This window comes from Gossypium hirsutum, chromosome A02, assembly GCF_007990345.1.
Source record: "Gossypium hirsutum isolate 1008001.06 chromosome A02, Gossypium_hirsutum_v2.1, whole genome shotgun sequence".
Taxonomy (NCBI): Eukaryota; Viridiplantae; Streptophyta; class Magnoliopsida; order Malvales; family Malvaceae; genus Gossypium; species Gossypium hirsutum.
This window is the reverse complement of record NC_053425.1, coordinates 104,495,136-104,616,330: the sequence shown is the minus strand read 5'-3', so window position 1 is coordinate 104,616,330 and position 121,195 is coordinate 104,495,136. Positions and strand designations below refer to the sequence as shown.

Sequence of the window (121,195 nt, the reverse complement as noted above, 5' to 3'; positions counted from 1 at the left end):
AAGTCCCTATATTTTTTTAGGTTTAGAATTTAGTTCCTCTATTTTTATTTCAAAAAATTTAATCCCTCCACTTTTTAAATGTAAAAATATAAGTGTAATTGTTAACATTATTAAAAAAAATTCTATTAAATTCAAGTCATTACAACATCATTTTTTTATTATGTGACTACTAAATAAGTATTTTGTTAAACTAAGTCTTATTGGATAATATGTTTTGATATAACAAATTAAAGTGTTATTTAATAAAAGTAAAGTTGAGCAATTTCATAAAATTAAGTTGAAATGGTTTCAATTGAGTCAAACATTTTCAAATATGTTTTAATCATTTTCAAACAAGTTAGAATTGCTCCAGGACAAAAAGTATCAAAACTTTTTGTCTAAGTATCGATATTTTACAAGATATCGATACTAAATTGACATTATACCATTTTCAACCCCTGGTAGATATCGATCTGGTAAGATATCGATATTCCTGCTCCAACGGTCACTTAAATCAACGTTAATTACAAAAAATATCGATACTCTTTTAGTAGGTATCGATACTCGTTGCTACAAGTGAAGTTAATGACCCGGTATTTCATCCCTAATGACTATATTTATTTCTACAACAACTACAACGGTTGAAAATCAATTAGATGATATAAATAGTTTAGCAACAACAAGAGACATGTGCAAAGCTTAAAAGTTCAATCAAAACAACTTAGAACTTAATTGTTTCATATCTTTTTCTTGAAAATACTTGTGAGCTTTCATTATATTCATTTAGCTCAAATGTTCTTTTTTGTATTTGTACTTAATTGGCAAACATCCTAATTGTTTCTTTGTTTACTTATTTCTCTTTGAAAGAAGGTTTGTAACTTAAGGTTTGGGCAAAGGTTGTCAAATTAGTGAATTTGAGAAAATACTTTGGTAAGCTAAGGTAATAGAATAGGCAATTGGGGTCGAACCATTATAAATCATTCTATTCTTTATTGCATATTTTTCATTGCTTCCACCACAATTTCTAAAATGTCAATTCAACCTCCCTATCGATGAGTTCAAGGACAATTTCTAAAATGTCAATTCAACCTCCCTATCGATGAGTTCAAGTTGATCCTTTCAAGCTAACATATTTTTTTTTCATTCACACCAACAAAGTTGACAAAATAATTTTAAGGTGCAATTAACAATTTGACCTAAATTTTGAAATTTAAAAATATAGGGATTAAATTCTTGAAAATAAACAGACTAAATTTTAAATTTACAAAGAGCACAATGACTATGCTTTAACCTTAATTTTATGTTTATCTTTACTTACTTTTGATTAATCTGGAATTTAGAATTCATATCTAAATTAATTAGTTATATTAATTAAATCGATGAAGGATTTGGTTAAAATTATTAAATTGATCCATTAGCATTTATTGAAATTCATAACTGAATCCACTGACATAATTGAAATAAAACATGTCATTTTAATTTATTTTAAATATATTCATACTATAGCCGATTAAGTCGGGAGGACATGGGCTCAAGAGCGTTGAAGCGCATTATCCCCCTAATGAAAGGTTAGGGAGGGGCTATAGGCAGTTCTAGGCAGTATATAGAAAAAATAAAATACATTGACCAGAAAAACTGATTGGTCAACTCATATTGCAATGACATAGTGATCATATATAGAGAGAGAGAAATACATTTCATAGCTCTCACAAAGTATCAGTTTTCCTCTAAAATGAGTGCATCCATTGCAGGTTAAATCATAGAAACATGGCCAGAAGCATACCTTAGAACCTATATTTACACAAATTATATCTATATCTCAAAGGTTGCTTTCATTTTCTTACGATAGTTATCAATCCAACCTTGGATCAGCTTGATCTCGGTTGCCCTCTGTTCCACTAACCAGTCAGGGTCCTCTGTCGAAGAGGCACGCAAGTCGATGTGATGGGCGCCTGAAAGATTCATCAGTTTACAATGTTTAGCTGTATTCTACATACAAGCTACAGCATATCCATATTCGTCACTAACTCTTGATTTATCACACTCATTAAGAAGTAAAAGACTTCGGAATGTGTTACCTTCTTTCGTGATGAGAGCAATAATCGTTTCAGATATATTCTTCAGAACACTGCAAAGAATAACATGAACATTCATTGGAAACTAGATGATTAAAACTTTGATAAAAATCAATATAAGGAGCTAACCTGCCACCACTCCAAGGATCTAATAAACCATTTGAGAATATGATGTTGCTTCCAAAGGATTTCAATACATGCTCGATATCCTTCATACGAACATTATTGTTCATTCAACGTAGTGAAGACTAAAAAAGCGATGCAAAACTGAAGGAACTAGCCAACATATGGTAACATATTATATTATCTTACATGTCCACCAAATTCGGTTGTTATCCATCTAGGCCTTGGTGTCACCTGGAAATCCTCCTGGCACCCTTCTCGGAAAGCAGAGTAATCCCAATCATATGCTGGAAACATGCTAGTGTTTCGATCACTAGACATCGGCATAACCATCTCAGTGCATGCCTAAATCGAGAACCAGAAATGACATAAACAATCAGTAAAAATGCATAAGTATATAATGTTTTGGAGATTTATTAAACTGATATAGAATAAAAAGTAAATAGATCACAAGACCTGCCAGTTCCACCCATCCATGCCATGAGGATCGTCATCAAGTTGAAAACAGTCAACCTCTCCAGTATAATTGTAATATACGCTTACTCCATTGAATATATGCTCCAGAATGCTAGACCCGGCAGGAGACCCATCAATCTTTTTGCAGACCTACAATGTGATTATACATATTTGAAACACGAAGTTGGATACCGGCCAAGACCCCACAAGAAAACCGAGTTCCAAAATAACAGCAACATTATATGCAAAGAGTGCAATAACACAATGAAAGAAAATACTAGCAACATCTAAGAGTTACACTAGGCATCCTCACATTAAGAACACCAACATTTCTAAGATTAACAAATCCATATCAAAATCATTGAATATTAACCACGAACCAAGAATTTTTTCAGGACTGGCATTGAAGAAAATGGACCACAGTAAAAGCAGAAATATTATCTTAAATAAAGTAGCTGAAGCAAATCATAACCTTTATTCATGGTGCATCAAAGTCATTCACAACAGTAAGTTCTGAGTTAGCTACATATGAAGCTTGCATTACCAATAGCAGATATTCAAGAATCATAAAATTGTAGTAAATAGAGCTGCAAGTGACGTGAACTGCCGTAACACTAATGCGCCCTTTATCAAAGCTTATTCCAGATAGCAAAGATGCAAATCAACAAACAGCAAAATAATAGTACATAATCAACTTAACAATTATAATTTATAAGTCACCCTAAATTGATATTTTTCCTACTTTTTATTTAACAAAATGTCACCCCGAATTAGCGCACTGATTGATAAAGAAACAACATCATAGAACAAATGAAAATAGAACATCCATGGAAGAGCAGTTTGAGAAGTAGCTTTGTGACTGTATATGCAGAAAACCATAAATGGTCTGCGCAATCCATAATATAAGTTTCAAGTCATACATATTCCAACTAACCTCTCTTATGGGATGTCCCGGCAAAGGCATTAAAAAGTTTGAAGGATACGGGTAATTAACCATTGCCAAATAACTATATGCAGAATCCAACCAGTCTGATAGACCTTGGACACTTGTAAGTTCCCTGCCAAGAGTTTCAAAAACTACATCACTAAAAAAATTATATATCCCTCCGTCGAATCATAATATAGTATGCTACAGCAACATGCACGTATGCAAATTTTCCTCCATTGTTCTCACTGGCACAAGTGAAAAGTTTTAGACAGTTGCTTAAGGCCATCCTCCTTCTGACCCTCGGACGTCAATGCATTCCATGAGTTTTTAATGGTGTCAAAGCAGCTACTACTTTCCCGCTACATATATAGAAATAAAAACAAAATAAGGGGAAAAAAGAAGGTGACTGATGACATATAAAGACCAAATTAACTTAAAACATCTATGTAGAACCTTGAATGAATTGGAGACAATGTTATAAAACGTTTCAGGTGGCACAATATCTTCAAACTGAAGAATCGGAGCTGATGAAGCAAGTGCCCCAATAGCAATATGAGGGTACTTGAGCCTCATCCATGCTGCTAACACTGCATCATTAATGGCATAAATCAAAACCCTTTCCACTAATCAATTCTTTTTTGGTATATTCTATGCTCGTTTTATTGTCCATGTTCAAGATTCGTAGCAAAGTTCGACCCTGTTGTGCAATGTATTTTACCATTCCACTAATCAAATTATACCATTTCATAAACGCCTCAAAAACCAATTTAATATGAAAAACAGAAAAGAAAAAAGGCTTACTTCCCCCATAGGAGCCGCCGAATAAAACAACGGGACACCCTTCAGCAGACAAATTCTTCTTCAAATTAGTAATGAGAACGGCGAAATCAGCAAGGGCTTGCTCTGCTGTTAGATAAGAAAGGGTAGTGGCATTTCTATAAGCTTCTTCTTTACTTCCAAACGGCATTGAGTCCCCATAGTACCTATGCTGTTAAATTATTTCTCATTAACATTAAAATTCAATTAGTTTCAACCAAACAATGCCTTAAAAAAATTATAGATTGTTAAACTTAGGTTAAATTCTGCTATTACTCTTTGCAAAATTGCTGTACTTTAATTTGGTATTTTTATTCTTATTCTTTTCAACTTTTAACATTTCAGTCCTTGCCAATCAATAACAATTAAATGAATTAAGATCTGTTATTTACAAAATCAGATGCGATAAACATATTAATGCAATGTCAACTTACCAAAATTGAAAAAGGAACCTAAAATCATCCTATTGAAGAAAATGGACTAAATTTACCTTTGTTGCTAATAATTAAATTTAAATAAAGGAATTTATCAGTTACTGTAAAGTTATCAAAATAAGGACTAAATCCACAATTATGGTAAGGTACAGGGACTAATAGCAAAATTTAACCTTAAATTTACCTCTGGGAATAGAATCATGGCACCGAAGCGGGGAGCGATGTCCCATACAAAACCGGTGTTAACGGCGAACCATTCGATGTCACCTTCGTTGCCGCAGTAAAGGAAGATTGGGCCGGAACGGGAAGGGCCGACCCAGTGTTCAGTGTTGATAAGGTAACGTTGTCGGAACCTGGGGAGGTCCAAGAAGCTGAAGTGGTCTAACGGTTGGGAAAAATACCGGGTTTCATAATGGTATTGTTGGTGGTGGTTGGGTTGTTTGATTGGGTGCGAATGTTTGCCGAGGAAGGGCGGCGGGTTGTTGGAAGGGAAGAGATCGGACAGCTGTGAAGAGAGGGATGGCAAAAGGACGGTGGTGATGATGATGATGATGAAGGAGACACTGGAACTTGCCATTTTTGGGGGATCGTCTCTACCAGTCAACTGTTTAGTATGGTAGTTGAGAAGCTCGGACTCGGAGGGTAAACGCAATACCGGAGTCGGGTTATCTGATTCAATTCGGGTCCTGTTTTGGATTATGCTTTCTAATCAAGTTTAAAAATTCAAAATCTAAAAATTAATATTATTAAAAAAAATTAGATATTTGAGTATCCAATAAAATGCATAATTAAAGTGGATTCATATGATGATTTATGATAATAAATCTAATATTAGAACCATTGCTTTTGTGGATTGGACCATCAAAGTCTTATTGCCTTAATTTTGTGCCACAATGCAGCCCGCATTTTCCCGCATGGGCCTTCGCATTTCTCATTGGTCCCTTGTCCAATCCCGTTTAGAAGGTTATTGGATTCGGATAAAAATATAAGCTCGAAAAATCAATTTAAATAAAAAATAAGACCCGTCTTCTAAACAGGCCAAGTTTCGAGTAAGATTTTTTTGTCCGAGCCCAACCTAGGCCAACCTGAATTGCATAACTAGTTCCCTAGTATTTTGCTATTGTAGAATATTTGTTTTATTGTTAATTTTATTACTATTTTAGTTGCAACTATCTTCATATAAAGACTTTTTAATTTATTTTCAATTTGTTAGGTAACATTTGTTTTAATGTTTTTAGTGTATTTTATATATTATATTTTTAAGTTTTATTTTATATAAAAAATATATTTTTAAAAGAATTAATATGGTCTGGTTGAGCTCGAGCTTGACATCTATAATCCGGCCCATGAATACTTCTACTTATTATCAAATGATATAATTTAATTAATGTATTAATAATGAAAATATTTAAATAAATTCAAATTTAAATGTTTTAAATTTTATTATTTAAAATAACGTGGAATTTTATAGTAAAAAAATATCACATGAGAGCCTCGTTATTTTATTTACTAATATGGTGATTAATTGATCTATTTAATAGTAAATAAACTACATCGAATCTACTACACAACAATTTTTTTTTTATAAAACACTTACTTTCTTCCATTGCACTATATTTTTTTATGGGACGTTTGATTCATTTATTACACAATAAATTTTATTTTTTTGAATGATCTCATTATAAGTTATGATCATATCTGTTCTTTTTTTGACACAATGTCTAGAACTATCCAGAACTCCTCTCCAGCCCATAAATAAGAAGATGATGCATTTCAGCGCACTTAAACACATATCCTCATACATTGATAACAATATCTATGCCAATAAAACTAAGACTCGATAAATTAATGCATTTTAGTAGTAAATTAATTTCATTTATTGTTTTCAAATAAATAAACTATATACTTTTTTTATTAAAATGCGTTATTTTTATGGTTTTGAGGACAATTTTAATCAAAATTATAAAAGAATGGTAAAACTATTATAATGAAATAGAGAACAGATACGATATTATAAGGTGAAATATACCATAAATTTCTATACGCTTCTTAAAATTGGAATTTATTCTCTGTACTTTTATTTTTAGAAATCCAGTCTCTTTATTATTTAGATTTCAAAATTCAAGTCTAATTTGTTATCACTGTTAAAATTAATTTGTTAAATTTAAGTTCATTACAACATTGCATGTTTTTTTTTAATTATATGACTACTAAATGAGTTTTTTTCTTTAAATAACACATCAATAATTTTAACGAAAAAAAATTTAACAACATTATCGATTAGACCAAAATTTTGAAATCTAAAAAGTAAAGAGACTAAATTCTTGAAAATAAAAGTATAATAACGAAATTTTAAATTTAGAAAGAGTATAGGGACTGATGACATATTTTAACCTATTAATAAACATAATTGAAAGGTTATTTGAAAAATAATAAAAAATAAGAGCATTTAATTCATTATTATTGTTTTATTTTGATTTAAATTAAAATCATTAAAAATAAGGTAAAATTATTAAAAATCTCACATTACTATAAGAATACAGAACTGCTTAAAAAATGGTATTAATATTTTATTTTATATTTCGACATCTGACAAACAGTTATAATTATTGAAATTTAAAAAGAAAATATTATTTTGAAATCTTGCATTTTTCCAAAAATATAAAAATACTTAAACTAAGACCCCTAGACATAAAAAATTAATTTCTTATTAATTTATAATATATTTTTTGAAAATTTTAATTATATCTGTTTTTTATATAAAATATTTAGAATTATTCATAATCTCTCCTCAGTCTATAAATAGGAGGACAATACATTTTAATATACTCAAATTTACATCTTTTTATATTAATAACAATACTATTTATATCAATTGAATTAAAACTCAATCAACTCATCCGTAATGGCATAATCATGAAGATGAGTAGCTTTGATACTCTTTATATTTGTGAAAAGGCTTTGATCCCAAACTTGTCTTATCCAATAAAAGGGAGTTCAATTTTCCTTTACTCGAAGTCGGTGGATTTGTTGATTCTTGCTGCCTTATTTTCACATTGAAAAAACAAAATTAATCATGATTACAACTACACTTATTACGTGTGTGATAAAATATTTGTCTCACACCTATTATTGTATACATGTTAAACTATTAATATTATATAATATAATATAAATAGGGTACATATTAAGATTACAGGATTCGAAATGCGTGATAGATTTCAAATTAATCCGTTTTTAATAGAATAGGTTTGTTCTTTTGGAAAGTAGATGCAGTGGGGTAAGGTGATGTAGACTTTTTTTATAGATAATGGGTATGAAAAATGGTTATGATAATTGTTTGTCCCGCTTTGCCCCGCTTTACTCTAAGAAATTATAATTTTATTTTTCTATATATAATAATGTGTTATAGAATAATCTCTCTGTTTTATGTTTAATATATATATATTTTAAAGGTATGTTCAAATATTTACTTGCTTTTAAAAATATTGAAAACATTAAAAGTAAGTAACAAAAATTAAATTGAAGCGGAACGGTATTGGACTAGGTAGGGTTAGGTGAGGATGGATGCATCAAATATATATGGAGGTAGTAGTGATTTTCAATATTATACATCTATAGTGGAACAAAGAGGATGGTGGAACAAAGCATACCAATTGTAAAATAGTAGTAGATTTAATAACATTTGCCCCTGCCCTACTCCATTGCCATTCGAAGTAATTACTTTCCCTTACATGATAGTTTATTTAATGGAAATGCAAACTTTCACATGTCTTATCAGTTTATTTTATGAATTTCAGCCTTTTGCTTCATTAAAATTGAGAAGTTTCTCATTTATTTTAATTTATCAAAATTTGATCCTCATATTTTATAAAAATAAGAAGTTAGTTCAGTTGACGATAACATGTGAAATTGAACTGCCATTTTTTGCTAGCTTACTGGTTTTTACTAATTCTTTGAATTTAAATTCTTGAATTGTTGCTAGTGAAGCCTTGCCAATATAATTTATATTCATACAGTTTTCGAAGTCGAGTTGATTCAAATTTTTAAACGAAAAGCTAAGTTCTTCTAACAATTTTTTTTGTCAAATTCAAGAAATCATCTGTGTACCAAATGATAACTGTGTATTTAGTTCATATACTTCAATTTAATCAAACTCAATCCTTGTAATTTTTTATTTTTAAAATATCAATCTTAATATTAAAGAAAAATGTTATGTCAGTTAAACTAAATGATGTGTCATTTTATTTATATTATGTGGAAATATCATCCTCACATCAGATGACACGTATGAAAGTGAGTTGAAACATTCAAAAAAAAAATCTTCTTCTTCCTCTTCACTTCAGTCCATAGACCACAGTTACCATCAAACTTCTTCAAAATTTACATATTAGAGTTGCATTTTACTCCAAAACGTTGATTTTAAAATAAGGATAAACTACACTTAAGCCTGAACTATTTGAAAAGTTATAAAATAGTCATTAAATTATTTGAAATTTTTCATTAAAGTCACTGAACTATTAAAATCGTTGCTATATGGCCTTCTCCATCCACACCAACATTCGAAAGCTTACCTTCCCCCTCTTCTTCTACTTTACTCTTTTTCATGAAACAACTTTAAACATCGATTTGAACAACTTTCTTTTCTGATCTTCAACATTGATCTTCATATCAACTTAGATCTAAGATATATTCTTTTACTAATCGATTGATATTGTTCCACCATATTGATCGTCAAATCGATACTTGGAGCTTGCCAGCTGGAATTCAAATGAACAAAAAAAAATTAACAATCTAATGTTTTAAACAAAAACTTTCTAATAGTTTAGTGATTGTTTTGTTACTTTTTGAAGTTGAGTGACCAATATGTAAGCTTACTAATAGTTAAGTGACACTCGGTATAGTTTACCTTAAAAATAAACAAATATAAGGACTAATTTGAAGTATAAGTACTAAATCTGCAACTATCTCATAGTACAAGGATGATATGCAGAATTTAACCTTGTTTATCATGTTTGAAACTCAGCACGGAATCAAATGCACATCATACCAAATCATTTGTGTGCCCTGCATGTCTCTTAAAATCTCACCCCTTATAACACACGTCATTTGAATTAGGTTTCACCACATTCTTTATTAGAAAAATATAAAAAGTTAAATTCAATTATATATAATATTTTTTTAAAAATTTCTAGCCCTTAAATTTTGTTATGATTATATCTTAATAGGCTAAACTACACCCAAAAATATTAAATTATTAGTAAATTTATATTTGGTCACTCTCAAATCGGTTAACGAGCTCTAAGTGACAATTTGACGATCCCCATCAACCAGTAGAAGAAGATACTTTAGATCTAAATCATTCTGGTGATCAATGTTAGACATTAGAGAACAAAACTATTTGGATTTTAGTTTGTAAATTCATGACATTCAAAGTTATTTTATAAAAAAAAAAAGTTGAATCGTAGAAGAGAAAGGGAAGAGGAGTTTCGATTGGTGTAAACAATGCAAACAGAAAATGTCATATAAGAACAATTTTAATAGCTCAGTGACTTAAATAAAAAATTTTAAATAATTAAATGATCAATTTGTAACTTTTTAAACTAAACAATGTTGATTAATTTACCCTTCATAATAAAAACTATTTTTTTAATTTAAAAAAAAACACCACTCTTTTCCAAGAAAAAGTACTCATAACTACTCTTTTTCCTTTACAGAATATTTTACTTTCTCAAAAGTATGCATATTTCTAATAAAAATGATTTATTTAGTGGATTAATTAATAAATTATGATAAAAATAAATATTTGGTGCTTTTTTTCTTCAACTACTCCAAGTCAATGTCTATCTAGTTAGGTCCAAAATTAATGGCTCATAATCTGATCACTTTTTGCCTTTTGGTATTCAGCCATCAGCTCCTTTTTTCCCTTTCTATTATTATTATTTTTGGCCATTTTCTTTTTATTAATTATAATTATTGTTGACTTATTATTTTAATCACAGGATGAAAAAAAATCAAAAAATAATATTACAATATTACCTAGTAGATTTTAATATATTTATTATTTACTTCAAAAATAATATGATTTAATATTAAAATTACAAAATATTAAATGAAGTCTGTTAATACACAATATCAACAATAATAGAAGTGGAGAGAGAGGGTATTTTAGTCAAGGAGCATAAGAGAAAAAAACCTCAAATATGATCTATAAAAATATATATAAAGAATTTATCGAATTAAATTTCGAGTTGAACTTCGAATTAAGTTATTATATATTTTATTATAATGGTATAATAAAGTAGAATCCATGTTTTGACACATTAATTATTTAATTAAAGACACGTTTATCTGTTAATTATGCTCTCTCCTGATTGAACATTAAAGTGAGCATTAATCCCTATGAATATTCCATAAAAAAATTATTAACAAATTATAATGCTGCCTTTATGAAGTCTAACATACTTTTTTTAAAAAATAATAATAAAATAATTTACTCAATTCATTTTTTCCATTCATTGAATAAGAATATTTCTCTTTTAATTCTTCTTTTTCTAGAACCAATTTTACACACCTAAAGAATACTCTTCTATTTTTTTTTCCAAATTATAAGGAAGTTTGGGTTTATTCACAAGATCAATCCCATATAATATTTAGATCGAATCAGAGATGAAGTCAGAAATTCTTTTAGGGGTCAAAATTAAATAATAATTTTTGCGATAGTAAAAATATAATTTTACTATTTTAATAGTTTATATCTTTAAAATTTTTAAAAGATTAAGTCAAACTTTTATTATTTTTAGAGGGGCAAAGTGTAATTTTTCTTTTATTAATTCTAAATTTTAAAAAGCTTAAATGAAAAATTTTCCGTTTTAAGGGAAGACCAAGACCTTTGCCGACCCCCTAATTATGCCCTTGGATCAAATAATTTTTTTTATGAATAATTCCATTGATCAGTCTAATATTAATTTATTTTTAAAAAAAAATTATAATTATGAGATATTTGTGATATGGGTGAAAAAATTATGTAACAATTATATTTATTAAATGTTTATATAAAATTTAACTGGTGCTTTAGTTGAAATGGTAAAGTTGAAGATTTGATATTTATAATGTTTTTGGTTCAAATCTCTTTGCTTCTAATTTTTTACTGATTTATAAAAATATAAAAAACAAATTTAATCGCAATAATATAATTTATTTTGTAAAAAGTATAAGTTTTTTGTAATTTCTCAACTAAGTTGGGACCCGATTAACAAATGATATCAACTTAATCAAAAGTTTTATTATATTAGAGATAATACAAGCATGAAAAATATATGTTTGAGCAACTATAATTATAGGTTGTACCAAAATTTGAAGTCGGGGTGAAGGCAAGGTGGGTAAGTAGTGGCCTTGCCCCCAAAGATGGTAGATTTGTCATTTGATGCTTTAAATTATTATGTCATATCAGTATAATTGTAAAAATTACATTTTGATCCCTCCAAAAAATTATATTCATGGCCTCCAAAAGTAATTTTTATTTAGGCTTTGCTCCTTATTAAAGTCTAGAAAAATTGAAGGGGAGAACCATACATATGGTATGACACATGGTGAGACTTAACATAAACACTTAAAGCACCATTGACCTTTAATATTAATATTAGTTTAACTTAACATTAATAAATAGTTACCAATAGGACGTCAATATTATCAATTAAGATACAAACCTTGAATATTAAATATTTAAATTCAAGGTCTCACCGTATTTATATTTGCATGACTTACTTTCAAATTCTCTCGGGAAAAAATTAAGTGAGAAATTTCAAGCAAACGACAAGTTTAAAAGTTGACTTATCCTTCTCTCCACTTAATATCTTAGAGGTGAAGATTAAACATACGATTGGGTTATTGGGGTTTGGCCGATTCCACTGTTTCCATAATACATGTTTTTGTGTGGTCACCGTCCGTACACACAGGCACACACCAAGTTCAACCCAATCCCAATTTCATAATCATTTGCACGAACCAATTTGACTAATCGAACACCCTACATTTCAATTTGATTAATAACAATAAAATTAATCCAAGTTTTCAATTTTGATCGGCTCGTGCAAATTTTAATTAATTAGAAAATAAATAAATACTAAACTATAGGATAAAACTAGCCCATCATATATCGTGGAACCAATGGCACCACACACCTTTTTGAAATATAAAATTGGCTGGTCCAGGGGGACACCATTAAAATCCCAGAATGACAACAAAATTCCCATAATTTTTTATGTCTCAGTTGTTGTTCCAATTAATTATATCTTTATCTTTATTATATAGTTTTAGGTTTGGATAGTATTTATTTGAATTAAACCCAAAAAGAGGGTCATATGAAGTTATCAAAACACACCCAATGATTCATTTGATTTTTCTTTTTATAATTAGTGTTGGATGAAATTGCTTGGCATCCAACCCAAGCATTATTTATGAATTAAAAATTTGTAAATTCATGGACATGAAAAATAATAGTCAAATTCTATTATTAAAAAAACCCTATACTTTATGAAAATTATGAATTTAGTGTTTGTACTTTTCTTATTTTAAAATTTTAATCTCAATTAGACAGTAATAGTTAAATGTGTTTGATTAAATAAATTTTACTATTAGTTTTGTATTATACGTAAAGTTATAGGTTTAGTTAATGTTCTCCAAATGAATCATTCTTAGTCACTATATTTTTTGAATTTCGAAATTTCAATCTTAATGTAAACGACAGTCATTAAATGTATTACCTACTTTTTTTCTGAGTAACATATAGAAATAGCAATTTGATATAACGTTACACATATGATAATATGTTTCCCGCATCAAATTTTAAAAGTAATAAAACTTAACTTATTGAATTTAATAACTACCGTTTAGCCAAGGCTAAAATATCAAAATTTTAAAACTATAAAAATTGAAAATGACCAAATTAAAATACATGAATTAATAGCAAAATTTAACCTAAATCAATTTTTTTTAATTTTAAACTATTGGTGTTGAACAAGTGGACAAGTGCTGAAGAATCATTCTCTTGATGTGTTCCCCCCCCCCCCATTGCTAATAGTTTCAACAGGAAATTTTACTTTTTTTATTTTTTAATTATATTGAGAGAATATCATAATCATAGCCTTTCAAATGGTCAACCTTTGTGTGTGTATATATATACACAGGGAGAGAATAAGAACAATGATATATCATTATATCAAAAATCAATACGATTCATTCCACCCTTCTCTTTCCTTCATTATATCAAAAAACTCCATTGTTGAAACCAAAAAAAAAAAAAATTCAGCTTGATGGGTGTTGATGATTCTTGTAATACAGGCCTTGTTCTTAGTTTAGGCTTCTCATCAACCCTACAAACACCATCCAAACCCTACAACAAAAACCCATCTTTTCTCAAGCTTGAACCAAACGATGAACCGTCGTTGACGTTGGCTCTCTCAGGCGTCGCCGGTAGCGTGAAACCAGCTTCGCCTCTTAGCGGTGTTTCTTCGTTTTCAAGTGGTAATAAACCCAAAAGGGAACGAGAACTTAGCAGTGATGAAGATGAAGAAGGTACTGTTAATGGAAGAAAGAAACTTCGTCTCTCTAAAGAACAATCTTCCCTTCTTGAAGAAAGCTTTAAACAACACAGCACTCTCAATCCCGTAGGCTTTCATTCAGTTTCATACATATATATATATATACATACATATACATAGAATTGATGTTTTGTTACTGTGTTTTATGGTGACAGAAGCAAAAACAAGCATTAGCAAGGCAATTAAACTTGAAACCTAGACAAGTTGAAGTATGGTTTCAAAACAGGAGAGCAAGGTAAAACAAACAAAACATAATCTGGGTTTTGTAATTTGTTGATATTATCAGCTCCAAATCATTGGGTTTTTTTTTTTATCTTTGGACAGGACAAAGCTGAAGCAAACTGAAGTGGACTGTGAGTTTTTAAAAAAATGTTACGAGACATTAACAGATGAAAACAGGAGACTACAAAAAGAAGTTCAAGAACTCAAAGCACTGAAATTAGCAGCTCATCCGTTTCACATGCAAGCGGCTACCCTCACCATATGTCCGTCTTGTGAAAGAACCGCCGCCGCCGGCGGTGTTAGCGACGGCGATGGGAATTCCAAGAACCTATTTTCATTGGCTTCCAAGACTCACCATTTCTATAATAATCCCTTAACCAATCCTTCTGCAGCATGTTGAAGAGACCCCAACAAGGGCTTTGTAGTGAATTAATTAATTAGTCAATTATTTTAATTTGTAGAAACAGAAAAACAAAAAAGTATAATTACAACACGTTTGTAAATAATATAAGATATAGTAGTTGTATGTATGAAGGGATTATGTTTGTATTTATTATTGATTCTTTTATTTAATGGTATACTTGTTTATATCAAAATTTTGCCCTCTTATTTTAATTACATGGCTATGGTTGGAACAATGAATATATAAAAAGGAAAAGATAAGAAGATTATTTGATGATGACAACTTTGGTTTGATTTTTCTTTTCTTTTTATTTTAAAATATTTAAAGATAAATAATAATTATGTTCACATTAATTGACTATCTTTTCAAACATTTTTCAAACATTTTGGGGGTACAAATACACTTGCTTTGAAACTTCTTCTTACATACATGCTTAACACAAATGTCATAGTAATATATATAGTCTTTATTTGGCATAGTATAAAATATCATGAAAACAAAATGAAAGGGTCATTCCATTTCCATGGTGTAAATGGTTTCCACCTTTTTGGGTGTTTCAAATAAAGAAGAAGATTTTTCTCCTATGAATTTGGTTAATTAGGTGGTAAGAGTTAGATTACGTATTGTACTTTTTATTTAAAAAATTAGAATGGTTAACATAATAATCAGTTACACGTTATGTATATCTCATGCTGATATATAAAAATCAATTTTTAATAGTAGAAATAGATAAAATTTTTAACAAAATAGCTAGTTTACTCTTTGATCTAATGTATAGTGGCTAATTTTGCCAATTTTTTTAAGTAAAGAATTTAAAATGCAATCCAACTTTTAATACAAAGACTTCCTGGTACTTTTACCTAATTAGACATACTTCTTTTTATCTATTTTGATACTTAAATTTGACAATTAAGCATATCTTAATCATTAAACTTAAATTTCATAAAAAAAAATATAACGATTAATAAAGTAACATTTTAAAATTATATCACGCTGATCACATTTTTACAGAATCTAATTTTATGAATAAACTTAAATTATGATTTAAGTGAGAAAGGAAAAGTGTGTGGCTAAGGAGGTTAGATCATGTGTATTTGTCTCTAATTTAATAGAAAAGTAGAACCCATATAAATATATTTTTATAATTATATGATTATATCAAAATTTATATGAATAAAATTAGAAAGCCAAAAAAAAAGTGGGTAAAGAAAATTTAAATTATAAATTTGAATAATATTCGATACATTGTCTGTGGAATTTTAGATTTTACAAATTGAGTCAAGGTTGACAAATGCTTTATAGAGATATAGTAAAATATTTTAAAAAAATACATGTCAATTTTTCAAGATTACTAGTGAAAAAAAAGTATATTGTCAGTGTACCAAATACCGACCATTATAATTATAAGTATTCTATTATTTAATTTCGAGATATAAATCTTATACTTTTAATACATCATTAATTAATTTAAATAATTAACATCGTTAATTATTTAGATAAAAATATTGACGTAAACTAAAGAAAAACATTAATTCCATTAGTAAGATAAATTGGACTGAGCGTTTAGTTTTTTAAGAAAAAAATTCAGATATATATTTTAATTAAAATAATTAACAATGTTAATTATTTAAATTAACTACCAAACGTTATAAAAATTAAAAACAAAATTACATCAAATTAAATATAAATTTAAATCCTTAAGGATAACAGAGGATCAAAATTAGAATTCTACCAAAAAAGACAAAAAAAAATGGTGTAGAAACGTGTAGACAAAGAGACGAAGGGATAATTCACTTGAAAAGCGAAAAGGCACAATAGAAAATTAATTATTTTATATTGTCAGTGAAATAAAAAAAACGACTTTATAACTACATTTTGATTGTTGTTATATATTTTTGCGTAAATTGCACCTAAGGTCAGTAGATATTAGTAAATTTATGTTTTGATCATTTAATTTTAAGAAGTTACAAAATAATCATTAAACTATTTAAAAGTTTTCATTTAAATCAATGAACTATACAAAAAATTTTATTTAATTCACTAGGCTATTAAGTTTTTTTTTTTAAAAAAAGTCTAGCTAGTGAGCTCTAAGCTACAATTCGATGAATGATATGGTGGGATTAGTACACATTGTTAATTAGAATAACATACCTTATAGTGTTGGAGAACAAAAAAGAAAGTTGTTTGGATTTTGATATAGATTCATGACGTTCAAAGCTATTTCATGAAATGAGAGTTTTTTATTAGTACAGGTGGTGCGAATAGAAAATGTCATACAATATTGATTTTAACACCTCAATGACTTAAATAAAATCTTTTGAAAAGTTTAGTGATCATTCTGTAACTTTTTGAAGTTGAATAACCAAAACATAAACTTACTAATAATTTAATGACATTTAGTACAATTTACCCTATAAATGTAGAGTTTATTTTTTTTTTTCTGATGGGTCATGCATCCACCTGATGTCCCAATGACTCAACCCCTTTTTTCACAATCATTATAATGGAGATTTTCCCCATGGCACATGAGACATTTTTATTACTAACGGACCCCTAAAAAGACACTCCAATTCTCAAATAGACCCTCTTTTTATCAAAATTCCAAAATCTCAACTAGAAAAAGTTACATATTCCACTTTACCATAAAAGGAATCTGATCTCAGTTTACCGACATTTATTAGATTGGGCATTAAGGGATTTAATGTTGAAAAAACTTTTCCTATTCCTAATTTATAATTACCTCAAAGCTAAAAAGAATATGGGCAAACTGCAACCTAGGTCATTAAATTATTAATAAGTTTACGTTTTGACTATTAAACTTCAAAAAGAAACAAATGTTCACTAAAACTATTTGAAAGTTTTTATTTAAGTCATTGAGCTGTTAAGTTTTTTTCTTTAAAGTCCGGCTAGCAAGCTTCAAGTGACGATTCGACGATCAGTATAGTAGATCAATATCCATCAATATAAATAAAAAAGTATCATACAATAACAATTTTAACAGTCTGTAATTTAAAAATAAATTTTTAAATAATTAAATGACTAATTTATAGCTTTTAAAATTTAAATTATCGTAAACTTACACTTAAAAATATCTGTTGGAGTTAACTAGTTAAATGCATGTAATCGTTACAGGCACGCTATCATGATTGCTGTCCACTGTTCACACTCGACAGTAACATTATTAATGAATCACAAACTTTTCCTTGTCAAATTCTACTACTACAAAACTGTTATTATCATTATTTCTTTTTTAATTTGATGCCCTAAATCACAGCACTTTCCTGGAAAATAATTAGGGTAGCTTTCCGGGAAACTTACTCTGCCTCTCTCATTGCTCATCTTCTTCCCCATCTATCATCATGATCGTCATCACTTTCATCATCAAACACTTTTTGAACTTCAAACATTGAATATAATCATCTTTTGCAAAAAGGATCTTTATTGATTTTAGACAAAATTATAAAAGTTTAACATTAAATTTTAAATATAATAATTCGCATAAAAATTCATATAACATATAAAATAAATAATATTACATCAACGTGAACTATCACACTATATCTTAACTTTATTTCTACTCTATTTGGCAGTTTGAAACAAGTGGGAAAACATATTTGGCAGTTATACAATATAGAATTAAATCGTTAACAGTTAATGGAGAATTTGTCAATTTCATTTCCTCTCTTCCATGATTTAGATTATTTGGCTTACGTGTGTGCCAACGTAATTTATACACGAAAAAATGGAACATCAAATGACATGTGTCGTGAGTTGGCTAATTTGTCGGTCCATGAAGCATATTTCTTTATACATATATCAAAGATTGGATATGGTAGTATTTATTTTTGTATTTATTATTAGTCAATTAAGGTTTGATACTAACTAAGCTGGGGGTTTTGTTTTTAATACAACAACAAAGCATATTACGTGTTGTTTTTGTATTCAATGAGACACTGTCTGTCACCCTCCAATTATGGGATTACCTTTGAGTGCAACTCTTTTGCTCTCTTTCACCAATCAATCAAAGATTTTCCATCTTTCATTTTCAATAATAACAATAATTTATTAAAGAAAAAGAAAATAGAAAAAGTAGAAGACCTTGTCAAGATCAAATTAATCAGTGTATTTAATTTGTTTTATATATATATATATGTGCTTGTAAGGAAAAAGAAAAAAAGGATGCTAATTGCCAAGCCAAATGATGAATTCTCTACCTTTTCTTTTGGACTACGGTTCAACTTTTCAATAATGGATCTTGTAAATTAGAAAAATAGTCCCTAAATTATTTGAATATTTTTTATTTAAGTTGTTGAGGTATTGAGTTTTTTTAACAAAAGTTCATCTAGTAAGTTTTGAGCAATGATTCATTGATTGGTACGGTGAACCAGTATCCATCGATAAGTAGAGAAGGAGAGCTTCTGATTGGTGCAAGCGGCACAAATAAAGAAAGTTATACAATAACGATTTTAACAACTCAGTGACTTAAATAAAAAGTTTCGAATAATTCATCGACCAATTTATAACTTTTTGAAATTAAATGACTAAAACATAAACTTACTAATAATTTAGTGTACTGGATATAATTTACTCATTTTATTATTATCCACATAAGTATTTCGATATATATATATCACTTTAATTTGTATTATGTAAAGGATGTTCATAGACCAGAACGAGTTTAATCAATATATGCTATTAATATTATACATATATAGTTATATGAGCTCAGTTTAGTTAGAATTATTAACTATAAATTTTGTTAAAAACTAACTTAAAAGTTCACTATTTTCTTATTATTAATGTATTGTTTTTGTTCATATTTAATAATTATATATTCATTTAATTATTAAATATCTAAATATAAACAGTTTAACATTTTTTTTACCATTGAGCATATTTAATTTTCATATATATAAACTTGAAAATCGATTGAATTGGACTCGGATTTTAAACATTAGAGTATAATATCAACTCTTATCCATTTTCACGTCTAATATATTATAAGCTTTCAAATTTGAACAAATGATCATTGAGCTAAACTCGAATTTTGAATATTAAAATCTAAGCTTAACCCAGTTAAATTTTTTATAGAATTTATTTTTCAAGCTTGATATGAAAATATTTAAATCATCGAATAAATTTTCAGATTTAAATAAATTATTTAATCTGTAAACAAATGTAATATGAAATAACACTTTTCTCAAATTACATGTAGATTTGTATTACAAGAATAATTCAATGAATCAAAAGATCATATCATTGAAAAAGTTGTTAAAAAGATTAGACTTTTAACACTAGGTCATGAGTTATGATTATTATTGGTTAAACAAAGAGATGACCCTGACTCATCCGTGACTTAAAAGTGGGATCAATGGGGGAAAAGAGCCGACCTTGGAGACAAGTGGGTACTTAAAGATAAAAAAGCAAAACATAATTGAAGACTAAAATGACTTACGACCAAACTTAGTCATATTCCCATTTATGTACAAGATTTTACACCATAAAAAGTCAAAAGGAAATTGGAAGGAATAGGTCACGCCATGTTGCTTAAATGAGAAATCATCAACCTACAATCATATCAATAGCATGTGATTTGTTGCCTTTCTTCAAGACAAGAACGGAATTTGCCCTCTATCAAACTAATTGCAATGCTACCATTTAAAGTTCGTCGGCAGGAAAAAAATCATTTGTTCTTATTAGGGTTAATTCGTATTTTAGGATTTGAATTTGATATTTTTTTTTATATTAGGGTCTGTATTTTTTTGTCTAAGTCAAACTTTGGAATAGAGGTGCTCATGGACCGTGTCTAAGCATGATATTAACATACTTTATGTTTGTCTAAGCCCGGCCCAACCTAATATCTGGACATAAAATTTTGCCCAAATCTGTCCATAATTGCAAAAGACTAACCGCCCATATCATTATTTAAAAAAAATCTAAATTATTTTATCTTAACATTTAATAATTTTATACATTTTTTATTTATTGAATTTTTTATAGTCATCATAATATTATTTTAATGTTTACATTAGAGTAATATTATATATTTAGTATAGGTTTATTTTTGTAATGTGTTCTGAATTATATAATATATATAAAAATAACACAATATAAAGTATTATAAACTTAAAATGAGTCGGGCCAAACTTGGGCCTTGAATGTTCAACCCCGAGCCTAACCCATATTTTAAACGGGCCTAATTTTTTTTATTGAAACCTATTTTTTAGGCAAATATTTTTGCCCAAATCCTCCCAAATTTTGGGTGGGCCTTCAAGCTTCGGTGGGTAGCCCAACCCATGAACATGTCTACTTTGGACTTGGTAATTGTTCTTACATTAGGGCCTAGAACGTTTTTTTGTCCAAATTAAACCCTGAGCTTGGCAATTGTTCTCACATTAGGGCTTGAACTTTTTTCTTTGGTCCAAGTTAGTCATTGAAAGCCCTAAAGCTCAGGCCTCAATGTGGGAACAATTGTCAAGTTTAAGGAGTAACTTCGACATAAAAAAGTTTAAGCCCCAATGTGGGAATAATTACCTATTTCAAGCCTTGTGGGAACAACTACCAAGCTTAAGGAGTACCTTTGATACAAAAAAGTTTTAGACCTAATGTGGGATTGGTTGCCTAGTTCAGATCCTAGTGTGGGATCAATTGCCAAGTCCAAGACCTGACTTGGACCCAAAAAAACTTCAAGCCTTAATGTGGGAAAAGTTGTCAAGTTCAAGCTCCAAATAGTGATTTAACTCTTAATTATATTGAACATTTTGGATTTCAAATTGGTTTCAAAATTTTAAAATATATTATTCAAATTGTAAACTTGTATATTTATCACATGAATAGCTTGCGTACGTTGCGTTTAAAAAAAATCATGGATAGTGTAACGCCCCAAAACCCGGCCTAGAAGTTTAAGCCGAATCTCGGAGGTCACATTGATCACTGAAGTGATCATAGGAAAATTTTAGTTTAACAAGCCGAAAAACATAATAGTATTTAAGTTGTGTAAAAACTCTTAGTTATAAATCCTGATATTTTAAAAGAAGATGCAGTCCCCACGACACTTGTGAGCTTATAACACCAAATTTCGTACAACAGTTTTCAAATAGTACTTTCAACACAAACTGTTTAATTATAATCTCAGAAGTTATAATAACAATATTAAAGCCTGTTTTTAATCGTGACTGTCCGAGACCTCCGCATACCGCCTAGCATCAGAACACGTAAATGTGCTTGAAAGAGGAAAACACTAAGAGGGTGAGCTACACGAGCTCAGTGTGAGTTTGACACGTGACTAATAACAAAATTACAAAAATTAGTTTGATAGCGAAACTACTTATAGAGATCCACAGAATCAGAAAGTAAACTCGGAACCAACATCCCAACAAAATGTAACAATTCAAGCACACTATGTCATACACAAACACTCAGTCACAAATGTTATTCAGTCAAACAAAATACAGTCAAATAATTTTACACCCAGTTACTTAAACAAATGCGGATGAATGCAGTCAAGTAACAAAAACCACTCATCCAACCAACACACCTCTCTGTCCCCCAATCACACCCCAAAAGAGCTGTATAAGCTCATCCAACCAAACACACCACATAGGACCTCGAAAGGCCCATCCAACCCTACATACTATGACGTGGACTAAGCCACTCAAATAATAATACGCAGCAAAGTTGATGTATATACCGTACAGTACATTGCGGTAAACCGCTATACAGATATGTTGTAGTTAAAACTGCCAGATTAGATTAGAATCAATCTTCCTTCTCTTCATAACCAACCTAAAAATTACTTTATGCAAATGCATGCAGGCTTACAACCACACAGAAATAGTGAACACATCAACAGAAAGTAAAACAGATACAGACATGTACACACCTAGCTAACCGGATTCAGATTTAGATATCTTGCACATCAATCACAAATAATACATAAGTCGGAGACCAGATTAGAGTCTTAACTACCCTCACTAAAGCCTAGCCAAAGGTCGGAACATACAGACACATTTTCATATCAAAAACATACATAAAACTAAATTGGTGACTTAGGTCCACACGGTCATGTGGAAATGCCTAGGCCATGTAGGGGGTCAACATGCCTGTGTGAGAGGAGGCACACGGCCGTGTAAGGGTCTCACACGCCCGTGTACCAACCAGACAAGACCGTGTGAAAATTGACTAATTTCCCCAAATCAGCCACACGGCCGTGTGGCATGAATTTTCATCCAAAAACCCTAATCCTTAATTCTACACGGCCATGTGAACCAGAACACGCCCGTGTGGTCGCTTATATGGTCCCGAAACCACCTCGAAACATCCTGCAAACTGTGAATTCACACACCAAACGCCCCCTAAAATCTAATAGATCAGAACATGCCATACAAAACCAAGTTTTACGAAACTTAGAAGCAAAACCTACCACACATTCACCAAAACACTTAGAACATGTCAAGTTCCACACAATTGAGATAACAAATTGAAATTAAAGAGTTTGAACCCACACCTGATTTGTGAGTAAAGACGTCTAGAACTCGACTTGATGACCAAGAAACCAAAGTTCTCTAAAAACCACAAGTTCTCTAAAAACCACAACACAACCTTTTTCAAAAAAGAAAAGAAGAAAGAACAAAAAAGAAAACAAAGAAAGGGGAAGACGAGAACGTCTAGAAAGAAAAGAAGAGAAAAATAAAATAAAAATAATAAAATAAACACTAAGTAAAGAAAATAATTATCTAAATCTTTAAAACAAAAAAAATGGCCCCTCAAAACACTCTTAAAGACTCAAACCTGAGACCCAAAAACACACTAACACACTACTAACCACCAGACCAATAAGCCCATTCTATCACTTAAACACGCAACTAAACCCAATAGCACAACCTACTCACTGACTTTAACGACAAAGCTCAAAAATTTTAACCCCAAAATTCGGGATGTTATAGATAGCTATCCATGCAATAAAAACATAGGCGTTTACAATTGATTAAATTTTGCTTTTAGTCCCTATAATCTTCTCATATTTAGAAGTTCGTCCCTCTATTTTTATTTCTAGACATGTAATCTCTTTACTTTAGAAATTTCAAATTTTGGTCTAAATGTTAAACACTATTAAAATTATTTTGTTAAGTTTATTAGTGTGACGTTTTTAAATAAAAAAAATCATTTAGTAGCTATGTAGAAAAAAATAGAAGACACCATAATGAACCTAAATTTAAAATAGAATTTTAAATGTTAACAATTAGACTTATATTTTTAAATCCGAAAAATAGAAGATTAAATTCCTTAAAATAATAATAGAGGAATTGGATTCCAATTGTACAAAGAGTATAAGACTCTAGACATATTTTAACCTTCACAATTTAATTCACTTGTTTTAGAATAGATATACTCCATCTCAAATTTGAGCTAACATTTAACGCATAAACCAATGACGAAGAATCTGATTGATACGATACTAAAGCCTTAAGGGCTGAATTAGAACATTTTGAAGTTAGAAACCAATTCAAAATATGTCATAATTTGAGAACATTTGATGAATTAACCCTTTGATATAATAAAGCATCTCTTCCTATTTGGGCTCATTCAAGGTATCATTTCTCTTGCCAAGACAAGGACAAGCTAAAGGGGAAAAAAATACATGACCATGACTAATTAAGCTTTTTGAAAATTACTTTTATGCATTCTTTACAATATCCAATCTTGTTAACAGGATTGCAAACATTTATATTATTATTAATGTTTTGATTGTTTTCATATATATATATTTGGGCAAATTTTAAATTATTGTGTGGAACTATCATTGAAATGTCCATGTTTCTGCATAACTTGTAAAAGAAGTAAACCAAGGAGAAACTCAAAGTCATTCAAACCTAACCCAAATTCTCTTGCACTAAGAATGGTAAAACATGGACCCAACAAATTGGAAAAACAACAAACAAGAGAGCTCATTAACATTGGGACCCCATCAAGCACATGACAACCATTAGCCTGATTGGGGAATAAAAAATGTTGTAGCTAGTTTACAAATTTGGAATTCTAAAATTTAGATGGAATTATTAATATTAATTTTTTATTAAATTTTATTAGTATCACATTTTGAAATAAAAAAAATATTAGTTTGATATCAATATAATTAAAAATTGATGTTATAATAAATTTGAATTCAATAAAATAATTTTATCAGTGTTAATTTGAACATAAATTTTAAAATATAAAAAAGTAAAAAAATTAAATTCTAAAATTACAAAGAGTTATCAAGTATTATATATATATATCTTTGCCATCATCCAATGAGAAACTAAATTATGTGTGAATATAATTTAGATGGTCCCCCAACACTTGCCTTGCCAAGACTGGAACGGGCACACCAGGCAATAAAAATGATTTTACCCCCAAAAAATAGAAAGAAAAGAAAAACTTAATTAATATCCATTGAATTAGTTCTAATGAAAGGACTACAATGTCCCCACTATAAAGAAAATTAAATAAGCAATAGATTAGTGTAAATAATAAGATAAACTACATTCCAATTCTAATACAGTCAAACTGTCTTAGCTCGATTGATATAAATATTGTTGTCAATGTAGGGGGATATGGATTTGAATATACTCATGCGCATTATTCTCCTATATATAGGTTGAGAATGGACTATGGCTAGTTATAGATATTATCTTAAAAAGATCAAATATTTTCAGAATCTATAATGAGATTGTTTGGTTTTAATGTTTAATTTAGTATCTGAGTTATTTTTCTTTTTCAGATTTGATACTTGTGTTTGGTTTTAATATTCAGTTTAGTACCCAAATTAAACGACATCATGTGGCTCAATGAATATTTAGTATATGTGCTATAGATCTAATAAGATATTATAGAATAAATTGTAGATGAAGAATAAAAGCAATTGTAAATGTTAAAATTCCAAAATTAAATGTACGAAATTACACCTTTTTTTAATGAAAAATGCATCAACCAAGAGGGGTTCTTTTTCTCAACTTTGTTTTGTAGTAAATTACATGATTAAATCAGCAAATATGGGTGAAAAATGTGATGAGATCATTCAAAACATTAAAATAATGGCTTGAATTTAGTATACTTTTAAAAGAGAGTGACATAACCATCATGCAAGTGTGATGCAACTTTCTCATCATTATAATAATATACTTTATTTTTTTTAAGGTATATAATATAAATCGCTAATTTATGAGTAAGTTTTTATTTTGGTACTTAATTAAAAGAAGTTAAATTTAGTCACTGAATTATTCAAAAGTTTTTATTTAGATCATTGGGTGGTTAAGTTTTTTTTTCTTCTTATAGTTCTACCAGTGAACTCCAAACGACGATTTGACAATTGGTACGGTAGATCAGTACCCATCGACAAGTAGAAGAACATACCTTAGATTCAAGTTGATCTGACGGTCTGTGTTGGAGATTAGAAAAAAAATGTTGTTTGAATTTTGGTTTACAAATTTGTGACATCCAAAGTTATTTCGTGAAAAAAAAATTGAATTGTAGAAGAGGAGGAAATAGAGTTTTTGAATGGTACAAGCACTGCGAAGAGAGAAAGCCATATAACATTGGTTTTAACAATCCAGTGACTTAGATGAAAACTTTTGAATAGTTTAGTAACAAAATAATAACTTATCCATAATTTAGTGACTAACGGTGTAGTTCACTATTTTTTACAACTACAATCAGAATAAAGAATTTTACAATTATTGAATTGAATAATTAATTTAACAATAAATTAACTATAGCCGACATAAATTTAGAAAAGAAAACATACACATTTGGGTAGGACTTGAACACCAATCTCAAAATTCTTAAAACCTCAACCTTATCATTGAGTCCAGAGTTGATTTACTATATGGTCGGAAATTTTTATTTGAATGGTTTTAATTTGTTTATTTTTCAAACTTTTTGACCTAGAAAACTTTGGCTTCAAATAGAAAAAGCTTTATTACCCTAAAATAAATATTAAAAAAAGACATATATCAATTTCTTTTTAAGATTACTTAAGAAATAAAATAATGATATGTATATATCCTAAAATTATTACCTATAGAAAAGTATGTCAAAAACATCAAACATATCTTTTAGAAAAAGAAATTTAAAAACATGCCATTGTTAAGCTAATAAAATCTTTTAAATGTCATTTATCTGAAATATTTAATCACTTTGTTTGAATTAATTATTTAATGTAATATTTATAATCAATGGATGTGACAATATAATTAGGATATACTAACACCACATACGTTACATATTAAATTCAAGGGAGGTTATCTAAACAAATGCCTATAACTTGCTTTTCTGAAAGCTCAAACCTAGATGAATTCTATAAGTGAACATCACTTGATCACCAAACTAATCACGAGAATTTATATAATCTTATTTAGTCTCAACTAAAAATTAAACGGGATATATACCTATCTTTCACAAGTTACATAACAAATTTTCAAATAATTCATAGACTAATAGAAAGGAAAATTGCATGATTGTTTGAATCGGACTAGTTGAGTCAAATTGAGAATCGACTGAAGTATCAGTTCGGAAAAAAGGTAGTAGATTGGTTGACTTGAGAACCAGTACAGATTGATTGTACCAAGAAAAAATGATTGAATAGGACAGTTGAACCGATTTTCTTAATTTTTATAAATTTTTAGTGATTTATTTAACCGGAAACAGTTCCACTACCAATCTGATTTTTAAAATCTTTAAAAAGCGATAAATAATTTTGTGTTGCCTTAAATTTTAAACTTAAATACTTATTATTGGGTATCAGATTGAGGTTACAACTTACAAGCCCTTTTTTAGTTTTTACTTTACTCTTGATAAAAAAAGATAAATTAATATTTAGCTCTTGAACTTTATAAGTTTCTCAATTTAGTCCTAAAACCTTTTTTTTTCACAATAATCTTGAAAATTAACAATTTTTTTATATTAATCGATGTGATAATGTGGCATTATCCTATCGTGTCTCATGATCCAAAAATTATATTTTGATCAACATAAATAATGACATGGTGCTTTAATATTGTGCAACGTCATAAAAAAAAATAATTTTTGGTGAATTTGGTTTGGGGCTTTGGGCTAAGAAGCACAAGTCGGCATCCACCAATTTCGCTCGTTAAAACTTGGGCCATGGCGGGATTGTAGATTATGGGTGGAGTAATAAATGTTGGGTAAACTACACCACAGGTTTCCCAATTATGGCTTAGTTTTTTTTAGTCACCAAATTATAATTTTTTTAAAAATTGGTCACTAAATTAGTTAGGTTTGTTTTTTTGGTCATTTTCCGTTAAGTATAGTTAACAATCCAATTAATCCTAATCATGGGTTGAGTTAATACAAAATTTTAAGTTCAAGCTCGACTTGAAAAATTGGCCTAAAATTTTGTCCAATCCTAGCCTAACTATATTAAAAAAATTATATAATTTTTATATAAAAAATTTAATAATATAACACATCAAATACACCAAAAACACTAAAATAAATGTTTTCTAACAAATTAAAAATACATGAAAAATATCTTTATACTTAAACAACACTAAGATAGTTACAACTTAGCAAGCAAATATCTCTAAAATAGTAACAAAATTAATAATAAAATAAGAGTTATACAATATTCAAACAATAACAACAAAATAGTAACAATATAATAGCAAACTAGAAGTAAAACAATATCAAAATGGCAGCAAATAGCAAGAAAATAGTAGCAAAATAACAGTGAAAAAAATTAGGCAAATTCGGGTCGAGTCAAGTTCGGGCCAAAAAAATATTATCTCATTTTTTGGGCTTATATTTTTATCCAAACCCTCATACTTTTTACATGAGTCTTTAGGCTTTATTTGGTGGGTCGACCCATGATCGGGTCTAATTTCAGAATATGATGTGGCAACTTAAAAATTAGTATAATAACAAATTTAGTATTCAATTTTATATATTATGTCAATTTAGCCATAGTTTTGAAAATTAGCCCTCAACATTGTGAATTATTTCAATTTGGTTTAAAATTAACCCTCAACGTTGAAAGGTGGGGTATAGCCCTGATATTTTTGGAGCTTTCCGAATAGGGTTTTGAGGTTGCAAAATAGCTGAAAGCACTTAGAGAGGTTAAGGTCGTTGCTAAATGTAACAACCTAATTTTGCCTGGCCCACCATAAACCCTAAAAAAAACTAAAATAAACAAAAGTCCATTTACAAAATATGCCAGCCCAAATTACTAGCCCGAATATAAACAAAACCCTAAAAGCCCAAATAACCCAAATCCCACAACCTAAGCTCTTTCAGAAAACTAAAAAAACTTGGACCCTTTTGAGCCGCCGCTCATTGCCACGTCAGTGGGCACTTCGCCCGAAGACACCTGCACCCCGAGGTCTGCCGCTCTGCCATTGTTTCACTAAAATGGCTAAGGAGCGACTCCCATCGTCGCCGTTGACCCTCCACCATCACTTGCAAAGAAAAAGAAACAGGACAGAAAAAGAAAAAAAAATACAATATTTGTAATCAACCGGCTATAAAAGCCGAATAAACAAATTGTAATGGACACAGAGAAAATACGAAGAACAAAAACGGTTAAAAGGAAAAGGTGATTCATTTTCCTTTTTTTTATATTCAAAAAATAGAATAAAAATAGAACTTTTTTGTACTTGTTCACCGTCGCTATGAGGTCGTCATCTCCGATGAAAGATGACTCTTTTTCTGATGAAAAAGTTTTTCGAAACCCAAAAATCAAAGGGTTCTTTGAGGATTTTTACGATCTTTGATGAATTTTTGGAAAGATTGACCCTAGATTTGGATTCTGGGAGCTGAAACGGTCAAAAGGAAAGTCACTTTGAGGATTTCGGCCACCAGACCTCAAGGCTAGTTGAGAAAAAAAAAAAGGGGCTCAAACTGTTTTCTTTTTTAAAAACTGAAACTGAAAAAATAGGATTTTCCGGCAGATCTTTTGAAGCTTTTGAAGGGACGTTAGCAGTTAAAATAACTGTTGATTGTCTTGGTATGATGTTTGATCAATCTGTCAAGGATATTGCTTAGGTTCGAAGCTTACCGCATTTGGTGTAAAGGGAGAAAGGAAATTGACAAAACATCCCAACTACCAGTACAAACATGACCAAAGCTTCAATTACTTTTTTTTTTTGAATTATTCATGTCTGTTTATAGTTTATGTTCGAGATTCATGATAGCCCCTCCTAACATTATCGTCTTATTTCGAATCTCATAACTATCACCAAACAGGTGGGGAATCCTAATAACTATCAACATACGCGGCCACTTTCTACTGTTTCTACACCTATTCCAGTTTCCATTCAATTTCTTATCTACCAACAAACGAAAGTATCAATCTAACTTGTTGTTTGTGAATTAAAATAAAATTTTTAAATTAAACCTTAATATTGCAACTTATTTCAATTTAGTTGAAAATTAGCCCTCAACACTGATTAGGCATTTTGAAATTGTAGGTACAATATTAGAACAAACCTTAAAGTACAAGGGGCTTTCATGCCATTATCCCTTTATTTTTTTAAATTAGGACCAAATTGAAATAATTTGCAATACTGAGGGTTATTTTTAAAAAATCATGACTAAATTGACACAATATATAAAAGTTGAGGGCTAAATTTATTATTTTTAAGCTGCCAACTCACCCTTCCAATAAATAGTTAACGTTACTTAATGGAAAATAACCCAAAAAACAAACCCAATTAATTGGGTGACCAAAAAGGAAATTGGCACATAGCTAAGTGACCTATGGTTTAGTTTACCCATTAATATATAATTGAGTCTTAGATCAATTAACGTGTTAGTAATATAATAATTTGAAAGATGTAGATTCAAATACGCCCAAATGTGTAATACCTTTTACTTTTAAAGATTGAAGACTTATGAATAATTTTAATTTTGTAAAATGACAAAATAAAATGAAAAGTACTTAGATAATTTTAACATTTAATTTTTTATTAAAAAACTAATGAAATAAAAATTTATATAAGTAGATTGACATGTTTAAGGTTTAAACTATTTATTCAAATTTAAATGTGAATCTGAAATTTGAAAAGGTTTTACAAAAATCTCATTTAAAATATAAACGTGTTTAAGTTTCAATATCTAAAATTGAAGTAAGACATGTTTTTAGGGCTGGCAAGGGCTAGCCACCCTAAAATGGAATATTTTTTATTTTAGCCCTTTAAAATTTTAAATTAGTAAAGGTAAAATTATACTTTGGCCCTCCAAAAATGATAAAATTTTAATTTAATCCTTTTAAAATTGCATTTTTACTATCATAAAAATTATAATTTAATTTTGACATCTTAAAAAAATTTTCTGGCTTCGCCCCACGTGTTTTCAAGTTTATGATATGTAATTTGATTTTATTTCATATATTATTTATTTTATACCATAGAAAAAAAATTAAATATATTAATTATTTATGTTAAATATTAAATATAATAATTATATTAAAAAAACAAATAACATATGCATAGGCCCGATCCACAGCCGATCCGATGCCGGTCCATCAAGTAAAGAATCTAAATACTTTCGCGCCTAAACCAACCAGAAAACAGCGCCAAAGAGGGGCAAAGCAGAAACACCTGAAACCGCCGCTACAAACGCTGCTCAAGCCGCCGTCACCATACCAGCACCAGCCAAACGTTAACGGAGCGTTTCCCGTTCTTTCTTCTCCTTAGAGAAGAGGAGCTAATGGTAATTTTATTTTCTTTCAGCGCTTTCTTGTTGCCCACTTGTGTTGCTTGATCTTCACAATTTTTGATGAATTGTTTGTGAAGATGCCTGAAAGAATTTAGGGTCTTATGCTTTCTGGTATTCAAACTTTATCGTTTAATAGATATAAATGTAGACATAAAATAATCAAAACCAATTGGTTGGCTTGAAATTACTAGACATTTATTTTGCTATTGAGTCCTTTTTTGCTTGCAGGAAGTTAATCAACAGGCTAGATGTAGAGAGTTGGCTAAATCGTCCTCATTTTATAGTACAGTTTACTCTGAGGTCATTTAATTTTTTTTTCCCTTTATATTTATTCTAATGTCAACCATTTTATTGGTTTTGTTTGGTTTCTCTTGATGAGTTACTTTTATTTGTACAGATAGAAGAGGTTGGATGGGAGCATTTGGTGAGGGCCGGAGGAGACCTAAGTTTCCTTATTTTTCGTGTTTTGTAAGTACACTTTTGATTGTATTGACAATCCATCTAATATGGGAAAGTTTTTGGAGCATTAGATTTTGTAGTAAACAGCTAGTGCAACTTCCAGGGTTAGTCACATAATCATGATAATCCTTTGGTTTTCTGCAAACGAATGGAACCTGTATATTTTCTTAGGATGGTGATGATAATCTGGGTTATGTAACTAACCTGCAATATCCAGCTTGGTGCTGTCTTTAATTGTTCTTACTGTATCCATTACTAGCTCTTTTTGTACTCCATTCTTATCAATGTTATAGTCATGTACTTTTATATCTTTAATATGGTATTGATACAGAATTGGCTATATCTGAAACCTAAAGGCTTGAATATATTTTCTGAAAATTGATAAACAGTTGATATTGGAGTTATAAAATCCTCAGTACACCATATATCTCTATATACCTGTTAAGATGTTTCTATTGTCGAACTTCGGTATTGGTATTGTAACCCTCTGTAGTTTTGTTCTCCTTTTATATTTCATGTTATCCTCTTTGTTCCTAGTTGCTATCCTGTTATCCTTCTTGTATATTTCGGTGCTAGAGATAAGAAGGGAAGAGTGCATGTTATGGAAATTCAATTGGATAAAGCTTATCCTAGAGTTCCTCCAATGGTTTCAGCGGTTTGTCTCCTATCTTTTTGGTCTTAATTTTTCCAATGTAGTCCTACAGGTGTTTTATCTTACTCTGCTTTGTTCTCAGGATGTTCCCTATGTCTTCAATTTAAAATGGTCAATGAACTCGAGACTGAAAAACTTGGTACAACAGTTTGAGAAGGTATTTGCTTCGACATTTTTGAACCCAATGTAATTCTATTCTGCTTCAGAACATATTTTTGGTGCCATGGCATGTTTAACTATTATTAGAACTTAGGTGTTTTCTCTTTGTATCCAGCATCTGGAGAAGCTTCAAGCATTCTGGTCTACTTTGGATGAAATTGACAGGTCCCTTCAGATTGTTGATTCAAAGCAAGCATCTCGAGCCATTCCGAGTCGCCAAATCCACGTAGGTGAGTCATTACTTCATACCGTCTTCTTTTATGTACATTAAAATTTTCTTGCCCCCTCCTTTATTACTGAACACAAGGTTTAACTATTTGCTACTCAGGAAATGGTTGCTTCATCATATTGTTCATCGATAACAATGATCCTAGATCATTACCAGAGTAAGAATTCATATAAAATTATATTAAAAGCTGCTAGCAAGTTGGTTTTGTTCAGTATGAATAACGAATATTTACGTGTTTGTAGGTGTCGTTTTATGGGTTTAGGTAATACTGTGAACTCCTTGAGAAAGACATGGAAAAGAAATGTTGATAAATGGCATGCCCTTGAGTCTCATCTTAAATTTTTAACTTTTGTACTAGTGAAGTGAACGTGTGGTTAACAGTGGAGGAAGAAAATTACCGAGTCGCGTAATTTTCTGCATGCAATCTGTTAATTCCTTCTCTAGAAACAGAAAATGCCTGAAATTGGAGCCTTGAAGTCTTCCATCTAATTTAAGAGGATAGAAGCTTATAACATCGTGTTGTATAAGGGGTAGATTTCATTCCATTGTACTAACTTTACATAGTCTGATTAATTGTTTAGGGAGAGGGACAAAGCCTTTTTAGAAAATCTTGAGTGTCTTTTGAACACCCAATTGCCAAGGCTTGCTGATGCAGAGACCAACAATCATCTAGATGAATGTGGAATCTGTTATGCTCAATATCTCCCCATTGGTAATGCTTCACATGCTTTAGATGTCTCTGAACTATTGTTTTGAGACTTAATTCTCAAATGTTCCTGTAGGTGATGAGCTTGGACCTCAGACTGGAAGTGCAACTGATTACACTTGTGAGAATAACAGTTGTAGTAAGGCTTTCCACAGCATGTGCCTAGTGGACTGGTTAAGGTCGATCACGACGACAAGGCAGTATGTGGAGCTCTTAGTGTACTTGTATCTTTTAATCTACACTGTGTCGGAGTATAATTTTATTCCTGTCCACTATGTGCTGTGATCAATTCAAAATTAATTGCTTGCGGAATTTCCTGCTTTTGGCATTGGGCTACCTGTCTACCTGAATGATCAAACCTGCAAACAAGTTGGGTCACTTGATACTCGTCTATGTGTCCTCCTTTATATCTTATTGATACAACCAGTAGCCTTTAGTAGAGGTAGGATCGACCGTTACTGGCCTCATATTTTTCAGTTGCAACTATGTATGGTAGCACTATTTCTGGAGTCTGATCAAGACGGACCTACATGAAAGTTGAAGGGGCTATGTTTTTCCAAGCTTTTGAAGGCACTAGTACATTATCCAAAACGTTGTCCAATAAATTGTCGGAGCTACTTTTGTCCGTTAGACTAAATGGTGTGTTAAGGTTTGCTAAGATAGTGATATAGTGCCTTTTTCTCTTTTTACCTTTTGAGAGTGTCGTTTGGCAAATGACCCTTCAAGTTATATGATTCATGGTACTTGACTTTTCATTCATAGTAAACCGGGTTGCCTTTGAATTTGCCTTATTGCTTGTACATACCTCACATTCAAATTAGCTTTGATTATTTGCAATTAGTTTATGAAAAGATATTAGCACAAACTTATCTTCAATTTCGTCCGTGGCAACTTGGTTGCTTGATTTATGGTTGTGAATCTTGTGTTGCAGGTCATTCAATGTTCTGTTTGGAAATTGTCCTTATTGCTCAGAGCCAATTGCAGTGAAAATCAATGCCACAAAGAATTAAAGATCTTATAAGTCATAATCTATGATCCTAAGCTGATCCATCCTGTCCCGGAGAACCCTTTCACGAGCAGAAGAGGCGTGTGAATTTCAATTACTGCCAAAGCAGCAAAACTCTGAAGATTAAAGCTTCTCTTGTCCATGCAGGTACCTAAAACCAATTCCGTTTTGCTGAAATAAGAAGCATTCAATGTAGGTTTGTGCCCACTAGCACTATACTATTACCTTATGACCAACAATGATTTGTGGCATTCCCTTCTTTATGTTTTGTCCTGACTTATCTAAGGCATTATTTACTTTGATCAAAAGTGTTTCACTTGATTGGTAGAGTTTCCTTGAATATTAGATTCTTTGTCCCAACACATTCATTTCTTTGCCACTGGTATGTCATATTCCAACAATATGTTACATCTATTAAATGATCCAACAATATGTTACCTCTATTAAATGACTGCTTTTAGCTGGAATTCAAGCATGTTTTGTTTCACTCGTTATTCCAACATATTGGCTGCAATGACAGAACACAAAGTTCAAATTACTAAATAATTCACACTTGGGACTTCTTGCATGGGAATTTATTCATGTTTAAATATGGACTAATGAGAATGGAGTTGTGGAAGATATTGTAGCTTTGCTGCGGCATCAAAGGATGGCCCTTTCTCTCTTAGCTTTAATGGTGTTTGCCTCCAGAAGGCAATCAATTGGGGGTCATATGAGAATTTATGCCTAGTGGGGACCTAGACTGTAAAAATCCTAGTAAATAACCCTAGACTGCCAAGTTGTTTATTTCCTTGAGGATGTGAGCTGTCATCATGAATTATAATTTATAACCCCTTTGTTGTGCTCAATGACCAAAAAGGTCGGTATCTAAAATTCTTTTCTCTATCCCCATTATTTTATACTTTACTAAATTATCAAATTAAACGACCAAAAGATTTAGCGAATCGCACTTGAAAATTTTCCTCCTTTATCCATGAGCCATTAATGGTAAAATTTTGATGATTTCAACTAAAATTTCATTTAGTTTTAAAATAATTTTTTTTATAAATATAATTTTTATATAATTTTTTAACCGTATCTTGTACCATAATGTAATACATATTTACATATTTGGTTCACTTAACTCGTAATATAAACTCAATTAAAAATTAATTAACAATTTTATCTATTTTACAAAATAATAAATATTATTAGGAGATTATTTTTATTTCTTCTTATAAAATCTAGAAAAATCAATCTAAATCTAAAATAAATCTAGAAAAAAATTAAATCTAAAACACTAGAGTCTTCAAACCTTTAATTTTATTATTTCAATCAAAATTTTTTTTTTATACATTTAATTTTTACATAATTAAGCTTGTTATAATATGGTATATCCTAAAATTCATAGACCTAAGCATAAAAGAAATAATTATAAATGTAAAATTCAAATAAACATTTATTAAATATCACCTTTAAAAGTGATTGTATTAAATAATTGAAAGAGAATTATTTCAAAGTACAAAATTTTTGTTTCTCCAAGAAAATAAATTAAATATGGATTTGGATGGACGGTGCACGTTTAGTTTACTTTTTTATCTCATACTATAGTATCATTATAGTATCTAATCTCACCGTTATCGCTGTTTTTACACTAACTACAAATAAATGCAACGTCCATCTAAACCCACCTTAATTGATTCCAAACAAAAAATATGGTATTAGAAGTGAAGGATGCGAGGAGTATCCCTTCACACTGGGACCATTATGAGCTTTTTATGCACTTCGGGGACGACCAAAATGAGCCAAATTCTAGCCAAACATTTAAAGTGAATAACAGGAAAAACCAAAACAAAAGGGGACCATTCTGAAAATCAATTGAAAGCCAATTACTTCAAACACTAATTTTGAATTTCTAACATTCACTCTTTCCTTGTTTTCATCAACCCGTAAAATGAAGCAGCAAGTAGTTTTGTCTTAGACCTGCAAACTCTGAATTGGATAATACAATAATAATAATAATAAATACAAGTTTTAAAATCAAATATTTGCACACCCGATCACAATTTATTTCCCTTTATAACCCCAATTTTTGCATGGCCCTCTTATAGCATATACATATAGCTATTATGGTACAAAGGGAGGCATATACATCAAAGTATATATGACAAGAAACATATTGGTATATCAAATATTCTGGACAGTTCAGTTGGATATGGAATAATGGGAACTCTTGATAGTACTTCATATACCTGCCATGCACTCCGGTGGGGTGACCGGGTACCGAGACTTGTCGGTGCAGTAATCGTAGATCATGTGGTTCATCCGAACCCACCTGTATCTCCTAGCTTCCATGGCATTAAGAGCTTGATAAGCAGTACCTTCCCACCAGTTCCTAGGGTTACTAGCACAATTTGCTGGCCCTGGAACTGGACACCCTTCAATGTCAAAATCCTTGTAATAAGCCAAAAATGGTGCTTTGCTCCAATCAATTTTCTCAAGTCCTCCCCTTGTTGCCCAATCATCAGCTTCCCATAGAGTCGAATATACCCCCATAGGTTGAAATTTTGGGTATGGGATGTTTTTTGCTTCATTGTTCTTGTATACTCTTATTGGCACTTCATCTACATAAAACCTGTTAAGAAAAACCACACAAATGGTCAAATTTTAATGTCATATATGCTTATTAATGTCACATTTATAGCTAGATACTGGACTTACACAATATGATGATGGTTCCACATAATTGTGTATGTATGGAAATCAGCAGCTGGATCAAACCAGAGGTTAACCCTTTGTTCTCTATCACCTTTACCATGAGCATATATGTTGGTTTGGACCGTGTATGGTTGCCCAGTTCGGTTTCCCAAGAACTCGAAATCTAGCTCGTCTCTTACAGTGTCCGTATCAGAATTCATCTGCAATACCAGACTACAATGAAAAACCGATTAAAGGCTAAAAGTTATGTCGGTAGGTAGCTTTACGTACGTAAAAGGCGGTGACGGTTCCGGCCGAGTCACCGGGGATAAGCTTGATCTTCATGCTGACACGTCCAAACAAATACTGTCTTTTGGAAGCAAATCCACAGCCTATAAAACAAAATGAATTAACAACACATTATCGAAGGGTTAACACATTTAATCATTGATTATTATTTTTAAAAAGTTAAACCTGAATTTTGGTCTAGAATAAGTTGAATGGCCCTCCCTCCATCGATTTGCTTGATATGGGAATCGGACCAAGTGATTCTAAAATCTTCGAGGAAAGTGGTGGGTCGTCCCGAAACCGAGATCGAACATGCAAGGAAACAAGAGAAGATGAAAAGAAAAGCACTGCTTAGAGTTGCCATTGTCATCAATGTTTTGAACTTAGAAGATTAAATTGTGGTGAATATGTGTATATGTGTATGCATGTATATATATAGGTGGGAGAGATTAAGGTTGATGTAGACCGCTGCATTGAAATAGAAAGTGCCATCATAAGTTTAGCTTTCGATACAGCTAATGGCAAGCCGTCTTTAGGCCCTACATACCCCCCAACTGTGCTCTAATTTTGCCCTTTGGGAACCTAATCTTAATGCTTCCACTTCATAACTTTCTCTTTGTTTTTGTTTTCATTCTCCAACCTAACAAGAAAAAGGGATCACCTATATTGAAATTTTACAATTGAATTGATCGTATATGTATTGTTTGTCATGATCCATCATCATCACATGAAAATTTGATTAATTTTATATATGGATGGATAATTTTCCATCTCATGAAATTGATATGGTATGAAGGTGGTGTAGAAAAGGATTGAAGACCAATGAGGTGTGCCTAAAAGTTTGAGTCAAATAGGGTTTGGACTGAAGTTCACAAAGGCAGTTTCATTCAATATTGCTTATCTAATATATCTGTGAACAGCTTAGATTGATATTGAACGGCCGGTTGGCCGGATCCGCCGAGTTACATGCCCCACCATTAAGTTTTTTGGGGTCTAATCTTAAACTCTGGTCAATTCGACAGGCCAAACTGGAAAACAATCAATATACCAATTTAGATAAAAGAGTTAGATAGATTTTAGAGTGAAGCACTTAAAATCGAATTTGAACCGTAAGCCGGTTGAACTATTTTTTAATGTTTTTAGTCCAAATTAATGGTCCAAATCGAGAAAAAAATATCAACCGGCAAAATCCAAATACTTAAGTATATCAACCCAACCCACCCTAATACTTAAAATAATAATTATTATTAAGAAAAAAAAAAGAGAGGAGAAAAACTAACATAAATCGAAGTGTGATTATTGTTATTTATTTGTGTTTATAAAATTTTGTTTTTAATTTTGTCAAAATTTTACCTATTTTTCAAATTTCTTTAATTTTGGACCAATCGAATTAAAATTTGGCGATCTGATTAGTTCGATCACCAATCCAATTCTGAAAACATTGGGGTAGGGGTTGTCTTATTTTCATATTGATATAGTAGACGTCGATAAAAACAAGAAAAATAAGAACACATGAATTTTTTCAACAAGTGACGAGATTCGGGTCACACAATTTCTAACACATATTAACATAGCTAGCTCTTCTAGAAAAGCTTTTAAATGTTAATTGAAAACTTTCCCAACTCGAATAAAAAATTCTTAAATTCAAAATGACTCAAATCTTAATTATTAACCTAAACTTAAAATAACATGAATAAATAACTCGAAATAACTTAACTCAAAAATTCACTAACAAACCCGAATAACTTCATCTTACAAGTAAATCAAAGCCGAAATAATATAAAACCTAAAATCACTCAGGCATGTTGAAAATTGGATCAAATTCCATCCCCATCTTTTTCTACCACTTGACAATTGTTGTGACAAGGAATAATTTCAAACAAAAGTATTATACTATTTTACATCAATTGAAGGGAATTTAAAGTTAAAACACAGATAGTGAAAGGCTGAGATATCTGAAAATTCTAAGACAGAAAGGGATCATTTCTTTCACCATTTGCATAATTGACGTACAAATATTCTTGGGTTTAAAGTTCAACCAATGTTGGCTGCCAAACCTCAATTATTTTAAAACTTTGACCTCAAAGTCAATATAAAAAAAAAGTAATACTAAAAATATGTAGTCCTTAAATGATTAAATATGCAAATTTCCTTATCCAAATAAATTTTTTAATTTCTCCTCAAAAATTATAATTAATTTATAAAAAATAAAAATTGAGGGTAATGATTTCCTCTCTCAACTATATGTCTCCAGGATCCAAAATTGAGTTCTTTTAATAAGAGTGAATACGGTTTACCACTGCACCCAATATTTTATTTTTTAAAATTATGTATAGGAGGAGGCAAATTCTCTTATATCGTGTATGTTAGTATTGAGTTGCGGATTTGTTGTGTTTTGAGTTGCAAATAAGGAAATAATTGAAATTGAAAAAGAAAATGGTTAAAATATGTAATTTCAAGAATTTAGTTCCTTTGCTTTCTAGATTTTAAAATTCAAGTCTAATTATTAATTATGTTAATTTTTGTTTTATTAAATTTGTTAGTGTGTGACATTTTGAAATGAAAAAGAACTCATTTGGTAGTAATGTACCTAAAATAATGTCGTTGTAGTAAACTTGAATTTAACAAAATAATCTTAATAATGCTAAAAGTTGGACCTAATTTTTTACATCTAAAAAGTAGCGTATTAAATTCCAAATTTACGAAGAGTTTAAAGACTTATAATATATTTTATCCAAAAATTAGTTACAGAATTCAAAACCCCTTCCTATGCCAACAACGTTACTCAAAGAGTGATTCAAAATAATTCAACAATACAAGAGATGATTTAAGCTCAACGTACTCAACTTGTTGTTTCCTACATGCATATATGTATATTTGGGGTTAAATCACTTTTTAGGATCAAAACATGGTAACATTTTTTATATTGGGGTTTGACTTTTTCAAGTTAGGTCATCTTAGAATTGTTCTTCCATTGGGAACTAAACTTTTTTTATTCAAAATATAGATCCTGATTTAACAATTTTTCCAATACTAGGGTCAAATTTTTTTTTTCAAATTAGTCCTTGAAAACTCTAAAAGTTCAGGTCAGGCCTCAATGTGAAAATAATTGTCAAGTTCTTGGACTAACTTGAAAAAAAAGTTCAAGCCCCAATATAAGAACAACTGTCTAGTCTAGACCCCAATGTGAGAACAATTGTGAAGTTTAAAATCTAACTTGAACTCAAAAAAATTTATACTTCAATGTAGAAAAAGTTACCAAATTTAAATCCCAAATAATGATTTAACACTATATTTTATATTGATAAAACATAAAAAAATATCTTAATTAAATTATAAATAAAATTAATTATGTATCGATTAATTTTTTGTCTAGTTAAATTTACCGACCGATCCGATGCTATTAAAATAATATCGGTGAAAATGATGGCAAATATTTTATGGGGATTGGGAAATGTGGATGCATGCATGGAATGGCATATAAGTGATTGCTGGGATAAGCTAATAAATGCTAACAATATCTGAGGTAAATTTAAAAAATAGTCCCATATCTTTGTTTAAGTTTAATTTTGGTCACCGATGTTTCAATTGTTACGCTTTGTAGTTCACTTTTATATTCGGACCAATATATTCTTTCCCATCTTCTTTTTTCTCTTCTTCTAACCAAACCCTAGTCGCTGCTCACAGCCATCGATGGTCCTCCGGCCGATAGTGCCACCACAACTCCTCCCCTCTCCGTTCACTGATTCAGATTTCTTCTAGACCAAACAAAAGGACAAAAGCCCAAGTTGAAGCTTGAACCTTTTCCAACCGTCAGATCGGCCTAATCCCAGGATATGTGCCTCTCCTCCGTCCAATGAGGCTTTTCACCATTGGATTTGCGAGCAAATAACTAGAGCCCCGAGAATTCAACAACCCGAAATGGGTTTTCTCTTCCTTTTTGATTTCCATTTGCTCTCTTTTTCTTGACTTTTTATTCTCTTTTTCTTCATTTCTCTAATCTCTCTCCGCAAGTTCTTCTCTTTTTTTGAGCTGTTACTCCTTCTTCTTTTCCGTGACATGGAAGCCGCATTTAATGGTACAACTTGTGAAATGTCAGATTTGTATTAACACTATTAACGGCCATTAACGGACCAGTAATCAAATTGATATCAATTGATAAAAATCAAAATCAAATCATAACAATTGAAACATCAATGACTTAATGTAAACTTAAACAAAGATATGGGACTATTTTTGAAATTTCTATAACATTATTAATGCCCATGGTGGTAAAGGGCCTAATTTATTATTATATTAATTAAAATTATGTACAATTAGTAAAAAATATTAAAATTTGTAATTAATTATCTTCAATTACTCACTTTTAAAATTAACAAAATTTAAATTACTTTAATTTTTTTAAGAGATCAATCTGCTCGATATTAAAATTGAGAGGAAATAAATAGATATTTTTACCTAAACATTTTTAGTATAAGCCTAGCACTTTCCAAGCCAATCAAGTCCTTATCATATGGTTTGATTGTCAAACTCAAAATTAAAGTCAGTCTTTCTTAATATTAATGGAAAGTATATCAAATAATTGCGAAGTGTATAGCTTTTGCCGGTTCTATCTTAATAATGTAATCCATCAAATAATATATATTAAATGGGTGGGCCGATTCAAGTTCGGATTAAGTTTTAAGTATAATATCAACATAATGTATGTTTGTCCAAATTCGCTTAGTCTAAAATATAAATTTAAAATTTTATTTAAATCTACTCATATTTATATATATCTGGTCTAAATTCATTTTAAACTCGTTCATATTATCTTTAATTTATTATTCAATAATTTATTTTATTTATAAAAATTTTATATATAGACATCTAACATTTTTAATGTTTACATAATATATATTAAAAATAAAAAAGGGTTTGGGCCAAGTCTAACTTCAAATGTTTAAACTCAAATTTAATCTTATTTTAAACGAGTTTATTTTTTGTTTAGGCTTATTTTTACGAGCTTAACCTTTTCAAATATCGGACAAAACATTGAATTTAAACGAAAAACTCGATCTATGAATAGGTGTAGATTAATCCCAAACTCAATTATTTGAAAAACATAAAAAGGGCTTAGGTAGACAAAAAGGTTTAATGTATTTTGTTTTTAGCCGGTAAATTGAGAATGCTGGAATTGACAAAGCAACAATAAATAAGAAGCATCTTTAATTAGAGGCTGGCAAGCCAATGGCTCTTCAATTCCTATTTTTTCATTATCTTATATTAATAATTAATTTGGATTATTTATTTATTTTTCTTGATAATGATTAAACATAAAAGTTTTAGTGTCATAAATAGAAATTGAAGTAAATATAGAGTTGTTAATAATATGGATGGCCCACTTAGCTTATGTGGTTTGATCCAATCTGAATTTAAATTAAATATTTTTTTAGATTTTATATAAATATTAATATAAAATAATGTATTTTAATATTTTATTAATTTTTTAAATGGTGATATGGGAATTTTTATTGGCTTGAGCCAAACTTGAAATTTTTTAAAATCGAATCTTAATCTAAACCGGTTCATAGGCACCTATAATCCAATATATATATATGTAAATGTACAGTGTTATATAGGATGGAATTAGGCTTGCAAGGGGTCCAAACCCATTTATTTTACAAATGAATAAATATTATTTTGAGAGTATTTATATTTTTTTATATTTTGATAAATTTAAAAAAATTAGACACATGATGAAAAACACGAGATTTGAACCAAGATATAATAATTTCTACTATTTTAACTTTACCATTTCAACCAGAGATATATTTGGTTTTGTACAATTTTTTTAAAATTTGTTACATAAAATTTTTCACTTATATCATTGGTGTGATATAATTTAAGGTATAATATGCGATATTTTACAAATCTACATACAATGCTATATTTGAAAGGTATGATGTCAACATCAGGTATGTGATCCAATTAGATGATTGGTATTCACTATTCATTTCATACACACCACCAGATCATAAGGTCGCAATTTGATTTCAAAAATATTTTAGTTAATTGTAGCTAGAAGTGTTTACAATCAAATCAGGTTGAGTTCGAGCTAGATAAATATATGATTTCAATATTATATATAGTTGTTTAAATTCAGTCTGGCTCGAAATAATCAATCTAAACTTGTTTAATTTTACCTAAATTTTTTAAACCTTTTTAAGAAATATATTATTTTTATTAAAATTTGATAATTATATATTTCTGTCACTACTATTATATATCTTTTTACTAAATTTTTAAATATAAATAACTTACCTTTTTTTAAATATATAGATTATGATATAACATATTTAATTTTCTTATGATATAATGCATAAATAAAAGGAAAAGTAACATATCATAAGCTTGAAAACATACTTGAGTTGATATTTGAATATTGGGGCTCGAATTAAATTTATATTTTAAATAAATTTAAATTTTTTTACATAAACTCACTCCTAGTATAGCGATTGTTTTTTTCGAATCCTCCTAATTATTGAGAAGGAATTTGAGTTAGGGTAGGTATATTGACCATTGAACAAATCTAACATAGTTAATATTTTGAAATAATGATTCAGATTTTTAATTGGTCGCTAAATTTTGAAACTTTCTAATTGAACTAGTATAAGTATCGTATCAATCAAGTCATTTCGAAAGTATAAACGTTGGCTCAAACGTAACATTGAGCCTATTTTAAACATATGGATCAAATTATAATATGTATACCAAATTTGACATATTAAGAAATGAACCTCTTAAATTTAATTGACGTTGTTACTTGGGGTAAACTATACTCAAGATCAATAAATTAATAAATTTATATTTTGATCATTTAATTTTAAAAAATTACTAAATAATCACTTAACTGTTTAAAAGTTTTCATTTAAATCACTTTAAAGGTTTTAAATATATAATTTTACTATTTTTTTGTTTTATTAAATAAATGATCGACAATACTGTAAACCTTTCAGTTTCCCCTTTTCTATCTTGTCTATCAATTCATGGAAATGTTAATCAATTATGGAAATTAATGATATCTATTGAGACTAGTTCTATGCACATCCCCCGGGGGGTTTTGGAGGGGTGGAGGGGGGATAAAACAATAAAGAAAATTTTGGGAAAATTCAAAATAATGAAAAATTAAAATTACTTAACTAATAATAATCTTTAAAAAAAATTAATTTTTACTATTTATCCTTATCGATTTATTTATTGCCATGTACTCTAAATTTATCATTTTTGGTTCTTGTATTTTTTATGTTATGAAATTTTAGTGAATACTAAATGATAGTAGTTAAATTAAGTTAAATTTGTAACGCCCCAATTTTTGGGTTTTCTGTGTTTCTGTGATTTTTAAAATTTGTGTGTGTTTTGGTTGGTTAATATATATATTTTAGCAGGTTAGTGGGCCTTTGGAAGGCCCAAACTTAAGTTAAATCCGTGGTAGTCTTCGGAATTTTAATTTTATGAACAGGTGATGCAATTGGCGTTTGGGCTTTTAAGAGTAAAGGGGTAAAAGATGATACAAAAAGGAGTGTGGTGTAGTGGCAAGGTGGCGCCACTTAGAGGACAAGGAAGTGACGCCATAGAGGAAGCAAGGGGTCCAAGGTTCAAGTCTTGGCTTTTGCAATATATTTTGGCTTTTCTTTTCAATAAATCTGGAAGCAAGTAGGTGTGCTTTAAAGTATAAAGTGTTGGATTTATGACACAAATGAGTTGATGGCCTAGTGGTGGTGGCGTGAGTTGGCATGTGAGAGGACTTTGGTTTGAATCCTTTGGCATGCAAAGATTGATTATTTTGCTATGTTGGGACGGCAAGAGTTGGTGTTGGTTTTAAACTCTGGTGATGGAGGGATCCCACATCGGGAAGCTAACATAAGAGTAGATGGAGATAACATAAGAGGAGATGGACAGCTGGCTTTAAACAGAGCAAACCATGAGGAGAGTAAGCATACCCTTCTTGGCTGATCCCTTTCGCTTTGTGACGTGTTCGTTTGGGTTGGGCGTCAGCTAAGAGTGTTTGGAGCGCGGATTAACTGCAGTCTCCTAACAGGTGTGTATTTCTCATTACTCTAGTAGTAGGACGGCTATTTCGGGTTGTGATGGGCTGAAATGGACCATATGGTCCCAATGGGTCCGTAGGCCCAAGTGGATAAGTTGTATAATTATCGAAATACCCCTGTAGGGTAGAATTACCGAAATACCCTTATAGGGTAGAAATATCGAAATACCCCTGTAGGGTAGAATTACCGAGATACCCTTGCAGGGTAAAATTACCATTTTGCCCCTATGGTGTTAAATGACTATTTTGCCCCTCGTGTGTAAATGGCTAACTTGTGTGATGATTGGGTTAGTTGACGTGGATTTATGTTAGTTATTGTTAATTCGTAAGTCTAATGTGTTAGTGATCGATTGTAGGATTATCGTGTGGGAGATATCGTCATCAATCGTCATCAACCAGGTGTGTAAACGACACCCTCCATTAGACTGAATCGGTAAAAGCCGAAATACCGAAACGTTGGTATTTTGTGAACTCGCGAGCGTGCGAGCGCTCGTGAGACAGTTGTTAATGAATATGGTGCATTTGGATGATTAGAGTGCAGAGTGTGCATTTTCGTGCATAACGGTATTTTTGGGCTTAATGGGTCGAAAACGGGCCAATGGGCCAACGGGCCCACTTTGGTAAAAAGACGAGGTAAGTACTTCTGATTACTTGGTAAACGTTAGAATGAGAAACCTTAGCAATAGGTAATAATTACTGAAATACCCTTATGCATACAAAATTACGATTTTACCCCTAGGGTTATTTTTTTTCTGAAAAGCATGATATTCTGTTTCTGTATGCGTATGCCATGACATATTATTTATGTTGCATGGGACATGGGTTTATATTAATGGAGGAAGCGTTCTGGTAGCCTCGCTGCAATCTGGTGGCCTCGCCACATATATCTGTTCTGGTGACTTCGTCACAATATCTGGCAGCCTCGCTGCAATCTGGTGGCTTCGCCACATATATATATCTGTTCTGATGGCCTAGCCACAATATCTGTATCTGGTGACTTCGTCACAATATCTGGCAGCTTCGCTGCAATTTCTATGGTATGTAGCGGTTGGGTGGGTCGAGTAGTCTCCCCACATGGTGTAAGGCTGGTATGGGGGTGTTATGGATGGCTCTAGGTTGGGATTTCTGCATTCATGATATATTTGTTCTGTATCTGCTATGGGCCTATAGGTTTCATTCTGATTTCTGTACTGGGCCAAGGCCCAGATAAGTCTGACTCTAAAGTTTGATCTGTTTTGGGCTATGGTTGGGTTATGTTACACCCTTTATTTTTATCTCTACAAGAAGTCTCCAACCATAGTGGGCTTGGAGCTGTGAGGGATTCGGAGTGGCAACATCATCTGCAAAGTTGGTTTTTCTAAGTTAGTTTATTTTTATTATTTTATATTCTGATTTAATTTTGGGTTTTCAGTTGTAATAAGGCCGCTATTTAAATTTCTTTTTCCGCTATGGTTTTATTTTCTGATTATATTTATACTATGTCGAAACTGCTAGTGTTAGGCTGCGCGGGTTTTCAAAATTAATGAATATTTTCCAAGACTCAACAAGCACAACAAATGGATAGCCTAAAGATTGATAAATTGGCTTTTCATTCAACCGCTGTTTTTACAAAGACCACCCCAATCACTTAAACCAACGAATGCATACTAAGTCGTAAGTCCATGTGACACGTCAGATTTGGAAATAATGTCTAGGCCGGGTTTGGGGTGTTACATTTAGTGGTATCAAAGCCAATTTGCAACAACTCGACTGTGGAATGGGTCTAAAAAAGGGAGTTTGTAAAGAAACACTGAATAAAGGTTTTCGAAAATCGTTTTTTTTAGAACTTGATTATAAATTGTTTTCGAGAATGTTCCCAATATTTTCTCTTTACAAATAGGTGATTTTAAATATTAAAATCAGCTTTCTAAAATTAGATTTTTTTTAGAAGGTGGCACACCGAATCTCCTGCCCAAGTCTGTAAGTTTTCTGAGCCTTTTTGATTGTTTTTGAAATATCTGTTATATGCTTGTACAAAACCTTATCATGGTACTTTAGTTAGGGTAACAGTGGAACTATAGAAACTCTGATAAGTAGACTGAGACTGTAACTAGGTTACCGCAAAAGGAAACAAACTCAAACTCTGAATTACTGGTATTCATAAGACATCTGTAATAAACACTGAAATATTAAACTGATTCATAAAATTCTTAACCAGATAATACGAAATGAGTACACGAGCAGCTCGTGGAAGAGGCCGTGGACGTGACTGAGGTAATGCTCAGGCTGAATCTTCGTCTTCAGGACATGTTCCAGCAGCAGATGCACCGGTACCACCGACAACAGAGGTAGAGTCTCATGATCGAGGTACCGGGGACGATGCTCTGTCCTAAGCAATGCTCTGAGTTTTGGAAAGGGTTGCTGGGGTAAGTACAAAAAACGAAATTCGGGGGTCTATTTCTGAGCGGCTCCAGGCCAATGGAGCAGAGATATTTAGGGGCGTATCTGGTGTAGCTCCGAATGTGGCTGAGTATTGGTTAGAAGCCACAGAGCGAATTATGGATGATCTGGACTGCTCTGTGGAGCAGAAGCTGAAGGGAGCCATATCGTTACTCAGGGATGTGGCTTATCAGTGGTGGCTCACGGTGAGAGATAGAACTCCTTCTGGCAGTGTGACTTGGGAGCTATTTAAGACAGCCTTCAAAGGAAAGTATGTTGGGGCTAGTTACGTGGACGCTCGCCGAAAAGAATTTCTGAACCTGGTCCAAGGGAGTAAGTCAGTGGTTAAGTATGAGTCTGAGTTTCTAAGGCTGAGCCGGTATGCTTCTGAGATTTTCGCTACAGAGTATGAGCATAACGTACGCTTCGAGGATGGGCTGAGAAATGAACTTAGGGTGCTGATTGCTCCGCAGAGGGAGCGTAACTTTGCTGCTTTAGTGGAGAAAGCTAAGATAGCTAAGGAAGTGAAGCATACAGAAAGACAGAATCGTGAGAAAGATCGGAACCATTTTAGGAGAGATTCAGGACTTTCAGGTGGTATGAACAGGAATGTTAAGAGAGCAAGGGTAATAGAGCCAGTTCGAGCAGTACCGATGAATGCTGTTAGACCGCAGGGTTGTAGGAATTGTGAGAAGATGCATATGGGTGAGTGTCGGAAACGTTCTGGTGCTTGTTTCTGATACGGATCTATGGAGCATAGGGTTAAGGATTATCCCTAGGAACCAGATCAGGTTCAAGTTTTAGAGCAGAGGGTCGCTCAACCAGTGAGGGGTGGACCATAGTTTCTGAGAGGACGTGGGCAAGACAGAGGTGGTAATAGAAACGGTCAAGGAAAAGGAGCGCCTAGTAGGGGTGCTGGATTTGCTGAGGCTCATCAGTCGGCATTGGTGTATGCAGCTCGTCACCGAAAGGAGGATAATGCACCTGACGTTATAACTGGTACGTTTCTGATTTCTAGTATGCCATACATTGCATTGATAGATATTGGATCTACCCATTCATATGTTGCATATGCTATATCTGGGTCGCTGGGTGTGTGCTCTTAGGAGACCGTGAGTGAGTGGGGTATCTGTACTAAGTCCTTTGGGTCACTTAGTTAGGGTAGATAAACTGTATAGAGATGTGCCTATAGAAACTCAAGGAAAAGTTTTCTCTGGAGATCTGATGGAGCTACCTTTCGGAGAATTCGATCTCATTTTGGGAATGGATTGGCTTGTTAAGCATAGGGCTACTTTGGATTGTGTTGCTAAGTGAATAATGTTAAAGACCGCAAAGGATGGAGAGGTTTTGGTGATAGGCGAGCGTAGGGATTATCTGTCTAATGTGGTGTCGGCATTGAGAGTCGAGAAGTGGATTCGAAAGGGATGTGAGGCTTATTTGGCATTTGTAAGCCAATCGAAAACTGAGGATCTGACAGTGGATAAAATTAGAACTGTCAAGGATTTTCAAGATGTTTTTCTAGAGGAGCTTCTAGGTTTGCCCCCGAACCGAGAGGTTGAGTTTGAAATCGACTTGTTACCTGAAACGGTACCGGTGTCCATTGTACCTTATAGGATGACATCGAAGGAGTTGGTGGAGCTGAAAGCCCAAATTCAAGAGTTATTGGATAGAGGCTTCATTAGACCAAGTGTGTCTCCATGGGGAGCACCAGTGTTGTTCGTAAAGAAGAAAGATGGGTCAATGCGGATGTGCATCGATTATCGGTAGTTGAACAAACTGACGATTAAGAACAAGTACCCACTGCCGAGAATCGATGATTTATTCGACCAACTTAGAGGAGCTTCAGTATTTTCCAAGATTGGCCTTCGATCTGGGTATCATCAGTTGAGGGTTAAGGAGGTGGATATTCACAAGACGGCATTCAGAACTCGGTATGGTCACTATGAGTTATTGGTTATGCCATTTGGGTTGACGAACGCACCTGCGGCATTTATGGATCTTATGAATCGAGTGTTCCAGCCATATTTGGATCGATTCGTGGTCGTCTTTATTGACGATATTCTGGTTTATTCTGAAACTGAGGAGAAGCATGATGAGCACCTTCGTATTGTGCTGCAAGTGCTGAGGGAGAAGGAGCTTTATGCGAAATTCAATAAGTATGAGTTCTGGTTGAGAGAGGTAACTTTCTTGGGGCATGTTGTCTTTGCTGAAGGGATCAAGGTGGACCCTCGAAAGATTGTAGTGATTCTGGAATGGAAGCCACCGAGGTTAGTGTCAGAAATTCAAAGTTTTTTGGGTTTAGCTAGGTACTATAGAAGGTTTGTGGAAGGATTTTTTGTTATGACAGCGCCTTTGACAAAGCTTATAAGGAAGAGAGTATCGTTTGTTTGGACTGAGAAACAACAGGAATCTTTTGAGAAGCTGAAGAAAGTTCTGATCGAGGCACCTGTTCTGATTCAGCCAGAGTCTGGAAAAGATTTTACCCTATGCAGTGATGCATCACATGTAGGGTTGGGCTGTGTGCTGATGCAAGAGGGTAAAGTGGTTGCTTTTGCATCGCGACAGCTTAAACCATATGAAGTTAACTATCCTACTCATGATCTGGAGTTGGCAGCGGTAATCTTTGAGCTTAAGATTTGGAGACATTACCTGTACGGAGAAAGGTGTATTATATACACTGATCATAAGAGTCTTAAGTACTTGCTGATTCAGAAAGAGCTGAACCTTAGGCAGCGGAGATGGATAGAATTGCTTAAGGATTATGACTGCGCGATTGAGTATCACCCAAGCAAAGCTAATGTGGTAGCTGATGCCTTAAGTCGTAGAACTGTATCTGATCTGAGAGCCATGTTATCTCGTTTGAGTCTGTATGACGACGGTAGTCTGTTAGCAGAACTACAAGTTAGGCCGACCTGGGTGGATGAGATTAAGGAAAAACAGTCGAGGGATGAGTCCCTGGTTTCTCGATTCCGGCAGGTTAAGAATGGGGATACTTCTGAGTTAGGACTGAACTGTGAGGGAGTTCTGTGTTACCGAGGTAGAGTTTGTATTCCGAAGGACTCTGACTTGAGGCAAGCAATTCTGAAAGAAGCTTATGAAGGTATGTGTGCTATGCATCCTGGAGGGAGTAAAATGTATAGCGACTTAAAGGAGTTGTATTGGTGGCCTGGATTGAAGCGAGAGGTAACAGAAGTTGTGGGAAAATGTCTAACTTGTCAGCAAGTGAAAGCTGAACATCAATTACCTTCTGGACTTTTGCAGCTAGTGAAAGTACCACTTCGGAAGTGGGAGAGGGTAACCATGGATTTTGTGAGTGGGTTACCCTTGACACCGTCGAAGAAGGACTCGATTTGGGTAATTGTGGATAGGTTGACCAAATCTGCTCATTTCATACTTGTCCGCATTGATTATTCACTTCAGAAGTTAGCTAAATTGTATGTGGCGGAAATAGTGTAACTTCATGGAGTGCCAATGTCGATTATTTCTGATCGAGATCCTAGATTCACATCTCGGTTTTGGCAAAAGTTGCATGAGGTGTTGGGTACGCGGTTGAACTTTAGTACAGCCTTTCATCCTCAGACTGATGGTCAGTCGGAAAGGGTTATTCAGATTCTGGAAGAATGTTGAGGGGATGCGTTATCGACTTTGGAAGCAGTTGGAAGGATTACTTACCATTGGCAGAGTTTGCATACAACAACAGTTATCAGGCAAGTATTCGAATGGCTCCTGATGAGGCACTGTATGGGCGAAGATGTCGTACACCTAGTTGTTAGACCGAGTTGGGTGAACGACAGGTTCTTGGACCTCAGTTAGTGGCAGATACTAAGGATAAGGTCAAGTTGATTAGAAACCGGTTGAAGGAAGCGTCTGATAGACAGAAGTCATATGCAGATTTGAAGCGTAAGGAAATTGAGTACTCTGTGGGTGATATGGTCTTCTTGAAGGTTTCACATTGGAAGAAAATATTAAGGTTTGGGAGGAAAGGCAAGTTAAGTTCACGATTCATTGAGCCTTATCGGATTCTTAAGCGAATGGGTCCAGTGGCTTATCAGTTGGAGCTACCTCCAGAGTTGGATAGGATTCATGATGTCTTTCATATCTCCATATTAAGGCGGTATTGTTCTGACCCTACTCATGTTGTGCTGGTTGCAGAGATCGAGGTGCTAACAGACTTGACTTTTGAGGAAGAGCCTGTACAGATTTTGGATCGAGATGTTAAGATTTTGAGGAAGAAATCAGTTCCGATAGTAAATGTGCTGTGGCGTAATCATGGCAGAGAGGAAGCTACTTGGGAGCCAGAAGTGGCGATGCATCAACAATATCCTCATCTGTTTGATTCAGGTAAAATTTTGAGGACAAAATTTCTTTAAGGAGGGTAGAGTTGTAGCGCCTCAATTTTTGGGTTTTCCGTGTTTCTGTGATTTTTAAAATTTGTGTGTGTTCTGGTTGGTTAATATATATATTAGCAAGTTAGTGGGCCTTTGGAAGGCCCAAACTTAAGTTAAATTCGTGGTAGTCTTCGGAATTTTAATTTTATGAACATGTGATGCAATTGGCGTTTGGGCTTTTAAGAGTAAAGAGGTAAAAGATGACACAAAAAGGAGTGTGGTGTAGTGGCAAGGTGGCGCCACTTAGTAGACAAGGAAGTGACGCCATAGAGGAAGTAAGGGGTCCAAGGTTCAAGTCTTGGCTCTTGCAATATATTTTGGTTTTTCTTTTCAATAAATCTGGTAGCAAGTAGGTGCGCTTTAAAGTTTAATATGTTGGATTTATAACACAAATGAGTTGATGGCGTAGTGGTGGTGGCGTGAGTTGGCATGTGAGAGGACTTTGGTTTGAATCCCTTGGCACGCAAAGGTTGATTATTTTGCTATGTTGGGACGGCATGAGTTGGTGTTAGTTTTAAACTCTAATGATGAAGGGATCCCACATCGGGAAGCTAACAGAAGAGTAGATGGAGAGCTGGCTTTAAATAGAGCAAACCATGAGGGGAGTAGGCATACCCTTCTTGGCTGATCCCTTTCGCTTTGTGACGTGTTCGTTTGGGTTGGGCGTCAGCTAAGAGTGTTTGGAGCGCGGATTAACTGCAGTCTCCTAACAGGTGTGTATTTCTCATTACTCTAGCAGTAGAACGGCTATTTCGGGCCGCGATGGGCTGAAATGGGCCATATGGTCTCAATAGGTCTGTAGGCCCAAGTGGATAAGTTGTATAATTACCGAAATACCCCTGTAGGGTAGAATTACCGAAATACCCCTGTAAGATAGAATTACCGAAATACCCCTGTAGGGTAGAATTACCGAAATACCTTTGTAGGGTAGAAATACCGAAATACCCTTGTAGGGTAGAATTACCGAGATACCCTTGTGGGGTAAAATTACCATTTTGCCCCTAGGGTATTAAATGACTATTTTGCCCCTCGTGTGTAAATGACTAACTTGTGTGATGATTGGGTTAGTTGACGTGGATTTATGTTAGTTATCATTAATTCGTAAGTCTAATGTGTTAGTGATTGATTGTAGGATTATCGTGTGGGAGATATCGTCATCAATCGTCATTAACCAGGTGTGTAAACGACACCCTCCCTTAGACTGAATCGGTAAAAGCCGAAATATCGAAACGTTGGTATTTTGTGAACTCACGACCGTGCGAGCGCTCGTGAAACAGTTGTTAATGAATATGGTGCATTTGGATGATTAGAGTGCAGAGTGTGCATTTTCGTGCACAACGGTATTTTTGGGCTTAATGGGCCGAAAACGGGCCAATGAGCTAACGGGTTCACTTTGGTAAAAAGAAGAGGTAAGTACTTCTGATTACTTGGTAAACTTTAGAATGAGCATGAAACCTTAGCAATAGGTAATAATTACTGAAATACCCTTATGCATGCAAAATTACGATTTTACCCCTAGGGTTATTTTTTTCTGAAAAGCATGATGTTCTGTTTCTGTATGCGTATGCCATGACATATTATTTCTGTTGCATGGGACATGGGTTTATATTGATGGAGGAAGCGTTCTGGCAGCCTCGCTGCAATCTGGTGGCCTCGCCACATATATCTGTTCTGGTGATTTCGTCACAATATCTGGCAGCCTCGCTGCAATCTGGTGGCCTCGCCACATATATCTATTCTGGTGACTTCGTCACAATATCTGGCAGCCTCGCTGTAATCTGGTGGCTTTGCCACATATATCTATTCTGGTGGCCTAGCCACAATATCTGTATCTGGTGACTTCGTCACAATATCTGGCAGCTTCGCTGCAATTTCTGTGGTGTGTAGCGGTTGGGTGGGTCGAGTAGTCTCCCCACATGGTGTAAGGCTGGTACGGGGGTGTTATGGATGGCTCTGGGTTAGGATTTCTGCATTCATGATATATTTGTTCTGTATCTGCTATGGGCCTATGGGTTTCATTCTGATTTCTGTACTGGGCCAAGGCCTAGATAAGTCTGACTCTAAGGTTTGATCTGTTTTGGGCTATGGTTGGGTTATGTTACACACTGAGTTTACCGAACTCACCCTTTATTTTCATCTCTGCAGGAAATCCCCAACCATAGTGGGCTTGGAGCTGTGAGGGATTCGGAGTGACCACATCATCTGCAAAGTTGGTTTTTCCAAGTTAGTTTATTTTTATTATTTTATATTCTAATTTAATTTTGGGTTTTAAGTTGTAATAAGGCCGCTATTTAAATTTCTTTTTCCGCTATGGTTTTATTTTCTGATTATATTTATACTATGTCGAAACTGCTAGTGTTAGGCTGCGCGGGTTTTCAAAATTAATGAACGTTTTCCAAGACTCAACAAGCACAACAAATGGATAGCCTAAAGATTGATAAACCAGCTTTTCATTCAACCGCTGTTTTTACAAAGACCACCCCAATCACTTAAACCAACGAATGCATACTAAGTCGTAAGTCCATGTGACATGTCAGATCTAGCAATAACGTTTGGGCCGGGTTTGGGGTATTACAAAATTTGTTATTTCTAAAATCTTACATGGCAAACATGTTTTTTTTTCCACATAATCCTAGCAAAAAAAAAGTCAATCACTTTAGTTAATTGATAAAATAGTTATGGTTTGAATCGTAACTAAAATATCATAATTGAAAAGTTAAGGATTAAAAATGATAAAATTGGAGAACATGGTCTGAATCCATAATTTACGCATAGTACAAGAATAAAAGCATAATTTGATCTAACATATTTAACTATAGTTTGGATTGAGATTAAAATTTCAAAATTTAAAAAGTACAAAAATTAGAATTAACCAAATTAGAGCATAAGAACTAAATTCATAAATTATACATAATATAGGGACTAATAATAACAAATTTTGACCTTACAAATGAATAAAAAGTTCTAATGGCTTTAAAAACTGACTATGATAAAAAAATTTTAAAAAGAAAGAAAGAAAGAAAGAGCATGAGAGAGAAGTTAAAATTAGGAAAACTTTCAAGTATCATCATGAGCTATTGCCATGGGTTGGTTTTATGTGTTGAGTTTAAGACTTGTGAAGATAAATATTAATTACAAATAAGATCCCATTAAAATAATTTCATAAAAAGACTTTACAAATATATTCGTAAAGTTCAAAATAAAACAAAAATCTACAAGACATAACTGCAAGCCAATCTTCATAAATCAAGGGATCCAATTTATTTGATCTAGATCAGTCCAAACTTCAATGATTTGTAGCTCCACAAAATTGATCTTCAAATATGGGTCAACACATGTTCATAATATTCACTAAGTCATGACTCAACTGTTTTGGTTTAAAGAATTGTCGACATTAATAAGCCAAGTTATGTAACTTGTGTAGATCCAAAAGCAATGAACACCGACTGTGGCACTACATGAGACATTGCTCACATATTGCCTCAACAATCTCTTCCAACAAGAATTCCATATTTAGAATATGAATCCATCTTTATAAAGTACCATTTAATCGATCTTAATCTGTCTAAATTTTATCAAATCAATTACCCTTAATATAAGAATACAAATGATTGAGATAAATCTTCATAAAATCAGCTCGTGTCTTTTTGGATTTGCATATCCAAATATATAAGATAACTTAATTTGGACACGAGCAATATCACTGTTTTAAAAACTTACCTCAACCCAAATGCTTGAATAAACTTAATCTGTATGAGAAATTATAGAGAAGATTAATTAAATTTTAATCTAATTGCTGCAAAATTTTCAATTATTTTAATGGGATAATGATAAGAATATTATATGGGATTTGAGACCCAACATTATTGTGAAATTTCAAATCAGACCTACATGACATTTTTTTCTTCATATAAATCAAATTTAATGTATAGAAAGTTCTATTTTGTATATTTTAGCTGGATCACACATAAAAAAGTACTTTTAATTCATTGAATTTTTTGAAGGGAAAATCAAATCAGGTATAATTTAATATTTCAACAAACACAAATAATTGATCGTTTGTGTGGTTTTAGATAAAAGAAATAAATTTTAAATAAATTGCTTAGAACCAATTGAATAGGATAAAAAAATGATTAAATTAATGATTGAATTGATTTTATAATTTTATAATTATTTTTAAAATTTTAAAATTATTAATAATTTATTTAATTAAAATTAAACTAATAATCAAATTAATCAAACTGAAAATCGATTATATGATGAATTTAATCACCAATCCAATTCTTAATGCATGTTTTTGACTTGGACAGAAATTTTTCTTTTTTAATTTAATATTGGAAAAATGATTTATATATATATATATATTTCTTTTTATAATGTTTTTGGCTTAAATACTCATTTAGCTTTTGAATTTATCATTTTCTCCCAAATTGATACTTATGGTTTTTTGTCCCAAGTTGGTATCTAAATTTTCATTCCGTCAAGGGTTTTGATATTTTTGTTGCAATATTAAATACCAAAACCCTTAATATAAACAAAAAACTATAAGTACCAACTTAAGAGAACATGACAAATTCGAAGGTTAAATGAATATTTAAACCAACATTCACTGATTCTAGTATAAACGACTACCCTATCATAAATTGATAGATATCATCCTTCATTATAAAACAAAGTTGCTATGATAAATTTTATTTTCAAAATGAAATATAAAATAATTATTAAATAAACTAATTAAAAATATCAGAAAATAACAATTTCCTTTCGTTACTATCACACTCACTATAAATATACTCGTATATATATTAAAAAAAACTAATAATTTTCTTTTAATTAACCATATGAAATTAATAATTAATTATTACATTTTTATAAACAATAAATTTAATTAAAATTGACACATATATATGTAAAAATAATATCTATAAATTAAAGCTTCTAAGAATAAAAAAATTGAAAATCTAATTAAAAAGCTAGCTGCCTCAGAGCTCATTTAATGCATGCATGGCAATTGCAGGGTCAGGTATGCACACGCCCTGAAAAAGATTGCTCAAACATTTTCTTTCATACAAAGACTTTTTTTGCTAAAATTATACCCTCAATCATTTAACATCTCCCTTTCTTATATGCTAAATTCGATTTAATGAAAATAACTAAAAATAAATAAATGACCAAAATATAAAATTTTAAAACTTAAATAATTATCGGGAAAAATATAATTAATAGGAAAATTTATATTTTAATATAATGATAAAATTGTACTTTAATTCTTCTAATAATTCATAATTCATATCTAACTTTCTTTAAATTAATTTTTTAACTTCGTTCATGCTTCAGCGTATATAGGGTTGAAATCACCTTTAATCCTTTTATAATTTAAAAAAATTTAAATTAATATATGATAAAATTACACTTTGCCCCTCAAGAATGAGAAAAAAATTAGTATATAAACTATTAAAATAGTAAAATTTTACTTTTACTATTATAAAAATATACAACTTTATTCCGACCCCCTCAACAAATTTTCTAACTCCGCCTCTAAGCGTATATCCAATCAAATGTGGTTAAAGGAGGTGTAGGGACTCAATACCTTCAATAAGAAAGTTAAAACCTAAAACAATAAAGCCTAGTGTAGGGGTAAGTGGTCCTCCTCACCTCAATTTCTCTGGATTTTGATTGATTTCAACTAGTTGTCACTGAATTGTATTACTGTAGAGTTGAATTTTATTCCAAAAAAGGCTATTAATGGTATCAATTCAATAATATATATATATATATATAAGAAGTTCAATGATTTCGATTTACTTTTTGCACAATCAACACGTTTGGTCTAAATAATTATGAAAAGGTTGTAAACTCATCATTGAATATAAGTATCATGAATATTAAAATAATTATTTATTTCTATTATTAAAATTAATGAAATAATAAAACAGTTACAAGTGACGCTATATGTACCTCACTCTAATGTACATTAACCAATTTTTAACAATAAAAATAAATACAAATTTTAACAGAAAGACTAGTCTGTTCTTCGATTTAATGCATAAGGACTAACTTACCCAATTTTAATAAAAGGGACAAAATAAAAAATCCCTATCGAGAAACAATGGAATTGAAAAAGAAAGTTGGAAGTTCAAATTCAATGGGATAGAAACCTTGAAAGGACAGTGGATAGTTCTCTTTGATCTATATAACATGTGATATAACAAAAACAGTAATTTAATTTGATTATTATAAAACCCTGGAAAGAAGCTTACAGTACAATAAATAGTTGTTCAAGAATATCAACTTGCAATTCTACTGAGTTGAGTAACTAGCTCCTTATCTGTAGAGTTTTTCAGATGTTCGATGATTTCGTCAACATACGGAGCTTCTAAGCAAATCCTTTTTCTAAGCATTAACCTAGCAAGCTTCACAGTTTCAACCGAATGGCTTTGCCGACACAAGCCTACCAAAAGAATAGAATAGATGTCAGTGTCGATGGATGAAATGTATTGCATCCGCTCGATTTCATTGTATAAGCAAAAACCATCTAGCACTCGTTCCTCACGACAGATCTCCCTAATCATGGTACTACAAGCAATGCCACTAGGTTTAGCCCCACTTACTAACATTTTCCTAAAGAGCTTCTCTGCCTCATTGAGTCTATTAATCCTAATCAAAGCCAATACAAGAGAACTGTAGCAATCACTATTGGAAACACCACGTCCGGCAACTCTATCGATCAACTTATATGCTTCTTCGACATGTCCCTCGGCGCAAAGACCCGTGATCAAAATAATAACAGTTATACGGTTAGGAATACACTGGCAAGCTTCCATTCTATCCAAAATCCTCAATGCCTCTATTGTTTGACCCTTCTCACAAAAGCTTTTAATCACAGATGTATATGTGATTACATTCGGACTACAATTCCCACCTGCTTTCTCCATCTCCCCTAATAATTCCAATGCCTTTTCCGTACTCCTGTACTTACAAATACCCTCGAGAAGCACTGAATAAGCCACAGCATTTGGAGAAAACCCTTGCCTCTTCATAGCCTAAAACAACTCACAAGCCTCCTCCAATCTACCAGCATTACAGAAGCCCTTGATCATTGCAAAATAAGTCATCATATCGGGATAAAGATCAATCAAGCCAATCTCTTTCATCAATTTATGAGCCATATCCATATCCCCTTTCTCACAAAGTAGCCTGATAACCACATTATAAGCAGTAATATCCGGACGTAAATTAAATTCAGGCATTGTCCTCAATAGCAACAAAGCTTCATCGGCAATATTAGCTTCTTTACACAAATTCAAAACAACCTTAAACGTTTTAAGGTTAACTGAACACTTTTCCATTCTGTAAGCTTTGATAACATCCAAAACAAGAAATGGGTTTTGCTTAATTTTCAAAAATCCAGCAGCTTTGTTGTACATATAAGAACTATACCTACAATTTGATTGAAGACCTGCCCAAATGAAAAACCTTAAACCTATTTGAGATAGAGATATATCAAAAGAACATCTTTTTAACACCTCACAAACACAGTTTGGGTCCAATTTGGCATTGACTAAAGCTAAGGTTTTCTCTATATTGCTTGGTTTTTTCTCTAAAAGAGTGAAAAATTTGTTGGCAGAGGAGACCGAGCTGAATTGAAGATTGAAAATTTTGCTTTGTTTAGGGTGAATTGAAAGTGAAATCAATCTAGAGAGTGAAACAATTGACATTGTTTGTGGGGGACTTTAGTGTCTTTGCAAGAGTTGTGGTTGAACAAAACAATGAGGTAAAAATCTTACGAGATTGTTTCCGAATGAAGTTGGATAAGTTTTGGCAAGAATGAGGCCAGGGTGTACTGAGTTGATCGAATGTGGCCCAGTACGGTGGCATCAACTCATAGCCAGGCAACCATAACCTCATATATTGCCCTGCATTATAGCGATAGAGCATTAAGGTAACTCACAATTATGTATGATTTTCATTTTATTAAAAACATATCAGTATCAAGCATATATCCGTATTTGATGTTCAAATATGAGTCCGGTGTGTAAAACCGGAAACACGACATTTCCTAAAAATTATTACCATATTAGCACAAGTCAGTGATGGCTAAGCCTCTATTACATTGAAAGATTGCAACTATAAATTTAAACCTGTAGTTTTAACACATTAACTTCATCAAAGTGGAAAAGCAAAACCGACTTTATAAAAATTATAATCGGAAACGAAATTCACTTCGACGGAAACCGGAATAACAACTGAGTTTAGTCGGTCGGTCCCGTCGGTTAATCATACCGAAAAAATATCATGAAAAAAGCTGTTTTTTTTTTAAATTTAAACAAACCATAATGAAAGTAAATTTGTAGTAAATAATTGAATTTCCCATAATTGATCGCAACAAAAAACTCAATTTACAACCATAATTAATTGGAAAAGCTAATCGAAAGTCATAAGCTACCTGTTTCATTTGGCTACTACTTCAAATGACTACCATAGAATTTCGAAATGGGCCTAAACTAATTTTAGGGTAAAAGAAAAGTAGGCAATGAGCAAGACGACAAAGTTGAACATCAATAGCTTAAATAGTTTTAAAAGAAAGATTGAACAGCTATATACAGTAGATTAAATGTGGCAAAAGCCAAAAAGAACTTACAGTGGCCGGTGACGAGGCGTTTGCCGATGAGCAAGGCGGCAACCGAGGTCCGAGAAAGGTTGAAGGCGATGAGCTGTTACCGACCGGCGTTGGGTTTACTGGTTCAAGGCTGTTGACCATAGGTTTAGGCTTTTATTTTAATTCGTTTAATTTTTTTCTTTTTTAAATGAATTAAAATTTGTATTTGGGTTTTTCAGTTTTTAGAATTTGTTTAGGCTTTAATTTTGATAGCTTGGATTTGAGATTTTATGTATAATGAGATTTATATTTTAAAAATATATAAATTTAATAAGTTATATTAATTCGAATTAGATTTTAAAACCGATTGACTTAAAACAATTGATTTAATTTCTCAAATAGATCTGAAATTAAAATTGATTTAATTGAATTAAGTGAATCGAATTTAATCGATTAATTCGGTTTTAACTAAGTTTTCATCATCCTTAAATTAAGTGAGAGTATATATGTAAAAATATATACTATATTTGAAACACATAAAAGAATTGGTATCACGAGTCAATCGGATGCCAATTTAAGTGAAAATACCTCTACTTTACAAAGTAAATTATATTATTTTAAAGATATTTTTGTCTTTTTACATCTTTTATATAGAAAAATGTATACATATAATAAGACTTTAACTCGTACATTTATAGTTTCAACATTTCTACTTTACCATTCAACCAAAGTCTCATTTATTATATTAATTAATTATAAATATATTTCTTATATAATATTATGTTTTTCGTCTATGTGGTTGTGTCATAATTTAATAATAATAGCAAATGAAGTTTATGCAATTTAGGTTAAGTGAGTCACATTATACTCATCTCTTTACGCGCATTTCGTTTTTCTCCTAAAGCTTTAAACTCACCAAGCTGTCCTAGTCATTCGCCGCAATGCTTTGCTTTTCTTTATATTCCAACGTCATTGGTTTTCTCTAACCTAAACTCAAAGTTTTGGTTGGCGTGCTTTTAGTCTCATTCGCACACTATCAACCACAACTCAAATCTTATAGTAGTCACTTTGAGCTTTCCAAATCTAGTTTGACTAAAATTGGGCCAATGAAGCATTTCATCAACGCCATTCACTGCTCGATCTTCTCGCAAAGCCAACGACTTGCTCCTTCGGTTCTCATGAATTGTAGGTTTTGTGTTTTCCCTAATTTTTATTCCTTGTTAGATTGCATTGTGTCATGGGTCGAGACTTTAGCTCCAATCACGTATGACTTTAGACTCGATTCTTTTGCAACAAGCCTAAGTCAGCCTTTAGTCCTAGCTTGGGAGAGACTTTAGCACACTTAGGGAACTTAGATAGAACAAGAGAATATGGGATAATGTGGAAGTATTCTTATTAACTCTCAAAGGTAGCTTGTACAAATGAGGGAGGAGAGCCTCTCCTTATATAAGTAAGCCTCGTTCAATCCAACGGTTACAATTAATTACAATAAATGGTCAATATCGCATTCTAGAACATTTCCACTTAACTCCATTAAATTCTATGCATGAACGGATAGTTCTAGAGCTTCCAAAAATATTCTACATGGTTCTAAAGTCTTTTGGGGCACTTCGAGAATCTTGTGGCTTTGTAGTCTCGTGTTTGCTTGATTTTAGGCTTGATAAGGCCTTGCTCACTCACGAATCATGACACTTGGATTAGTTGCCTTGCTCTATCTCTATTTTTTTTCAATTGCAAAATAGGAAATCAAGAAAACTACTAGGTTTGTGCTAGGGAATTTGCTTCAAGGGTAGGCATTTCAACCCTTAAGGTTCTTTTGAAAGGGTAAGGATGAAGGTGAAAAAGGGCTAGACTGTGTTAACCAAAGGTTTCAAAGAATTTGACATTCAAGATTGTTATACTACTACCTCGGCTTAGACATGTGGTAACATGAAAAGCGATTGAGGAAACACACATGGATGGCCCTCCATCTTATATCGTTCATATGATTTCTCAATGACCAATCACTTGCATGCTTCGTACTACCTAGGGAAAAGGTCATCCATCCTTAACCACTTGATTGGACCCTTCGTTAGGCCACCCGCTATTGGCTAGTGCACTCTCCTCAATAGGGGACCTTCAAGTGGTGTAATTGGAGAGGAGACCTCCTACCTATAAATACCTCAAGACACAACATACAGGGATCTTCTTCTTCCTTCTCATAAACCCTAAGTAACATACTAAGCCCTTAGTCTCTTATTCCCTCACTTTTTCAACTCTTCACTTGTTTAGATTAACCAACCTCATTCGCTCCACCACCTTCTCCTCTATATTTTCTCGTTTGTTGATATATTGTATCAACAAATATATCTAAATTATATATTATGTATTTGTTATATCTTATAAATATATTTAAAATAAATAAATTATATAAATATATGAAGTTTGTTAAGTTAATTGGTTCAATTATGAATATTAATAACCTCAAATGGACTAACTTAATCAAAAGCATATGTCAAGTAATTTAATAAAATACACTAAATCGATATTGGTTTAATCGAATGAACCAATTAAATCAATGATAATCAATTTTTGCTTACCCTATGTATCCAAAGAAATGAAAATTGATGAAGACCCAAAGCCATTTCATGCGATTATCATCCAATTCTTTTATTCACTCTGCCCACCATGCAGGGAAGGTTAAGCTATAGAAAGAAAAAAAACCCATGCCCTTTCCAATTTCAAAATCGAATTTTTTTCAATCAAAGTATCATAAAAGCTTACATAGTAGGAGTCAAATTATGTTTTGTTCCTTTTACTTAAAAAATAGAAAAAATTAATATTTATATATTAGATTAAAAAGTAAATTGATCCTTTTAGCTAAAAAGTTCATCAATTTTTAACAATAGAAATGGATGAAATTTTTAACACTGAGGACTAATTGACTCTTTAATCTAATATACATGGATTAATTTGTCAATTTCTTTTAGCAAAGAGGATCATATCACTCTTTAATCTAAAATACAATTTGACTTCTAGTACAGGATCATCAACGATACATTTACCAAAAGTTCTCATATCACATAGGTTTCTTTTTATTTTATAACCACAAGTGTCCTATTCGATATGAAATTTGTTTCACTCGAATTAAGAATGGTTCGAGTAAAACTCTCTCGATAATGAGAATTCTAAAAATCAAACTTAACCTAAATGACGGACGGAAAAATCCACTCTTTCCAAGCATTTGTTAATACGGTTTCACAATATACTTAGACAAAATAATAATAATTGAAATAATCTACATTCTTCTTATGATACATCTGTGATTTCATATCGGTTTTGTAAGAACTGGTTGGCGTTTATGGTGTTTGGTTGCTGTTTTTTGTTCCATAGTTGTCTTCTTTCTTTGTATATGTACTGAATTACGGCTTTTTCCTCTTCTCAAATGCTCCTTTCAATACTGTCATCCCACCCTATCTTTCAAATTCTATTGGCTTTCTTTCTCTATCTTCTATTATATATAGTAACTTGTCTCTGTTTCCCAAATCTTTGTTGGCCATTGTAGCTTAAACAAAAGCTCAACACCCGAGGTTTTACAAAAAAAGGTTTGTTTTCCTTTTCTGCCTTCTCTTTTTTTCCTTTTTGTCATTCGCTTCTGCATTAACTTACTTGTCCTTCGATCGTTACATCATTTCAACAGACTCTGATATATCGCCCGCCCTTTTAATATTATTACCACTCTCCTCTTCGGTTATAAAAAGTATCCAAATTTTGCCTTCGTTTTCTTCATCAAAATGAGCCATAGTTTCATATTTTCCCTTCTTTTTCTCTTGATTTTAAGCTCAACCCAACTGAGATACAAAGCTGAAGGTAACTTTTAATCATCTTTTTCATTAGGCAATTTTTTCTTGCTTGCTTACTTTTGTTTCTGCAGGTAGATCAATACCAAAATCCGATGAAGAAAAGGCGAGGTTAAGAGCACAGATAGGATCAAGGCCACCAAGGTGTGAGAGAAGGTGCAATTCATGCGACCATTGTGAAGCCATTCAAGTGCCTACCAATCCTCAAATCTCCCATGTTGCTTATGCAAGAGGTGATGGAAGCTCTTACTACAAACCCATGAGTTGGAAATGCAAATGTGGCAACTTCATCTTCAACCCTTAGCTCATAAATACATATATATATATTTTAGGTTCTTAAATACCCATTTTTGAACCATGTAAGTATTTTTTTTTTTTTGCTTGTGAGAACAAATTAGAACTGCATTGTAAAATTTCTTGATTATCTGAATCTTTAAAAAGAAAATGAATCTATAGTACTTGCTGTTGCTGTGGAGCGTGTTTTGTACTGGTATATACGTACAAAGATACGATTTCTTGGGCAAATCGTTATGACGTTCGGAGGGGGGGGTCTAGAAATTAGTGTAAAGTATTTACTTAAAAAGTAGACAATGATTTTTGAGTTGGTATAGTTTCACCATACACGCCATCGTGTCTGGTTTTGGTGTCAACTATTGTCGAAAAATGCGACATCAAAAGGAATTGAAGTGATCAGAGAGGGTAAAGAAAAAAGCTTCAACTGTTCTTTTAATGGCAGATTCCAGTTGTTTTTTCTTCTTATTGCCTCTCTTCGTTGCTTACTTGGCGTGTAAGGAATTACATAGTAACGATTCCGTTTGCCTTGAAAATTTACTTGAACAGTCAGCTCGCCTGGTTTCATTAACATGACAAAACATATATGGGTCTAAAATCAAAACAACTTTTAGGATTTAATCTAATTGTCTGAATTGATTATCAAGATTGCTCCGTTGGTTTATTTCGTTGTTTCATAATGATTAATTCGATTTTTGAGTATTTAAATTAGATTAAATGCAATTTTCAGTAAAATAAACCAATCCATTTAATCAACTTTTCTATTTTTTTAAAATATGTTTATAATATATAATTTTTTCGGTAAATAAAAGTAGTAGATATTATTACAAATAACTCATTCAGTCTTAATCAATCTCTCTAAATCATTATGAATTAACTTTAAAACATGATTAGTTGGTTGATCTAGCTCTCATCTAAGAACTTATTTAAGTATACGCAACCCTATTACCTTCTCCGTTGACATGTTGTATCTTTACTTCTCATTGATTTTGAATCAATTGTTTAACATCTCAAGCCACTGCATATTACGGTACATCTTACGCAGAGTTCTGCAACATTTGGATAGCATCTAAGTTATCCATCTCGAGAATCACCTTTCTAATATCCATACTCCAAGTTTGTCGTAGACCAGGGATTTAAATTGCGGTCGCGGTCACGTTTTCGGTCGCGTCGCGTTTATCGCTGTCGCGGACATAACGGACGCTATTGCGGTTACTGCGGGTATCACGGTCGTGAATTTTTTTAAAAGTCGCACAACTTATTGTAAAACATAGTAATTATAATTATAATTATAAAAATAATAATTTTTAGAGTATTTTCTAACACTTATGAACTTTTATTAATATAATTTTGTGTGTAACTCTAAACAAACCCTAAGTAATAAAAATTATGAAAATTTAAAATAATAATAAATAATAAATAATTATCATTATAAATCATAATTACAATATTAAATAAAAATAACATATAAACTAAAATTATAAATCTAATAACATATAAAGGAAATGAAACGGTTCCCTCTATTCTGTTTCAAACATTTCCTTGTTATTAGAAATCCCCAACTTCTCAAATTGCTAGGGCCCTAGACAAACAAAATAGGAATAGTGTTTTCACCAAATTCAACCTTTTTTCACCAGCGGGCAGCGGCCAGCCTTTGCTGTTTTCAGTTTTCACACAAATTTTTCGCCACTGCCGCCTCCTAATCCACGCCGGCACACCCTGATGGCAAACCCACTCAACCCCGACGGCTTTTCATTTTCTTTTCCTCTTTCACTGTTACTCAACCAACTTTTTTTCCCCTTTTTTTGTTCGCCCAGATCTCTGCTACTGCTAAGTGCTACTGCTACCCATTTCTCATCTTCAGTTCCTAATGGCAAATCCTAAGTTTTTCTTTCGCTGAAACTTTTCTTTGTACTGCTTTTGCTGCTTGTTTTGTTGAGGTATTCAGTATTCACGATCCATGGGTATGAGAAATAGGATTTTATATTTTCTATTGCTGTTGAGTTCTGAATCTTTGGACTTTGATTCCTTCTTGCTGTTGTTTCAGTGTTTCTGTTGATTTTTGTTAGAGGAGATGATTTTTTTTAGTTTGCTGTTAACGGAAAATAACGGGAATAGCGGCCCGTTATTGCTGCAATTGGCCGTTACCCATTAAATTGCGGCCGTGATCCACCACTATCGGAGTGAATCCGCTTCACACCGCTATTTTCAGCAATTGCGGTTTCGGACGGCGCCGCTACCGCTATATAATGGCCGCTATTTCGGTAGCGGACCGCAATTTGAATCCCTGTCGTAGACTATTATAAGCTCCCCATAGCAATCTTTTGGACAAATCTCACCTTCCACTATCTCGTATCATTCCTAATAATATATAATTTTTTAACTAAACTTTTATTGCTATTTTTATATCTCTTACAATCATATTTGGAAGGAAAAAAAAAGAAGAAGAAAATCAGCTCAATTTACTTAACCTGCCTAAGAATTAATGTTGAGCTTAGATAAATTAGTTCTTAAATCAATCTTACAAAGTTAATGAATTATGAATACGACTTGAATAGTTTAGACTATGTTAGACATTATCTTTAGGAATACTTATTTATATTTTATAAGATTCGACAAGTTTTTCTATCAATATATCACGAGTGGAATAAGTATCTAAGTCCAATTCTCATGCATGCAAATTCATCATCTAAGCTTCGATTTTTATAAACCTAATGATAGACAATGACTTGTAAATAAGAATGTCAAAGTTTTCTTTAAGTAACGTGAAATTTTGATTTTACAATTAATCTGCCTATGAGATTAACTAGTTAAATCGATTTGTTTTTATTTTGCAACTAGAGGTGAATACAAGGGGACAGATAGGTCCTTGCCACCTTAAAAATGAAAATTTGTAATTCAATCCCTCTATAAATGATAAATTATAAATTAATATATAAGTTAATACATTATAAAAATTAATATTAACTTCTAAAAAAAATTATAATTCGATACTACACCTAAGAAGTTTGTAGATATGCCCATATACCCCAACCATTAAATTGATCTTTCACAAATTCTCGTAGATAAAACAATATTGCAGAAACCTTATTAACCAATTATTATAAACACAAATCAAGCAAGAGGGATAGCTTAAGTTAAGACCCATCAAAAACAACGTTTTGGATCCAATAGAGAGGAGTAAAAATCCTCAACAAAATATACTAAAGAAACAATAGAGAGCTGTTTCTATACAAGAGGAAATGAAAAGACAGAAGAGAAAAAAAAAAGGTGATGATGAAGAAGAGCAGAGGATAAGAGTTGATGGGATATTTCATTATCATATTGTATGATTATTTTTTCCATCTATGGGTTTTTTTTTTTAAAACTTTGTTTTACGAAGTGAAATTCGCTATACTACAAAATTCATGCATAGATCTTTCACGTAGACATGACTAAACAAAGGGTTTTCCTTGCATATAGGTACGGTTTTCTTTGTTTTTTTTTTTTGGGGGGGGGGGGAGGGTTAAAATCAATCATATAAACAGTGGGAGCAAAGCAAAATATACTGAATGACAGTAGCTAATGGATAGGCAGACAAGGTGCTGGTGTAGCAAACAAGTAATGAGGTCAATACCTATATAGGTGCTCTTTGTTGGCTCAAGTTTGGACAGTAAACATATACGTTTGTACATGTAAATTTTGGAAATCTATCATTCTATTTTTAGGTCAATTGTAGCATACAACTAGAATATTGAATTGGTTTTCAATTATATTTGAGTTTTTTTTAATTACAAGAGGAGCAACGTGATTTGAATTTATGTCATACTTGAGGTGCTGAACACTCTAACCATCATGTCAACACACGGGATAAGTTTAAATGTTGAATGTTAATTTGGATTTAACATGAACTATAGGGTTAGAATTTTGATTAATGGGGAGTCAACAATATGGGTGTTAAAAATTGATCCCTTATGTTGTTTTCATCCAGTATTTTAAATATGTTTCACATTAAATCAAATTAAATCAAAACTAATATTTAATGCTTGAGCTAACGAAATGGTTTAATTGAAATGATACTAATATTTTAAAGATTCAATTAAAATATTTTAAAATTTATGAACTAATTTAAAATATGGATCGTTAATGCCTTCATTAGATGGAGATGGATTAAAGATTAGTTCTAAGCTTCGGGTTTATAATAAAGTTTATGTTCTGGGATGATCTCCGATGTTTAAGTCAATGGAAGAATGACGATGAAAGCTTGAAATAATGTTGTTAAGTGTATATGTAGTGGTAAACATGTTTCTTCTTTATCCTTGAGCCACTAGCTGTGTCTATAGTCATTGTTCTTGAAGACAAGTGGAGATCAAAGCATAATTAGTTGAAGTATGCGTACTTAATTCGATAAGATTATATTTTTAACTCTTTGTTGGGTACATGCAACCTAGTCATCACATCGCACAAATGTATGCACTTGAGAGATTTGGGGCCTTCCAAGCTACCGTTTGTGAGAGAGCTCGAGGCTTTAGCTCACGACTAATATAATCAAAGTTATAATTTGAGGATCACCGATGAATTAATCATTTACCTTTTTGAATTTATTAAAATATTATTTTATAAAATAATTATTTCCATACATTATTGATTTAAATCATGAGTTAATGCACTACAAGAAAACAGGTTTTTCGCAGCGTTTGAACAAAAAACGCCGCTAGAGTTCAGCATAGCGGCGTTTCTAAACAAACGTCACTATAGATAGGACATTAGTGGCGTTTTTCCAAAAGCGCCGCTATAAATTTCATCGGCCCTTAGTTTCATTAGCGGCGTTTCCAAAAAACGCCACTAAAGGATGAGTATTAGCGGCGTTTTATAAAACGCGACTAATGCTAAAACGCCGCTATAGGTTGAGCATTAGCGGCGTTTTTTGAAAAACGCCGCAAAAAAAAATCAGCTAGACGCCATCGTTTTATTTTAAACCTTAGTGACATTAGCGGCGTTTCTTATAAAAACGCAGCAAAAAGTATTTTATGTATATATTTATTATTTAAATGGTTTATTTATATTTATATTGATTAAAATACAATTTATTTTCAATTGAATATTTAAATTCTTCAGAAAAAACTAATGACATGTAGAAAAAATTTGAAAATTTGAAAATAAAAAAATATATGTTAAAATGAAAAAAATTAAAATACTATTATTTAAAATAATTTTAAAGCTTTTTGGGTATATGACTGATTGTTTGTCAAAATATATATTAAAGAAATTCTTATATGATCGTAAAAGACATAATATTAATTTAAAAATATTGAATTAATTATCATTATAGTAGGGTTTATGGTTTATGAGCTAATATTTTAATTAAGGTTTAGAGATTATATATGTGTTTAGGGATTATGGGTTTAAGGGTTGTGGTTTAAAGTTTAGGGATTAGTGGGTAAAGGGTTAAGGGTTATGGATTATGGGTTACGGGTTTAATGGTTAAAGGGATACGGGTTAGTGGTTAAGGGGTTTAATTAATGGTTAAGGGGACATGGGAAAGGGGTTTATGGTTTATGAGTTAATGTTTTACGGTTTAGGGATTTTGGTTCATGGTCTAAGGGTTGGGGTTTAAGGTTTAGAGGTTAGTGGTTATTCATGGTTTAAGGTTTCATGGTTTAGGGGTTTATGGTTTGGGGTTTATATGGTATAGGAAAGGGGTTACAGTGTTAGGGGTTATGAGTTATGAGTTTAGGGCTTAAATTAATGGATAGGTGTTTAGGGGTTAGGGGTTATAGGATTAAAGAGATAGGGGTTAGGGGTTTAAGGTAATTAATTAATTAGTGTGAAAATTTTGAAATACTATTGTTTAAAATAATTTTAAAGTTTTTTTTGGGTATATGATTGGTTTTTTTTAATTTATATATTAAATAAATTCAAAATTTAAAGATTTCAAATTTAGAATAATTTTCAAGATTTCAAATTTTAAATAATTTTCAATATTTCAAATTTTATCTAATTCTTTTAAATAATAGTTAAATTTTAAAAAATTATTTATTTAAAAGAAAAAATTAAAATACTACTATTTAAAATAATTTTAAAGTTTTTTAGGTATATAGTTGATTGTTTTTTAATTTATATTATTTTTAAATTATATATTAAATAAATCTAAATTTTTAAGGCATTAGTGGGGGTTTTTATAAAGCGCCGCAATAGGGTACTTATTACCGGTGTTTTAGTATAAAACGCCGCAAATATGTGTTATGTTTTCATAAAACGGCAGCGTGTTGCTCTTGTTATTAGTGGTGTTTACTGAAAACGCCGCAAAACATGATAAGCGGTTAGTAAAACGACGACGTTTTATCATTTTTATTTAGTGGCGCTTTTATAAAACGCCAAAAATTTGTATTACAAATCCTTGAAACGACATTGTTTTATCATTGTTGTTAGTGGTGTTCGTTCCAAAACGCCGCAATAAGCTATGCGTTACCGGCGTTTGTTTTAAAAACGCCACAAATATGTGTAATTCGTGAGTAAAACATCGCCGTTTACTTTGTTTTTAGTGGCGCTTTGTTGAAACGCTGCAAACAATATTCAGTTTTCTAGCTAAACGGCGTCGTTTGTTTTCCACCTTTTTATCCCCAAAATTATACTCGAAAAATCTTAAGTGTTTTTCCCCTAAAATTTTCCCTTAAAATTTTCCCCCTAACCCTAAGTTTTCAGCAAATCGATCCCTAAACCATCTCTCCATTGCCGGACCCGACCATCTGTTGTATCGCCGTCGACTCGACCATCTGCTGCGTCACCTTCGCACTCCTCTTTCCCAACCAATTGGTAAGCCGAAACCCTCAGTCAACTCTTTCACCCATTTTCTTCTCGGTTCTCAAAAAAAAGTCTTGCTTTTCCTTCTTTTCCTCAAAGTATAATGCAAATCCCATGCATGAAATCAAAGGTTTACTATGAAGGCTAACTATTAGCAGTGGAGCATATATAGTATTAAACTTCGACTACATACGTAAATCATTCATATTATGTGCATTTCTCTAGAAACTGCTTCTGACAATAAAGGTGGATTTTTGCTGTAAATGTTTTTTATTTGGTATAGCATCTCACTCCATTTTAAGCATAGTGTATGTGTCGGTTTTAGAGGCTATGTGAAGGTGCAATAGGACAGTTTATTTATTAACAGTGTTTATGTGCATGCAGGTGAAACTGTTAAGGTACCAAAAGTAAATGGAAGTAGTGGTAGAGAAAAAAAATCTGGCCCTGAACCAATAATATTACCCATAGTTCTGAAGATGTCTGAATTTGATCACAAGGTATGGCTGCTTTCTCATTCTATTTTTATGCATCCAGTTTTTACTATAAAGCACATGAAGCTTGTAGGTGAGTTAAATTTGTTTTAGTAAAAAAAGCTGTTTCAAATTGCTAAAATTTGAGCAAATGGAGGAGACACCTATTCATATTCACATTTAGCAAAGATCCAATTTTGGTGATGGTTCTGCTTTCCTTTCTAATCTTTCTTTTCTGGTAGAGACTGTATTGTTAGAAACTTTATTATTAAAGAGAGGAAAAAGGCTTAATAGATTATAATTTTCTATTTCGTTTTTAATGCATGTAACCCTGTTGTTACCTTAGCTCCATGTTTTGTCCCTATGTTCTATCCCTTGTTTGAATAGTTATTTGAACAAATCATTAGACAATAATCGAAACATGCCTTTCAAGATAGCCTAAGTGCATCATATTATTGCATTTTTTACTTTAATCCTTATGGTGTGTTATTTTGCTTGAAAATGATTCTCAAATCATGTTTTATTCACTTTCAACGATACTAATAAAATTTGAAAAGGAGTAAGAATCGAAAACCCCATATCAAATCCTCATCCTTTTACTTAAGAGACCAAATTAGTTGTTAGGAAGGAAGATATGAAATAATTATTGGAGATAATTTAAGAGATAAATTCAATTTTTAACTTAAGAGTTTTAAGTTTATAAAGAAATTTTGAAGAGCTCTTTGTATAACCTATATATACGGTAACCCTATAAACATTACAAGTGAATTAATCCATAAAAATATAAAAATTATATCTTTATGAATTTTTATATTTTTATATTTTAAATAATTATAAATAATTTTCTCCATTTTTACTTTCTTTCAAGCTTTGTTTGTTGAGATCCACTTTCATTTCCACTTCTGCCTCTCTTTAATTTTTAATTATTGCATTCTTTTAACATAGAATAAGAACAAAGGGAGAATGCGGGTTGCAATCTTTTAGTACAGATTTATGAGATTTTTTTCTTAAATTTTTTGCTTTTAATTAATTTCAGCACAAAGCCCCAAAATTCAATGAAAATATGGTTCGAAAAAAGTAACTATTTTAGCCAAACATTTTGTGGGTATTTGGTCTATACATTAATTATTTTTACTTAATTTTGATGTTTTATGTTCTTAGTTATTACTTAATTTTTTTTATAATTTTTTGTAATTTTTTAAAATTATTCTTATGATTTTTAATATTTTTATACTTTTTAATAGCATTTATATTGTTTAATACTTTTTATGCTTTTTTTTTACATTTTAAAAATTTTAATCATTTTAAAGTGGTTTTATCAAGATGTTCTATGTGGCAGTTTTTGATTAGCTGGAAGAAGTGGTTGATTTTTTAAAACTGTGTTAACAATTTGGGGGTGAAGTATATAATGAAAATAAACTTTACGTTCTAAATCGAAGTGCAAATAAGTATGAAACTGAAAAAATCAATATACACTATTGAAGGCAATTAATGCATTACTTCTATAATATAATATGAGTTGTTTGTGAAATTGATTGCTGATATAATTGTAAACAGAGGCTCCAATTTTAATTGTATAGTCATTCATTGAGTTATTTCATTACAACCAGAGTATTTACTCTAAATTTGGTGAAGTTTCAACTATTTATGTTTTGGTTTCTAAATCACCATTTCTTTACTGTACACGAAAATTAATCTTTTTGGGAATCTATTGTTATCTTTCTTAACAATTTAGTTTCCAAACTTTTAACTTATGTTATTCTTTGAGAGTACAATATATTTTACCACTGCACTCAACTCTTATTATAATAACAATAATGTGTGCTTATTTATCAACAAGATGGAGCATATGATAAAAGAAACATATTTAATTGAATCTAAATGTTTTTATTTTAAGATTAATTATATGAATCTGTTTCCAAGTATAAAGTTGAAACTATTTCTTGTCAATATTTAACAGGATTATGAAAAGGCTTAACAGCATTAAATTGAGTAGAGATATGCAACTGAGTCCTCTTTAAATGTTAGTAAATGCTTTGGGTCACTGCCATTGGGGTTCTACATGATGATACTTAGCATCGTGGTCAAAAGGAAATTTTTAAACATAGGGAAGAGTACATGGTGTTCCATTTTTGCTATTCTGATTGTTACTGCTGTCATTGATTTCAGGCAGGACTTGTTCTGATGATTTGAAACTCTTACACCCTATTACTGTAAGGTTGCATCTAGCTGTTGTTGATCAGTTGGTGTTTCTACAAAATAATCTGAGGGGCTGCATTGAAGTGAAGGCTGCTAACCTTTACCAGCAACGGGCAAGGTCTAAACTCTCAGAACCTCATTGTTTCTCTAAAGTAGATCATTTATGTTTTTTTTGAAGAGCAACTATTTATCCAATGCTAGTTCCTACTATTTTTTCCTTAACAAAGATATTTTAAAAATGAAAATCAAATAACGTAAATTTGATTATGCATTTATCCTATTATACATCTATGTTGTGATGCTAATGAAAAAAACCTTTTACAACAAATGTACTTATAAATACTTCATACAAAAACAAATAAGATTATAGTCAAAATAACAATGTTCAAATATTAAAAATTAAGAGATTTTGGGTTAAAGTTTTAATATGCGTTATTTTTTCTAGATTTCATATAAAAATATAAAAAGAAAAAAATTACAATATTTTTATTATTTTTGAAAATAATTAAATAATTTAATACATTTTTTACTAAATTAAGTTTCAGTTGATGGGTCACATTTTTATAATTATATTAAATTGTTTTACTATTCCAACTTTATAATTTCAATCAAACTCGTTTATTTTACATAATTATTTATTGTTAGGTTAATTTAGGTAATATCAGTTGGGCTTAAAACTGACAAAACAAAAATCATTCCTTTCTAAGTTTTGTGTTTGTTTGAATTTGATAAGTTTCTCACTTAAATTTACTTCAATATTTTAATTTCGGTATATAATACAAAAAATAATTAAAATATTATATCATTAAAAATTATCACATAATTTGGATTAATTTATTTAAATATTATTTAATTAAAATAATTTTTTTAAAGTGAAATAATATTTATCTTAATGTTAAATATATATCATATCATAACTTACAAAACTTACAAAACTTACAAAACTTACATAATATATAAATATATAACTTACATAACTTACGTAATAAATAAATATATTTGATATCATAATTTACATAACTTACATTCCTTACATAAATTTATATCATATCATAACTCACATAACTTATAAAACTTACATAATATATAAATATATAGCTTACATAACTTACGTAATAAATAAATAAATTTCATATCATAATTTACATAACTTACATTCCTTACATAAATTTATATCATATCATAACTTACAAAACTTACAAAACTTACATAATACATAAATATATAACTTACATAACTTACGTAATAAATAAATATATTTCAATCATAATTTACATAACTTACACACCTTACATAAGTTTATATTCATATTATAACTTACATAACTTACAAAACTTACAAAAGTTACAAAACTTACTTAACTTACGTAATACATAAATATACACTTGAAAACCCTGCAACTTACCTGAATTAGTTTACACCCATTATAAACTTGGTACTTGATATGTATTATCTATTTTAGTAACCGTAATTTATTGTAAACTTTAGACTTCAAGAACAACGAAATTGATAGGAGTTGGATGAAATTGTCAAGGGTAAGCAACGCCTATCAAAATGGAGTACAAACTTTTTTAAATTTTGCATTTCAAAATGCAAGCCAAGAGAATATGATTCTTTGCCCGTGTAAGAAGTGTGGCAACATCAATTGGCATTTTCTTGAAGTAGTCTACGAACATTTAATTGTTAATGGCTTTATTCAGGGGTATAAAAAATGGATTTTCTATGGAGAGTGTACATCTAGTAGAACCTCTTCAACGATTAATCCGACTTATCTTGATACTGCTTATCGTCAGTATGATAGACAAGATGACATGGAAGGTATGATGTAGGATGCGTTTAATATGCACAGTCATGGTGAGCAATTGTTTTCACCTGACTTTATTACATCCAGTGGAAATGTTTTTTTGCGAAACGGGAACAAGTGTACCTGATGAGGACCCAAATGAAGAAGCGGTGAAGTTCTACAATTACTTAATGAAATGAACGAAGAACTTTACGAGGGATCAAAATATTCGAAATTGTCCTTCTGTATTCGTCTATTTCACTTAAAATGTTTGGGAGGGTGGACCGAAAACTCTTTTACAATGCTGCTAGAGTTTCTAAGAGAGATGTTTCCATTTGCAAAAATCCCCCAGTCTTGTCAAGATATGAAGAGACTAATAAAAGATTTGGGCCTTGAGTATGATAAAATTCATAGTTGCCCAAATGATTGCATGTTGTATTGGGGTGATCAGAAAAACCAACAGTCTTGTCATGTTTACGGTAAGTCTCGTTAGATGAATAGTAATACAGAATATGTAAATGTGGAAGAAGGTGGGGCACAGTTAAGAAAGAAGTCAGTCAAGGTTTTACGATATTTTCCCCTAATACCAAGACTTCAAAGGCTTTTCATATCGTCAAAGACAGCCGAGTCTATGAGGTGGCATAATGATCAACGGACCGATGATAGATTATTAAGACATCCTGCGGATTCTTTAGCTTGGAAATCATTTGACAGTAAATTTCCAAGCTTTGCAAGTGATCCTCGGAATGTGAGGCTTGGGCTAGCAGCTGATGGCTTTAATCCATTTAAAATCATGAGTACTTCGTACAGTACTTGGCCAGTAGTGCTTATTCCTTACAATTTGCCTCCATGGATTTGCATGAAGCAATCTTTGTTTATTTTATCAATGATTATCCCTAGAGAGAAAGGTCCCGGAAATGATATTGACATTTATTTGCAGCCACTTATTGAAGAGTTAAAACAATTATGGTCAGGTGTTGAGACATATGATGTATTGAGAAAGAAGAACTTTAATTTACGTGCAGCTTTGTTGTGGACAATTAATGATTTCCTGGCTTATGCTAATTTATCGGGTTGGAGTACTAAAAGACGTTATGCTTGTCCTTGTTGTGCTGAGCAAACTTGTTCGAAGTGGTTGTACAATGGGAAGAAGTTCTCTTACATGGGCCATCGTCGGTGGTTAGATGGAAATCATAAATTTAGATTTCAGAGGACTCTATTTGACGGTACTGAAGAGTACAGAGGAGCTCCTGAGCAAACCATTGGATCTGAAATCTTGTTTATGTTAAAAGATATCAATTTTAGTTATAGGAAGATGAAGCAACCACCTAACACGCAAACAAAGAGAAGATCGAGGGATGAATCTGATGATGAATCTAATGGAGAGGATGATCCTAATGAGGCGGACTTGTGGAAAAAATGAGTATTTTTTTAGTTGCCTTATTGGGAGCACAACATTCTACGCCACAATCTTGATGTCATGCATATTGAGAAGAATGTCTGCGAGAACATAATTGGGACAATTTTGAATGTCGATGGAAAATCAAAAGACAATCTTCAGAGCTGACTTGATTTAGTTGACATGAGAATTCAGCGTGATTTTCACCTTTAAGTACTTCCGAACGAAAAATATCGGTTGCCGCCTTCTATTTTTTCAATGTCAAAGGAAGAAAAAGAAGTTTTCTGCATGGTGTTGAAGGATATAAAGGTCCCAGATGCGTATGCGTCAAATATATCTCGATGTGTGAGTCTCAAAGATCGAAGATTATATTCATTAAAATCACATGATTACCACATCTTGATGCAAGATTTACTCCCAATTGCTTTACGGTGCTATATGTCAAAAAATGTAACGTCCTGTATAATTGAACTATCCAATATAATGAAAGCTATTTGTGGCAAAGTTTTGGATGTTGAAGAACTTGAGAAAGTACAGGATCGAGTGGCTTTGACTTTATGCAATTTGGAGAAGATCTTTCGACCTTCCTTCTTCACTATTATGGTGCACTTGGTAATCCATCTCTCTCACGAAGCAATACTTGGTGGACCGGTTTTTTATCGATGGATGTATCCTATAGAAAGGTGCTAATTTATTTCTCAATTATTCATTCATTCACCTCTAAACATTAAGTTACAGCTTTTGATAAATATTGTATATCGTGTTTAGGTTCCTAAGCAAATTGAAGTCATATTGTCACAATAAGCGTTATCCAGAATGATCAATTGCTGAAGGCTACTTGGCAGAGGAGTGCATGACCTTCTGTTCTAGATATTTAGAAGATGTTGAAACACGATTGAATAGACCAAGTAGAAATGCTAGGCTCAATGATCATAACTTGGCCGAAACTTATTTATTTCAAAGTTATGGAGAACCAATCGACAAAGTTGAAATTGCAGAATTAGATGATATATCGTGGATACAAGCACATCGATATTTACTTTTTCACCACGATTCAATTGAACCGTTACGCAAGTAAGTTATAAAATTTCCTTACATATTCGTCGTTTTGATTTGTTTATCTTCTAACCAATTAAACTTATTTTTAACATAGTGAGTACAAACAAATTTTGAGATCTTGTGCACGCTCTCGAAGATTACAACATTGAGAGATTAATAAGTTATTCACAGAATCTTTTCATGAATGGTTAAGCCAAACGGTATGTAACTAAAGTTAATAAGTTACATATAATCGTGAAATTTAGTTAATCAAATAAGAATGTTTTTACATAAAACATTTAGAATTATTCAATTTACTTTCGATTCAATAGGTTTGGAGTGGGAAGGATGTCAATGACGAAATTAAATGGCTTTCCCAAGGTCCGAACAGAGTAATAAAAAGATATAGTGCATTCCTTATTAATGGATACAGATTTCATACAAAGTATCGCGAGAGAATGAGGAGAACTCAAAATTGTGGAGTTGTTAATTCTTCAATTATAAGTTATGCTAGTGCTAGGGGCAGTAATCCGGTTGAGGGTAATGTGGAGTATTACGGACTTCTTACCGACAGTATTGAGTTGGATTACTATGGCAGATGGAAAGTTATTTTATTTCGGTGTGATTGGGCTGATGTTAATACTGCTCGAGGAATTAAAAAAGATCAATTTGGTTTTACAATGGTGAATTTCTCTCGTTTGATTCACACTGGACAACAATTGATGGACGAGCCATATGTATTTTCCTCTCAAGTGAAACAAGTTTTTTATTCAAAAAATCCAACTGTTGAGTGTTGGTATGTTGTACTCTGGAACACCCCTAGAGACTTGTTTGACATGGATAATAGAAGTAGAGATGACATCATCGAAAGATCAGAAACATTACCTTTTCCAGAACAAAACTTAGATGAAAATATCCCTAGTACTAGTTCACAACATCAATGGGTTCGACATGATGTGGATGAAGATATTTACGAATAATGATGTAGTAAGATTTTAAGTTTTTTTAATTATATGTAATATTATAATTTTAATCTTGGTCGTGTTATATAATTTGACTATTTTATATATACTATTTTTGTTGTAATTTGTTACTAAAACTTTAACTATTTTATGTGTATGCAGGAAAAATGCGTAGAAGAAGATTACGTGATTTAAGTATTGTCTAGAATACTCCAAATTCGGAAGAAGGAAATAGTGAACAGCAGACAGTTGTTGGATCTTCGAATGTGCTGGAGACACTTGACGAGCCTTAAGAATTTCAAAGTAATGTTAAGTTCATTTTTCATGTGTTGACTTTTATTATTGATTTAGTTGTCAATTTTAATATAATAATAGTATATCATTTTTCAACTGAAAGTGGTGGGACGCGCAGAGTTCGAGGACGTACGCTGCTTAGAGATTTATACGACTTAGATCCTGTCGAGTGTGTCAAAGTAAGTAGAAATACTCATGGTCAACCTGTTGGATCTGAAGCTCGACTTTTAGCAGGCTATTTGGGCATTTTAGCACAAAATGCCAATATGTTGCCCATCAACTACGAATCATGGCATCACATGCCTGATAGCAAAAAAAATCAGGCTCTCGCTAATATTAAGGTAACAAAATGTGAATGTAATTTATAATACTTTGGTTTAAGTTTCATTTATATTTACATTCTAAACTTGTGTTTTTTTAGGAGAGATTTGCTTTAGAGGTCTCCGATGAATATATCAAGAAGGCATTGGGTAAAAAATGAAGAGTCAATAAAAGCACTTTAAAAAAACAATATTTTAAGAAAGACATAAGCCTCGAGGAAAAATTGAGAAATGTCCCGCTGGGAATGCTGAGGTATCAATGGCAAGATGCGGTTAGATTCTAAAATTCAAAGAAAGGAGATGTATTACGTATTTCCAAACTCTTATATATAGTGTTTACTATATACGTAATAATAATTTCATTATGTAGGACCGTGAGCGAGTTGGAACAAGCAGCAGGTAAAAACAAAAATTCACGCACACGGCAGGGTCGAGAAGTTTTGCTTCTGTAGCTGAGGCCGAGGTATTATAAATTTATTAATTCTTTCAAATTTTAATAACTTTCTACTATTAAATAATATTTTTACTAATATATTGTAGGAAGTCAAATCTGGACAAAAAGTTGAACGCCTTCAGCTTTTTGAGATTACGCATAGGAAGAAAGATGGATCTCCTATGACATCCAAAGCTGGAGAAATTATGGTATATTTACTTAATAATATTTGATTTATTCTAAATATTTATAATGTTTAATTATAATTGTTTAATTCAATTCATCATTAGTAGTTTTAAATAATGTTAAGTTATGTTGCATTCATTTTTATTATATATTTCGTTTCTAAGTCTTTAATTGGTTTTTTAGGAGAAAATAAAGGAGAAGAAGGTAGAATATGAAGAGATTGCTTTGACTGATAGTTCTGTTAATCTTGAGAACATTGATAACAGAATTATCACTGAAGTTTTGGGTCCTGAAAGGTATGGTCGGGTTCGATTTCAAGGATCTGGTGTTACCCCGACCCAATATTTTGGATCCGGCTCCCAGCAATACTTGCCTTTCGGAAGTCAAGCTCAAGCTGAGGTTCAGAGGTTAAGAGACCAGATAGCTCAAATGCAAGCGAACACGGTTGAGCAAATTGCTGAGGTTCAACGAAAATATGAAGAACTCTAGCAACAACTTAAAGCGGAAGCAGCAGAGAGGGAGGCAGCGGCAGCAGCGAGAGAGGCAGCGACAGTAGCGAGGGAGGCAGAGGCAGCAGCGATGGCAGCAGAGCAGAACAAAAAATACGATGACCTCCAGCTGCAGCTTCATCAGATGATGCAGATGTTTCAGCAATCGCAAAAGCCGCCATCTTAAACATTAGTTTTCTAATTATAAGAATGTTTTTAACTTTGTTACGTTTAACATTATTGTAAGAATATTTTAAATTACTTTATTTATTAATTATATCATATAACTTTCGTTAAATTTGAATTATCATTTAGAATTAATGTTTTTGGTTGTATTTTTTATGCTAAATTTCGTTAAATTCCAATGGCAAGCTTTGCATCAATTATTATATGACTGTATTTTTTGTACAAATAAAATTTATATTACATTTTAAAAAATTCACAGAAATCCAATTCTCAATAATATCTCAATATACGATGATGTTTTTTTTTAAACTAGGATAGTGCTTAATTTTTTTATAGTAAATATTCTCTGAATAAGTAAATGAATAATCATAAAAATTGCAACGCTTTTATTCCTTGTCGATTAAAATAAATTTATTTAATTAAAATGTTAATGTAAATTTAGTTTAAGCAATAACTTACAAGGATGATATTAAAAATTAAGATTTTTAGGCACTAATAAAAATTTTTCGCATCATCAAATTTTAAAGACATGAAATTATTATTATATACTCATCCATAAAAAATTTATTTTATGGACCCTTCTCACCACATTATTTATGGTCTCTTTCCAATTATTTAATAACATTTTAACAATTTTTTCCATGTCATTGACACATAATTTTAATAATTTTTTACATTAAATCTAGATTCCCGAACCCTAAACTCAAAACCTAGAACCTCAAACCCTAACTCGTATCCCATAACCTCAAATCCAAACATTAAATCTTGAGATTTAGGGTTCAATGTTTAAAGTTTAAGATTCAAATTCAAGGTAAAATAATTATCAAAATTATGTGTCAATAACATGAAAAAAATTGCACAAAAATTACTATTTTTTTAAAAAAATAGTTGCACAAAAATAAAAATATTTACTTATGGAAAAAATGATTAAATTTTGTAAAAGAAAAAAAGACGTTTGTTTATAATTTAAAAAATTAATTACTTTAAATAATTTAATTAAAGTTAAATTAAGTTGGAAAAGATATTGAATATAGATAGTGTATTATCTTTAAAATTTAATGACGTGGTACTATTTTATTAATGCCTAAAAACTATACTTTTTTTGATCAATTTACTTGCCTGCTACCCTAGCACATTTAGGTCTGCTGCCTTTGGCAAGAATTTTAGGGTTTTTTTTGATTTACTGTTTTTATTTTGCTTTGATAATTGAAGCGCCTAGCACAGTGGTCTCCTATCTACAAGAAAGCCAAGATCGAAATCTGCCCCTGTAGTAATATAAAAAGAATTAGCCCATTTGGCGATTAATGATGAAGAAGATGCAATTATTCAAATACAAACAGTTATGCAGAGAGAAAGAACGGGAGAGATTTTACAAATTGTGGGTTGTTTTTTGACAGCCAGCATAATCTATTTTCCAGCAATGAGTCCAAATCCGAGATCTGGGGGAGAAAAGGTATTTGTTTCAATTTTTTCATGTTATGGATTTGGAAAGGGTTATTAAAGGATCTCCATGGACTTTTAACAATCATTTGTTGATTCTTTATAAACTGCAATTGGTGGAGGATCCATTATAAGTGCCTCTAGTTTTGACACCTTTCTGGGTACAGATCCATGATGTCCCTATTGGCTTATTTTCTGAAAATTTGGCGATACAATTAGGGAATTTCTTAGGATAATTTCTAGAATATGATGGAGCAAATTTGGGAAAAGAAAACAGAAACTTCATGAGAATTAGAGTTAAAATTGATGTAAGGCGTCATTTGAAGAGGAAAAAACAGATTTAAATATGAGAGATTGACACTATTCTGTTTCTTTTGTGGAAGATTGGTACATAAAGATTCTTTTTGTGAAGTAAAGATGGCTCTAGGTGTGGAAGTCGCTGACATTGGGTGGGATTTATCGTTGCGAGCTCAGTCCCGAAAAGCTATGGCTATGAATAGCATTTGGCTTCATGAGGAAGGGGATGGGAATGTTGGAGTAATAGAGGAAAATAACGTGGTTGTAAATAATGAACAGTGAAAGGCGCAAAGTGGAAAGAGGTTTGGGAAGGTTGTGGATCCAGTTTTCGGTCTTAATTTTGAAGGGGGAGAATTAGGTGAAGGAAATCGAATAGGAGTCACATTGGCAAATCCAGCCCATATTGCGATGGACCATGATTTAGAGGATGAAACTTTAATAGGTGAGGATAGATGAATTATCTGAACAAGATGATACTAACAAGGTAATGCCAAGGAATATGAGGGTGATGGAATTAACTCATTTATCATCGGTGGCTGCCAAAAGGCAAACTGACCGGGTGTAATGAAAATCCTAAACTGGAATGTCTGTGGTTTGAGGAGCCCACGGGCAACTCGAAGACTTCAGCACTCGCTGAAGGTCTATAATCCCCAAATAGTCTTCTTTATGGAGACTAAGCTTTATAGAAAGTAAATGAAGAGAGTTCGACGGAGCTGTGGTTATACAAATGGCATCGACGTTGGTTCAGAAGGTACTAGAGGAGGATTGTGTTTGGCATGGAAAAATGATACTAATATCACGCTTCAAAATTTTTCTAGAAGACATATTGACGTGATAGTCTATGATAAGAAAATTGATGTTAAATGGCGCTTTACAGGTTTTTATGGATCCCCGTACGCTCAAGATAAAGAAGACTCATGGGCTGTTTTGAAAAATCTTTATAACGATGAAGATATCCTTTGGTTTGTATGTGAGGACTTTAATGAAATTATGTATAGCTTTGAAAAAAAGGAAGGGCTGCCTAGAGATGAAAGAAGAATGGGAAAGCTTTGAAAAACACTAAAGGAATGTCAATTAAATGATGTGGGGTTCACTAGTAATTGGTTTACTTGGGAGAGAGGAAATTTTCTAGAGACAAACATTCAAGAACGACTTGATAGGGGGTGGCTAATGAAAAGTGGTTAATATTTTCCGAGGCAAAAATTCAACATCTGGTGCACTCTTTTTCAGATCATTGTCCTCTTTTAGTTGTCAAAAAAAAGGAGGAAGAAAGGCAAAAAGGAAATAGCTTTAAGTTTGAAGCTTGGTGGACATTGGAGGATTCTTTTGTTGATGAAGTAAAAAAATTATGGGGAATGGCGGCAGGGGATTTCTTACAAAAGCTACAATTTGTAAGTAAGGGGTTGAAAAAATGGGCTTGGCAAATACAAATGAACAGGAAGAGGAACAAGGAGTTTTTAACAACAAAATTGTCAGAACAAATGGAAGCTGAAAGAGATAATACGAATCTAGCTGAGATGATTAATACGAAGATTCAATTAAATTTTGAGATAGAAAAGGATGAATATTATTGGGAACAAAGAGCTAGATTAAATTGGTTGAAATTTAGAGATAGAAATACAACTTATTTTCATAGCCAAGCTACTCAGAGGAGACGGAGAAATTAGATTATCAAGCTGTAAAATGAAGAGGGAAGGGACAAAGAAGACGTGAAGGAAATGGAGGGTATGCTAGAGCTTATTTTCAGAAATTATTCATAGCTGGGAATACGACTATATATGAACAGTTAATCATGGGTATTGATTGTTATGTTTATAAGGAAGATAATAGAATGCTCATAGCACCGTACAATAGAAAGGAAGTGAGGGAAGCATTATTCGGAATGGGATCAACAAAGACTCCAGGGGAGGATGGATTCCCCGCCTTTTTCTATCAAAAATGTTGGAATATCATTGGAGAAGATGTTGTTTCTTTTTGCTTAAGGCTTTTGAACGGAGATATGGAGGTTGGCCAAATAAATTCAACACATATTGTGCTTATTCCTAAGATCACCAACCCCTCTAATTTGACACATTTCTGACCCATTAGCTTATGTAATGTTGTTTATAAAATACTGGCAAAAACTATAGCTAACAGGCTTAAGAGAGTTATTGATAAATGCATTGATGAAGCCCAAAGTGCTTTTGTGCCAGGAAGGTTAATATTGGATAATGTTCCACTAGCCTATGAAATTTTACACTTGTTGAAAAGGAAGAAATTGGGGAAGGAGGAGTTAATGGCAGTTAAACTAGACATGAGCAAGGCTTACGATAGAGTTGAATAGAATTTCGTTAGGGTGATAATGAGTCGAATGGAATTTGATCAGAAGTGGATTGATGGTATAATGAAATGTATTTCTACGGTGTCATATTCTGTTGGGTTAATGAAAATATCGGAGAAATTTTCTACCCAACTAGGGGACTTCAACAAGGTGATCCTTTGGGCCCATTTTTATTTTTAATATGTGGAGAAGGATTATCAAGCCTAATGAGATCAGCAACAAGAGAGGGATTACTAAAAGGTAAGGTGAGTAGAAGCGGTCCACAAGTATCTAATTTATTATTTGCAGATGACTGCATCTTATTTGGGGAGGCAACAAGAAGGGTAGCTTCGGCAATCAAGGAAATCTTGCGTGAGTACAAAAAAAATTCAGGTCAGTTTGTTAATTTTGACAAATAAACCGTCTTTTTCAGTAAAAACACATCAGAGGAAGACAAACAAGTCGTTGTTAATCAATTAGGAGTTTGTAGCTCAAGCGATCCGGAAAGGTACTTAGGTTTGCCAAGTATAGTTGGAAAAAAGAAAAAAGAATCTTTTCAAGTTTTAAAAGAACGAATAAAACAGTGCATCGATAATTGGAGCAACAAATATGCCTCAGGGTGGAAAGGAAGTTTTTATAAAAGCTGTTTTGTAGGCTATACTGACATATTCAATGGCTTGTTTTTTATTACCAAAATCTTTATATGATAAAGTGGAAGATATTATTGCTAAGTATTTGTGGCAAAAGGGGAAGGGGAAAAAAAGGTATTCACTAGTGCTCGTGGAAAAATATTTGTTTTTGAAAAGAGAATGGAGGTTTGGGTTTCCAAATTTTTAGCCAATTCAATATTGCATTATTAGCCAAACAAGGTTGGTGTATTTTTAATTACCTAAATTCTTTACTGGCCAGAGTTCTTAAAGCAAAATATTTTTCGAATTCGAATTTTCTAAGTGCAGAATTGGAAAATTTACCTTCTTTTACCTAAAAGAGCATCTGGGCAGCAAAAGGTCTCCTCCGAAGTGGGTTGTGGTGGAGAATTGGAAGAGGGAATAAAATTTCTATATGGAATGACTGCTAGATCCTAGGGAGTGAAGACTTTGGTTGGCAAACTAGCGAAGAAAATAATGAGTTGCAGTTAGTTTCAGATTTAATTTATAGTAAAAATAAGACATGGAAAGTAGAATTAATCAATAATACCTTCCAAACGGAAGTAGCCCAAAAGATATTGCAGATTCCTCTTGCAGAAGCAGACTACGAAGATTTCCAAGTGTGGAAAGGGGAACCTTCCGGAGATTTTTCAGTCTGAAGCGCCTATAAACTATTATAATATGCTAGCTTGGATCCTACTAGTTATTTATTACAGGCTGAAACTAAAGAATTTTACAGGAAACTATGGGACTTACAGCTACCATCAAAACTTACATTAAGCATTTGGAGGATCTCTTGGAATTACATCCCCACATTGGTTAATCTTAGACACAAACGTGTGGTTACAAATGACACATATCCCCGTTGTAACTCCGGAGCAGAGGATAGCTTCCATGTTTTTAAACAGTGTTCGGCAACAAATGAGTTATGGCAAGAGTTAGATCTTTCTTGGGTTACATCGCATACAAGCCACAACATCTAGGAGTGGCTGACCTGGGCTTTCAGAAAAGGCACTAATGAACAGTGCGATTTTTTTATTGCACCTTATGGTTCATTCGAGGCTCAAGCAATCAGTTTATACATAAAAGAAAACACATTACAGTCATAGATATGTCACAAAAAATTAGAAGATATGTTGCAGAACTTGAAGGAGTGCGCGATAAAAAGCTTACCTTTACTACAGTGAAGACTCATCAACCACCAAGGATGACAACGAGCACTACAGTACAGTTTGATGCTGCCTTTGACAGGAGATGGTTTAGATCGGCTTCAGGTTTAGTGGTTCGGGACCAGATAGGTGAGTTTGAAGCCTCAAAGATGATTCTCCATAGTAATATCTCATCCTCGTTAGTAGCAAAAGCTCGGGCAGGATTAGAAGCCATCAAGTTAGTATTATCAATGGGTCTAAACTCAGCAACAATAATGGGAGATTAAAAAACAGTCATAAAAAAATGTCAATCGACAGCAGTGGATAAATCAGTACTAGGAGCAATCATCAAAGATATTCAGAATAAAGATTGTGCCTCCCAGAGGTTACTTTTCAATTCATTCACAGATCTGAGAACCCTCACGCTTACAAAATAGCAATAGAAGTACTAAAAAGAAGGGAGGAAACATACCTGAAGGAGGATGCGCTGAACCATAGTGAGATCACTCTAGAAGGAAGGTGGAGAAGAAATCCAGATTGAATCTGGTGGTGAAGGAGGAAGTGAGAAGACAAATTAGCAGGTAAAGTAAAAAGATTTTTGGGAAGATGAATCTGCTGAAATGGCATGGTTGATGGCGTGAAAAAAGGGGAAAATTAAATGATGGCTAGGCTGTTAGATGTGACTAGGGATAGGGGTAGGTTTCTTTTAATTATTTCCTTTATGTTTGTCTATTTCAAATTTATTGTAGTTTTCTGTTTTGTTTACTTATAGCAACGGGCTTCTCATTTAGAAGTGGGTGCCCAAGTCCCTTTTTTTTATTTGTTTTTCTAATAAAGACTGAGCCCAATATGTGTTGGGGAGTTTTGGTAGCTATTTTTTATTTATCAAATAATAGCCCAGACATTTTATTTCAAAAAAAAATTATACTTTTTAAAATGATCCTAATATGATTTATTCCCAGTACAGTATCATAATCAATATATGTATGATTAATAAGTACAGTTATAACCCTAGTATAATTACAATACAAATTACAAATAATATATAATCAGAATCAATTTAATGTAAAATATATTAGACTAAAACCTAAAATATTATCTAGATTCAAACGAGAATAAATCTTTACAAAATGTAGACATAATAAACTTAAATCCAAAATAATCTAAAGGAAAATTCGTATCTCAATTTTTACCATAGTATAAAAACTTTATTAGCTTTAAAAATTAAATAATTAATTTGCTGTTGCTTAAATAAGTTGATTATATTAGTGTAATGTATTTTAGATGTTGTCCAATTAATTATGAAAGAACAAATGTAATTTAGTGTTGGAAAAATTATAATTTTTGAAAAACTTTGAGATATATTCTTGATAGGTAAAGGTGGAGAGTTGAACCATAAAACTATGATTTTATATTATACTCCATGAGACCTTTACAACAGTATATCATATGCTCAAAATGGTTGAGTGATGAATTAGAAATTGATGCTCAAAGTAAGCTACTTGTGAATATTTATTGAGGAAAAGGAAAGCTTAGATTCTACATTAGTTAAATACCAAGTGTATGATGTGTATGTATAAGAATCTACTTGAAAGGTGATTGAATGACTAAACTTGAAACTCTACTTTGTGCGTAAGAAGGGTGTAGACCTAAACACATCGAGGTTAGGGCATATTCGCATGACGTGGGCGCCGCAAAATGTCCGAACCAATCAAGCTAAAATTAGGCTTTTGAATATTTTAGCCCAACACGAAATTTATTCTTCTCAACAAGTATATACAAAATGCGATTTAAAAGGACATATATCTTGATTTTATTTTATTCTAGTTGCCGAAACCATTTTTTTGAAAAAGATTGTCGACGAAAAAACGAAAATGGAGTCGCCACCAATCCTTTTTAGGTGTGATCAAATCACCTAGAAATTTGGTCGTTTTAATAAAATATTTCGATTTACTAAAATAACGATTTTAGTCTACGAAATTCGAAAAAACAGGTTCGAGAGTCGGTTATGTATGAGGAAGGGTTAGCACCCTCGTAACGCCCAAAATTGGTACCTAATTGATTGATTAATGCCCTAATGTCGAATGTTGAAAATTTGAAAAGAATTAAAATACGATCCATTTTTATTAATGTTTATTTTGAAAAATGCTTGAATTAAGTTGAAATGAGCATCAAAGGCCCTTTCGTCCCGATATAACAAAATGGCACATCCCATAAGTTAGGATGCGACATTTGAACCCTCAAGAACAAGTTTGCATTTAATTTTTTTATCGCAACTGTAACGCCCCCTTACCCGAGATCGTCGCCGGAGTCGAGCACGAGGCATTACTAAACTTATTTGAGCACTTAAACAAATTCGGACAAGCTGTCCAACTGCGTCATAATTTCTTAAAAATTCATATCTCGAGTTCCAAAACTCGAAATCCAATTCTGTAAATTTTTCCTGAAACTAGACTCATATATATATCTACTAATTTTTTCTAGAATTTTTGGTTGGGTCAATTAGTACAGTTTATTAGTTAAAGTCTCCCCTGTTTCAGGGTTTGGCTACTTTGACCCCTGTGCACTACTAACCAAATTTCTCTCTGTACAAAATTCAAATAACCATGCCGTTTGTTTCTCTTAAAAATAGACCTAATGAGGAATCCATACATATACAGTATGACTCATAATTATTTTTGTGAAATTTTTAATGATTTTGTAAAATCAGAACAGGGGAACTCGAAGTCATTCAGACTCTGTCTCACCACAATTTAAATATCTCATAACATAAAATCCAATTGCATGCACCGTTTCCTCTATATGAAACTAGACTCATTAGGCTTTAATCTCATTTTTTTCCCAGCCCTTAGCTCAATTTCCACAATTTATGGTGAATTTTCAAAGTCAAACTACTGCTACTTACCAAAAACTGTTTTAGTACAAATATTGTTAACTAGTTCATAACATCTTTACTTCAATTCATTCAAACTCTATACATGCCATATAAATCTTTAAACATAAAACAAAAACTACCAGAATTGATCTGAATAGTGTGCCCTGTTGTGTTGATCCGATCTACCCACTTCACTTCAAGTCAATCTACATAAAAATATTAAACACACACACGTAAGCTTATTGAAGCTTAGTAAGCTCATAAGCATATAAACACAAATCATATCAAATATCGTACACAATCATATATCCATTAGTTTAACTATTTCATCCTCCAAATCACAATTTCATTAATAACTCATTGGAATAATTTCCATATGACTACTCACAATTTAACTCCCTTAGGCCCATTTCTCATTTACTTCATTGTCAAATTAAGGAACAACAAGGGAATTGAGTGCTTCATTATCACATTGCCATAGTAAACTATGGACTTTCACATTGTTACGCATCACACACCGAAGCCATAGCCTTGCCATGGTCTTACACGGTTCACATATCATACCGAAGCCATATCCCAGACATGGTCTTATACGGAATCACATTATCACATTATACCGATGCCATAGCCCAGCTATGGTCTTATACGGAGTCACATTATCACATTGCACCGATGCCATAGCCCAGCTACGGTCTTAAACGGGCACACTTATCACATATTTTTCGTCAATTCATCAGGGTCACAGAATAGAAGCACTCAAATCCATTGTTCCTACTAATTTGTACTTTTAGTTACATATTATTCATTAGTTAATGCAAATTGATAATATTCATCAACAATAAAATACTTTAACAATCATAAGATTTTCATATCAAAACATTGAACTTTGCCATATGAACTTACCTGGACTAATTTGCAAAAGTCGTAGAAATTCAGGGACTATTCTTGAATTTTCTCCTTTCCACAATTCAGTTCATTTTCTTGATCTATAATTATAAAATCATTCCTTCATTAGCATCCATTTCAATTCTATTTCACTTCACAATTTATGCTGTTCAAATTTCGAAATTGCACTTTTACCCCAAAATTTACAGTTTTCACAAATTAGTCCCTGCTCAATTCACCCATCAATTGAACTAATATTTCTCAATTAACCCTTTATTTTATCATTATAAACTATTTCAAAACGTTTTATATTCTTAATTTCAACAGAAACCTTCAATTCACAACTTTTTCACAATTAGGTCGTAACTATCATTTCCTATCAAAATCACTTAATAAAACCACCTTAATATGAAATTAGAACTTAAATTTCATAATAATTCATCATAAAATTCCCTTATCCATCCAGGGTAACTTCCAATTTCACCCATAAAATCAAAAACTAATGAATTCTACAAGTGGACCTAATTGTAAAAGTCATAAAAACATAAAAATTGTCAAGAAAAGTAAGAATTAAACCCACATGATGTAAAAATATGAAAAAACAGCTTTCTCCAGACCTTCTATGGCGTTTTGGCTGAGAAAATATGAAGAAATGTCTAGATTTTTCAATTACATCATTATTTAACTATTAACTTTTATGCTATTTCCAATTTTGCCCCTTGTTCACATTGTTTTCTTGCTTATTTCATACCCAAACCGTCCAGCCATTAACCTTTGAGTCTAATTGCTCTTTAGATCCATCTTTTTAAATACTTAAGCTATTTACTCACAATTTAACAAATTTTGCGCTATTTTCAATTTAGTCCTTTTTAATTAATTAGCCATCTAAACGTTAAAATTTTCTAACGAAACTTTAATACCAACTCAATGACACTCCATAAATATTTATAAAAATATTTATAGCTCGATTTTCAACTTTGAGGTCTCGATACCTCATTTTTGACCCGTTTGACCTAATAAATTCTTTTAATTCACTAATTTCACCATTTCACAAATTCTTCTAAATTCTTACTTGACTCATAAATATTAAATTTCTATCTTGTTCAATCTTATTTGTCGAATTTAGTGATCTCAAATCACCATTTCCGACACCACTGAAAATTAGGCTGTTACAGCAACTTTATATTTTGAAATTTAAAAGGATATTTAGCTATTTAGGTTTAACAAGAAAACTGAAATCCCGTAAGTTAGTGTACGATTTCTCAAATTTTCGAAGCGCGAAATATTGCCTTATTTTGAAGATTTTTCTTTTTTTGAATAATAACGAGTGCGACACTTAACAACATGCATTTATTTTGTTTGAAATAAAATGGAACGATCTACATTGGATAAATACATTACCTTTGAAATGACTAATGAAACAAGAATGAATGACGATATAGAACATGGCATAATAATTTGCGAATAAATATCACAATAATAAATCACAAAGACATGAAAATACGAATAAAGAATTATAAGACACAATGGCAATAATCTCACAACATACACCATTTAAATACTAACATTAATAATCAAAGACCAATGAATTAAATAATATATATAACAATTTAAAAAAATTATAAAGAAAATTAAAATAAATAAAATGTAAAACAAATTTTAAAATGATGATAAATGAATTTAAAATAAATAATGTGAAAAAAATAAATTTAAACAAAATTAAAATAAAAGAAAATTAAGATAAAAAATAAATTAAATAATATATATAACAATTTTAAAAAAAATTATAAAGAAAATTAAAATAAATAAAATGTAAAACAAATTTTAAAATGATGATAAATGAATTTAAAATAAATAATGTGAAAAAAGAAATTTAAAGAAAATTAAAATAAAAAGAAATTAAATAATATATATAACAATTTAAAAAATTTATAAAGAAAATTAAAATAAATAAAATGTAAAACAAATTTTAAAATGATGATAAATGAATTTAAAATAAATAATGTGAAAAAAGAAATTTAATATCAACAATATACAAAACAATTTAAAAATAGATTATACGTATAAAAAATTTTAAAATGGGAAATATAGGCGAAAGTTTGAAATAAATAATATATGAGGGAAAAAAATTTAAAATAAATAATATGTAAAATAATTTAAGATAAATAATATATAAATGAGTTTAAAATAAATATTATGTAAAAAGAAATGTAAAATAAGTAATATACAAAACATCTTAAAAAATAAATGGTATATAAAAAATAGATAATACATATAAAAATTTGAAATTGGTAATATATGAAAAAAATTTAAAGTAAATAATAAAACTATTTAAAATGAATAATACATAAAACAAGTTTAAAGTAAATAATGTATAAAGCAATTTAAAGTATATAGTATATGAAATAATTTAAGATAATATATCTAAAACAATTTAAAATAGTTTAATATATAAAATTTAAAATAAATAAATAAAAATCAAAGAGTCCAAATTTACATGTATAAGGGCTTGATTGCAAATAAAATGAAATTTTAGGGTCCAAATTCAAATAAAATAAACGTAAGTATATAAAAAGGATTAAATTAAAATCTAAACAAATTCAAAGGGGGAAATTCGGATTAAAAAAATCAAGCGGAGGACGGATTTGAAACGTGCTGAAACATGCGAGGGGTTAACTAAGAAAATATCCCAAACCCCATTAAGTGCGCCACTCCAACTTGCGAATAGAGCGACTAAATTGAATGCGAAATAAAATAAAAAGGTCGAATTAAAAAAGAAAAAAAACAAGGCGGGACTTAATCGAAGTACGTAGCAAAAGCGGAAGCCCAATTTGCGCAAATATCCCAAAATAAAAAAAACACGCGGATCCCTTTGTGGAGCGGGTCGGGTTCGGGTTGCCCTCCCAAAACGACGCCGTTTTGGCATTTGGGGAGGGCAAATGAAACTATGTCGTTTTAGTGTTTTATAAAAGCCTATTTTTTTTAAAATTTCATTTTCAACCATTAGTTTTTTTTTTAAAAAAACTGAAAGAACTTTGGAATTCTTTCATCCTCTCCCCTTATCTCCGGCCGAAAGGGCCACCGGCCGTCTGTCCGCCCGCCTCAGACGATGGCCGACGTTGCGCAAAATGGGGTTGTTCAGCCCCTTTTCGAATGGATCCAAAGACAAAACCCTCCAAGCCCGTAAAAACCAAAAGAAAAAGGCCCACTTTCACCCCCTTTTTCGGGTCCGATTTTGACCGCGGAGAGAAACCTCCAATGATTGGACCACAAGGGGGACGACGCGGCCGTGGGGTAACTCCGATGAGCCCTTTCCTCTTTTCTTTTTATTTTTTTATGGAAAAATAACAGAAAAAGAAACTTTAAAGCAATATTCGAAATAAAAAAGAAAAAGTCACCTTGAAAGTTTTTAATTTTCTGATTGATTTTCGTATTTCTTCCCTTTTGAATTCGGAGAAGAAGAAGAAAAATACAAGCATGTTGATAAGGCTTTTATAGCCAAATTATAAGACTTTTGATTTCTATTTTTTGTTTCTTTGTTATTTGTTTTCTATGTTTGTTCTTTCTGCTTGCGTGTAGATTTTCGTTTTGCAAGTGGTGTCAGAGGCATGGAGGAGTGGTGGCATGCACGGGGGATTTGCTGACGTGCAGCGACGGCGATAGGTTAGAAGGCAAATGCGGCTTACTTTGGTAGCTTTAGGTTTTTTTTGTTTTGTTTCTGATTTGGGCTTGTAGTGGGCTAGGGTTTAATTTGGGTTGTGTTATTTGTTGTAATTGGACTCTTAATTTAGACATTTTATTTATTGGTGGTTTGGGTTTTAATTTTGTTTTATTGACCTGGGCCAAAATTGGCTATTACACTCGTCAAATTGATTTAATTGCTCATTTAATACAAAATTTGATCTTTATTTATGGATATTTCCAAAATTCCTCCATATTGAATGTCTATAAAAACTAAAGAATTCTTTAGAATTTTTTGGACACACACTCACTGACACAGAGTTTATTTTGCTTTTCAAAATTCTTCTCTTTTCCTCTCCATATTTTCCAATGTTTCGGTGATAGAAGTAAGCAATGTTTGTTCGCTGATCACCGTAGAGGTACTACTGCTTTGATCATCGTATTGTTGTATCCTAGGAGATAGTTGACCAACGTTTCTCCAAATATTGTAGGAGCAGCCGAATCTGTCTTTAGGAAATTGTGTAAAACAAACCTCAACATTTTATAAAACTCGATTCTTTATTCGATTTCTGATTTTTCATAATCTTATATATTTAATTTATTTCTCGTATATGGTATTTTAAATATAAATATTCATTTATATTCATATTTGTTCGTTAACACGACATTCAGCCGCCACAACATGTGAATGTTCATGTCTAGATACAATAATGTTTTTAATAAAAAGAGATTGGATATTAGTCCTTTAAGAGATTGACCAAATCAACCGATTGATATTTTATTAAAACTTTTTTATTCTTATTGCATGTTCTATAAAGCCACATTCTTCGCTTTTAGCTGTGAGTTGCATCAGGTCTATTTATTGTGTGACGTGCTATTTCACATGTTGTTTATTAGTTAATAATATTTATAATAAATTTTTAATGGATTTATAGAATATGGATAATTAATTATTAGATTCGTTCGAATAATTTCTATAAAATTTGAAATTTAATCCTATTAAAAACTTAATTATGTTACTTTTTTAATTAAAAAAATCTTAATTTAATCATTATTATCGTTGAAATATATTACTGTAATATGTTTATTTTTGGTCAATCATATGCCATGTTGCATCAGCCTAATCAATATAGCAAATTAAATTTTTTATGGAAAATATTTACAATTTTAATGATTGTATTGAAATTTTTAAATAAAAAATATATCAACTAAGACTTAAATTTTATCAAAATAGAGGGACTACATATTTTAACCAGTAGATAATATTCATACCAATTACACTACAAGCATAAGTGATGAAAAATTGAACAAAGCAAAACTAAACCGAAAAGGAGTTATGATCCACTCCATTAGTTTTTCATCTATTAATATTCAATATAATGATCATCGCTATTCAAATGTGTAAGACCCATATAAGACTTATCTATTAAAAATGAAAATCACCATGTGAATAATGATTAAATACGCATAGATATTAATGGATAAAAAAGTAATATAGTAAAGTCAAATCTTTCAAAAAGAAGAAGACAAAATCGATAGATGATGGGAATGGGACCCACATATTGCAATTATAAATTGTACGACTTGAACTTGGACATTCAAGGTTTGAGACCTCAACGTTTGCTAACTATGTTAATGCCTCATTGATTACAATTGACATTATTTTTAGTTCTCTTTTTATTTACTCACTTTTAAATAATAGGTTTATAAGTTAAAAAAAAGCCTTTAAAATGTAAAAAAAAATCTATTAAGCTCCTATATTAAATTTGTACTCAATTAAGCCCCTACTATTAATCAAAATAATCAATTAAGCCCTTCCATCTTTGTCATTAACCACGTTGACCGTTAAAATAAATTGATAGACCAATCAGATGGTGACACGTGGTAGCTTCTAGTTTAATCTAATATTTTCTCATAAAATATTAAAAAATTAGAATAAAAATTATAAAAATAAAATTATTAATATTAAAATATTTTAAAATTGAACATTGATATAAACTTATAAAATATATAAAAAATAAAAATTCTAATAAATTATAATAAAATATTTTTACAAATATTTAAAATTTTATAAATAATGTATTAAAATCCTATAAATATCATAAAAATAAAAAGTATTAAAAATGATATAAACTTATAAAAATTGTATAAAAATTATAAAAAATTGAATTAGACGGGATCAGTCTATTGGACAGATTAGACTGAAATCGATAAAGATACTGGTACAGATGAAATCAGTAGTCTAATTAATTTAGGAATTGGACAGTTGAAGTGATTTTTTATTTATTTAATGAAATCGAATAGCCAATTGAGCTAACAAATCAATAATTTAGTCGATTTGACTACTAGTTTGATTTTGAAAACTTTAATTAAAATATTACATTTTGATATATGCTAATAGTTAAATAATGAGATTTTGATGCAATAATAATGTTAAAAAAATCATCAATGTACCGATCACCGACTTTAACATATGGGTGTTGTTGACATTTGACATGTGGCCTAATTTGGGGGGAAAAATGTGAATAATTTTTGTTTGATGTTTCAAATAATGAGTTCATATTACTTACCACCTCCCGATGTTGAGTTCTCTTCCAAATTGACAGCGATTGATGCGGCCAATTCAGACAGAACGACACAGTTTAATATCTGTGTGTTTTTCACGCGCTTTTAAGAGAGTGAGTAAAAACAGAAAGAGTGAGATTGGCAGAGAGATTATGAGTTTAATTTGTCTAATATATTTTTTGTTATCTAACTATAGTATAAATTCTAAATTGGTCCTCAAATTTTAAAATATTCTGATTGAATCCTTAAACTACAGTAACATATTAATTATGTCTATGTCAACCTAGAAGTTAGCTTAAATGTTATATTTAAAATAATAGATCAATTTATAAAAAGACATATTTACAGTTGAATTCATGTATTTTAAATATTTGTCTCATTAGATCTCAATTGACATTTATCGTCTAAATCGACTGAAGGATTTGGTTGATATAATATTAGTACTTTGAACTGATTGAGTATTGTTCAGTTGACATCAATATTATTGTTGGTGTAAGAGGATATGGGTTCGAGTATACTAAAGTGCATTTATTCTCTTATTTAAATGTTGGAAACGATTATGAGTAATTTAGGCATTGTATAAAAAATATTAATATTTTGATATTTATTTACAATTGGATCTATGTATTTTAAATATTCTTCACATTAGATCTAAACTAACGTTTAATGTTTAAATTAACGACTAAATTGACAAAAATCCTTTTTTTGGGGGGGGTGTTGAGATAAAAAGCTTTGATTCATACAATATTGATACTTTAACACAGGGGTGAAGAAAGAGAGGCATGCAAAGCCCTAGCCACTCTAAAATGAAAATTTATTGATTTAGTCATCTAAAATTTATAAAATCTTAAGTTATATTTTATCTCCTCCCAAAATGCTAACATTTCGATTTAGTCTTTTTGAAAACCATAAAGAAAAAAGCTAATATTAGGATAAATTTATATTTTAGCTCTTATAAAAATATATAACTTAATCTCAGCCTTTAGAAAAATTTCTGGCTTTATCCTTGCGTTGATATGTAATTACCATTGGGTCCACGTGTTTTAAATATTATTCACATCAAATTTGAACTAGTATTTGACATCTAAATTGACAATTAAGTTAACAGAAGGAGTAATTTAAAATCTAATCAATCTTTTAAGGACTTTTGATTAATTAATCATTTTTAGCTAAAGAATTTTTACACAATTATCCATGATGGACTCTCGATCGATCTAAAGTTAAAGTTTTAATCTTTAACTTATATATTCAACTAAATTAATAGTTTTTAATATAAAAATACAAACTTTAAATGTAAACAAATTATATAGACATTTAATAAAATGTAGACACTTTTTAAGAAGGACTCCATATGAACATATATGTGGCGTTGAAAAAAAGGCACTGTTTCCACATTTCCAGATCCAAGTTCATTCAGCCACCGACACACAAAGTTTCCTAATCTCGAAGTCAAGTTTTTTTCTTTCTTCTTTAAAATTTTCCTGGAAACTTAACCATTCTCGGGATTTCCCAAGAAAAGTTAAAATCTCTCCTTCGTTAGTTTTAGTTTCCTTTTGGGGGATCATTTGGATTCTGGGTAAGTCTATCAATGCTTTCTGAATTTAATTTTCAAGTATTAAAAATGGGTTTGCTTTAAAAATGCAAGCTGTTGATCTGTTTCAGATTATAATCCACTTTTCGATCCTGCATTTTATTCCTTTTCCACTACCATTACCGCAAAAAAAAAAGTTGCTGTTTTTTTTTGCTTTTCTGTTTTTGTGCTTTATTAATAGTGATCTTTATATTTTTGTTAGTTTAAGGTCTAATATTTACTTCTTCTTTTTCATTTTTTATGGAATTTTCTCTTTGGATTGGATTAGTGTAATTGTTGTTATTATTAGTATGCTGGGAAGTGAAAAGTTGAATTGCATATAAATTATTTTAAGTTTTGTTCATAATAAACTACCACTTGAATATTTAGTTCATGGGTTGATCTGGATTTTTCATTGCATAAACACTGTCGATTTGATTTTTCGCATTAATTTCTTTCATATGATTCATTTTCGGCTTTATTGCAAACTTCTAGTTGATGAAATGTTGTGGTATTATTAAGTTGAATTACATGAATATGTCGGATTTTGAAGAATTTCGATGTTTTTCCGATGTTTTGCCGACAGGTTAAATCGAAAGGAAGTCCGACATGTTCCGGCTTTCACCTGGTAGGAACCAAAGATCGAAAGGATTGAAGGTGAAGCATGCTCTACAAATATGTGTTCTTGTTGGTATTTGCATTTGGCTGCTTTACCAAGTTAAGCACTCTGGGGAGAAGAAAGCCATTTATGAGAAATCTGGGAGTGATGTTGTGAAGTTGGGGCGAAAGGACTTCCCTCGATCGGAAGGGATGACTGTTACAGATGCACGGCATAAGGAGGAAGAAGAGGAAGAAAGTAAGAATGGGGATGAAGATAATAAGCCTGAGGTAACCGAAGATGAAGGAAATGGGGAAGTCGGTGGGATGCATGAGCATGATAATGAGATACCCGAGGAGGGAACTGAGCGTGAAGAACATAGGAATGACGATAACGAAGAGACTATGGAAAATGAAAACAAAGGAAATGAGGAGACTCGTGAAGGCGATAATGAAGAGAAAGAGAACATCAAGGATAGTCGAGAAAAGGAAAATAAAGAGATTGGGGAAGAGAGCAATGAGATGGAGAAGAGTGAAGGTGAGATAGAGAATGCAGGTAGCTCGGATGATCGGGTTCGTGATGGAATTGATGGGAATAATGAAGAAGCGAGAGAAGAGCACTACAAGGGGGATGATGCTTCAAGTGAAGTAGTCCATGATACCCAAAATGAGACGAGTGGTTCAGAAAATTCCAACAAGGCTGAGCAGTTGGAAAACAAAGATAAGAATGACCGGGAGGACGAAACAAATAGCAGTGAAGCGGCCAATGTCGGTCATGAAGAGTCGAATGTGCAAGAAAATGGAACAGCTGAAAACAATCAAGAAAGCAGTAATGGGAATAACGAAGCCGAGTCTAAAGAAGATGCACATCCCGATACAGCTACGGAATTGAATGAGAATCTGACAGATACAACACACAGTTCAACCGAGAATGTAAATGGTATGGTTCAGCTATCTGAGAAATCGGATTCAGGTGGCAATGATGAACACTCAGATTCAAATACAACCCCTATTTCAACTGATAATGGGGATGGAGCTAATGGAGGTTCTACAAGTAATTCGGATTCCAGTGAATCAAATGGACAGACTGAAAAATCGAATGCCGGATCACACAGCAATTCAAATGCTGTTCAGAGTGAGGAATCAAACAATAATTCTGGAGGAGAGGGGACACACACAAATGAAAATTCAAATGCTGACCAGAACAGTGGAACATCGTCGAACACTAATGATAATGCTGGTGCAGGTCAGAATGGGAATGATAGTAGCAATTCTAACAATGACGGGAATGCGAATGGGAATGTTGGCAGCACAGACAATCAGAGCAACACCAATGACAATGTAAATGCAAATGAAGATGTTACTCAAAAGGAAAACAACGATTCAAGTTCAAATGAAAATGCTGCACAGAGCAACACCAACAACAATGAAAACAATAACAATGAAAATGCGGGTCAGGACGGGAAGAATGCCACTCAGAGTAACACTGACAACAATGAAAATGTGGGTCAGAATGAGAACAATGCTGCTCAGAGCAACACTGAGAACAATGAAAATGCGGGTCAGAATGAGAGCAATGCATCTCAGAGCAACACTGAGAACAATGAGAATGCGGGTCAGAACGAAAATGCTGCTCCAAGTAACGCTGAGAACAATGAGAATGTGGGTCAGAACGAGAACAATGCCGCTCCAAGTAACACTGAGAACAATGAGAATGCGGGTCAGAACGAGAACAATGCTGCTCCGAGTAACACCGACAACAATGAGAATGCAGGTCAGAACGAGAACAATGCGACTCAGAGCAACACCGACGAAAACAACAACAACAATGAAAATGCAGGTCAGAATGAGAACAATGTGACTCAGAGCAACACTGACAACAGCAGCAACAACAACAACAACGAAAATGCAAGTCAAAACGAGAACAATGCTGCTCAGAGCAGTAACAACAATGAAAATGCAAGTCAGGATGAGAACAATGCATCTCAGAGCTTCACCGACACCACCAACAACAATGAAAATGCAAGTCAGGATGGGAACAATGCATCTCAAAGCTTCACCGACACCACCAACAACAACGAAAATGCAAGTCAGAACGAAAACAATGCTTCTCAGAGCTACACCGACACCACCACCAACGAGAGCAACGATGCCATTCAGACCAATACCAACAGCAACGAAAACTCAAGTTCAAATGAGAACAATGCCGTTCAGTCCTCCAATAACGAAAACGCAGGTCAGAACGAGAACGAGAACAATGCTACTCACAGCTTCAACGACAGCAACGGGAGCAGCAATTATGACACAAATACAGATGGAAACACCCAGAATAATCCCGACACTTCTTCAACGAATCAAGAAGTAAAAGAAGGTGAAACTGGTTTGGGAACTTTGCCAGGTACCACAAGTGAGGGAAATAAAAGTGAGAATGCAACTGCGGAATGAAATTGATAATGGTTTGAGATTTCAGTATATGAACTAATTACTGTCACTAAATTTTTGTTTTTCTTCTTTCCTGATATGGGATCAGGAAACTGTATGTTCCTGGTTACTTGTGCTTTGTTGTCATATTAGTGCTGAAAAATTTTATATTATTTTGTACTTGTAGATTTCTAGTTATAATAATTGAAGTTCCCCAGTTTTCATATCTTTATGAAGGATATATATTTATATATATAATAGGAAAGAAAATCCTTTTAGGTCTCTCTTCAAATGTGTCTCTTGGTGCTTAAATCATCCTACAAAAATAGAACTGCTTGACATTTGGGATAATTACATCAAATATTCTCAGCTACTCCTCAAATTACTTTAGGGATGAGATTTTGAATTATGGATTAGAATATCCACATGTATTTTTTTTTTCGGATTCAAATAATATTTGGATTTTATAATTATTATCTAATAGGATTTGAACTGGATGTGGATAGATGGCTTGGATATTCAATTATTCAAATCTAATTACTTGTTTGTATAACGAATGTAAATTTAAATTCAAACACTCAAACCTAGTGGTACAAAATACTTATAATTTTGATTTTATATATGTAAAAAGAATTTTACTGGATTCGAATTTGGATTTTTGCAAATTTGAATATTTGAAAAATGGTTAGAAATTTTGAATTTTTTTTTAAATTTGAAAAATGACAATTTTAATAAAATTTAGGACAGTTATTATTATTATTTTTAAAAGTCAAATATAGGTTGTTTGTGCAATAAGTACACTCTGCACATATAGTTCAAGTAGTATTTAATGTTCAAGCTAGATAAAATGACCTAATCAATACAATACAAATACCTTTAAAAGGATCCAATTAAAACCTTTTAAAATTTGAGAAACAATGATGCTACTAGCCCTTTTTTTCTTTAAAAAATCCATGAATTTATTGCTTAAATTGCAAGGACCACTGGGGTTGGTGAAGCCTGATGGTGCCTCAATACCTTATTCATGGACATCCCAACTCCTCCCATGATACTTGCTATTTATTTCTTGAAGCTTCTTCTATGGTAACTATCCTATTTTGTTAGGTAATTCATAATTAGTTGCTTTTGTTTTGCTTCAACATGCATATTATAATTAAGAAAGACCTGTGGGGATCTATTTTTATGAAATGAATTAGATAAAGTAATAATTGGTACAATCAATTATAGCTGCAATGTTTTCATATGGAATTTTCTTTTCTTCCAAAGGACCTAATCATGAACAATCATTTTCATTTTAAAAAATACAACATGGTGCACTAATATGGTAGAAAAAAACAATTTTTTTTCTTGAATAATATAATTTTTGGCTCCTGAACTTAGCAACTAGGTCTGCTTTAGTACTTGAACTTGGCAACTAGATCCATTTTAGTCTTTGAACTTAGATTCTATCAAGATTTGATGATGTGACCAGTGTTACTGAAACACGATTAGATCAGACTTAGAATTGATCGATATAATAGTCTGAACAAAGGGTTAAATTGACCGACTCGAAAACTGCTTGAAAGAAGTAAAAATTGAAAACTAAAACAAAAATCAATAGTTGAATAAGTTGAACCGGATTAATTTTTTTTATTTTTTATGATTTTTTAATTATTATTTTTTTGGCAATTGAATTGGTTGAATCAGGAACCAATGGTTTGACCTGTTCAACTACCAGACCAATTATTAGAATACTGAATGTGACACTCTGAGATTGTACTGCATCACCACTTGAAAATTTACATTAATTTTTAAATTTTTAAGTGATAATATTGTGCCTAGTTGTAAAGTTCAAGTCCCAAAGTGGACAAAAAAATATAGGTACCAAAATGAATCTTGTTACCAAGTTCAAGGGTAAAAAATTATACTATCATATTTTTTGCATTTCGTACGTAAAAGGATGCGTTATCATCTCATCAAGAGCATCTTTCGAAAAGAGAGAAATATTTTTAAGGTTAACATATTATTTGGTACATATATTTAGCTTAAATATTTAATTTTGTACTTGAGCTTTTATGTCCCAATTTGGTGTAACACCCCTAACCCTTATCCGTCGCCAGAACAGAGTTACGAAGCATTACTGGACTATACAAATTAAATTCAGACATTTCACAATTTTTATTCTAAAATCAAGAACCATTCATTTAACATTCTTATTGTCCCTTAGAGGAGTCCTTGAGGCCCAATATACACCTTAGAAGTGAATCGGGACTGGACCGAAGGCTTCGAGAAATTTTCGCAAAATATCAAAAATTTTCTTTGAAATAGGAGACACACGCCCGTATGGTTAAACCGTGTGGATCACACGGCCAGGAGACACGCTTGTGTCTTTACTTGTGTAACTCTCTAACTTGTGACACACGGCCAACCACACACCCATGTGCTAGGCCGTGTGCAAAGTGTAGGGGTCATATGGTCAAGTCACACTCCCATGTCCCAGGCTGTGTGAAAAAACCTAGGCATTCTGTTTTGAAATTTCAAGGTGTAGGGGACACACAACCGGACGACATGCCCGTGTGCCAGACCGTGTGTCACATACCACTGAGACACACGCTTGTGTCTTTGCCCGTATAATCGAAAATAGGCCATTTTGAAGTCATTTTTCTCACCCTTTTTATTATTAACCTGCATACAACATTCTCATATAACAATATATCCCAATCAAACAACCATACAAGCCAAATATCTTGTTTTAGACATAATAGGACATCAGAAAACTTATTTACATAGACTTACCAAAATAATTTCATTCATTGATTTACTAAATACCACTACTAAATGCATGCATACAAACATATATATGTATCGTTCACAATTATATTTCAAGTTTAACTCCTTTCTAGTCTAACCCTATACATGCCATACAAACCATAATATGTATAACAAAGTCTACCGGAACAATCTAGATAGTGTGGCTCAATGTGTTGATCTGATCGTCCGAACTTTTTGACAATCTACAAAGAACATTCAATGACACAAGTAAGCTTAAAGATGCTTAGTAAGTTCATTTGACTTTAAAAATAAATCTTACCGAATACACTATAATAAATTATTAAATAAGCATGTCACTAACATTTCCTACCATTTGCAATTTCAAATGATGAATTCACTTGATTGAGCTCAATACCAATAACTTCACAAATTCTATTTGTCACTTATCAATTTTTGTCAAATTAGAGAACGTCTTACGGATTTGAATACATTGTCTTCTTGATGTCATAGTCCAACTATAGTCTTACACATATGTTGCCATGGCATTGCCATAGCCTTACACTAGAATCTCATAGTGCCATAACCCAGTTATGGTCTTTCCATTAGGATGCCATAGCCCAGCTATAGTCTTACACACATATATATACTACCATGGTCCAACCATGGTTTTACGTTCACGGTGTCATAACTCAATTATGGTCTTTTCACTGAAATGTCATAGCCCAGCTATGGTTTTACATTTAAATATTTCCATGGTCCAACCATGGTATTATCTGTCAATTCATCTTGTGTCACGAAAAGATCGTACTCAATCCTGCGTTCCACTTAATTTAAACTTTCAATTCGATTTTCATATTATTACAATAATCATATTTCAATAACAAAAATATGAAATAATACATTATATCATTTTTAAATTAAAAATTAATCATAAAATATCAACCATATGAACTTACCTGGGCCAATTTGTAGAATTTGTTGTAATTCAGGGACTATTTGGCTAATTATCCTTTTTCATGATTTTCTTCGGGCTCTTGATCTATAATATAAAATTATTCATTCATCAGCATCTAATTCAATTCTTCACTTCACAATTTATGCCCTTCAATTTTTGAAATTACACATTTACCTCAAATTTTATAATTTTTTACAATTTAGTCCCTGATCGATTATCCCATCAATTGAGCTAATTTTTATTAATTACACTTTATAAAATTATTTTAGACTACTATACAACCTTTAATATTTATAATTTCAACATCAAACCCTAATTCATAACATTTTCACAATTTGGTCCTAAAATCAATTTCTATCAAAATTACTTAATAAAATCATCATATAACAAAATTAAAGCTTCAAGTACATATTAATTCATCATAAACTCCCAGCACTCATCAATGGTAACTTTCAAAATTACCCATGAAATCAAAAACAAATGAAACATATAGTTGGACCTAATTGTAAAGGTCTCAAAAACATAAAAATTTTAAGAAATAAACAAAAATTGAACTTACATGCAGTAAATATGAAAACCAGATTCTTAAGGGCTCTTCAATGGTGTTTTTGGCTGAGAATTTGGAAGAAATATCTAGATATTCAATTTCCTCCTATTTTAACTATTAAATTTTATATTATTTTCAATTTTGCTCCTTGTTCACATTATTTCCTTACTAATTTCTATATCTCTACCGTCCAGCCTTAATAAATTAGGCCCAATTTCTTTTTAAAACCTTCTTATTTATTAATTGGGCTATCTAGTCACTATTTCTTTAATTAACAAGTTTTACACCTTTTTCAATTTAGTCTTTTTTAATTAATTAACTATTTAAACGTTAAAATTTTTTAACGAAACTTTAACACTAACTCAATGACACTCCGTAAATATTTATAAAAATATTTACGGCTCGATTTATGAAATTGAGGTCTTGATTCCTCGTTTTTGAAACCAATTAATCTAATAATTATTTCTAAAGCGCAAATCACTAATTCTTAGCTTTCATAAATTCAAAATTAACTCATAAACACTAAATAATAATATTTAGGAGCTCACTTATCGAATTTTAGTGGTCTCGAACCACTATTTCTGATACCACTGAAAATTGGATTGTTACATTTGGTATTTGAGTTTAGCTTCAATGTTCAATTAGTACCTAGGTCATTTCAAATTTATACTTGAGTTTTTCTTTGTCCTATACAAGTACCTAAATTTAACTTCAATGTTCAATTTTATACTTGGGCAAAGTACCATGGAGACCCCTATATTAAGAGTCGGATATCATTTTTCCCCCTCTACTAAAAAAGAGGACAAATCCATCTTTGTACGTTAGATCAAGAAGTAAATTGGTCCTTTTGATAAAAATTTCACCCATTTCTACTATTAAGATATAATAGATTATTGTCTAGTTGCTTGAATTAGTTCCTCCACGTAAAAAGTTTCACCCATTTCACAGTTTATTAACCATTCATTTCTTTTACTAAAAATGTCATGCAAATTGCTTGAATTAATACCTCCATGACAATATGAGATACATGTGGCACGCTAAGTGTCATTGTCCGATTGCTCCATTAGCCATGTTAGCACATAACGGTAAAAGGGGATAATTTTTTTAACAAAATATTACTCTTTGATCTAATGTATAAGGATTGATTTATCCATTTTTTGAGTAAAAGAGTCAAAATGCAATTTGACTCCTAGTACAAAGGCCTCTATAATACTTTTACCTTTATACCTAAGTTTTTCATTTTGTCCCAATTAAGTACCTATGGTTTTTTGCCAGAGCACACATGTCAAACATTTATTGGACCACATGATGCTATTCAGTTTGAGTACCAAATTGAATATTGAAACCAAACTCAAGCACCAAATTAGGACAAAAAAGCTCGAGAACCGAAATAAACATTGAAGCCAAATATAAATACCAAATGATACATTAACCCAAATATTTATCTGTGACCAATTTTTAACACCAACATCAATTGAGTCAGAATAAAAGAATATTAATGTCTTTTAAAAGTAAAATCTCAAATACTTTAGTTTCTTTTTTTAAGTAAGTTTTTGAGTATTTAAATTTCTTTTTATCAAACCCATGTGATAGCCTAATGGTTAAGAGTATTCACCACTCCAAGTGTAACCAAGGTTTGAGTTATATTAATTGCGTTCATTACTTGAGTTTTGCCCTATTATTGTAATTCAAAAAATAAAAACTATTTTTATCTAATATTCATAAAATCAATCCACATACTACTCGAATAAATAATAAAACTAAACTCAAATATTAAATTAAACATTAAAATCAAATTAAATACAAAATGACAACATAAACAAGACAAACTTCATGGATTTGGTGGACATTACCAGTCTTTGGGTAACAACAAAAGCATTCTGATATTCTAAATTAAATTTAATACTTTAAACCAACTTTAAATGATTATATTTTTATGTTGATCAGTTTTATATTTCATAATTACATTTCAATTTAAATTAACTTAGAAAATAGAATTAATAATTTCGCATTTTCATATGGATATGTTGTATAATATATATTTCGTTAAAAATTTAAAAGCAATAAATATATGTATAATTATTTTTTAAAATACCCACTGAAACTGAAATCGGTAGGTATCAATACTATAACAAAAACTATATATGCCCAAACTAATATTTTGGCTGAAAAAGAAATATATCCTTCTTCAAGTAGTTCATGCAAGCATTCAATAGAACCATATCCACAACAAACCATTCAGTAATCTTATTATTTCGAAACAGAGTATGGTAGGCAGGCACAACCATATAGAAAACCTGATGAACTTGCAATTAAAAGTCCATAAACTGGAAATCGAGTGCTAAAATTACAAAAGATCCACAGAATTATCTGATTGATTTCTCAGAGAAATGATAAAAATGCGCCGAACTCGGAAAGATATGCATCCATCCGGCCATCCCTAGTGATGCTCCTTTTTCTCAAACAGACCATCCGGACCTGAATACCATGATAAATAAAACAATGAAAAGATTGAATCAATCGATTACATAAATGAGTAACAATAAACTTAATATATGAAGATCCTTGATTAAGCATACATCCACTTCCAATATTGGAAAGCACAATTAGAAACTCCAAATGATAATATTAAATTTTATACCTAGATTACTTGATCACTCATGAACCTATTTCTTTTAAATAGGCTCATCATCAATCACAACAGAAAATGCTTGCTAGGTCAAGGGTGGCTGAGCCTACAACAGCGAGTTAATAGCAATGGTCTTGGTATAAAACTTTACAAATAAGAAAATGGTGGTTTTTTTATAGTTCATATGCAATATGATTGTCAAACTCTCCTACCAGTAATAACAGTTATCTAGAAAACAAAAAATAAAAAAGAAAGGCATTCTTAGATTAGTTTTTCATTAAAATCACAAAACGAGACACAACAAAAACATGTTGTTTATAAGATTCCTGGGTTAGATAACATAAGATACAATTGGAGACAAGCTAAACCCAATAATGTAACTGTAAAAATGATCAAATGAAAATGAGTCTAGACCAGGTCTTAGCAATTTATCTAGGAATTAGGCATGTGGAAACATAAGCAATGATTGTAAGATAGGCTGAAAGGAAATTTTTCACCTAGAATTTGGTTAAGGACAAAAGATAGTGTTATAGTTAGTATAATAGATATCATAGGAAGTAAATACTACGTTACTTGGACTTGGGTGTGAATGTCAGATACAGGTATGTATCCGACACAGGTATCAGTCTTTTCTAAGTTTTTCCATATATTTGGATGATCATTGAAGGTCAAATCCCCATATCGGTGTCTCGGACCCAGGTAATTCAGTAAAAATGAAGAGTCTAAGTAACATAGAGTAAATATCCAACAAGTAACAACATTCAACATATGACTGCAAAGATTAGGTGAGAGAGGAAAAGATGGCCATTTTTTTCCATGGGTAGAAGATGGAAAACTAATGATTACTAGTAACCAAATTAAGTTAAAACAAGACAGACCATAATTGGTTGCCGATAGCATGTTGGATGTTTCCATATTAATTGATATGCAAAACATCACTATGAGTTGGCAACTTTTAAGTCTCCATATAAATTACCTAAGCTAGTGTTTTGGATGCTTGAAAAAGAAATTGTTTTGAACAAAGTGAATAGGATTTATTAGCTAATAACCAAAGCCAATAAAAGTAAATTTGGTTCTAGTTCTGCCCTAGAATATCTAAAATTGTCTAGAATTCCTTACGTTCCTTGACCTTTAAGCCAATGGTGCAAAATGAAAAGAAAATCCAGCAATGTTATCAGTTATAATTGTCATGGAAAGACCCAGTAGAACCTAAACAGAAAAATCTAAATACCAAAAAAAATAAAAATCAACTCGAACTTAAATAACTTGAAACCGTTAACAATAAGAATAACATACCCCATGGGAACTCCTTGTTGCGAATGTGCAAATATGGGTATGCCTGCAAACATTCAAACATCATGACAGCATCCAATTATAAAAATTAACAACAAAAATATATTTTTTAAAAATATATAATTAAAATTAAACATAGTAAAAGTAAGCTTACAGGAGGCTCTTCATGGTGGGGATGACCTTTTGATAGGTTATAAATCGCTAAAACAGTGCAGGTAGCAACACCTAAATATGTTATCTTTTCCCATTTTGCGGTTTCATCTGCAAATATATATATAAATTCGTGTTAAAACAAAAATATATATCTGATTTTTCCAAGCTGTTATAAGATTTTCTTTTCCCTAAGATCCAAAACTACGATTCTTTTAATAATCTAAATTTTATTTTACTTACTCTATTTCTAACATAGATTCAATTAAAATCAAAAGGTTAAACTAGATAATAAAACCCTAAAGTACAAAATTGTTTTGCAACAACTCAAAATATAGGAAATCAATATATTAATAAAATAAAATTGATCCAAATCAGATAAAATATTAAAAAAATAGAAGGAAGGTTGCATACAAGCATCATCGTGATGAGAAGAGGAAGCGAAGCCACGCGTGGGAGGAGCAGTAGGACGAGAGCCGCCGCGAAGGGCTGCTCGTAGGAGACCAGATCGAACACTCGCCATCGCCATTTTTATCGATTTCTTTTTTCTCTACGACTTGAAACCCTTGTTTTCTTATACGCTATATATTTTAGTCAACAATTAGATTAGACCAAACTAGAAGGGTTTCGCACGTGCAAAGTGCGTGGCTTTTTCCCCTTTAATTTTTGTTTTCTAAAAAAAAAATCTGATAATATTGCAAACCAAACGCGAATATAAAATTTTAATATAATGGTAAAAATATTATAGAGGCTTTTGTAGGGGTCGGATTTAGTTTTGCTTCTCTACTCAATAAATTGAAAAATTAGTCTATTGACATTAGATCAAAGAATAAATTGGTGCTTCTGATAAAAACTTCTATCTATTTTTACAGTTAAAAATTGGTATTTGTACATTAAAGTTATCCATGAGCTGAATCGGTCTGCCCAAAAGACCCATTCACTATTCAAAGATTAATAAAATATTAAAAGCATATTTTTATTTGATATTCTATATATTTTATAATTAAATTTAAATTTTTTAAAAAAATTATTATTTAAATTGAATTCAAGTCAGGTAGAAAAGTAAAAATACTTGTCCAAGCCTAGTCCAAGTCGGGTTGGGCCTAATACACATGACACAATACATGTAATTGTTTAGTTATTCCATTAGCTATGTCAATTTTTAACAGTAAAAATGGATAAAATTTTTAATAGAAATGATAAATTTACTCCCTGGTCTAATGCATAAGGACTAGTTTACTTATTTTTTGAGTAAAAATGATAAAATACAATCTAACTCCAAGTACAAGAGATTCAATGATACTTTTACCCAATATAATATACTTAAATATCTATACTATATCTAATTTACCTAACTAAATTGATGTCACGAATCAATTAATACCATCTTAATTAGATAAATTATTTAAAAGTCATTTTTAATAAAATAATAAATATTAATATAATGATATTTTTCTAAATATTGAACTTAGGTTATGAGTTTTTTTTTATTTAAATAATTACCTTACCGCTTTGTTTTCTATTCAATTATTGAATAAATTTTTTATAAATATATTTTTAATATTAACTTTTTCTTTTAAATGTTATAAAATCAAGTGATAATAATTAAAATGTATCATAATTTTATTTTCAATACACTTAATAATGAGAAACACAAAACACTATATGCAAAAATGCAAATAAAGATCATAAAAAATATAATATTTATCTTTTTTCTAATTCTCAATTATGATTTTTTAAAAATATATATTAACAATTATAAAAAAAAAAATAATGACATAATTGAATGTACAATACATTCAAGCTCGAACACGTAGTTGAGTTACGTGACAAAAATAATAACTTGTACGTATCAATGAGTTTAGATTTTCCATTCAACTAAATTCGTATAATTTTTAAGCTTTATGTTGGGTTGATTGTTTATTTGTGCTAAATTATGAAGTCTAAATTTCAAAGCTAAAATATACTTTAATCTTACTTTCATTTTTAGAAATTTAGATTCTTTACTTATTGGATTTAAAAAATAAGGTCCAACTGTTATCATTGTTATAAATTAGTCCATGTTAATAATGAAGTTGGGAGTTCAATTCTTATCCATGAGAATGAAATACATTTCATTACCTGCTATTTACTTCATTAAAAAACACCCAATAATGAGAGGAATAATCATTGCTACTTACAATAAATATTTTAATTTTTTATAAAAATCCATATTATGATATTGTTGACTTCACCATGGACATGGGTTGTATTTAATGCACCATTAGGGTCAAGCCGTAGTAGTTGGGTCAGGTATAGAAGAAAGGCCACCGAGACCAAGCCCCCACTGCCCATTCCCCCTTGCCTTTACTCACATAGTCACACTCACACACTAAATTATGGATTGACCTTGAAGCCTTCAGGGAAAGGGCCAAGTCTATTGCACTTTGATGACAATGGTTTTTTTGTAATGGAGTTCACAAGCCATTGAAAACGAAAGGGGTTGGGTTGTGTTTTTCTTAACGGCATTGAATTTATTAGCTTCATTCGCACCAAACTCTTAGTTGACATTTTGGAATAGACTTGTACATGGGTTAGGCTATTTACTTAGGTTCGAAAGTCTGTCCAACATTTGAGAAGTTTGGACAAAAATGTTAATACTCGAAAAATAAGTTTGGATAAAAAAATTAGGCCCATTTAAAATATGGACTGAGTTCAGATTAGAACATTCAATGTCCGAGCCCGACCCGACTCATGAATATCTCTATTTGAGAATATGAAGATTTTGATTTTTACTCTGTCCAAATATATTTTGTTAATAAGTTTAATAGTTCCCCTAGTCATTTTACTTTTTGAGATTTTAAAATTTTTTTTTACTTTTAATTCCAAAAATTCAGTCACTCGACTTCCATAATTCAAAATCTAATTCAGAATACCGGAAATGAACTTCCATTAAAATTGAATGTGTAACAATTTAATATTAGAAAGTTAGATTTAAGAATTAAAATTACAACCCCCCTCCAAAAAAATGAATTAAAGTTTTAATTGATAAAATATAAACAAAATTTCACAAAAGTTAATCAATACTTTAATTTTTAAATCCAGGAAATAAAAGGACTAAATTTCAAAAGTGTGAAGAATACATACCCGAAGCATAATTCTACCTTTATTGATACAACATATCACGGCTATAGTAACATGCAAAATACATGGAATTATGAAAGTGAAGGGGCTGGATTGGGTTTTCCAACGGCGTTGAATTTATTGGCTTCAGTCAGCATTCAGGTCAAAGTTCTTAGTTGGCAAGTAGAACTTTCTATGAATCACTTAGATTTTATTTGTGAGCTGTAATAATTATTAAAATATATTTTTGACATCGTTTTAAATTTATTTATAGGTTTTTTTACTGTATTTAAAGAGTTAACTATTTGTTATTGTGAATTGAGTTTTATCTTAATTGATATGAGTATTGTCAATGCAGAAAATCATGAATTCGAGTTTGTAAAAGTGCATTATCCTATTTATGGGTTAGGGAGGGGCTGTGGGCAGTTCTAAACATTGTGTCAAAAAAAGCATATATGATTATAACCAATAATGAGATTATTATAAATAAAAAACTATCGAAAACCGTAAAATTATCGGAAACCCAATTTTTTTTGGGGGAGGGGATACAAAAAGAAAGAAACAAGAAAACTAAATTAGAATTACCCCCTCTCTACAAGCATCACTATGGAAAGGGTTCAAGGCTTACCGACAGCGTCTCAAGATGAACCAGACCTCTCTTAATGTTCTAAGCTAAATTTGTCAAGTGGTCCACGCAACTATTTCCTTCACGATGAATGTGACTAACCTCAGTTACCCATCCTTCTTTTACCGAGTTAAGGCAATCTTTAACCAAAGTACCTAGCAAATGATTATTCTCAAAATGTTGTTGAAGAAATTGTGCCACTAGTAGCACATCTAACTCCACCATGACCTGACGAATTCTCAAGGATTTTGCGAGACAAAAATCGGCTCGAAACCCAATAATTCTGCTTGTAGGTTGTCTGTTATCCCGATATTCACCATAAATCCTCCAATCCAGTGAGCTTCGCTATCTCGGATAAGACCCTTGATTGAAGCTAAGCATGAGCGAGATTTTACATCCCTATTTGAGTTGAGTATGTAACTTCCTTAATGCGGTTTTGTCCATTTAATCCAACATGGTCCTCAAACTAACCTTGGCATAACAACACTCATGGCAACAAAGATGTATGTAACAAACTTCTAAGCATATTGCAACACTCGCAAACCTGTTGACCATCTCCTATTCTCCATTTGCAACCAAATTTGATAACAAGTTACGTCCTTAAAATCCCATGCCTAGTAGAAGAAGCATTTGACTTTTGTTCCACCTCCATAAAGGATGCAGCACGCAAATATTTCTTCCAGAAAACTTCGCACCACAAGGAATTCTGCTTGTTAAAAGAAACTCCAAGTAGCCTTTGATACAATGACTAGATTATTTAGTAAATAACAAGTATTACTACGAGGATATTTGTATCTTTTTATATTTAAATCTAGAAAAATACGCATGATGAGATTTGAAGCTAAAATACCATGGTGTTTAATATCTCAAGTTTACCGGTTCAACTAAAGCCTCATTTATTTGATTTGTCAAGTTTTTATAAATATATTTGTTATAGAAAAGTTTACACCCACATTATGAATGTGCCATAATTAATTTTTATGACCATAAAATAGATATTAAAGATACCTTAATTTCACATAAAAATTAACTATTTGATGAGATAAAGTTAAAAAATTAATTAAAATATAATATAAAAATTAAAGAAACATGATCGAATAATTGGTACTTAATTAAAACAAAATCTTTATTTATAATGTTATTAATCACATTGAAATCCTTTTATCATAACAAAATCAGGAGGGGATTTAAAAATATTTCCTTCTCATCACTTTTTTATAAATACTGCAAAGCGTCCGATAGAAAAAAAAATAAACGCATCACACTAAAAATAAATACCTATTCAAAGGGACCAATAGCCTATCGATATTCCAAAATATACAGCTTGAAATTAAAAAGGAACCATTGACCATAATATTAATCTAAATTTATATTAGACCACGAATTATTGACAAAAAAAATTATTTACAATAAAAATGTTAGATTTTTGTATATGTATCACATGTGAAAAAAAATAATTTACAAAAATAATTAAAATGTTTGTATAATGAAAGTAGTATAGCATTACACGTATTGTGAGGTGAGGTCCATTATAGTTACACTGCCTGCACTTTAATCCACCGTTTGGTTCTGCGTTTCTGATGATCATCATCCCTCATCAATGCAACAGCTACTGGGCGATTGAAGTTCCAAATACAGGCCTTCATCACCGTCGATATCATCAAGATCAAGCGAGTACAGTACATCTTCCCTACTCCAACCCGCACGCAATAACACAACCGACAAAACCCGCGTATGCCACGCGGCGTCATCTCCGTCGATCAAGGGTCGGGTCCCAATTTTTGGTTTAATCTGTGTTTGATCACAGCCGTCCATCATCATCATGTCCTTTACCTCCTCTTCTCTCCACCCTCCATCTCTCAACCTCCAGAACACTTCCTCCAAACACCCGCCTAACCTGAACTCCTCCTCTTCCTTCCTCCACCACCACCCCGTCGTCACCCCACGCGCCCCCACCCTCCTCCCTTTCTCCGCCACGTCCGTCCAAAACTCGATCCTCCGAGCCGCTGTCGCCGCCCAAGCCGGCACTTTGTTATCAACGCCATTCCTTCTCTTCCTCATGAAAGGCTTGAAAACCCCACCTCTCCTCAAAAACTCAACCTCTTGAAAAAACCTATTAACATCAAAGCTCAATATCCTAACCTCCTCACCGTCAACGTAAAAAACAGGGTTTCCCGCCATGTTCGGCGTCGAAGGGATATAACAATTCCGATATATAGGAATTAAAACAGGCGCTGTTATAAACAATCTTCTAACCAAACCCAAAGCTTCATTTGGATTCGAAGGTTTAGTACCCCAAGACGGAGACCAAAAGTTATGCAACGTAATGTTCTTTGATAAAGACAATAAAGGAAGACTGAGGAGAACGTTGAGTTGCTGAGGTGATGATGATCGCCAATTTGGGAACGAAGGGTCGATGGGGAGACCTTCTTGAAGTATGGAACGGAGGTCGGGTGGGAAAGTGAAGTGAAAAGCCGATTCGATGGAGGTGAATTCGTGGTCGGTTAAACCAGGCAGGATGGGGATGTCGAGGGTTTGAAGATGGTGGATAAGGGTTTTGGAATATGCAGCGAAAGAGAAACAAGCGAGCTTTGATCTTGGCGGTGGAGCTTTGAGTAAAGGGTTTGGACGGTGGGTTTGGGCTGTCGTTGCTGTTGCTGTTGCTGTTGCAGCCATTGGAGATTCAGCTGAAGAAATTGAGAGCTTTTTTTTCTCCAATGGCAGCTGCTTGTAGGTTTAAAAGGAGATTCAAGATTGATAAATGGGAGCCGAAAGAAGAAGAGATTTGAGGAAGAAATATGTAAGAGTAATCGATGGAGGAGAACGGGGAAGCTCACATGGAAGCCTCTTCTTACGTTGACAATGTCGTTTCTTCGCTTATATGCATTTATACAGGGTTAATTCCATCTTACATCCTTAAACTACAACCAAAATTCTATATTGGTCCTCAATTTTAAAAACATTTAAATTGAGTTTCAAAGCATCAGTATCTTATTGATGCTTAAAATATTTAAAACACGTAGATTAAATTACAAACATGTGTAGACTTGCATAAACAACTTGGATACGACGTGTTAAATAAAAAAGATATAGTGTTCTTAACTTTTATTTCCGTGTCTGTTTTTTAACATGTCATTTTCAAGGTGTACATATAATAGATACATGCATATTTACAATTTGATCGTTATGTTCAAAATATACTCCATATCATACTGAAACTAATATTTAACGTCTAAACTAACAAAAGAACATATTTGATATAATACTGATACTTTAAGGATTCAATTAGAACATGTATAGATATCTTAGACCTGATGTGTTAAGAAGAAGAAATAGTGCTCCTAAATTTATTTTTATTGGCATTGTATTTTTTTAGCTCGATAGATCCAGATTATCCATATAATAAGTATACATATATTTACAAATTGATATGTATGCACGGGAGCTGCTCTAAGTGTTCCAGTCGGCGGAGTGACCCTAGGACGAATTTTTAACATGCTTGGGGAGCCCGTTGATAATTTAGGTCCTGTAGATACTCGCACAACATCCCCTATTCATAAATCCGCACCCACTTTCATACAATTAGATACAAAATTATCTATTTTTGAAATAGGAATTAAAGTAGTCGATCTTTTAGCTCCTTATCGTCGTGGAGGAAAAATCGGACTATTTGGGGGGGCTGGACAGCTACGAAAAACACCATCGGATTTCAAAGTAGCACGATCTAATTCAAAAATTTCACCCAATTGAGCATGTCTAGCATATTTTTTCACAGTAGCAGGATCGCTATAACTCACTCCATTGAGTTCGCTGCCATAGAACTCAATAGTTACACCTACTTGTTCGACACTATACTTTGATTCTGCCCTTCTAAAAGGGACATCCGCTCTACATATATTTACAAATTGATACGTATGCTTTGAATATATTCCACATCAAATCAAAGCTAGTATTTAACATCTAAATTGATAAAAGGATATACTTGTTATAATATTTGATACTTTGAAGATTCAATCAGAACATTTTGAAGTTTTAGGACCAATTTAAATTTAGGTAATAACTTGAGGATGTTTAGTGAAATTAACGCTATATACAGAATATATGAAATCACTATCATGAGCCTGCAATGTATTTGTTTGCATCCGCTTCCTTGTTATTTACTTCAATAAAAGGGTAAAGCAAGGCTGGAATTGTGAAGTTTCTCCAAATCCATCACCCTATTCCTTCATTTAGGATAACATTTTTGGCACCTCCACCCAACAAGAAAATCTAAAAGAAGGCATTTACACACTATTTTGCTCATCTTACTTCAACAAATCAATGAGTCCAAACCACTGTTTGTCAATGAGATATAAATTAAATTAGAGTTTACGAGTAAAATCACAAATATAAATAATACACGTAGGATTAATTATAATTAAAATTAATTTAATATAAATAGTTGAATTTTAGTTCGATTGGCATAGGTATTATTGTTAATAAAAAAAGGGCGTGGGTTTAAGTGCGCTGAAGCACATTATCCTCTTATTTTATGGGTTGAACAAAATCTATAATAAAATTATTAAAAAAATAGACTTGAGTTTAATTTTTTCAACCTCGACCCAACTTGTTTCATTGTTAAAAATAAAAATATATATAATAATTTTATATTAATATATATATATTTATTATTAAATTTAAATAAAAATATTTTTATTATTTTCAAACAATGGGTTATTTAGGAACCCAATTTAAATCCGACTCATTAACACCTTTAAACATACTCAAAGCATTATTGGCATAAACCACAACATTTTAAGTTTAAAATTTTTTGGTACAATTGAAATTATTTAAAAATATTAGTTTAGACAAATAACTGTTGGATGTAATGGTGAACATGTTGCATTCTTAAGAAGAGAACATAGGTTTGAACCTTGAAAATGACATTGTTGAAAGAGTCAATCATGAACCTTAAACATAGACAATAAATATAAAAAAATTTTGATTCACATATAACAAATTAACTACAAACTAGGAGAGGCGATTTTGAGACCTTAGCTACTTTTAGTTCCTTCAAATTATTTAAAAAATAATAAAATTATATTTTGATTAAAAAAATTTATAATTTAATTCTTTTCTTTCAATATAATTTTTTTAATTTATCCCTTTGAGTGTAGGCTTAACTATCTTTCAACAATCTTTGATATCTAATGATCTAAAAAATACATTGTTAAAATTAATATCGATAATGGTAATATAGAACGATTGTAAAGCAATAAGAAAAGAAAAATAAAACACACATATTTTAAGTGGAAATCTCTTTCGAGAAAATTTCGAGAAAAATCATGAGCAGAGAAGAAGAAAATTTACTAATGTTGAAAATCAAATGATACAAAATGAATTTTAACTGCATTTATTTAAATGTTGAAAAACCCTATTCTAATAAATGTCAAATAGAAGAAGTATAGTTCTGTACGGATTCTACTTATGCAATATAGTCCATACATAGGTCTTCTTATTTTGCCACTATATTTTATTTTTTTAATAATGATTCGAGTCACACAACTTTAACATGCATATTAGATTATATTGCAATGAATGATAGGAGAATTTATTTAAAAAAATAAAAAATAGAATCAAAAGATTAATGTGAAACATATGATTGATTTTGAGACAGTGAAATGGAAACCAGCTTATTTATGATAGTTACTTAAAGCTATATATGATATTTTTTTAAAATTTTCCAATCAAATTATCAAGTTAATTGACTATGATTACTCACAAATGACACAAATTTCTTCTTCATCACCTAAAACAAAATTTTAATAGCCCACCTAGCCATAAAGAAAGAGACCAGAAATGGTCTCATCACAACATGACATACTTTTCCATTCATTTTCAACATCTATTAAAGTGATCCAATTAAATAATATTGTAGGCAAAATCAGTTTAAAAAGTTAAATAAAAAAAAAAGAGAGAGAGAGGAAAGCAAAGTTCATGAAAATCTTGAATCTTTTTCCTTTGCTTTGATTATTATGATTCCGAAGGACCCACAATTTCGTACTTAAAATGTTTGAAGAGTGAAGACAAAATTGGCAATGGGGATTCTGGAATTGAAGAAAACATCACCATATGGCATGAAATTTTTTAGGCTAAATATTAAAAAAATGGGGATTTGTTAAAGGAGGGGTTGATATTTATACATTCTGGTTGCACAACATTGGAATCCAATGATTTTTCCCTTCTTTAAACTTATGAAGGATTCGGTAAAACGTAGCACTCACTTTTGAAGGACTAATGAAGAATGAAGTGAGTTTCAGCTCCTTTTAAGCGAGTTTGAAGAATTTAGCGAAATAGGTGAACTTTGAAGAGAGAAAACGTGAATGTGTCATATAGTACGCATTTTTTTACTTTTTTTTATACATTAGTTCATTTAGTTAGATGGTTAAATGTTAATGATTTTATCTTTGAGTCTCGGGTTTGATTCCTCTAGTTAGATAGTTAAATAATAGTGATTTTATCCTTGAGCCCCAAGTTCAAATTTTCTTCTAAGCATATTTTTATTTCATGATATTTCAAGCTTTTTTTTAATTTTTAATTAATGTTTTTAATTAATAAATATATTATTTTTTATTTTTTATTTTTAAT

General features: G+C 31.6%; 9 protein-coding genes, 2 long non-coding RNA genes and 1 pseudogene across 16 annotated transcripts; 6 read left to right on the top strand and 6 right to left on the bottom strand.

Moving 5' to 3' along the window:
• Window positions 1-1,630: 1,630 nt before the first annotated feature.
• On the bottom strand, window positions 1,631-5,595 carry LOC107935273 (lysosomal Pro-X carboxypeptidase). Its single transcript, XM_016867850.2, has 10 exons — window positions 4,996-5,595; window positions 4,363-4,549; window positions 4,015-4,148; window positions 3,808-3,920; window positions 3,568-3,691; window positions 2,634-2,783; window positions 2,367-2,522; window positions 2,184-2,263; window positions 2,058-2,107; window positions 1,631-1,931 (listed from the first exon to the last, which is right to left on the bottom strand). Exons 1-10 carry the CDS (start codon window positions 5,386-5,388, stop codon window positions 1,792-1,794), a joined length of 1,527 nt encoding a protein of 508 aa, XP_016723339.1. The 5' UTR covers window positions 5,389-5,595; the 3' UTR covers window positions 1,631-1,791.
• An 8,425-nt stretch (window positions 5,596-14,020) lies between these two features.
• LOC107935244 (homeobox-leucine zipper protein HAT22) lies at window positions 14,021-15,208 on the top strand. The gene is made up of 3 exons (XM_016867812.2): window positions 14,021-14,479; window positions 14,569-14,648; window positions 14,738-15,208. Exons 1-3 carry the CDS (start codon window positions 14,126-14,128, stop codon window positions 15,033-15,035), a joined length of 732 nt encoding a protein of 243 aa, XP_016723301.2. The 5' UTR covers window positions 14,021-14,125; the 3' UTR covers window positions 15,036-15,208.
• A 16,345-nt stretch (window positions 15,209-31,553) lies between these two features.
• LOC107935245 (E3 ubiquitin-protein ligase FANCL) lies at window positions 31,554-35,405 on the top strand. 5 transcript variants are annotated; one of them, XM_016867813.2, is made up of 11 exons: window positions 31,554-31,745; window positions 31,980-32,051; window positions 32,149-32,219; window positions 32,787-32,865; window positions 32,945-33,019; window positions 33,137-33,251; window positions 33,350-33,407; window positions 33,493-33,564; window positions 33,832-33,962; window positions 34,033-34,156; window positions 34,888-35,405. In XM_016867813.2, the coding sequence occupies exons 1-11, from the start codon at window positions 31,743-31,745 to the stop codon at window positions 34,964-34,966; spliced, it is 879 nt and encodes a 292-aa protein (XP_016723302.2). In that variant the 5' UTR covers window positions 31,554-31,742; the 3' UTR covers window positions 34,967-35,405. The 5 variants fall into 5 exon arrangements, with proteins under 5 accessions (XP_016723302.2, XP_040935807.1, XP_040935819.1 ...); XM_041079873.1 differs by having other exon boundaries at window positions 33,329-33,407; XM_041079885.1 differs by lacking the exon at window positions 31,980-32,051 and having other exon boundaries at window positions 33,329-33,407.
• A 1,449-nt stretch (window positions 35,406-36,854) lies between these two features.
• Window positions 36,855-38,309, bottom strand: LOC107935242 (probable xyloglucan endotransglucosylase/hydrolase protein 6). Its single transcript, NM_001327390.2, has 4 exons — window positions 38,113-38,309; window positions 37,930-38,030; window positions 37,663-37,859; window positions 36,855-37,576 (listed from the first exon to the last, which is right to left on the bottom strand). The coding sequence occupies exons 1-4, from the start codon at window positions 38,294-38,296 to the stop codon at window positions 37,186-37,188; spliced, it is 873 nt and encodes a 290-aa protein (NP_001314319.1). The 5' UTR covers window positions 38,297-38,309; the 3' UTR covers window positions 36,855-37,185.
• A 20,678-nt stretch (window positions 38,310-58,987) lies between these two features.
• On the bottom strand, window positions 58,988-61,678 carry LOC107935243 (pentatricopeptide repeat-containing protein At5g47360-like; annotated as a pseudogene).
• A 3,395-nt stretch (window positions 61,679-65,073) lies between these two features.
• On the top strand, window positions 65,074-65,716 carry LOC107935251 (EPIDERMAL PATTERNING FACTOR-like protein 2). The gene is made up of 2 exons (XM_016867819.2): window positions 65,074-65,269; window positions 65,334-65,716. Exons 1-2 carry the CDS (start codon window positions 65,194-65,196, stop codon window positions 65,561-65,563), a joined length of 306 nt encoding a protein of 101 aa, XP_016723308.1. The 5' UTR covers window positions 65,074-65,193; the 3' UTR covers window positions 65,564-65,716.
• A 6,099-nt stretch (window positions 65,717-71,815) lies between these two features.
• LOC121209334 (uncharacterized) lies at window positions 71,816-75,121 on the top strand. The gene is made up of 3 exons (XR_005904450.1): window positions 71,816-72,345; window positions 72,718-72,830; window positions 74,973-75,121. It is a non-coding gene; the product is annotated as an uncharacterized lncRNA (long non-coding RNA).
• Window positions 75,122-81,391: 6,270 nt separating this feature from the next.
• LOC121209333 (uncharacterized) lies at window positions 81,392-83,358 on the top strand. Its single transcript, XM_041079857.1, has 2 exons — window positions 81,392-81,440; window positions 81,601-83,358. Exons 1-2 carry the CDS (start codon window positions 81,414-81,416, stop codon window positions 81,904-81,906), a joined length of 333 nt encoding a protein of 110 aa, XP_040935791.1. The 5' UTR covers window positions 81,392-81,413; the 3' UTR covers window positions 81,907-83,358.
• LOC107935266 (uncharacterized) lies at window positions 83,271-88,653 on the bottom strand. 2 transcript variants are annotated; one of them, XR_001694181.2, is made up of 4 exons: window positions 88,395-88,629; window positions 87,325-88,179; window positions 87,099-87,236; window positions 83,271-83,356 (listed from the first exon to the last, which is right to left on the bottom strand). It is a non-coding gene; the product is annotated as an uncharacterized lncRNA (long non-coding RNA). The 2 variants fall into 2 exon arrangements; XR_001694180.2 differs by having other exon boundaries at window positions 87,325-88,653.
• Window positions 88,654-99,237: 10,584 nt separating this feature from the next.
• On the top strand, window positions 99,238-102,742 carry LOC107935254 (uncharacterized protein DDB_G0290685). The gene is made up of 2 exons (XM_016867821.2): window positions 99,238-99,504; window positions 100,085-102,742. The coding sequence occupies exon 2, from the start codon at window positions 100,108-100,110 to the stop codon at window positions 102,538-102,540; it is 2,433 nt and encodes an 810-aa protein (XP_016723310.2). The 5' UTR covers window positions 99,238-99,504; window positions 100,085-100,107; the 3' UTR covers window positions 102,541-102,742.
• A 6,250-nt stretch (window positions 102,743-108,992) lies between these two features.
• LOC107935276 (cytochrome c oxidase subunit 6a, mitochondrial) lies at window positions 108,993-111,585 on the bottom strand. Its single transcript, XM_016867852.2, has 4 exons — window positions 111,256-111,585; window positions 110,846-110,952; window positions 110,695-110,737; window positions 108,993-109,247 (listed from the first exon to the last, which is right to left on the bottom strand). Exons 1-4 carry the CDS (start codon window positions 111,368-111,370, stop codon window positions 109,210-109,212), a joined length of 303 nt encoding a protein of 100 aa, XP_016723341.1. The 5' UTR covers window positions 111,371-111,585; the 3' UTR covers window positions 108,993-109,209.
• Window positions 111,586-115,968: 4,383 nt separating this feature from the next.
• LOC107935277 (uncharacterized) lies at window positions 115,969-117,574 on the bottom strand. The gene has a single exon (XM_016867853.2). It carries the CDS (start codon window positions 117,242-117,244, stop codon window positions 116,156-116,158), a length of 1,089 nt encoding a protein of 362 aa, XP_016723342.1. The 5' UTR covers window positions 117,245-117,574; the 3' UTR covers window positions 115,969-116,155.
• Between the last annotated feature and the right edge of the window lie 3,621 nt (window positions 117,575-121,195).

Excerpts from the sequence above, each read along its gene's own strand:
- LOC107935273 (XM_016867850.2), bottom strand. The coding sequence starts at position 5,388 with ATGGCAAGTTCCAGTGTCTCCTTCATCATCATCATCATCACCACCGTC. Across the intron at positions 3,692-3,807 it reads AAAACTTTTCACTTGTGCCA|GGAACTTACAAGTGTCCAAG; the intron begins GTGAGAACAATG and ends AACTCTTGGCAG. Across the intron at positions 2,784-3,567 it reads CGGGACATCCCATAAGAGAG|GTCTGCAAAAAGATTGATGG; the intron begins GTTAGTTGGAAT and ends ATCACATTGTAG.
- LOC107935244 (XM_016867812.2), top strand. The coding sequence starts at position 14,126 with ATGGGTGTTGATGATTCTTGTAATACAGGCCTTGTTCTTAGTTTAGGC. Across the intron at positions 14,480-14,568 it reads AACACAGCACTCTCAATCCC|AAGCAAAAACAAGCATTAGC; the intron begins GTAGGCTTTCAT and ends TTATGGTGACAG. Across the intron at positions 14,649-14,737 it reads TTTCAAAACAGGAGAGCAAG|GACAAAGCTGAAGCAAACTG; the intron begins GTAAAACAAACA and ends ATCTTTGGACAG.
- LOC107935245 (XM_041079873.1), top strand. Across the intron at positions 32,220-32,786 it reads TTCCTTATTTTTCGTGTTTT|AGATAAGAAGGGAAGAGTGC; the intron begins GTAAGTACACTT and ends TTTCGGTGCTAG. Across the intron at positions 33,252-33,328 it reads GAGTCGCCAAATCCACGTAG|GTTTAACTATTTGCTACTCA; the intron begins GTGAGTCATTAC and ends ACTGAACACAAG.
- LOC107935242 (NM_001327390.2), bottom strand. The coding sequence starts at position 38,296 with ATGACAATGGCAACTCTAAGCAGTGCTTTTCTTTTCATCTTCTCTTGT. Across the intron at positions 38,031-38,112 it reads TATTCTAGACCAAAATTCAG|GCTGTGGATTTGCTTCCAAA; the intron begins GTTTAACTTTTT and ends TTTGTTTTATAG. Across the intron at positions 37,860-37,929 it reads GAACCGTCACCGCCTTTTAC|ATGAATTCTGATACGGACAC; the intron begins GTACGTAAAGCT and ends CTGGTATTGCAG.
- LOC107935251 (XM_016867819.2), top strand. The coding sequence starts at position 65,194 with ATGAGCCATAGTTTCATATTTTCCCTTCTTTTTCTCTTGATTTTAAGC. Across the intron at positions 65,270-65,333 it reads ACTGAGATACAAAGCTGAAG|GTAGATCAATACCAAAATCC; the intron begins GTAACTTTTAAT and ends TTGTTTCTGCAG.
- LOC121209333 (XM_041079857.1), top strand. The coding sequence starts at position 81,414 with ATGACATCCAAAGCTGGAGAAATTATG. Across the intron at positions 81,441-81,600 it reads CCAAAGCTGGAGAAATTATG|GAGAAAATAAAGGAGAAGAA; the intron begins GTATATTTACTT and ends TTGGTTTTTTAG.
- LOC107935254 (XM_016867821.2), top strand. The coding sequence starts at position 100,108 with ATGTTCCGGCTTTCACCTGGTAGGAACCAAAGATCGAAAGGATTGAAG.
- LOC107935276 (XM_016867852.2), bottom strand. The coding sequence starts at position 111,370 with ATGGCGATGGCGAGTGTTCGATCTGGTCTCCTACGAGCAGCCCTTCGC. Across the intron at positions 110,953-111,255 it reads TTCTCATCACGATGATGCTT|ATGAAACCGCAAAATGGGAA; the intron begins GTATGCAACCTT and ends ATATATTTGCAG. Across the intron at positions 110,738-110,845 it reads CCCACCATGAAGAGCCTCCT|GCATACCCATATTTGCACAT; the intron begins GTAAGCTTACTT and ends GAATGTTTGCAG.
- LOC107935277 (XM_016867853.2), bottom strand. The coding sequence starts at position 117,244 with ATGGCTGCAACAGCAACAGCAACAGCAACGACAGCCCAAACCCACCGT.